Below are 144,179 nucleotides of genomic sequence, written 5' to 3' on the forward strand. Positions count from 1 at the left end.
ACATCCCTGCCTGGTGCCCTTGTGTAGTTGGAAAGCTGCCGAGGTGAGGCCAGCCACCACCACTTGCGCCATAGGAGTTCGGTACATTTCCCGGATTAAGTGGAGGAAGGAACCAGAAAAGCCATACTTGGTAAGGACCATATCCAGCCAGCGGAAGCTGACATTATCGAAAGCTTTTTCAGCATCTAATGTGACAATGGCAGAATCCGCGGCTGGATTGGCCCCAGCATATTCCAACGCTGCGATCACCTTCCTAATGTTGGAAGTGGCCGACCTCCCCTGGGTGAATCCAGATTGGGCAGGGTGGATCAATGATGGTAAAATGTTAGCCAATCTGTTCGCCACCATCTTTGATAAGAGCTTGGCGTCCAAATTTAGCAGAGAGATAGGCCTGTAGGAGCCGGGATTAGTAGGATCTTTCCCTTGTTTATAGATCAATTTAATGTAGGCTTGATAGCCGGTAGGCATGTACCGGCCTCCCTGATAAATCGAGTTATACAATTCCAGAAGGGTGGGGGCCAAAGTATCAAGAGCCAGTCTGTAGAACTCTGAGGTGTACCCGTCCGGTCCCGGCGCTTTACCCGGTGATAAGGATTTAATAGCCGCAGTAAGTTCCTCTAAAGAGAAGGGGGCATTTAAAGAGGAGAGTTGGTCAGCAGTGATTTTCGGGAGGGAAACTGAGGCAAGCAACCCCTCCGCCTCCGTGACATCAATGGGATCTGGTCCATAAAGGGAGGTGTAAAACTGTTCAAAAGTACTCAAGACCTCCCGTGGTGTATGTACCATCGTCCCCTGTGCGTTTTTTAAGGTAGTCACTACTGTGGGGGTGAAGGGTGGCCTGCATAGTGTTGCTAACAGCTTGCCTGGTTTATTGCCAAATTTGTGGAATTTCCAGTCCTGGTAGTGGGTATACATGGTCTCCTGTGCCTCAGCCCACGTCTCGAAGTCGGATTTGGCCTTGGACCAACGGTTCCTGTTGTCAGCTGTGTTGGAGCAGTTCAGTATCTGTTGTGCCTCTCGTAAGGATGCACTGGCCGCTGCATAGGCTGCAGTCACCTTTCGTTTGTGGGCCGAGGCATATGAGATAATGCGTCCTCTCAGTACCGCCTTGCCTGTCTCCCAGAGAAGCGTGGGGGAGCAGGCTGGTGAGGAGTTGTCGGACAGAAAGTCCATCCAGGTCTCTTCGAGGAGCTTTTGGAGTCCCACATCTTTCGCCAGATATGAGGGAAATCTCCATGGGGATTTTGATGTGGGGGGAGTCATATTCGACAGATCTACTGATATTGGGGCGTGATCTGATACTGCTATGTCGTGAATGTCAGGGCGGGTAGCATGGGGTAAAAGTGAAGCATTGGTGAATATGTAGTCAATGCGAGACAGGGAATTATGCGGGTGCGAGAAGAATGTGAATTCGCGATCTGTGGGGTGTGTTAGACGCCAAACATCCGTCAGGATCAGGCCATCCGCAAAGGTCTGTAGTGGTGAAGTGGAAGGGGGTGAGCGCGGGAGGGGTCGAGCGTCACCTCCCCGTTTGTCCTCCGCCACTTGCATGACTGTATTAAAGTCGCCAGCGACCACTAGCGGCGTATGGGCCATAGGGGCTAGAAAGGAGGTAAGTTGTTGTAAAAAGGTTTTAGTAGGCGCGTTCGGTGCATACACCCCGGCTAAGGACCAAGTTTTGGATCCAGTGGAAAGGTTTAGGGTCAGTATTCGCCCGGAGTCGTCATGAGAAGTGTCGTTTACCGAACAGGTCAGTCGCTTGTGTAGTAGGATAGCTACTCCTGCCTTACCTTTAACTGCCGGAGATCCAAAGACTTTGCCTACCCACAGTTTGCGCAGTCGGTCTAGATCACCGGCTGCCAAGTGAGTTTCCTGCAGCACCGCAATGTCTGCCCTCAGGCGTTTCAGATGCCTGAGGACAGCCATTCTCTTATTAGGGGATTTAAGTCCCTTAACATTCCAACTGACAATTTTTAACGACATGGGAAACGTCGGGGGGGGTCTAATGAGCAGATATAGGAATGTACATTTTGACCAGGTAGTAGTGATGGGTCTTAACCATATGCGTAATAACACATCAGTGCAGAATCTGAACAGGTATAATGACGGTCTGCAAAAGGGATAAGACAGGGTACGGGCCCAACAGGGGTCCCGGGGAACACTTAAAAGGGTACCTTTAAAAGGAAGTCTCGACTTCTCTTCTTCCCTCATGTAAACCACCTTATCACCCAGGGACAGCGTTACCGATAGTCTGCCGTTGGCGCCCAGCCCATCAGGGGATGGTAGATAGGACAGTCACAGGAGCCTAGGAGACATCATGGAAGAAGAGCGCATCCGAACGGGCTAAAGACACACGGCAAGGCAAAAGGGAGAGGCAAAAAAAAAAAAAAACATATAGTAAGAAATAAATTCAGTAAACCCGGTTGCATGCGACAAAACCCATAAAGGTTAAACAACAAGCACTGTGGAGATGCAATAAAACAACAGCAAGATTAACAGTGAGCATCTACCGCCCTCTAGAGGCAGCATCAGGGCTGTTACTTCAGCCGTTGGATCCCAAGGTGCCGGGAACAGGCCTAGTGGAAAACAAAATAACCGATTAGGCCATGCTGGAGCAAGCTAATACAGCAGGCATGAGAGGGTCTTGGGAACAGTAATCAAGGGCGACCAAAAGGGCCGGTCAAACGCTGCTTTTTTGCAGGATCCTTTCTCGGGCTACGTTGCTCCCTGGGTCCCTGGGAGTTTGGTTGAGAGCTCCGGGTGGGGTCCAAAGTGATATGAAGGTAGGATTGCAGGTAATGACTCGCCTCCTCGGGGTGAGTAAATGATTTCTGAACACCCGCCGCATCTGAGAATCGGAGGGTAGCGGGATATGCCAGGGTGAATTTGATAGCCTTCTGGTATAACGCCTGGCAGAGCGGTTGAAAAGCTTTCCTTCGCTTGGACACTTCCTGGGAGTAATCCGCAAAGATGAGAAGCTTGTGGCCATCCAGTTGAAGCGATTTAGAATTGCGGAAGGATTTCAATATATTAACTCTGTCCATGTAGTTTAAATACCTCACAATTACTGGGCGAGGAGAGCGGCGTTCATTTGAGGGGGCTCCCAGTCTGTGTGCTCTTTGCCCCCGTGCAGGGTGCAGGGAGACACAGGGCAGCAGGAATCCGGGCCATACAGATGTCAGGGAGAGAGTCATTAATAAAGGATTCTGGCAAGCCTATAATCCGCAGATTATTACGCCTAGAGCGATTCTCTAGGTCATTTAATTTCTCTAAAATTTAGCAATGTGTTTGTCTGGCCTGTTGGTCATGGGTGAAAGAGCTTTGGACCTCCTCCTCTATATCAGAGACACGGTGCTCCAGCTCAGCCAGCCTGCCTGCCTGTTCCCCCAGCTCCTTCCTGAGGTGAGTGATGCCCTGTGCTATAGCCTTATCGACCGCTGCAGTGATCGTGGGCGATAGTAGTGTGGCCACTGCTTGAGCCAGTGTGGCTATTTGTGCATCTGGGAAGACCGATGCGTTTGTGCCCTGTGGTAGTGCAGGCTGCTGCGGTGTGGCGTCCGCCATGTTTGCCTCGGATGAGGCCTGATCACTGGGATTGCAGCGGGAGGCCTGCGGGGCCGGCGGCGGGCCGTGGAGGACGAATTTGTCCATAGGGTTACCGTTCGGTGCAGTGGTGCCTGGGCTCCGTGTGATCGGGAGGCTTATCGGGCTGTTTGAGAGGCTTTGTATGCCGGTGTGATCGGAGCCGCTGTTCCGCGCGTCTTCTCACATGAGGTGCCGGAACCGGAAGTCCGACTTCTTTTTTAAAGAGGAACTGCAGTCTGCTCAAATCATTTATTTAAAAAATATCTTTGCCATTCTGAAGCTTCCCTTCAACCACTTTGCATTTTTGTTAATATATTGTGATTCTGTAATTGCCAAATATGCTGCACAAATCTCCTCCTCTAAGTCTGGCTGCAGCCATTTTAACTGTGGGCAGCTGAAGCTGCTGACTGTTCACTTCCTGGATTTACACAGACACACATAGGCACACAGAGGCACACAGACAGACACACACACACACACACACACACACACACACATATATATATATATATATATATATATATATATATATATATATACACACAGACAGACACACACCACTGCTTGCCTGCACATGTCTCCCCCTAATGCATACTCATAGATTTCTGCAGTTTCCTGTTATCTCTGCATTTATTAAGCTCCCTCCAGCTCTGCAGATCGCATTGGCCCTCCTATGAGTCATCCCTCCTCCCTTGCTAGCAAACTATCACGAAAGTGAGAGAGAGAGCTGTGCATGATGTCATTAGACTAGACAAATTACCAGACAAGAAAGAGGAAGTGTGCTGTATAAGATATTTACTGGCAAAAAAAAATGTTTTACTATTGAAAGGTAAAACAACAAGGACAGAGGATTTAATAGATGGAAAGATGACAAAATGACTGAAGAACTGCCTTAACTATTTGCCAACTGCCCACTGTGTATTTACTGCGGCAGTGTGGCTCTTTTTGTAAGTGTACGTCATTTCCTTCAACTGCCACTAGATGATGCAATCGACTAGAGAGGATATCAATCAGCGAGTCCGTTGGACCTGATGCCAGCCGGCCACCCACGATCATCCCTAGGAGAGCAGAATGGCGGTCTGCCTATGTAAACAAGGCAGATTGCTGTTCTGCAAGGGGACAAGATGGAGATCTTGTGTTCCTGGTAAGCAGGAACACCAATCTCCGTCTTCCCCCAATCAGTGCAACCCCCCCCACAGTTAGTAAGCACCCCCTAGGGACACATTCAACCTTTTGATCACCCCTGATGTTAACCCCTTCCCTGCCAGTGTCATTAGTGCAGTGACAGTTCACTGATCACTGTATTGGTGTCACTAGTCCCCAAAAAGTGTGAAAGTGTCAGATGCCAAATTTGTTTGCCACAATGTCGCAGTCCCATTGGAAATGTTACTATTTGTACTAAAATAAAAAATATGCAAAATGCCTGTGCAAAGTTTGCCAATTATTAAAGTGTTTGTTCACTAATGCAAGAAGTCTGCCAAGCAAAATAGGTGAGTTGGCAGCTTTGGAGCATGAGGAGAACTATAATTTAATTTGTAATGCTGAATCTTGGCTTCATTCTTCACATGACTGGGCTATTCATATTCCTGGCTATATGCTCTTACGGAAAGACAGGGTAAAAAGGAGGAGTAGTGGTGTCTATCTCTATGTGAGAAGTGATCTTAAAATGAGTGTGAAAGAGGACCTAGTTGATGAAGAGTGGGATGACTCTGAAGCAGTATGGGTGGAAATGTACATGGGTGTGTGTAATACATAGATTATCATTGGCGTTTGTTATAGATCTCCCCATTTTAATGAGGTGGAGACTCAGCTCCTTGCACAAACAGAAAGGGCTGCAAGGGTTGGGACAGTGATAAAAATGGGTATTTTGACTACCCAGACATTGACTGGAGTAATGGCACTGCTGGAACCATTAAAGGGCAAAAATGTATAAACCCATTACAAGACAATTTTATGATACAGTTTATTAAGGCCCGACTAGAAATGATGCTCTGCTAGACCTGGTAATCTGAAACCATGCAGAACGTATTACCAATATTCATATCAAAGAATATCTGGGTAGCAGTGACCATAATATGATTTACCGTATTTTCCGGCGTATAAGACGACTGGGCGTATAAGACGGCCCCCTACTTTTCAAGTTAAAATATTGCTTTTGGGATATACTCGCCATATAAGACTACCCTCCTTCCGAAGCAAGGCAACACCATTGAAAAACATTTTCTCAGATCTCTCGTATGTCTCCAAGGTACTGTAAGAAAGTGAGGTAACCATTCAAACAGCACACTAGGTGCTGCATGGCTCTGTCACAGTGTGCCACATAGCTTTTGGGTGCCGATTTTGTTATTGCTAAACTGTGTTATAGTCTATCATTCAGTACAGCTATACATTAACAAAGTTAGCACCCAAAAGCCATGTAGCACACTGTGACAGAGTAATGCAGCAGCTAGTGCGCTGTGTGACTGAAAATGTGTGACAATGAAAGGAGAAGTTATCATTATGGGAGATTTCAATCTTCCAGATATAAACTGGAAAACCAAAATAGCAAGTTCTACCAGGAGTACAGATATTCTAAATTCCCTACTGGGGTTGTCTCTGCAACAAGTGGTTGAGGAGCCAACCCGGAGGGAGGCCATTTTGGATTTGGTATTCACAAATGGGGATTCGGTATATGATGTCATTGTAGGCGAAACCTTGGGATCTAGTGATCACCAGTCAGTGTGGTTTAATATAAGAACTGTGAAAGAGTCACACCACACAAAAACAAAAGTTTTAGATTTTAGAAAAACAGACTTTTCAAAAATGAAATAAGTCATAAATGAGTCCTTATCAGACTGGAACGGATTACATGGAGTCCAGGAGAAATGGGACTACTTAAAAGGTCCATTATTGAAGGCAACAGAAAATTGCATTAGACTTGTCAGTAAAAGCAAAAAAAGGAAGAGACCACTGTGGTACTCAGCAGAAGTGGCCCAAATCATTAAAAATAAAAAGCTAGCATTTTGTAATTATAAAAAAACCCAGAGCAATGAAGATAAGGAAATCTACAAGATTAGGCAGAAAGAGGCCAAGCAAGTTATAAGAACTTCTAAAGCGCAGGCAGAAGAAAAACTAGCTCAGTCTATGAAAAAGGGGGATAAGACATTCTTCAGATATATAAATGAAAAAAGGAAATTAAAACAAGGAATAACTAAATTAAAAACAAAGGACGGAAGGTATGTAGAAGAGAATAAAGGGCTAGTCGACTGCCTTAATGAATACTTCTGTTCAGTTTTTACAGAAGAAAAAGAAGGAAAAGGATCTCCACTTGAAAGGATGACTAATGAATCGTTTGATGCATGTGTCTTTACAGAGGAAGACGTTCTAAGATTGCTGTCTAAAGTGAAGACAAATAAGTCACAGGGTCCTGATGAGATACACCCAAAATTATTAAAAGAGCTTAGTGGTGAGCTGGCAAAACCATTAACAGATTTATTTAACCAATCATTAGTAACAGGAGTCGTCCCGGAAGATTGGAAATTGGCAAATGTCGTGCCCATTCACAAGAAAGGTAGTAGGGAGGAATCGAGCAACTATAGACCAGTGAGTCTGACATCAATAGTAGGCAAATTAATGGAAACCCTATTAAAGGATAGAATTGTGGAACATCTTAAATCCCATGGATTGAAAGATGAAAAACAACATGGGTTTACTTCAGGGAGATCATGTCAAACAAATCTTATAGATTTTTTTGACTGGGTGACTAAAATAATAGACGGTGGAGGTGCAGTAGACATTGCATATCTAGATTTTAGTAAGGCTTTTGACACTGTCCCACATAGAAGACTTATCAATAAACTACAGTCATTGAGCATGGACTCCCATATTGTTGAGTGGATTAGGCAGTGGCTGAGTGACAGACAACAGAGGGTTGTAGTCAATGGAGAACATTCAGAACAAGGTCATGTTACCAGTGGGGTACCTCAGGGATCTGTACTGGGACCAATTTTGTTTAATATCTTCATAAGTGATATTGCAAAAGGCCTCGATGGTAAGGTTTGTCTTTTTGCTGATGACACAAAGATATGTAACAGGGTTGATGTTCCCGGAGGGGAACGCCAAATGGAAAAGGATTTAGGAAAACTAGAAGAATGGTCAGAACTCTGGCAACTGAAATTTAATGTGGATAAGTGCAAGATAATGCACCTGGGGCGTAAAAACCCAAGGGCAGAATATAGAATATTTGACACAGTCCTGACCTCAGTATCTGAGGAAAGGGATTTAGGAGTAATTATTTCAGAAGACTTAAAGGTGGGAAGACAATGTACTAGAGCAGCACGAAATGCCAGCAGAATGCTTGGATGTATAGGGAGAGGTATAAGCAGTAGAAAGAGAGAAGTGCTTATGCCGCTGTACAGAACACTGGTGAGACCTCACTTGGAGTATTGTGCGCAGTACTGGAGGCCATATCTCCAGAAGGATATAGATACTCTAGAGAGAGTTCAGAGAAGAGCTAGTAAACTAGTACATGGATTGCAGGAAAAAACTTACCAGGAAAGGTTAAAGGACCTTAACATGTATAGCTTGGAAGAAAGAAGAGACAGAGGGGATATGATAGAAACTTTTAAATACATAAAGGGAATCAACTCGGTAAAGGAGGAGAGCATATTTAAAAGAAGAAAAACTACCACAAGAGGACACCGTTTTAAACTAGAGGGGCAAAGGTTTAAAAGTAATATGAGGAAGTATTACTTTACTGAGAGAGTAGTGGATGCATGGAATAACCTTCCTGCAGAAGTGGTAGCTGCAAATGCAGTGAAGGAGTTTAAGCATGCATGGGATAGGCATAAGGCTATCCTTCATATAAGATAGGGCCAGGGACTATTCATAGGATTCAGATATATTGGGCAGACTAGATGGGCCAAATGGTTCTTATCTGCCGACACATTCTATCTTTCTATGTTTCTATCCTAATGCTAATCATCATAAGGCACTTTGAGGATTCTACAGTGCGGTACTTAAGACATTACAATATGCAATTATAGCCCCTACTCACTGTGTGCTGCCAGTGCCATGCTACCCGCCGCCATCGGGATTCGTTTTAAATCTCCCGCTCCCTGCGAGTCACCTCCACATACCGTAGTCCCGTCGCCTGAGCAATAGAGTTCAGATCACTCCGCCGCCAGAGAGCAGCTACGGTATCCAGAACTTCCTGAACATGCGACGCAGCGCCGATAATGTACATGCGCCCGAAACAGAAGAAAAAGTCCCTGCATCGCTCCAATCTCCTGGGCATCTCTCTTGAAGGTACCTTGATAGTATACTCGGCGTATAAGACGACCCCTGACTTTTGAGAAGATTTTCCTGGGGTAAAAAGTCGTCTTATACGTCGGAAAATACGGTAATTTAATGTTAGTTGTAAGCAACAAACGCATACAGGAAATATAAATACACTTAACTTTAAAAGAGATCACATTTTCCAAGGAAAAAGAGGGCTGCTCTCCAAGACTTAGACTGGGAGGAAATATTGACATCGATGAACGCAGAACAGAAATGGGAATTCTTCAAAAAAAACTGTATGCAAACTCACTACAAAGTATATTCCCATGGGAAAGAGGTTTAAAAGGCTAAAAATAAAACCTATGTAGCTGACGGCCAAAGTTAAAAAAGAGATAAATAAAAAGTAAAAATATACAAATAAAGGAACACTATTATTGTTTAATTGTTACAAAGAATATAACAGAATATGTAAAAAGTAAATCAGGGACGTAAAAATTCAAAATGAATGACAGATTGCGAAAAATAGTAGGACAAACCCCCAAAAATTCTATAGACCTGTTAGTTTAACTTCTATAGTCAGGAAGATACTGGAGAGTTTAGTTAAAGACCACATAGATGAGTTCTTTCTGGAAAAAAATATATCTTTTTTTTAATCAAGAAGAACTTTATTAAACATTCACATTTAAAACATAACAGTAACACGCCCCCTCATTGCTTACAAATAATACAAATGTCAATTACCTCCAACACCCAATCAGCAATTGTACATAATACCAATAATTAACAACTTCCTTTTTTCCTCATCTAATGACAACCCACAGTGTCGAGACCTACCAGTCCTCATCTACCATACTGGTCATCAACATCCTCTTTCGCTAGGATTTCTCCAACATTTACCTACCACTCGCCAGCAGCCTATCCAGTACCAGGTCCATTGGTGCCAACGCCAGCACAGCTAGCCAGGGGGCCCACAGTTTGTCAAATTTGCCCATATTTCCCCTATGCTGATGAATATACTTCTTCAACCTAATCATTTCCCCCACCTAAGTGATCAATTCCTTGACCGTCTGAGGGTTTGGAGAGATCCAGTGTCTCAAGATCAGCTTCCGGGGTTGAAACAATGCCCGCAGAATGGCCTGTTTGGTGATCTCAGGAACCTGTACCTCCCCCAAAATACCCAACAAACAGAGTTTAGGGTCCTCCTGCAATGTAATTCCAAACACACTCGACAATGTACGAAGCACCTCCCTCCAATACATATGAAGCTTCGGGCACCTCCACAATAGATGTATCAAATCTTCATGGTCCCTCAGACATCTAGTGCACAGGGCAGTGTCACGTCTGCCCATTCTATGCAATTGTGCAGGAGTATAGTGAGCCCTGTGAAGTATACACAGCTGAGGCAGCCTTTGTGCCACGTTCAGGGAACTCGCCTGTACCTCCTGCAAAACTTCCTCCCGCTGCTCTTCCTCAAAAGATCCAACGTCCCTTTCCCAGGCGGCAATCATGCGCAAAGGGTGTTGATCCAGAAAGGAACCCAGTAACAATGAGTAGCAGTGTGATATAAACCCTTTAAGAGAGTCCACTTCTGACATAAAGTGAAAGACAGGGGTAGAGGACTGCACCCATATATCCACCCCTCCCTGGGCTCTAACTGCGTGCCTAAGCTGCAAATAGTAAAATTTCATATATACAGGTAAAAATGGATTTTTGTAAAATCTTACCGTAAAATCCTTTTCTCTTAAGCTCATTGACAGACGTAGTCCTCCTTGATTAATATCAACTAGGGTTATACTGCCCTCTACAGGAGTAGGACTAGACAGGAAAGAAAACGTTCTGGCCACACCCTAGGGGCAGTCCCAGAGGGTATATCCTCTCACTTCCTGCTACAGCAAATCAGTTATGTCACAAAGCAGTGTTTAGAGAATTTAACCCAACCCAACTCAAAAACAGAGGGGCGGGTACTACGTCTGTCAATGAGCTTAAGAGAAAAGGATTTTACGGTAAGATTTTACAAAAATCCATTTTTCTCTGTCGCTCATTGACAGACGTAGTCCTCCTTGATTAATTACAACTCGGGATGTCCCAAAGCAGTGCCACAAATGAGGGGTGGGAAAATGGAAATCAAAATCCAATCTAGAAGGCCCAACTGGTGCCAACTAGAAGTTTTAAAGGCTCATCAATCACACGATGAGACTCAACTGAAATTCCAACGGAAAAAAACCCTCGAGGTAGACCACCGGTCTCCTCAAATTGCGGCCTGCAAAACCTTGCGGCCAAATGAGGCATCCGCCGATGCCATCACATCAACTTTATAAAATTTTGTAAAGGTATGAACCGACGACCATGTAGCCGCCTTGCACACCTGGACCACTGACGCCTGATGGCGGTAGGCCCAGGAAGTACTGAGCGCTCAAGTGGAGTGCGCCTTAACAGGGAACGGAGGATTCCGACCCTTAATAGAATAAGCCTGTACCACCGTCTGTCTAATCCATTTGGAGATAGTCGCGGCAGATGCAGGCAACCCCTTTCTGGGGCCATCCGTGATCACAAAAAGTGAATCCGTCTTACAGAACGATTCCGTAGTCTTCAGGTATACCCTGATTGCCCGAACCACATCCAAGGAATGCAACGCATATTCCTGAGGATGATTGGGCTTAGGACACAAGGAAGGTAGCACAATATCTTCATTCAGATGAAAATCTGAAACCACCTTAGGAAGAAAGGATGGCTTCGGATGAAGAACTACCTTATCCCTATGAACCACTAGATATGGGGAATGGCATGATAATGCAGCCAGTTCTGACACCCTGCGTGCAGAAGTGATAGCCACCAAGAAGGCCACCTTCTGGGATAATGTAAGCAGGGGAATCTCCCTGATATTTTCAAAGGGAGGTTTCTGAAGAACCGACAAACACCAAATTAAGATCCCAGGGCGGTAAGGGCGCGCGCACTGGCGGAGCCAAGCGCCGCACCCCCTGGACACCAAGGAATGAGTAGCCCAAGGCTTCTGAAAGAAGATTGCTAATGCGAAACCTGACCCTTGATAGTGCTCAAGGATAGTTTCTGCTCAACCCCCTTTTGCAGAAAAGCCAAGATTCGGGTCACCGAATAGGTACGTGGGGGAAATTCCAAAGATTCACACAACGCGATATAAGTCTTCCATGTGCGATAATAGACTTTGGTGGAAGTCGCTTTCCTTGCTTTAATTAGAGTAGGAATAACTGAAGCTGACAACCCTCTGTCCTTCAGTACCTGGGTCTCAATAGCCAGGCCATTAAAACCAGCGACTGTAAAGCACGATGGAAGATCGGTCCTTGAGACCGCAGATCCTCCCTGAGAGGAAGTCTCCAAGGAGCGTCAGCGACTAGCCTGTCCAAGTCGGCGTACCCGGCTTGACGAGGCCAGCTCGGAATTTCCAGGATAACTGGAGTTCCCTCCACCTCTATCCTGCGGAGAAATCTCAGCAGCAATTTGAGAGGGGGGAAGACATATAGTAGCTGATACTGCCTTTACAGGCCGTTCAGCGCGTCTGCTGCGTCCGCTAGAGGATCGCGGGTGCGAGCCCTGTTGAGCCAATCTACCAACAGATCCATATCCGGGGTGCCCCAATGAAGGGACAGCTGGTGAAATACCTCTGGATGAAGAGACTATTTCTCTTGATCCAGAATCTGACGGCTGAAATAATCTGGCTGTCCACCCCCGTGATAAATCTCGAGGAGAGAACTGGAACAACTGTTCCCCCAATAAGAATGTTGGCCACTTCTATGGCCGCCAGCGCACTCTTGGTGCCCCTTGGTGATCGACATAAGTCATGACCGTGGCATAGTCCGATTGGATCCGAACCGGGCTGCCCTGGAGCTGCTCGGTCCAGTAAATCAGACAAAGTCTGATCACTCTCAGTTCCAACACATTTATCGGTAACCTGGAATTTATCAGAAGAAATGACTTCCCCTGGCTGAGCATCGGAGACCGAAGCCACCAGACCAGAGCCTCCCTGGTCCGCTCACTCAATCGGATCCGATTGTCCAGGGAATCGGGATTCCGATTCCATATGAGAAGAATCTCCTCTTTGGAGAATTCGGGTATGAGACTGGGCAAACGGTACTGCCTCTAAGAAGGCGACCATCAATCCCAGCCAGTTGACAGACAGCAACATCCGAATCATTGACTGAATCTTCTGGAGTTTCTCCGCATGGAGAAACACTCTTGCCAAGGATGTATCCAAAATTAGGCCCAGATAGTTCAGTCTCCTGGTGGGAACCAGGGATGATCTTTGGGAAAAGCAACGAAAACGCTGATGTCCTGCGAAGATGGGGATATAAGGATACGCATCCTAAATGTCTATGGATGCCAGGAAATCCCCCTGATGCAGGGAGGCCACCACTGTATGGATGGACTCCATCTCTTCTAAGACCAGAATTGGACGCACCTAGCCCTTTTTCCTGGGCATTGTGAACAAGTTCAACTAGAACTCCTCCAAGGAATGGGAACTACCACTGCTTGTTGTATCAAGCTGTCCCCCGCAAAGTTTTTTAAGCGACCCGGGGATGTCGAATATTGGAAGGGAAGAATCGCACCAGTGGAAGTGATCGAAACTCGATCTTGTATCCCGACCATATGACCTTGCGAACCCCTTTATCCGGGATTCTGGAAAGCCCTGGATCCGGAAACCGGTGAAGACGTCCCCCCACCCTTGAGATGGGTGGGGCCCATTCTGTCAATCCAACAGGATAACAGTGGCTTTATTTAGTCTGGAAATCGGTAAGTCCACTATTGGTGGTACCGTCCATCTTTGTAATGAGGGATTCCTCAAAATGATAGCGCCTAGCCATGCGTTTGGAAATAGCAGGGCTCATTTACGGACGACCCTATTTGGGCAAGGGAAACCCTTCACCATTTTGGTAGGCTTGCTAGTACCAAAAAAGGAATATGAGTCTCAGCTACCTCTGCCGGTGTAACCTCAAGATTTAAGGTTTCCCGGACAGACACAACTAGTGCTTCCACCAACGCTTCTTGTGCTATGGCGGAGGCAGAAGCGTCCTCCTTACTGTCTGAGGAGACAGTACTACCTGAGACAACAACCCCAGAAAAGGGACTGCCATGACCAGCTCAGAATCCGTATCTGAGGTATCAGATGACATAGGGGTAGGCGGGGGTCGCTCTTCTTGACCCCCGTCCCTGACAGGCTACCTCCACCCGGGATACCAAAGACTCCAAAACTGCTGATAATGCATCATCACAAGTGGGGTACTGGAGGGCTCTGCTGCCACCCTGAGGTGATCAGGTGGGGATACATGTGTGGCAGGGTTCATGTAACAAGACACTTGCCAGCAAACACAAAAAAATTAATTGCAAGAAAAAAAACATCTTTTTTTTTTTTTTTTAACTTAGTCCCCCAGCGCAGTAGCGCCCCTCAGTCTACCTGCTTGGACCCCTCAGAAAGAGAGAGAGAGAGACCCCAAGGCTCACCTGATGCACAGAAGTTTCTTATCAACCTGCTTCCAGCACTGTCTGTTACAGACAGGAAGTCTTTGGCTTGCTTTCCCTGGGCCAAGGAGGCGGCTCCGCCCCTTTACACGCCTTCCGACGCCTCCCAATTACTCCACGAGGTGTTTGGTCACCTCAAACATGGCCGCCCCCGTGCTGGAGACACGAGGCTATGCCAATATGGAGGCCTCGTGCGATCTGCAGGAAAATGGCGGCGGCCTGTGTAGGATAGCGGCGGCTTGCAAGTTAGCAGCGGCCTGCGAGATGTGTGCATTCGGCCTGTGCGGCCTGCGGAAGTGCCTCGGCCTGCAGGAGGTGTCCTCGGCTTGCGGGAGGCTGTGCGGCCTGTGGAAGTGACCGGCTTTCTGGAGGGATGGCGATCTGTGGCTGCAGTAACTCAGGCATAGGCATCGGCCTGTGTACACACTAGACAGGTAGGATACCTCTATACCTCAATAGTAATGCCTTTTAGTAGTCTGCCACTGACTTCAGTCACCCTTACAGTCATATAGTGACTTTAGATAGTCAGCTCCCAAACCAAGCCTCCTGGTTTCTATTCACAAAAATCACACTCAAATTGGGGGATCTGTGACCTGTTATAGGATAGAGGGGAGACCCAGAAACTGAGTGTCCGACCATCCCAGAGAGGGGCCCACGTCCACCAACAAACCCGACAGGGGGAGAGGGGGAACATTCTACTCACCATACCGGAACCAGGCGGGCGCCAACTCCTGACAGAACCCCTCTCCACCGGGGTGGGGGGGCTGTCGACCAATACGGACGCCGTGACTCTGTTGGTCATTGGCGTCCAGGCGAGACGTTTAACTCGCAGGGTCAGTCCCCGTCCAGTGGGACTATGTCGCGGCCGACCCAGCGCGGAGCTATGGCCTGCACGCGCTCGTAGGCTGAACTGGGGTGGCCACTGGATCTCAACATCCAGCCCGTCGCCCAGTTTGAAGATCTCACAGGAACACTGGAGAAAAAAAAGCTGTCTAAAAAAAGTATTTCTAAAAAAATCCTGCCAGGACCGAAGATCCTAGCAAGGAATCTAGGTCCTTACTCCTAACTAGACAGAAAAAAACTGATTTGCTGTAGCAGGAAGTGAGAGGATATACCCTCTGGGACTGCCCCTAGGGTGTGGCCAGAACGTTTTCTTTCCTGTCTAGTCCTACTCCTGTAGAGGGCAGTATAACCCGAGTTGATATTAATCAAGGAGGACTACGTCTGTCAATGAGCGACAGAGAAAATTATATGATTCCCTCAGGTCATCAAAGGGAATGCCTACTTCAACCATCACCCTCAAGTGGAGGTGGGCGAGGGCGCAGGAGATGGTCATTGCGGTCAATCCAGGTAGAGGCCTCAGTAGGTTTTAAAAAAAAGTGACTCTGGCCCCCCGCAGTAATCCTCAGTTTAGCTGGGTATAGCATGGCATATATCACCTGCATTTGCCTCAAGCGCTGTTTAACTGCAGAGAACTTTGCTCTACTCCTTTGAACCTGAGCCCTCTCAACTGCATATAGAGGGGAAAAAACATTTTTACCAAAAATGTCAGTCAACCAAAGTTCAATGAAACCCGTGGGGTCCCTGTCCTCCATCTTTTCCGGGAGACCCACAATCCTGACATTATTTCGCCTAGGCGATTCTCTATGTCTTCAGCCCTTGCTTCCAGAGCCCTGGTCAGCCGAGCAGTGTCCTGGAAATCCCTGGTCAAAGGATGCAACTGATCTTCTAAGTCACTTATCCTGCTTTCAGCCGCAGTTGTGCGTTCGCTGACCTTCTACAGATCCTGACGGATCAAGGAAACTGCTTTGGTAAAGTTGCTAAATTGGGCTTGTAGATGTTCCACATAGGCATTGCATTTTTGAACTGCCCGAAATATATCAACTAGGGTGGGCTGTTCAGTGTCCCCCGGGTCCCCATCCTGCTCCCCCAATGCTGTAGTGTCAATAGTAGTGTCCATGGGCTCACTCCCTCCCTGTACTGAGGGCTCCACTAGGCCCAATCCGTGCACCGCCCCCACACTCACCTCCTTCCTCTCTGGAGTAGGGGATTTCTGTGTATAAAAACGCATGTCGCGCTGCACTTCCTTAGCGGTGGATTTAGGCGGCTTACTGGCTTTGCTGGAGCTCGCAGGCTAGTCTCCCTTAGTGGACCCCTGTGATAGACTCGCCGTAGCGCCATCTTGGATTCTCCGCATTGCGGCTTCCTCCCGCTGTTTGCGGCGCTGCATCACCCGGTAAACGGGCAGGTAAGAGTGCCGAGCGTCCGCGAGGCTATCGGGTACCAGTGACTGCAGGATAACCCGGCTGTGGGACCGGGAAAAGGATCAGTTTCGATGGATACCGGTGGGAGCTCTGTGAGACACGTCTGCTCACATGCCGCTCTTGGCCACACCCCCGTAAAAAAATATTTTAAGCAACAGACAGCATGGGATTTATGAAAGACAGAAGTTGTCAAACAAACCTGATTTCTTTTTATGAGGAGGTAAGTAAACCTTGGACAGAGGGGTGGCTGTGGACATAGTATACTTGGATTTTGCAAAAGCATTTGACACAGTTACCCACACATGGCTAATGGGTAAGGTATAGTCTACAGGCTTGGAAAGATCAGTTTGTAAATGGAGAGAAAACTGGCTAAAAGATAAAATTCTGAAATTTGTTGGTAATGATTCTTACTCTGAATGGTTTAAGGTTATCAGTGGTGCACCCCAAGGTTCTGTTGGGACCCTTACTTTTCAATACCTTTATAAATGATATAGGGTCTGGGATTAAACGTACCATTTCAGTCCTTGCAGATGACCCCAAGCTATGCAGTGGAATAACCTACTTACAGGATGTTTCCAGCTTACAAGCCAACCTCAATGCACTGTTTCTATGGGCAACTGTGTGGCAAATGAGGTTTAATGTTGATGCAATGCTAAGCTGTGGTTTCCAAAGCAAGCAAAGTCCTTTCTTGTATTAAGAGAGGCATGGACTCCAGAGAGAGAGAGATATCATTTTGCCCCTGTACAAATCATTAGTAAGACCTCATCTGGAAAATGCAGTTCAGTTTTGGGCACCAGTTCTCAAAAGGAAATCAGGGAACTGGAGGAAGTGCAGAGAAGAGCAACCAAACTTATAAGAGGCATGGAGGAGCTCAGCTACGAGAAAAGATTAGAGGAACTGCATTTATCCTCTCTTGAGAAGAGGTGATTAAGGGGGGATATGATCAAAATGTATAATTACAAAAGGGGTCCATATGGTGAACTTGGTGTTGAGTTATTCACTTTAGGTCATCACAGAGGACAAGGGAGCACTCTTTATGTCTAGAGGAAAAGAGATTTTGTCTCCAAATACATAGAGGTTTTTTCACAGTAAGGGCTGTGAAAATGTGGAATAGACGCCCTCCAGAGGTGGTTCTGGCCAGCTTAGTAGATTGCTTTAAAAAGGCCAGGATTATTTCCTAAATATTAATGGGTACTATATTTATAGGTAAAGTTGATCCAGAGAATATCGGATTGCTCCTCGGGGGATCAGGAAGGAATTTTTTCCCCTGCTGTAACAAATTGGATCATGCTTTACTGGGGTTTTTTACCTTCCTTTGGATCAACTGTGGGTATAGGATTGTGTATATGGGATTCTATGGTTGTGTTTTCTTTTTTGTTTTTCTATATAAAAATTGACATCATGGAAGGAAAGTCAGTAGGGGTGAGATCACCTCCTCTATTCATACTGATCTTCAACAAATAGGGGCACGAATTGAGGTTATGGAAAAGAAAGCTGACCAATCTGTTGCCAGGACTGATCAGAATTCTGCCAGAATACAGGACCTCCAGGACCACCTAGAGACTGCTCTGTCCAAAATTGATGATCTAGAAAACAGATCCAGGCGCTATCACTTTAGAATACGGTGTCTTCCTGAGTCATTGGAAGAAGTCTACTCGGCTGTCCGCTCCTTTATTAAGGCCCTAATTCCTGACCTTCCTGAGCACTGTTTGGAGCTGGACAGGGCACACAGAGCCCTGCAACCACTACGCATTTATGGCCTCTCAAGGGGCATTATAGTCAAACCCCACTTCTATGCTGTAAAAGAAGAGGTGATGAAAGTGTCTCGCAATTCGGATAGACTCACACTTCAGGGTCATCAAATTCAGGCCTTTGCTGACCTCTCTCCCTATACTGTTCAAAAACTTTGCTCCTTGAAACCCCTTCTTCAGGTTTTGACACAAAAAGAAATGACATACAGGTGGCCCTTTCCATTTTGCCTAAGCTTCTCTTACCAGAATAAGGCTTATGGCTCCTCAACCTTTTCAGAAGGTGAACGTTTGCTCCTACACCTTGGCTGATCACTCAAGAGATACCATCACCATCCACTAACAGAGGCTCTTAATCTACTAAAAGGCCTCCTCACTCCTCTTTGGCAGAAACAGCAATCAAAGAGGTCAAGGGGATCTCAACCTCCCTGATGCGGACACCCAGGCTGTCCTGTGTCACCCTCTCTGGAACTGAACTTTAGGTAATTGAGTGACTTAAAGATTTTGTCCCTTTTTTTTCCCCCTCCTATTCCCACCCAGGTTGATTTCCATGATCCGGGGGGGGGGGGGGTTCCTCCGGGGGACAGGAATTAACCTGGGTCCACTGTTACACATTTTCCACTGAAAATTTTGGGAAAAGGGGAGGGAAAGGGAAACACTAGGATCTGGATCGGATGCTTGAGTTATACAATTTCTTATATTGGGCCTTTGTGGCTGTCCCCTCTTCGCCCCTGGCTGATAATGCGGGGCCCCTCGCTTTTTGGGGTCAACTGTTGGTACTGGGGAGTCCCGTGGAGACCACTGCTCAGGCTCCATTGTTACCCTACCGTTCGGGATAGGGCTCTGTTGATATTCTGATATTAGTTAACTTTTAAAGGTGGGGGGACCGTAGCGGTTGCAATGCACCTCCTTCTGTTTTTGAGGGGCTTTTGTTTTCCTTTTCAAGACCATATGATTGTCTCCCATTTGTGGGGACATTACCTTTCTCAGGGTTTAGGATGGGAAGTGTCTGGTCCCTTCCTAAACCAGGTGGGTTAGTTTCACCTTTTTAGTAATGTTTGTTGAGAGGGAAACTTATCCAGATTTCCTCCCAGTTGAAATGTGAAGGCAGAGCTGAAATTCAGTTGATGGGGGAATTTCTCTTGGTAAGCAAATGCCACAAAAGTAACCCCACTCCTGACACCCTAGACCACCTAGACTCTGCCCGAGCACGACATAACCTGGCCTTGATCACAGCAGCAGAAAAACAACTTAGATGGACTGGTGCCTAATTCTACTCACAAATGGATTGGCTCTAAATTGGCAGCTAAACTTAGCCCCAAGCCACGTACGTTACCACGTACCTTATCCTTTCCCAAAATCCGTGCCGCATCAGGTGACTTGTCCCAAAATCCAATTCGGATCATGGAAACCTTTCAGAAGTTCTACTCTACTTAAAAATGATAATTCTCCCCATCTCCTCGTAACCTGGAGACTTTTCTCTGGGACCTACCCCTCCCTAAAATCACATGCCAGCACAGGGAACTTCTTCAGAAACCCATCTCGACGGAGGAGGTCTTAGAGGTCATTAAATCACTCTAAGCGGGCTCATCCCCAGGTCTTGATGGTTTTTCAATCTGCTACTATAGGAAGTTTGGTCCCTCCCTGGCTTTATGGTGCGGTTCTTTAATTCTTTAATTCCCTCCGGGAAGGATCTTCCCTGGGCAACTAATTAAACTCAGCCTTTATCTCTGTCATTCCCAAACCAGGGAAAGATTTGAGTGATGTTAGTAACTACCGTCCGATTTCCTTTACTAAATAACGATCTCAGAATTATGACGAAAACCCTAGCAATGAGACTATCAAGCTTTATCACTAAATATATTCATGAAGACCAGGTGGGATTAATTTTGGGAAGACAGGGCCCAGATCAGATTAGCGAGCCGTAGATGTAATTTCTCTACTTCACTCTCAATGGTGTGGGGGTGGGGGGTCGGGCATGAAGGCTTTTTGCTATCCATAGATCTTCAGAAGGCATTTGATTCTGTCTCTTGGCCTTACCTTATTGAAATACTTGAGAGGTGGGTATTTGGTCCTAAATTTTTGGGAATCATCCATTTACTATACTCTACTCCTAGTGCACAAATTCGCTTGTTGGGACACTACCCATTTTTGATATAAAAAAAGGGACTAGACAGGAATGCCCTCTCTCTGTCCACTAATCTTTGCGATTGAAACCTTAGCTATTGCCACCAGCAGCAAATCGTCCGCTGTTCGCAGACGATTTGCTGCTCTTTAATACCTCTCCACTGATATCCACCCCCAATGTTTTTCAGTTACTTCAAGACTTTGGCTCCATATCAGGTCTCAAAGTAAATGTCTCCAAATCTGTTGCTCTAAACATATCAGTCCCTCCTACGCTTATAGACCAACTCAAGCATCACTGGGCCTCTGACTCTATTCCATATTTAGGAATCAAACTATCTAACCATATAAACAACCTATATGCAGCTAATTACCTTCCCATGTTTCAGAAATTAGAAGATGACTTAAAAATTTGGTTGAAGTGTGGTCTGTCCTGGCTAGGTAGGATCAATGCTATCAAGATGACATTGCTGCCACATTTACTATACCTTTTTTGCTCTCTCCCCATACCTATTAAGAAAATGCAACTTCTCAAAATCCAATCTAAAATCATCAACTATTTATTGGGGGAAAAAGGGCCATCGCTGCTCTAAAGAAGTTCTCGTCTGCCTGAAAAGTCAAGGTGGTTTAGGATTTAGGGAATTGAGAACATGTTGGGAACCGGAAGCTGTGCTGTGTGTGTGTAGACGAGCGGCGTGCGGCGAGGCAGCCGAGTGCTGTGCTGTGTGCGAGGAGGAAGAGAAGCTGCAGGGGACAAGTGCGGGGGACCAGTAACTTGTGACTAAGCAGCGGCGGAGGACGGCCAGAAGGAGGGAGCAACAGCAGCAGGGACGTGAGTAAGATTCTGGAAGCCGGGCGCGGGTGCAGAGGACCCCAGGGACCGGGACAGAGAGGGCAGAGAGCGGGGGTAGCGGCGGCGGACGGACACCGCACGATACTGAGGATAGCGTTTTCCGGAAGCAGGGGAGGAGGAGACCATCCCCAGTGTGTGAGGCAGCAGCAGCTGCAAGCAAGGCAGGGGAGAGAGCCGTGTGACTGTGCTCTGCGGCTGATAGCCGTGTGACTGTGCTCTGCGACTGATAGCTGTATGACTGTGCTCTGCGACTGATAGCTGTGTGACTGTGCTCTGTGACCAATAGCTGTGTGACTGTGCTCTGTGACCGATAGCAATCTGGGACTGATCTAGCGATCTGCGACTGATAGCGATCTGTGACTGACCGACCGTGCTCTGCTACCGATCTGTGACTGGCCGTACTCTGCGACTTATAGTGATCTGCGACCGACTGACCATGCTCTGCGACTGATAGCGATTTGTGACTGACCGACCGTGCCCTGCGACTGACCGTGCTCTGTGACTGACTGACCGTGCTCTGTGACTGACTGACCGTGCTCTGTAACTGATAGAGATCTGTGAATGACTGTGCTCTGCGACAGCTAGCGATCTGTGACTGACTGACCGTGCCCTGCGACTGATAGCGATCTGCGACTGACTGACCGTGCTCTGTGACTGATAGTAATCTGCGACCGACTGACCGTGCTCTGCGACTGATAGTGATCTGCGACTGACCATGCTTTAATCATCGGGCACTGGGGCAGGGGCCAGCATAGAGGAGGGAGGAGCAGAGTAGATGCAGGCATCAGAGGTAGGCAGTTGGGTGACCGTTAGGAAGGGTAGTGGGAAGAGTGTCAGGGAGGCCAGTCCTGAGTTGGTTCACCCTAACAAATTTGCTATGTTGCAGGTTGAGGGGGATATCAGCTCAGGGGTGGCAGTGCTGGAGCAGGCGCCCTCCCCCAGCAGCCAGGGGAGCGGCGGCTCCAGGAAGAAGGGGGGCCATGACTCAGGAAAGGTTATTCAGGTTGTGGTAGTTGGGGACTCAATTATCAAAAGGACAGAGAGGGCAATCTGTCGAAAAGATTGCGGTAGCCGAACAGTATGTTGTTTACCGGGCGCTCGAGTTCGGCACATCGCAGATCGGGTAGACAGATTATTGGGCGGGGCTGGGCATGACCCAGCGGTCATGGTGCATGTGGGCACTAATGACCAAGTAAAAGGAAGGTGGAGGATCCTAAAGAACGATTTCAGGGACTTAGGTAATAGATTGAGGAATAGGACCTCCAAGGTGGTTTTCTCTGAAATACTGCCGGTACCTTGAGCCACACAGGAAAGGCAGAAAGAGCTTAGGGAACGTAACAATGGCTGAGGAATTTGTGTAGGAAGGAGGGGTTTGGGTTCCTGGAGAATTGGGCTGACTTCTCAGTCGGCTACCGGCTCTTTAGTAAGGATGGGCTGCACCTTAATGGGGACGGTACAGCTCTTTTGGGGAGAAAGATGGCCACCAAGTTGGAGGGGCTTTTAAACTAGGAGACGGGGGGGGGCTCAGATGTAGAGTCAGTGAGGAGGGAGAAAAGGACAGAAGGCAGTAGTAGGGTCAGCAGCGACAGTAGTTCCTTAACGTCAATTGGGGGGTCTGTGCGGGAAAACATCAGACCAAACAGGAATAAACATAATCACAATTCACGATCAACTTCCACAAAACTAAGAGGGGTATATGCTAATGCCAGGAGCCTAACTAATAAAATGGATGAGTTGTAAATGTTAGTACATGAGGAAGACATAGACCTTGTGGGAATAACAGAAACTTGGTTCGATCCCTCACATGACTGGCTTGCCAATATCCAAGGGTATTCGGTGTACCGGAAGGACGGGGTAGGAAAAAGAGGGGGAGGGGTATGTCTCTATGTCAAGGATAATGTAAGGGTGATAGAGAGGAATGATATTATGGAAGGGATGAGTATGGAGTTAGAATCCGTGTGGGTAGAACTCCATAGGGAAGAAGAAAAGGGAAAAGTAATTGTGGGGGTTTGCTATAGGCCACCCAACCAAAGGGAGGAGGTACAGCTGGAATTTATATCACTGTTGGGTAAAGTGGCAAAACTGGGATCAGTCATCATATTGGGGGACTACAATCAATTGTGCTCATTGATTGAAAGGGTAAACTGGGACCAAACCCTGGGATCACTGACCACGGAGGAAAAATGGGAATTCTTTAGGAACATATTAAACAAATGCATCTTGCAGTGCATTCCTATGGGAAATACATTTAGAAGAGACAAGGCCAAACCTGGCTGGCTAAACCGTAGGGCACAGTATCGGCTTTTGAGCAATACAAGGAGGCAAATAAGAAAAGTAAATACGAAATCAAAATGGCTAAAATCAACTTTGAGAGACAAATAGCAGAGGATAGTAAAAAGAACCCAAAGAAATTCTTTAAATATATCAACAGCAAAAAAGCTAGGGCAGAGCATATTGCACACATAATTAAGGAGGATGGGGGGATGGTTACAGAGGACACTGAAAAGGCAACCATGCTGAACACCTTTTTCTCATCAGTCTTTACTCAGGAAAAGGAGGGGTACACTGACCATGACTGTATGGTCAGTAGTATTACACAGGACTTGCCTCTATGGCTAACAGAGGGTGAAATCAGGGAAAGGCTGGATAAAATTAATACAAACAAATCACCAGGCCCGGATGGCGTACATCCGAGAGTACTCAAAGAACTCAGTAAGGTTATATCTAGACCACTGTTTCTGATCTTTGCTGACAGTATTATGACAGGAAATGTACCAGGGGATTAGAGGAATGCTAACGTGATACCGATATTCAAAAAAGGGCAGAGGCATGTCCCGAGTAATTATAGGCCTGTAAGTCTGACATTGATAGTATGAAAACTTCTGGAGGGGATGATAAGGGACTATATCGTAGAGTTTGCTAAAGACAACAACATCATCAGCAGTAATCAGCACGGGTTTACAAATGGGCGTTCTTGTCAAACCAATCTCTTAACATTCTGCGAGGAGGTGAGCTGTGAGCTAGATAGGGGCAGACCAGTGGATGTGGTGTACCTGGATTTCGACAAGGCGTTTGATACAGTTCCCCACAAGCGCCTAAGTTATAAAATAAGGTCTGAAGGTATCGACCGCAGGGTTTGCTCTTGGATACGGAATTGGCTAAAAGGGTGTTAATAAACAGCGCATACTCAGACTGGTCTGAGGTGGTAAGCGGGGTCCCCCAAGGCTCAGTCCTGGGACCAACCTTGTTCAATTTATTCATAAACAGCATTGAGGACGGGATCAGTAGTTCTATATCAGTTTTTGCGGATGACACAAAATTGGGCAGGGCAATAACTGCACAGCATGAAGCAGATATCCTACAAAATGACCTGGACAAAATAACGGAGTGGGCTACGACATGGCAAATGAGGTTTAATGTGGAGAAGTGTAAGGTTTTGCACTTGGGGACTAAAAACATAAAAGCACAATACACGTTGGGGGGGGGAACCCTTGGGGGAATCAAAAATGGAGAAAGATCTGGGAGTCTTGGTAGATGATAGACTAGGCAATAGCATGCAATGTCAAACGGCAGCTGCCAAAGCCAGCAGAATATTAACAAGCATAAAGAAAGGGATGTATTCCAGAGATAAGACTATAACCCTTCCACTTTATAAAACTCTGGTCCGACCACATCTGGAGTATTCTGTCCAGTTCTGGTCGCCAGTCCTCAGGAGGGATGTGTTGAAGCTGGAGAGGATCCAGAGAAGGGCAACTAAACTAATTAGGGGATTGAAGGACCTTAATTATGAAGAGCGGCTGCAATCGCTTGATTTATTCTCCCTGGAGAAGAGACGCCTGAGAGGGGACATGATAGCAATTTATAAATATCTCAATGGTGATCTCAGCATAGAAAAAAAGCTATTCAGTCATAGAGAATGCATGAGGGCATACATTGCGATTAGAGGAGAAGCGTTTTAACCTCAGGCAACGTGGGGGGTTCTTTACTGTTAGAGCTACAAGATTGTGGAATTCTCTACCACAAGAGGTGGTTTCTGCGGGAAGTATGGTGGCTTTTAAAAGACTCTTAGACGTACATCTCAAGGATCAGAACATTCAGGGGTATGTAAGATGATTACGGCCACACACACCTACACAGGTTGAACTGGATGGACTATTGTCTTTATTCAACCTCACCTACTATGTAACTATGAGATTTAGGCCTTTCAGGCCGATGATACATTTGTGTTGACTTCTCTTTGTATTTGGAAATTCAATAAATATATTGAAAAGTAAAAAAGGTAGGCAGTATTGTATGCTCAACTAGCATTGTTTACATTAAAAGTGTGAATAATGCGCTTGTCAGGGTCTTAAATTGCTTCTAAGTTTCTTTTTTTTTTTTTTCTGTTTCTAAAACATTGGTAGAAGCACCAGTTGGTCTGGATGAGCTGCAGGATCTCTAAGCTTAAAGAAGCAAAAGGTTTGGGCGTTCCACAAACCAGTGTGCCATTTTTAAAATATATTTAATTTTTAAATTACTGTAATTAGTTATCTTTTCTATTATTTTTTTATTTTTTGTAACTTTGTTTTTTGCCTTCAATTTTATACATAAAAGATGTTCTAGTAATTCACCTCTTTGTGGCTTTACTTGTTTAATATTTTAGCAATGCTTTAACTTAAGCCAGCCATACATGGAATGAAATTCGGCTGATTTAGCAGGGTCCAGCCAAATTTCAATCCCTATATGGGCTCTAAGGATCTACTTCTGTTCAACTGCTCTGCCAGATTTTTCCTCTTAATCCGTGCAGCAGGCTCAGGCCTGCAATGCTACTCGTTGAGTATCGATGGTTGGGAAGTCTCCCCACTGTCAGAATAAATAGTTCAATGGGGAACATTCCCCAATCCATATCGAGTGTGTGGATGATGGAATCTGTTGGATGCACAAAAAAAAAAAACTGACTCATTTGTGGGCTGCTTTATGTAACATCCAACTTTGGTGAGTAGTACAGTTAGCTATCTTTGAAAGACTTATTATCTAGTTCCAAATAAGGTTCTAGTTTAAACTTCATCTCATATACCTTTTCAAATGACATGAATTAAGCTGGTTCATTATGCCAAGTGATTCACACTTAGCTTAGTGAACTAAATGAAGCTGGGCATACTCAAGTCATGTAAGCATGTGGAATTAAAACTCAGATAACAGTTGGTAATGCACATGTTTTGCTAAACTGGTACAGTTTTACTGCAGTCACCAAGCTAATTGAAATAATACATTTGACCAGTGAATATATCCTCTGTAAGGCCTGTGCTCTTTGCTAAATGTTTTTCCCTGCTCACCCGTGTGGCACAACCATGGCATCCAACACAGTTTTTCTATTTAGAGATTATTTACTTTGCACATAGTTCTTACAAAAGGTTTATATCATGTACTGATGCTCCTTCATAGCAAGTTCTATCAACAACTAGAATCACAAATTGTGTTCAGACAAATGTGACAGGTCTTGTTTTCCCATATATATTTTGCTCTGACTCTAGACCACTCCAAGTAACAAAATCTGTTACATTCTGTTGCAGAAGGTTGGAGTCTCCAGTATATTATAGTATTTGCTCTTAAATGCAAAGCACCTGACCTATAGTCAATAAGTGCATAACACAAAATGCATCTATCTCAAATGATTGTTAAAGAAATGGCCATCTTTACCCAATATTCTTCTAATTCACGTGTTTTTATTTTACATAACATTTAAATGATCGTGGTACGTAAATGAATAAAATACCAAAAATCATACCATATATACTGTATTTTTCCATGTCCTTCCTGTCCTTGCTTTAAACCAAATTAAGCAAATTAATGTATTTTTATAGTTTAGAATACAGTGCAGGAGCATTCAAACTACTGTCTGTTTTTTACAGTTACCTAGGCCTCCATCATTAGTATCTACTCTCACTTCCTGTTTTGCTAACAACATTTTACCAAACAGTAAATAAAGAAAAAACAGGCACAGGAACACAAACAGAAAACTAATACAGACCAAGACCACAGTGGTTTTCCCCTTCCCCTAATATCCTAAAGCGAACCATTGAATATACAGAATAGAGAAACTGGGGCTTTGAATTGACTGATCATAGCACCTCCTAAGGAGTCAACACAGTGGAGATAATGAGCTCCCAAATCAAGCAAGCCCCAAAAGGTAATGCTATCCTTAAATAAAGGAAACCATATTGTTGTTATATCTCAGATAGCGGGTCCTCCTCCCGCAGTACTCCCCCCCCAAAAGTTTTGTTCCCGGTCATAATTATATCTTCCCCTACCTCATAGTATCTAATGAAGCTGATAGAGGTGCGGACACCAATAGAGCCCAGTGTACATGCACAAAATAGAGTCCGTTTCGACATCACGCGCCTGCGCTATGAGTCCGACAGCGTCATCTTGAAAGTTCCTGCTGGCCCGGACAGGGTGGTGATAATCATTGCCTCTGCTCCTGCTGGAGACCAGACTAATGATTTTTCTTCCTCTCTTTCATTCATAGTGGTGATCGAAAGTTTGGGCACCCCAGGTAAAAAATTGTATTAATGTGCATAAAGAAGCCAAGGAAAAATGGAAAAATCTCCAAAATGCATCAAATTACAGATTAAACATTCTTATAATATGTCAACAAAAGTTAGATTTTATTTCCATCATTTACACTTTCAAAATAATAGAAAACAAAAAAATGGTGTCTGCAAAAGTTTGGGCACCCTGCAGAGTTAATATCTTGTACTGCCCCCCTGGGCAAGTATCACAGCTTGTCAATGCTTTTTGTAGCCAGCCAAGAGTCTTTCAATTCTTGTTTGAGGTATCTTTGCCCATTCTTCCATTTCTTTGAGATTTCTGGGCTGTCTGTCATGCACTGCTCTTTTAAGGTCTAGCCATAGATTTTCAATTATGTTGAGGTCAGGAGATTGTGAAGGCCATGGCAAAACCTTCAGTTTACGCCTCTTGATGTAATCCCCTGTGAATTTTGAGTTGTGTTTAGGATCATTATCCATTTGTAGAAGCCATCCTCTCTTTAACTTCAGCTTTTTCACAGATGGCATCAAATTACCATCCAAAATTTGCTGAAATGTTATTGAATCCATTTTTACTTCTACTCGTGAGATGTTCCCTGTGCCACTGGCTGCAGTACAACCCCAAAGCATGATTGATCCACCCCCATGCTTAACAGTTGGACAGAGGTTCTTTTCTTTAAATTCTGTGCCCCTTCTCCAAACGTACCTTTGCTCATTCCGGCCACAGAACTTGTTTCCAAAATGCATCAGGCTTGTCTATATGTTAATTTGCAAAGTTCAAATGCTGATTTTTGTGGTGAGGACGTAGAAGATGTTTTCTTCTGATGACTCTTCCATGAAGACCATATTTGTACAAGTATCTCTTTATAGTGGAATAGTGTACCGCAACTCCAGTGTCTGCCAGATCTTTTTGGAGGGATCGTGCAGTCAAACGTGTGTTTTCAATTGTTTTTCTCACAATCCTGCGAGCTGTTCGGTCTGATATTTTTCTTGGTCTTCCAGATCTTGCTTTAACTTCCACTGTTCCTGATGACTGCCATTTCTTAATTACATTCCGAACAGAGGATATTGACATCTGAAAACACTTTGCTATCTTCTTATATCCTTCTCCGGCTTTGTGAGCTATTTTCAGTTTCAGTTTTCTAGACAACTGCTTAGAAGATCCCATGGTGCTGATTGTTGGGGCAAGGTCAGATGAGTCTGGGCATTTAAAACCTTTGAGATTGACATCACCTGGTCTTCCCAGACGATGATTGAGAACAATCCATGACACTGGCAGGTCTCAGCCTTGCAAAGGGGGCAGTGCATGCTATAAATTCTGCAGGGTGCCCAAACTTTTGCAGACGCCATTTTTTTGTTTTCTGTAATTTTGAAAGTGTCAATGATGGAAATAAAATCTAAACTTTTATTGACATATTATAAGAATGTCTTCTTTATGCACATTAATACAGATTTTTACCTGGGGTGCCCAAACCTTCGATCACCACTGTATGTCCCCTAAGGCAAGTCTATCCAAGGCAGTTCCTCAGTTGGAGGACTTACGTATGGCACTGATTTTCTGGTCACAACCAACACCAGCAGTGCATGCTATAAATTCTGCAGGGTGCCCAAACTTTTGCAGACGCCATTTTTTTGTTTTCTGTAATTTTGAAAGTGTCAATGATGGAAATAAAATCTAAACTTTTATTGACATATTATAAGAATGTCTTCTTTATGCACATTAATACAGATTTTTACCTGGGGTGCCCAAACCTTCGATCACCACTGTATGTCCCCTAAGGCAAGTCTATCCAAGGCAGTTCCTCAGTTGGAGGACTTACGTATGGCACTGATTTTCTGGTCACAACCAACACCAGACCCCAAAAAGATGTTCAATCTAGAAGGGACACATCTAAAGAATCTGAACAAAACAAATTCCAAATAATTCTTTTATCCTCTTATCTTTTGTCTAAGGATCAAATTTAGGTGCTCAGCCTGGGTCTGAACTTTTGTCCAACACAGCACACAGATAGCTTTGAACTGATCAAGGATGTTCTGTTGTTTGCTAAACAATTGATGTACAAAGTCATTTATGTTAAAGATCACCAATCCACCATATCACGATCTCATAATAATGAAGTTTGGAAGGACATGACAGTTGATGATCTAAAGCCCTTGAATGATCCTAAGGAACTGTGAGAAGAGGGTAATGTATCGGAGAAACCCTGCCTAATTTATTGGGCGGTGATCCCTTTGATTCTCCCTCCTCCACAGACACCCCTTCATTAAGATGTTTTCCATTTTCCCACCTATACAGGCCTAAATCTAGAGCTTTTCTACTTTTACAAGCGAATCCCAATATTTGGGCTTTCACCCAACAAGTCACTAAAGAAATTGCACAAACAAAATGGAACCCTAGACCTCAGTCTAATCTGACTCTTGCTCAAAAACGGGCTCTATCTACCCTTGAAAATAATGAGGAGATAGTTATTAAGCTGGCTGACAAAGGTGGAAACATAGTAGTAATGAATAAAACCCAATTTAAAGCAATGGTTATGGATATTCTAAATAATCCACACTTTTATAGGTGTATTCCTGGTGACTATCTATATCAGGTGACAATCGAATATAATAATCTTGTGGGAAGAGCCTATAATGAGGCCCTGATAGATCAGAAAACCTGTGATTTCCTAATTTTGAAGACCTCTAAAATGCCAACCATGTATGCACTCCCAAGATACACGTATAGATCGCACCCTGGGACGACTCATAATTTCTGGGAACGGCTGTTTAACAGAGCCAGCCAGCCAGTTGGTGGATGATTATTTGCGCCCACATGTGAGATCTTTAAGTTCATATAGTTAAGACAATATGGACCTATTACAGACCCTAGTCAAGTTTTTTTTTTTTTTCCCGAGGCGGCCTGGCTGGTAGCTATAGATGTTGAGGCTCTCTCTAACTCGATCCCTCATCATTTGGGGGTTCGAGTTGTGGAGAGCTTCATTTCTGAAAGGGTTGGAAAAGCCAGTCTCTACAATCAGTTTGTTTTGGAACTGCTCGAGTTTATTCTAACAACATTTTTATTTTTGGTAACTCCCACTTCCTTCAGGTGCAGGGGGTGGCTATGTGGAACCATTGTGCACCCTCATATGCAAACCTGTACTGGGGGGTGGGAGTGTGCCATGTTTGCCCGCAATGACATTGCTAATTACACCAACAAAGTGTTAATTTCATAGATGACTTATTGGTTATCTGGAATGGCTCAAAGGATGAGTTTATGAAAATTTTGGAAATCAGTTACTTCAACTTTAAGTTTACCATGTCATGTCATCAACATACTACAAACTTTTTGGATGTGCAAATTTTTGCCAACACGGACGGAGGCTTAGGTTCCTCATTGTGTAGAAATCCCTCCTCGAGGAATACTATCCTCCATGCTGTGATTAAAAGCATCCCATATAGCCAATATCTAAGGCTTAAGAGGAATTTAAGTCATCAACAAGATTTTAAAACTGAAGCTGAAGCCCTACAGGATCGATTACTCTCTAGAGGTTACAGTCGATCTTGTCTTAAAAGAGCTGTAACAGGGGGGCCGTTAGCTCTAGTGGTAGATGTGTTTTTCAAGGCATTCACGTGCACTTTGATTTTAGGGCATGGCAGCCCATTTTAATTAAAAGGCATAAAGAAAGTCCATAACGTATAGAGTTTCCCACGCAGGGGTTCTTCTCCAGTTAAAAAAGGATGAACACAAAATGCTAGCCCACTTGGCTCTTAAGCTCTCACTCAGCTTTTGAGTTGCAGTACTTCTGCTCTTTATGCTGGTCCCCAGACCATAAATTCTCAGAAGCTGACAGCTTCACTCTGGCCTTAGTCCTCAGACTGCCACCTGTCTCTTGCAGACACACACATGTTCTGACTGCCACCTGTAGCCTCTGACTCCTAGAAATCCCCTTTCTCTCCTGGGTGGAGCTGTCTCCAACTGAGAGCTCTGAGGTCTTCCTAAACCTTCATAATAAGGGCTGAGTGCACCTGAGCACACACCCTGCTGGTCATCCACAAAACATGGACAGAGGGTTGTAGATTCCGTCCCACCCAAGACACTATGGAAACTCCAAACTACAGAGCCCCATCCAGGTATACCAAAAAAGCTGCAAAAGCAGTTTTCTCTACTGCACATCTACGCTCTGTAGTCCAGCACAGAGCCAATGTGCACACTCTGTGTCCCTTAAATGACCATTTTCACTGTGACAGAGTTTATCATAGGGCTAATAGCCAGGATAGGGACAAATTATTGCACAATACTAGACCCAAGGGAGGAAATGTGGTTGTAATGGACACCACAAGTTATGAAGGTATGGTCCTAGATATCCTAAGTAATAGGGATTGGTACCGAAAAATCTCGGAATCCTATTTGACTAGATTGATTGCCAAGTACAGACAATTGATTTTTGATGCCTATTCTAGAGCATTGATAGACAAAAAAACTTGGGAGTTTTTGAATGTGAGAGATCCAAAGACTCCCACAATGTACGCTTTGCCCAAGGTCCATAAAAATCTGTCAAGACCTCCAGGACGGCCTATGGTCTCTGGTAATGGCAGTCTTACCGAACCGGCCAGTCAACTGGTAGATGACTATCTGCGTCCCCATGTGACAGCCCTACCTTCCCACATTCGGGACACGAGTGATCTCATCAAGGCCATTGATGGGGTCCTCGTCCCTGAAGGAGCTTGGTTGGTGGGCATTGATGTTGAAGCCCTCTACAACTCCATCCCACATCATTGTGGGGTCAGAGTTGTAGAGGGCTTCCTTTCGGAAAGGGGGAATTCCTCGGAAAAGTACAATGCCTTTATTGTATCTCTTTTGCGTTTTATTTTGACCAACAATGTTTTTGTATTCAAGGGCTCCCACTACCTCCAGGTGCAGGGCGTGGCCATGGGGACCAAGTGTGCCCCTTCCTACGCCAACCTGCACCTGGGGGGGTGGGAGCGTGATATCTTCTCCAGGGAGGATCTCTGGGATTATCTCTCTGGGGTCCTCCTTTGCAGAAGGTTTATTGATGATATCTTTATGATTTGGACTAGCTCGTTGACTTCTCTATTGGAATTCCTTAACATCCTTAAGGTGAATGATTTCAACTTGAAATTCACTACCATGTATAGCCAGACGAGTTTAGATTTTTTGGACATAAGAATCTACATTGACAAGGATGGCACCATTGGTTCCACCTTGTTCCGTAAAACCACAGCTGGGAACACTATTTTAAATGCAGATAGCTCCCATCACATGCCTCTAATATCGAGTATACCCTTTAGCCAATATCTCCGCCTAAGGCGCAATTGCACCAGGTTGGAAGATTTTGAGACAGAGGCAAAGGGTCTACAAAGTCGTTTGTTGTCTAGAGGATACAGTAAGTCATGTTTAAAGAAGTCCTATCATAGAGCCAATGATCTAGATAGAAATGCTCTAATTTATGAAACAAGAAGAAAAGGGAACTTGGAAATGTGCGCTTAATTACACGCTACTCTGGCCAACATAGTCAAGTACGGTCAATTCTTGGCAAATTCTGGTACCTCCTTGAGGCCGATGAAAAGGTAGCCAAGCATATAGGAAATCGTCCACAAATTACCTTCAGGAGATCTAGATCTCTGAAGGATCAACTGGTTCACAGCCATTATCTCCCTTCTTCCAATAAATCACGAGGACATTTGACGGGTACTTACCCCTGTAAAAGGTGCAATTTCTGTAAGTACTTGTCAAATGCCAGTGAAATAACTCTCCCGAATGGGACTATCTACAAACCAACCTTCTATGCAAATTGTCAGACGGTAGGGGTTGTGTACATTATGTACTGTGCCTGTCAGGCCTTTTACATTGGAAAGACCAAGAGACCCTTTTTTAATCGTATCAGAGACCACGTTAAATTGGTCCAGAGTAAGAAATTTGAAAGTCCAATCAGTCGTCACATGGGTTTATACCATGGATTTGACGACAGGATGATGAAGTTTTTTGCCCTAGAGGTGGAAGTGTGGACAAAAATTTGTTACAGCGAGAAACAAAGTGGATTTTTAATTTGTCTGCCACACGATACCCGGGAATTAATGACACTATAAGCTTTAAACCCTTCCTTGGTTAGGGATATAATAATTATCATAATAAAGTTTGTGCCTCTACTTTGCAAACTTATGTGAGAATTTTCTCTCCTCTTCTTTTTGTTTTTTGTTTCCCTATTATTTTTTATTTTTTTGCATTTTTTGTTGTAACTGAACAGAATGTCATAATTTGAATCTTTGGACTTGGCCCATGTTGGAGGTAGACATGTCTCTTTTTTGGCCCATTCTAGTGGTTGGAGACATCAGGTTTTCCTGCTGCAACTGTGACCCCATATGAGCACCCACAGTGCCCTCCGTTTTTCTTGATCTATGTCCTTGATCTGAGCGGAGGTCACCGGCTTTCTATTTGCTGCCCATTGGTGTGATCCCATCATCATTTTCAGCTAGTTCTATGTATATTTTTATACTGGAATTACCTGATTAAATATCAAATAAAAATGTCAAAATCACATCGGCAATTACTTTTAACCAATTTTTGATTGATAAATCATATACATCTAATGTGTTTGATTTTTATCAATTAATCAATTTAATATTTCCTTTAATATTTGTAAATTACAGGTATTAATTATAGATCCCGCATCGCTGGTCCATATACTTTGGTCTTGGGTTTCTATATTTTTTTCTTCTAATTTAATAAAAATAAACTCTACTATGCATCGATCTGCTAGTTTGGTTGGCTTCTCTTATCTTCTAGCATTTAATTAAAATGCGCCCATTGAGAATATCTATTCACTTGCAGGCTTTACTTACTGGGATCTGGTTATTCCGGAAGTACTCCCTTGTATTGGAGATCTATATTCCATCTTATCCACACCATATGAACTTGGTTTACCAATTAAACCAGCAATAAGGTAAAGAATGGTTGTTGATAATAGGTGTTTTTTAAAGTACAATGATAATGGATATGAGAATATCATTGAATGAAAATCCTAGGATTTTCTTTCCTGATTATGAGGGTATAAATAGTTTACTGAAAATATATATCTATTTGACAGGACTCCTTATCTGAAGTCCGGCATCTTCGTACCTAGAAGTTATTTTTACCCTGGTTACAGTATATATTATATACTCGGTTCATCTCAGCAAACCAAATATACGGTAAAGAGGGTACTGCTTGTATTATATGATGTAACCTTATTAATTACTTAGCAAACACCATCAATTTGCTTTTCTTATCCAATTCTTTATTGGAACTTCTATCTGGATTGTTGGAGCTGGTTTCCAGGGCAAGTGTGAAGATAGTTGGAAGATTAGACATTTCCTGCAAGTTCCTTGGGCATTTTCCCGATCCTTCAAATTCACTGTTTGAAAATGAAGGGTAATTAAAATTAAAATCATTGATAACAGACCTACTATGTAATATTGAAGTCTTCAGGGAAATAAATTAAAAATCCCTCATTTCCTCAGTGTCCTCATGTTCTGTGGCTTGGCTCGTGTCTCCTCTATGGTGTGACGCATGCTTAGCGGGTGACTCCACCTCTCCTCCCACCTAGTGGCCTAATCCATCTACAGCCTCCTTCAACACTTATGGGTCCAAGTCCTTTTTGAGGTATGCCTCTCTCCCCTTTTTTGCTTTATGCAAATTTCATGGATCCTACCATGGTGTATATCCAGTAATTGCTCTTTAATTATAATATAATTACATGTGTATGCTTCCTTGATACTTTCATAATATTTTTCATTGTATGTAGAATGTTCACTTGTGAAAGATGTTCGTCAGACTCCTGAAGAAGCCATTTGAAGATGGTGAAACATGTTGAGCAGACATAATCAAGTGCTTTCTTGTTGCTTTTATATGTTTTAAAAGTATTGTCTTTGTATTTTTCAATAAAATTATTTGTATTTTTTACAAAAAATGATTTTTTCTCCATCATTATATATTTATTGGCACCTTTAAAGTCCCATTACCCCATCCATTTGCTCTTGATTACTACTTAGGGATGTGGTGCATCGAATAAATTTACTCTCTACCTTCCTTATAAATTTCTTTTAGTAATGTTATTACTATTTTGTATCAATAAAATTTAATAATTTTATAAAATTGTTTGTTGTATATTGCATCAATTCAAAGCCCCAATTTCTCTATTCTGTATATTCTATGTTTATTTGGGGGTGTGGTACTAGTGTCTTTCAAACACTCAGCCCTTCTATTATTTAAAGACAACCATTGTTCTTTCATTCTGTCTTTGTTATTTAGGAGATTAAGTCACTTTTTCACCTAAAATATTCTGAATTGATCTGACATCCCTTTAACAGAGACCTTTGAGGCAGACAACGTTTTTGTGGACATATGCTTTAAGATTTCTTAAAATATTTTCTCAATTGACACTGAGAGGTGCCACACAGAGAGGTCACTGTGGTGCACTTCTAAACCTCTGTTCTGTGTCACCATGAATTCTAGTTATTCCCCTCTTGGTAGAGATTTCAAATTGTAATATATCATCCATATACCAAACCATGTGTATAATTGTTTATTACAAGATAATAAACAATATTTTTTAATAAAAAAAACCCAAGACACACATGTTAAGGAGCCACAAGCACTCAGGCACCAGCCTTGTATCCACTGATTCCTAACTTCAACATACGCAGCTAAGCTAAGGTGGCACCCGGCTGTACCTTTTCACACTCCATTAGGGAGATAAAGCAGCTGTTGGGGGCAGAATCCAGCCTACAGGGAGATAACAGGAAGCCTCTTCTCCTATCTGAACACCCAGGCTTACCAGATAGTTCTGGCCTTCAGCGTCTGAATCCTCAGTAGGTTTGGTACCTCCACCATTGACTGCTGAACTTGAGCTCAAGGACATCCTTCACTCCCCACCAACTAGACAGGATCTTGATGATCTCTGTACCAAGTCTGACCTAGCACAAGGAATTGAGGGAGGGCTGCAGAAAGAGGTTTAGCAGGAGGCGTCAAACCTTGATGCCAGTTTGGGGACTTTGGAAACAACTGGGGAGGCCCTCCATTCCTTGTTAGGACCTTTGGTAGCTTCACGTGAGGCTCATGAGGATTAAGGGGCTTCCAGAGGCTGCAGCCAGCTCAGACCTTAAGTCCTCAGTTCAGGCTTTACGCATTAAGAGACTGAATAAACTCCATATTACTGATCTGGAGCTGGATATAATGCATTGAGTCCCATTGCAAAGATCTAATTCTGTCTCTACCCCTCGGGATGTTTTTTGCCATGTGCACTTTTTATGCAGTTTAGAAGGAAATGTTACAAAAGGTATGGCAAAAGGGTCCCATGGAGTTTAATGTCATGCGCACCCATGCTCTGCCAGATCTGTCTTGCCATACATTGCAAATGAGAGGCATGCTGCATTCTTTGTTGGAAGTAATCTGGCTGGTGGGAGTGACATATAGTTGGGGATACCCTTTCTACCTCATCATCCACAGACAGAACATCTCCTTTGCCGTACACATTCCATCTCAGCTGCCAGACCTGTTTCAGTTCTTGGAATAAGCTCCTTTAACGGTACCTAACTGGTTGGATTGACCAGAGGACAGGCCAGAGCCAATGGCGAGTGACCCTCTTCCTTCCTAGGAGAGGAGACCCTGATCACGTAGACCATCCATGTCCTGTCAGACACCCAGACCTGCAGACCCAAAAGCCTAGAAACTGTAATTGTACTCTTTTGATTTTGTTTCTAGTTACTTCAAAAAAAATCTACAGAGAATATTTACTAAAACTGGTGCACACATAATCTGGTGCAGTTGTGCATAGTAGCTAATCAGCTTCTAACTTCAGTTTGTTAAATTAAGCTTTGACAATAAAACCTAGAAGTTGATTGGTTATTATGCACAGGTGCACTAGATTCTGTGTGCACCAAATTTAGTAAATCTCTTTCATTTGTGTTAATACAGGGCACTGTGCCCGCTCGGCCAGATACAGTATAATCCTGTAACCATGGCCTGCTAGCTTTTTTGTTCCTCTCTTTGTCCTCAGTTACATGCGCTGTAAGGGCAGAGGCTCTTTAGGCAACCTTATCTATGGCCATTTCTCTCATTTTGCAGAAACCTTGGATAGAGGGCCTAGGGTCTCTGCGTGGATATTTGGCACTACTTTGCTTTCTGGACACACTTAGAGGCTTCTACTGATGTAGATAGACTAGTACAGGGTGTCCCTCCATATGCTGAAAGAGGGCTCTTGCCTGTGGAGGCACAATGCCTAGATTGCTGTTCATGACTGGATATACTATTTCAGTAATTTATTTCTATGTCTATGTTTTCTGACTGGATACACCCCGTTGGTATTATCCGTGGCTGTTGAGCCAGAAGCTGCTTTGAAGCAGTTATTGGTTTCACTGTTATCTATGGTATATCATAGATTTAGCGGGGCAGTCAGAGTGTAGAAGGAGTTTCTGATCATTATGCAGGTTCTCCTCGTCAGCATGAGTACATATAACATTCCCAATAAAAAAAATCGAAAATCAAATTTTTTCATCATTTTAGGCCAATTTGTATTCTGCTACATATTTTTGGTAAAAAAAAATCCCAACGAGTGTATTTTGATTGGTTTGTGCAAAAATGATTGCGTCTACAAACACAGGGAAACAGGGAAAAGATTTATGTCATTTTTATTTATGTATTTATTTGTTACTAGTAATGGCGGCGATCAACAATTTTTAGTGGGACTGCTACATTGTAGTGGACAGATTGGACCCCTAACTGACATTTTTGACACTTTTGGGGGGGACCAGTGACCTTACTACAGTAGTCAGTGCTACAAATATGCACAGTTACTGTAATAATGACACTGGCAGGGAAGGGGTTAACCCAGGGGCGATCAAAGGGTTAAATGTGAACCTAGGGGGGTGTTTTCTAACTGTGAGGGGGGGATGGGCTTGTGAAATCAACACAGAGACCTGTATTTCTAAATAGGAGGAACACAGGATGTTGAGGTGTTGATAGCTGAGAGAACAACTGTTATCTCTTCACGGGGAGCGATCGCGGGTGCCCGGCCGCAATCGTGGCCGCCGGCCCCGTGGATTGGCTTTCCCACTGGAGAGTGTGTGCACCCCAGGATCTCTCCTGCGAACCACCGTACAGGTACAGCGATTTGCGGAAACCTGCCGACCTGCCGTCGTATATCAACGACGGCTAGTCGGCAAGTGGTTAAAGTGATCATAAACGATCACATTGTAAAACAACCCATTCAGTTTAAAATGGAAATGAAAGGCAAAACATTCATGTATAGATATAAAAAAAAAAAAAAAAAATATTACAAATACCTTTTACCCATTTTTCATAAGTGATCACATTCTCAGCTCAAGAGCTGGGTGAAGGGGAAGCAATAGTTCACAGAGCTTCCCAGTAAATGGCTGTGCAGGGGGGTGGGGGGGTGTCAGGACAAGTCTGATCACTGGAGGAGAGCAGGCTGAGTTCCCAGCATAGCTAGAGAACTGACCATGGTGTGCTCTCCTGCTTAGTGTGATCAGTTTCTAATAGGAGAGCAGAGGGACTGGCAGGAACACCAGGGATTTCATACAAAAGAAGCAATACAAAGAGAACATGAGCCTTTTTAATACAAATAAATGGTACAGAAGGCACATACAAGGAAGGTTAAATATTGGGGTAACAAACACTTTAAACATTGGCTCAGTCTGCCGCCTTATACTTTACATGATTTGCGTTCAATTGAATCAGTGGCTTTTACTGGCTTACAGTACAATAAAATCCAATATATTTTTGTTTTTATTTTTATAGTATGTCACTATTGGCGTTCCTATGCATTATTGTAGTATATTCCCTTGACATTGTATTGTATTGTTTATTGCGGCCGAGCGCTTTACCCAGAAAAACAAAGTGTACTAAAGCTGTTGGACAATTCGAATAAATAGTATAGAACTATAGGCAAAATACTTTTTTTTTTCATTTTGGATAGAGCAAAGGGGGGGGGGGTTAAAACCCCTCTCATGTATTTTTTTACCATCAGTATCATATTGCAGAGATTTCCCTTCACTTCCTGCCCCATAGCCAAACAGGAAGTGGGAGAAAATTCCTGTAAATTATGAGAATTCCTTGGGGACCCCCAGGTCACCAGAACGAGTAACCCCATTGGAAGATTTATTCCTCTATTCAATTTCTGGGGACAACCCAAAATGTGGGATTTTCTTTTACTTTCACTTTTAATGATAATGGTAAACAGGGCAAATAGAGAGGGGGGAATCTCCGTAACGGAGGCACAGAGAGTAATAATAACTGACAGGCTTTCTAATACCTCTGCACTGTATCCAAAACAAAAAAAGTTTTGCCTTTAGTTATATTTTAAGTAGCTGTAAATAAATATATATACGTGTATAAATACCCGCGCTAATGGCTGCGGTAAGAAATAATAAATAAGCTGCGGGAAATAGTGAATATTATACATGAGGCTGCTGCTCCTTTAAAAGGTGTAGTACCTTAAAGGAGTTGTAAAGTCAGAAAAGTTTTTTATCTAAATGCATTTTATGCATTAAGATTAAAAGCCTTCTGTGTGTAGCAGCCCCCCAGCACCCCCTACTACTTACCTATGCCCCTTCTCTATCCATCGATGTCTACGAGTCCCTCGAACATCCTTGGACTCTCCCTCCTGATTGACTGAGACACAGCCGCAGGGCATTTGGCTCCCATGGCTTTTTAATCAAAGTCAGTGAGCCAATCAGGAGAGATAGGGGGCGGGGTCGAATGGCAGCTCCGTGTCTGAATGGACACACGGAGCTGCAGCTCGGCTCGGGTACCCCCATAGCAATCTGCTTGCTGTGGGGGCACTCGATAGAAGACAGGGGCCAGGAGCAGGAACGAGGGACCCGAGAAGAGAAGGATCCAGACTGCTCTGTGCAAAACCAACTGCACAGAGAAGGTAAGTATAACATGTTTGTTATTAAAAAAAAAAAAGTAAACTTTACAATCACCTTAAATCATATATATATATATATATATATATATATGTAAAATGTCAAAATCAATAAAAGTCTGTTATATTGGTGACAATTATTGCAGTTCCATCATAATTAAAGTGCTGAAGTGTCAAATGCTGTAAACAAAATTGGTGCAGTCCCTGCTCCCCTCCTATGTTTAGTTTAAGTGTAATACAAGCTAAAGAAGTAGTAAATGCCCAGAGCAATAATAAAAAAATAAAAATAAAATAAATAAAATGGGAACAAATAAGGTTAAAACAGATAAAATAATCTGTCATTCTACATCTTTTTTTCTGGCCCAGAAAACAGCTGCAGCCTAATGCAGCAGCATTCAATTGGAAAGTAGTGCATGGCCACATCCCCATATAAAACTCAGTACACAGGCACATTTCAGATTTTTTTTTGCCAGTTACAAGATTGAAATACAACTAACCTTGCCAATCACTCATTGTGCTCATTCATGACTGAAGTATAGCAAGCTGTGTGTAAAAGAAAGAAAATGGCGCCTCTAAGTAAAATAATTCTACTATTGATTCTAGTCAGTGAGCAGCTGCCATCAATTTTATAGTAAATATCACCAAAAAATGTGTATACCCTGTGTTGAGGCGCTACCTTAAATAACCTGCGTTAAAAATTTAGATACAACTCTCAATTTACAAATAGTTAATCAAACACTATTTATGGTGAAAACTGTGATAGACTCACCCGGGAAAAAGGCTTTAAGAGGGGACTGCAGGCTAGCCTCTAGGCCTCAAACCAGCAATGACTGTAGATGTTAATGTAACCCGCTCAAACCACGGGTGACCCCTGCCCTAATGTGTTTATTGTAAGTAGGTCTCCTGCTATAATCTGTTGCCTACTAGTCTGAGGAGGGGGAGATCGCTGTTTGTATTGTTAATTGTGCTAATTAACACACATATTGTATGCTAGCTAACTATTGAGGGATGTGTTTACACTTGGGCTAATTTGTATTGTACTTTGTGAGCTCGATGCCAGACTGTCTGGGTTTTCTGCTAAGCTTGTCTGTCCCATGGTTAATTGTTAATTGTGTCACAATTGTGCCTGCTAGCATTCTGTGCACTTCACCTTGGCTGTTTTAAGCGCTGAGTTAATTAGCATGTTATTTATATTTCTGTATACAGTTGCATTTGCATAGGATATGTGATCAGCCTCATGTGGTTGTGTAGTATAAATTATCTGTGTATTTTCAAATAAAAAGTTCCAGTTTTGCAGCTAAACGAGTCCTGCCTAGTTCTTGGTTGCAATATGCGGCTAACATATCTGATATCTATGTTCAGATTGGAGGAAGTGGTATACTGACGGAAGCATTCAAGCTGAAAGTGGGACAGTTCCGTCATACAAACAATCCATCCATTCAACTTGGCAGCAAATGAAAGCCCTGTGATTAAAAAACACACAAAAAAATCCAGAAAAGTATAAATATCCTGTGCTCCAAAAATACAACATGAGTCAATCGTCTTTTCAAATTCTTCCTGTCACCACATGTGCTCTTTGTGCTGCATACTCTTTTCACTTATAAGTGCTCTGCCTAAAATATGTTATCCACCACCTAGTGTAAGGGGGGCCACACACCAGAAGCTTTTGGGCCACCAGGACCCTCACAGCTTTTGTAATATATCTTCAAAAGATGGTATGTGCCCAGCATTCACCTCCTTGGTCTCTCTCATCCAGTTCAACCAGCAGGAAAATCCTAAAAGGAAAAAGCAATAGCGCAAAAATCATACTATACGTTTATTTAAAAAGAGTTTACAATAAAAACATATGCAAGTTCATTCACATGTTACTGTGCACCCACTGTTCAATCACTTGGATTTCTTGCCCTTCATGCAAATGAACCAGCGTGTGTTTCACCTACACTGTGACAAAAAATGACTGCACTCACTTTAACCAACCGACTGCCCGCAATGTGCTGTGGAAGAGCGGCCGCTGTAGGCAAAGCGATGCACCCGTACGTCACTGCCTTTTTCTGGGTTTAGAAGCATGCATTTGTAACCCCCCCCCTCCCCGCCTGGCACTTGCTGCGATTGCACACAGCAAGAACCTGTCAGCAAGTCCTGGCCAAAAATTCACGTCGGGGACCTGCTGATCAGCTGTGTGCACTGTGCAATCACAATTCAGAGCTTGGTAAACAACACAGAGCTCTGTACAGAGGGAAAGATCTGTCTGTCTCAGAAACTGAAAGATATCTTAGTAAAAGCAGCACACTGTACACACATTATTGTTTGACACATATTTAACACCTTGATCACCCTAGATGTTAATCCCTTCCCAGCCAAAGTCATTAGTACAATGACAGTGTATAGTATTATCACTGATCACTGTATTAGTGTCGCAGGTGATGTCAATGGCAGTTAGTCAGTTCCCCCCAACATCAGTTAGTGTCAGACTGCCCACTGCACTATCACAATCCCATTATCGGCACGATTAGAAGTATATAAAAAAAATCCAGTATATGTATCACAGTTTGTAGGTGTTATCATTTTCATGCACACCAATCAATATAGACTAATAGGGATTTCATTTTTTTTTTTCATGAAAAACATGTAGCAGAATACATTTTGGCCAAAAGTTATGAAGAAACTACATTTTTTTTTCAATTTTTTATTGGATATGTTTTATAGCAGAAAGTAGAAAAATTTGTGGCCTTTTTTCGTTTATATCGCACAAAAAAAAACAAAAAAAAACACAGTGGTGATCGAATACCACCAAAAGGAAGCTCTATTTGTGTGAAAAAAATTGATACAAATTTAGTTTGGGTACAGCGTTGCATGACCGCGTAATCGCCAGTTAAAGTAGCGCAGTGCTGAATAGCAAAAAATGGCCTAGTCATGAAGGGGGTAAAATCTTCTGGAGTTGAAGTGGTTAATAAGTAATTCATTCCCCTGGTAAAGTAGCGGAATACATGAGATGCAGCAGTGCATGGTACAATGGTCAGCAGTGTTACATTTTATTTTTTTTCAGTACAGCTTCTCCATTATGATTTGGTTTATTTTGTGTAACAAACCAAAGAGCGACTGTGTGATTTCTGTTTGATTCCTATTCTCAATATGATGGCTATTGTATCTATCATATGAACAGTGCAACATAATCTCATTTCTTGTTACACTGCAGCAATCCAATATTGTTATGTCTGCATGAAAACACACATATTGCAAAAATGAATCATATAGAACAAAACAAATAAAACTGCTGTATGAGCCTTTTGCCAGCAGAGGGCACCTTTATCCAAAGTACAGCATTATGTTAAACAAGCCAACAGAGCTCTGAATATCTATAAAAGGTAATAGAATTATGTTGATTTAATCCACTAGTTTATTTTTATTGTATTCCCACTTAATCATATCTGAACGAATTGCTGTTGCATAAATGGTCCATCCCAAAGATGCTTTTAGAACAGAGAGCTATATACACAGGAAAATCGACCAATCAATCACATGGCGATGATTTGCTAGTTAATTTTGCTTTGTACTTTACACTGAAAGATTGCTTGAAATTCAAATCAAATTCACCTTAATTTCATCCAGCAATGATGAGCCTGAAAACTCACATGCAATAAAATGAAAACTGCAGTCAATTTATAGACTGTATACAGCAAAAAGGTTTTTTTTTCAAGCCTTTATAGTTAAAAGATTACGCATATGGGCACAAAGCATATTTATAGAGATATTGTAACAGAGGAAGGTTTACAAATAACAAAAGTCCAAAAGGCTCTTGGCAATAGTATAAGCACAGTCTTAACTATGTATGATGATGCCCTATAGCTAAAAACATTAAACAGGACCTTCCCCCTTTCCTCTCCTGCAAGAAAATGTAAATAATACTATAAAATAAAAATAATATAAATTAGAATGTACATAAACCAGTACACTTACCCATGTCTGAGCTGCACTTCTTTCTTGTGGTTCCTTTTTCAGGCCGGTGTCCCAGCTTCAATGCCGCCATTTTGAAAATGTACTGTTTATCCTTCTGCTCCTGTGTAAGATGGAGCACATGACATCACGTGCCTCATCTTGTGCATAACTCTAATCTGTTTTAACCACTTCACCCAGGTGGACATCACCTGGGAATTAAAGAGGTTGTGAACCTGAGGAAAAAAAAGGAAACCTGTAAGACAAAGGCACAATGAGCTAACATGCATTGCATACTAGCTCATTATGAGATACTTACCTTAGAACGAAGCCCTCCAGTGGCGCCCGCACACCGCTGAGTCGACTGACATCTTTCCCGGTGTTTCTTCCAGGTTCACGGGCTCAGGCGCTGTGAGTGGCCAGAGCGGCAATGACGTCACTTCCACGCATGTGCGTAGGAGCCGCCATTTACAACAGGGCTCTGAAGCTCCAACTCGATAAGCCGGACCTTCAGAGCGCATGCACCAATGATGTCTTATTGTAGGCTTACCTCTAGGTACAATTAAAAAAGAAGACTTTACTTTCTCTTTAAGTGGTTAAACTGGGATGATGCCTGCACCTGCAGGCATCATTCCAGGATCAGAATTTTTAGTAGCCGATGACCTGTAAAGCAGAATTGATTAGACTGGCTGTACAGCTACTTGATCACCTCTGTGGGCGACATAAGGGGGTCCCTCCCTACTGCCGCCACCTCTGACCAGCAGCATTGGCTGCCTTACACAGAGACAGATGAACTGACATTGTTCCTCCCTCTCTGTGAACTCAGAAACCAGAAGCGATGAGGATTTTTTCACTTTCAGGTCTTTGTTTATCTGGTCATTAAGGGCCAGGGAAGCAGCCAATCAAACCGATCTGTGTCTGATCAGCTGCTTTGGTGGCCAGAGGAGATAACCAAGATCTAATAGACCCCATATCTTTCCATAAAGAGGACCTGTCAAGGCTCATGCTATCACAAGGGGTGTTGTTCATCCCTTATGATAGCAATAAAGTTGAAAAAAAACTTCCCTCCATGCTCACGCACAAATAAGAACGCGTACGTAAGTTCCGCACACATATGTAAACAGTGATCTTACCACACGTGTGAGGTATCGCAGCGAATGTCAGAACAAGGGCAATCATTTTAGCTCCAGAACTGCTGTGTAACTCTAAACTGGTAACTTGTAAAGGAGTTTAAAGTGTCGCCAGGGGAGGTTTTTAGGTACCATAGTTTGGTGCCGTTCCACAGGCATATGCAATTTTGAAGCATGACATGTTAGGTGTTGATTTACTCGGTGTAACATCATCTTTTATATTTTACCAAAAATCATGGCTAATGCTATCACAAGGGATGTTGTTTATCCCTTAATAAAGCAATAAAGTTGATAAAAACTTCCCCTCATGCTAATGCACAAATGAGAACACATACGTAAGTTCTGCACATATATGTAAACACTGATCTCACCACATGTGTGAGGTATCATTGTGAATGTCAGAACAAGGGCAATCATTTAAGCTCCATTCCTTATGATAGCAATAAAGTTGCTAAAATCTTCCCTCCATGCTCATGCACAAATAAGAACGCATACGCAAGTTCCGCACACATGTGTAAACAGTGATCTTACCACAAGTGTGAGATATTGCAGCGAATGTCAGCACAAGGTCCATCATTTTAGCTCCAGAACTGCTGTGTAGCTCTAAACTGGTAACTTATAAAAGCGTTTAAAATGCCGCCTGTGAAGATTTTTAGGTACCATAGTTTGGTGCCGTTCCATGGGCGTATGCAATTTTAAAGCATGACATGTTAGGTGTTGATTTACTCAGTGTAATATCATCTTTTATATTTTACCAAAAAGTGGTTTATATAAAGTATTTGTGGACAATAAAATTTTTTAAAATGTATTAAAAAAAAAAAATTTGGAGCAACTGCTACACAAATACCCTCTGAGAAAAGAAAAATTGCAACACCCAACATTTTATTCTCTAGGGCCTCTGCTAAAAATATATAAAATGCTTGGGGGTTCTAAGTAATTTTCTAGAAAAATGTTTTAGATTTTTACATATATGTGAGAAGTGTCAGAATTGGCCTCCTGTTTAAGTGACTAAAATTATTTTCTCTTACTTTCTCAGGGAGAAAGTTTTTTAAAGAACAAATAGGTTTTATGATATATGACACAGGTACAGGCGCTGGCACAAGAGGAAGTGCATAACAGCATGTGCTTCATTTTGTGCATGCGCAGTATAAAAATAATCACAATGATATATGATTACATCATTATACATATAAAAATGCAGCCTATATAACAGTGATGATGGGTGGTCTTTAGGCATTCATCAGAAAAAGGCAACAGAGTTTCCTTTTTAGGGAAAGATACCAACCATTGGGGTAGGGAGTCAGCTGTGTTTCAAAATAATGCCACATTACCCTATTGTAGCACTGTCCCCGTAAGGCTTGCTGTATGATGACTTGTTGGGCCTCCTCTGATTACAAGCAAACAGTCACTTAAGGTACATTTCACACAGTCATCCTTACTCCCAATGGCTCGTTACTCAAAAAACAGTTCAGGGGTGTTGGTTTTTTGTATTCATTGTGGAACTTTGATGGGAGAAGGGAATAGTGGGGTACTCCAACTAGAACTATGTACATTGTATAAGGACAACTCTCACTTGGCCTCACCAGGTTGCTCGTTGAAGCAACCAAACTACTTAGACCTACTGCCACATGTATGGAAAGGGTTACTTCTCCTTGCTCTTTCTCCAGCAATAGACTCAGTGATCTACATTCTTTTCAGGATACTCTCTAGCATCCCCTTTATTAAAACCCATTCACTGACTCTTCTAGCTTCAGGGGTGCCCCCCCTCAGGTCAGACCCCTTGACACAGATCTGTACTCACTGTACTGAAGAATCAGATCCTTCAGTATCTCCCCTTCCAGTTAGCTCCACAGGACCTCTGGGTTTAGTTCATCTCTAGCTCTTTAAGCCCGCAGGTCAACTACCTGAGGCCGCATGGCACCTCTACAGAACCACCCTCTCCTTCCGGGACTCCGCTCTCCAGCTGAAAGACCCTGAGCACATGTGCTCCTGGCATTTATACAGTATCCCAGCATGCACTGAAGCATTTTCCTCTACCAAGTCACCAGGGCTGTACTAAATGCCTGTGCACTCATTTTTCAGGTTTTTTCCCACTGTCCAATGTGCCTCCCTATGGGACCAGTGTGAAATACTCTTCAGACAGATGGATCTGCACCTAAGCACATTGAGCAGACCTCACTTTCAGATCCTGCTCTCTGGTAGGCAGAGAACAATATAGATTTACCTGCAATCCCTCTGGTAAGCAGATAGGATTCAAAACGATACTCTCTCTCTAGCACCTACCTAGGAGGGTGCTACATCCACCTCCCGCCAAACTGAGCCATGTCCTCACTGACTCTGGGTATCTGCCCCCTACAAAAATACTATACAAAATTTACAAGGAATATACCACAAACTTGGAGAGGGGGAAGGAGGAAATAACATGTACAGGGCCATGAGGGAATACCCCATATGTGGCCAGTGAAAACAATAACTTAAGGGAAAAAATATGTGTTTCTGCTGTACAATATTTATACATAGGAAGGTACCGGGTGCATTTAAACAAATCTATCTGACAGGTGAAGGTAAAACATCCTAACTGACTAAACTACCAATAGCAATTTTACATATGTACACATGTAGACAGCGGACGGCCTTTCCATGGTTAGAAGATCCTCCGCAAGCCTGCAAAGGAAAAGGTAAGTACATAGCAATTTAAACACCCTACATACTTATGGTGAGACTGCCCTCTCAGTAGATGCAACCTTCTCAGCCACAGAATCTTTAAAGCTACCATTCCCATAGAGATCTCAAACACTACATGCCCTCTAAAGGCACGCTTGACTCATCGCTCTGTTGTGCATCTGTAATAGACAAAACAGGACAATTCCTGCCAATCACTGGTTTCATCTGAGAACCGTTTGACTAGCAATAGGCACTGTCCCTCTCTGGTACCAGGACACTGACTTTTTTCCTATCCTAGTCAGACTCACAAGCTAGGATGAAGAAATGTGAAGTTCACCCAACTGGTGTTCACAGTGTTCCTCTCTCTCTGTAACACCGAGGCAAAACATCTTCTCCTGGCAGCAAGCTATTCTTGCTGGAGCCTGAGCAAAGCTTGCCTTACTTGTGAGTCTCTGTAAGAACTATTCAAGGGATCCTTCACTCTGAGATCCCTCTCTCTGAAGAGGAAATGAGCCACTACCTTTCTCTCACAAGGTAGCAACTCACACAAAGTTTCCTTCAGCATCACTCTGGCCTACTGACCCAAAGAATCTTCGCAAAGTGTACTTTCTCTGCACTTGATTATCTTGGTCCACTGGCCCAAATGATCTTCACAAAGTGTTCTTTAAACAAAGTATCTTCACAAAGTGTCCTTTCTCAGCAACAGTACTTGCCCAAGGCCAAGAAGATCTTCACAGAGAGTCCATTAATAGGATGTCCCTGTGAACTAGGGGGTTTGCCCCCTCCAGGTAGCAGCCCCTGGCTTTAACAGGGGAAGTTCTTTGTGGCAAAAGTTCTTTCTCCAAAGTGAAGAAACTGTAGCAGTTTTGTTGATCCCCATCTTCTTTTGCAAGGGTAGAAGGGAAGGGGATTTGGGAACAGAGTCTCCAGCCCTAACAGCAACTTTAGTGTCAAAGGGACTCTCTAGGCACATTAGCCCCTTTGTAACTCTTTTCAGTCAATACATCACATTCTTTAGGCTAACTAGACCCTTGGTAAATCAACTTTCCAACAGGAACAAGAACTCAGCCAACTCAGTAGTAAAGGTCAGGATGAGGTATGTTGACGATCTTGCCTTTAGGACTCAGGATACTGATGGCCCAGTCTTAGCCTTTTCCATCTGGGCGGTTGACCTCTACTTGGTCAATGTAGATGGACTGCACCAGATTCCAATTCGCCTTGATTGATAGGAAGGTGTCCCACAAATTAGGCTTGGATTAGTTCCGATGTGGCTTGGGGACATATAGGAAATCCCAAACCACTTCTTTACACCAGGCCCCTCGCCCACGTGGTGCAGTAACCCCTTCACTGCTGCCATAACACCAGTGGCAGAGCCAGAGGGCTAGCTGGGGTGGCAATTGCCACCCCAGATGAAATCCTTGCCACCCCTGTTGCCACCCCAGCCGCTAACAGTACCTGCAACAATGTGCCGAGTGCGCTCCTGCACCCGGCACAAGCGTAGAACAGACCAGCTTTTCATTTCCCTTCCTCCCTGTCAACGGAGATACTCCCTGACAGATGCTTCGTAGTCCCGGCCGGGCACTGCGTGACGTCACTCACAGAGAAGCCGGCTGGAGGCGGGATGGGAGGACTCGGAGGAGCAGAGGAGAGCTGCTTGAGCTGCAAGTAACCTAGAGGAGCCGTGGAGGAACTAAGCACTGCATATACACAGACCTTACACTGACAGGTATGTGGGAGGCTATATTATTGGCAGCCTCCAGCTCGCATCCCTGACTGTCTGTCTGTCTGCAGCTGGCTCCAGGGCTCGGGGGTGAGAAGCGCTGATTTTCCAGTGGGTATTTGTTAGGTCAGACGCGGCTCGCTCTCTCTCTCTCCGGGTTATTTATTACCTCTCTCCCCCGGCGGCAGAACTGCAGGGGGGATGGAGAGCTACGACAGACTTCCTGGCAGAAGGGAGATCTGACCATGAAAACTTTCCAGAGGTGACTGATTCCAAAAAAAAAAAGTTCTATATTGTGTGAAGGGATGAATGGGCCACTGTTCTTCTATTATTGACTGCGATTAGGGATTTACACACAAAGTATTGTAAAAATGCAAATGTATTAATCATACAAATTCATTAAAACCATCATATAAAATCAGCAGCTGATCAGCCACAGGACTATTCTATATTCAGAGACCACCTTCAGGTAACACGCACATGTGAGTAGATAAACCCCTCTACACAGCATCATGCATATACAGTATGAAATGCCTCATAGGGGTAAATGATTCAGTCCTGACCTTTGAACTCTATACATGGGTGTAATTATCAAGTGTGGTTATCAGGCATGGGTAGATGACTGATCATGCACAACCTGGGGGGGGGGGGCTCGGTTTGGCATGTTCGCCCTGGGCGCTGGATGACCTTGTCCCAGCACTGCTTATGCTTATAACATTACATAGATGAACCTGAACGAGAGGGCGCCTGTGTAGCTAGTTCTCTGTGACTGTGCTGAGCGCGGTGAGCTGAGCAGCAGCGGCGCCGTGAGCCGCTGCACAGCTAACCAATCACGCGTGCCTGCACACCTGATTGGTTTGCTGTGCCGCTACTCACGGTGAGTAGCGGCACAGCGAACCAATCAGGTGTGCAGGCACGCGTGATTGGTTAGCTGTGCAGCGGCTCACGGCGCCGCTGCTGCTCACCGTGCTCAGCACAGTCACAGAGAACTAGCTGCACAGGCGCCCTCTCGTTCACTTCTTCTACCTGTAACCTTAGGCAAGTCTCTCTCTCTCTGGTCTCTGCATGATTGAAGGGGACACGGCACGCTGGTCACTACATTGATAGGTTGGCAATCATGCTGGTCACTACATTGATAGGTTGGCAATCATGCTGGTCACTACATTGATAGGTTGGCAATCATGCTGGTCACTACATTGATAGGTTGGCAATCATGCTGGTCACTACATTGATAGGTTGGCAATCATGCTGGTCACTACATTGATAGGTTGGCAATCACGCTGGTCACTACATTGATAGGTTGGCAATCATGCTGGTCACTACATTGATAGGTTGGCAATCATGCTGGTCACTACATTGATAGGTTGGCAATCACATTGGTCACTACATTGATAGGTTGGCAATCATGCTGGTCACCACATTGATAGGTTGGCACTCACGCTGGTCACTACATTGATAGGTTGGCAATCATGCTGGTCACTACATTGATAGGTTGGCAATCATGCTGGTCACTACATTGATAGGTTGGCAATCACGCTGGTCACTACATTGATAGGTTGGCAATCATGCTGGTCACTACATTGATAGGTTGGCAATCACGCTGGTCACTACATTGATAGGTTGGCAATCATGCTGGTCACTACATTGATAGGTTGGCAATCATGCTGGTCACTACATTGATAGGTTGGCAATCACATTGGTCACTACATTGATAGGTTGGCAATCATGCTGGTCACCACATTGATAGGTTGGCACTCACGCTGGTCACTACATTGATAGGTTGGCAATCATGCTGGTCACTACATTGATAGGTTTGCAATCATGCTGGTCACTACATTGATAGGTTGGCAATCACATTGGTCACTACATTGATAGGTTGGCAATCATGCTGGTCACTACATTGATAGGTTGGCAATCATGCTGGTCACTACATTGATAGGTTGGCAATCACGCTGGTCACTACATTGATAGGTTGGCAATCACGCTGGTCACTACATTGATAGGTTGGCAATCACGCTGGTCACTACATTGATAGGTTGGCAATCACGCTGGTCACTACATTTATAATTTGGCAATCATGCTGGTCACTACATTGATAGGTTGGCAATCACGCTGGTCACTACATTGATAGGTTGGCAATCATGCTGGTCACTACATTGATAGGTTGGCAATCATGCTGGTCACCACATTGATAGGTTGGCACTCACGCTGGTCACTACATTGATAAGTTGGCAATCATGCTGGTCACTACATTGATAGGTTGGCAATCATGCTGGTCACTACATTGATAGGTTGGCAATCACATTGGTCACTACATTGATAGGTTGGCAATCATGCTGGTCACTACATTGATAGGTTGGCAATCATGCTGGTCACTACATTGATAGGTTGGCAATCACGCTGGTCACTACATTGATAGGTTGGCAATCATGCTGGTCACTACATTGATAGGTTGGCAATCATGCTGGTCACTACATTGATAGGTTGGCAATCACATTGGTCACTACATTGATAGGTTGGCAATCATGCTGGTCACCACATTGATAGGTTGGCACTCACGCTGGTCACTACATTGATAGGTTGGCAATCATGCTGGTCACTACATTGATAGGTTGGCAATCATGCTGGTCACTACATTGATAGGTTGGCAATCACATTGGTCACTACATTGATAGGTTGGCAATCATGCTGGTCACTACATTGATAGGTTGGCAATCATGCTGGTCACTACATTGATAGGTTGGCAATCATGCTGGTCACTACATTGATAGATTGGCAATCACGCTGGTCACTACATTGCTAGGTTGGCAATCACGCTGGTCACTACATTGATAGGTTGGCAATCACGCTGGTCACTACATTTATAATTTGGCAATCATGCTGGTCACTACATTGATAGGTTGGCAATCACGCTGGTCACTACATTGATAGGTTGGCAATCATGCTGGTCACTACATTGATAGGTTGGCAATCATGCTGGTCACCACATTGATAGGTTGGCACTCACGCTGGTCACTACATTGATAAGTTGGCAATCATGCTGGTCACTACATTGATAGGTTGGCAATCATGCTGGTCACTACATTGATAGGTTGGCAATCACATTGGTCACTACATTGATAGGTTGGCAATCATGCTGGTCACTACATTGATAGGTTGGCAATCATGCTGGTCACTACATTGATAGTTTGGCAATCACATTGGTCACTACATTGATAGGTTGGCAATCATGCTGGTCACTACATTGATAGGTTGGTACGCTGGTGGTCACTACATTGATGGGTTGGCAATTAAGCTGGTCACTACATTGATAGGTTGGCAATCATGCTGGTCACTACATTGATATGTTGGCAATCATGCTGGTCACTACATTGATGGGTTGGCAATCATGCTGGTCACTACATTGATGGGTTGGTACGCTGGTGGTCACTACATTGATGGGTTGGTACGCTGGTCACTACATTGATGGGTTGGTACTTTGGTCACTACATTGATGGGTTGGTACGCTGGTTACTACATTGTCAATTGATGGGGGGGGAATGCTGGTCACTACATTGATGGGGGCAATATTGTGCAGCCCTACTCATAGGTATGTGCATGGGGTGTGCCGGGTGTGCCTAGGCACACCCTAATCACCCTCGTGCAGTGCTTCTGCCATGGCCGCCGCCTCTGTGTCTGCTGCTCTCTGCCCCTGGCTGCTCAGCTCCCGAACCCAATCCTGTCGGTGCGGAGACTGAGAGGGACTGTCTAGGGGAGGACCCTGGCCTGCTGTAAGGGGGGATCTATATAGGGGACCTCACCTCACCCTGGCCTGCTGTAAAGGAGGATCTATGGAGGACCTGCCCTAGCCTGCTCTAAAGGGGGATATATGGGGATCCTGCTCTAAAGGGGATCTATGCCATAGATCCCCCTTTAGAGCAGGGTCCCCATAGATCCCCTTTAGAGCAGAGCCCTGTGATCGGTGTGCGGCCTTAAAAGAATAATGTTTACTTTGATAATTGTTTATTTAATTAAAAATGTTTTAATACCGCTTAGGATGTTTGTTTACATTTATTTATAAAAGTGTATGTGTGTGTGTGTGTATATATATATATATATATATATATATATATATATATATATATATATATTACACACACACACACACACGCATGTATATTGACCCCCCAAAATAATACCTTGCCACCCCTTTGCCACCCCTGTTTTAAAAGTCTAGCTCCGCCACTGCATAACAATGCCCAGCCTACACGAATGGTCCTGCAATGCAGATCGTGCTCCCTGCCACAGATACACACACATCTGCCTCCTCTGTCTGCACTTGAGTCTCAGTTGCACTTTTCCATTCGCAAGTCAACCCAACTCCCTAACTGCTGTTTGAAATTGTCCCGCTGTAAACATTTAGACAAAATATAGATATTTTTCTCCACAGCACATGTACAGACACAACTCCTGACGCGCCGATCCCTGCGTCCCGGGTCACCGCTCTCTTGACCACAACTTGAAAGCACACTTGCACAGGTTACTGTAAATCAGACATGATTTTCTCATACAATACAGCACATCCTTTCTTCATTGACACCCCAGCATTTTACTTGAGAAGACGGGTAGTGTTTCCAAGGTAAATGCCCAGTCGTTGCAGATAGCAACCACTGCCGTGACCATGACTTGGAAGCACACTTGCACTGATCACTGTAGAGCAGACATTACTTTATCTACTGACACTCCAGCACTTTACTTGAGAAGACATAGTGTTTCCTAGATAAATGTCTGGTCATTGTAGATAGCAACCACTGCCGTGACCTTGACTTGGAATCACACTTGCACTGATCGCTGTAGAGCAGACATTACTTTATCCACTGACAATCCAGCACTTTGCTTGAGAAGACATAGCAATACTTGGGCAAATATTCGGCCATTGCCGGTAGCAACCGCTGCTGTAACTAGGCAGAGAACAATATAGATTTGTATATTAAAAAAGAATAGCGCGCAAATGCAAAAGAAATTACTACCAAATCTGAAGAGAGTCCATAAATAAAAATGGGGGTTTGGTCCCACCATATGGCCATATCGTGCTCAAGCCCACTACTGCGTCAAAGTACCCCATTATCAGTGGGTCCTACACTATTGGATAGTGTAGGACCCACTGATAATGGGGTACTTTGACGCAGTAGTGGGCTTGAGCACGATATGGCCATATGGTGGGACCAAAACCCCATTTTTATTTATGGACTCTCTTCAGATTTGGTAGTAATTTCTTTTGCATTTGCGCGTTATTCTTTTTTAATATACATGTCTTTTGGTTCATAGCTGCAGCAGCTTTGGAAATACATGGGTATGCTCCCCCAAATTTTTTGCCTGTTAACAATATAGATTTACCTGCAATCCCTCTGGTAAGCAGAAATTATTCAAAACGATTCTCTCTCTATAGCACCTACCTAGGAGGGTGCACACTACCAAAAAATAAATAAATACAGCAAAATACATAACTCATATTTACATTTTGGATGGTATGGGTAAGGATTATACTTCTTATTGTTTTTTTTTTTTTGCTGTGTCCTCCTTGGGGAGATTTCTCCTCATTTCCTGTTCTAGTAACATCCTCCATGCTACAGAGTAACAATTTATCCCAAGGATGGGAAGTCTATCCAAGAGGGACACAGGGAGCACTAAAAACTTGACTGGGATTCTTTCCCTTTCTACACTGTATCCAAAACTTAACCAAAACTTTTGGTTGTAGTGGGGTTTTAACAAAGTTGTAGGTTTCAATAAAATGTTTCTCATTCTGCGAATAGAAAATCATCTTGTTTAAACTCACATTTCATTTCATGTCAGTAGCTATTGCACAAAATAATTGCATATGAACTTTTTTCACCTATTATACTATGTATGCTAATGTTGCTGAGCTGCTTTTAGCAGTGGCAGTAAGTGCTTTAGTTTGCATTACCTCTAAAAATAATTACAAATAAAATACAAACTTAGATATCAAAAAAGGAGATTCTTTTAGGGGATGGGGACTTATTCTGCTTGTCAGTCATTATCTTTATGGCTACTAACCTGGGCTGATTGATCTTCTTTCAATTGAGTTTACAGAATAATGCTGTACAATTGAATGCTAATAGTCCCTGATGGATACTTTTAGTTGAAACTGCTTCTATCCTGCATTAATGAGAGGTTTACATACTAAATTGCATACTTATTTGCATTCATAGCTACAGGAGATGTTCATCTATCATCTGGATAGGCCATATGTACATTTTGTTGGTAAAAAAATAATTAATGTGGGCTTAGACCTGGTATTTTCAAGTGCACTCTTTAGTTATAGGTGTACAGATGATACAGCTGCAAGCAAAGTCAACAGAATACTGGCATGTATTAAAAAAGGGGATTCACTCCAGAGATAAAACGATAATTCTCCCACTCTACAAGACTCTGGTCCGGCAGCATCTCGAGTTTGCCGTCTAGTTCTGGGCACCGGTCCTCGGGAAGGACGTGCTGGAACTGGAGAGTTCAGAGAAGGGCAGCAAAGCTAATAAAGGGACTGGAGGACTTCAGCTTTGAGGAAAGACTACAAGCATTGAACTTATTCTCTCTGGAGAGGAGACAAAATAAAATAAAAAATGTTGGCTGCGCCTATCTGTGTGCAATCAAGTTACTGTTTTTAAACCAAAACCTTACTTTCAAACCACAAAACTGCTATCATTATTCAGTGACAAGCTTTCTTGTGTACAATAAAATAAAATAAAACAAATGTGACAGTCCTGGATAACTATGATTCAATTAGTAGTGCTTTTCTTCTTTCATATATTTTTCCCTTTAAATGTGCTTCTCATATCCCACAGTTTTTCCACCTTCACCCTTGTGGATTTCAGTTAATTCAATTGTGCGGTGACTCCCACCATCTTCCACCACTACGCTCACCTCCAGTTTAGACCTGTTTCCAGGTCTAAAATCACCTTCCCGTGCTGGGGTAATTCCAGGCTCCTCAGCTGTTTAATCTCTTTCCACTCTCCTCACTGAGCTGGCTTTGTCTGGACTTCCTTTCCTCCATGACCCCTCAGTATAAAAATACCATCCCATTGTGTTCCCATTGTGTTCACATTTATTACATAATATCCACTTACATTAAAAGTTGAGACAGTAAGCTTTACAAAATCATGCGACGGAGCAGCAGCCCCCGTATGCTCTCATATGTTCCACAAACACAGTCCTCTGTCACCCGACTTCTCCCAGGGAGATGATGTTTGAGAGGGGATATGATATCAATGTACAAATACCGTACTGGCAACCCTAGCAGAGGGAAAAAACATTTCACCTAAAGGAAATTTAAAAAGACACTGGCCATTCACTAAAATTAGAAGAGAAGTGGTTTAACCTTAAAATGCCTAAAGGGTTATTTACTGTCAGAGTGGTAAGGATGTGGAATTCTGTTCCACAAGCAGCGATATCAGCAGAGAGTATCGCTAGTTTAAAAAAAAGATTTGATGGGCACCTTAAAGACCACAACATACAGGGGTATACGATGTACTATTGACATAAACACTTATACACACACATCATAGGTTGAACTGAATGGACTGGTGTCTTTTTTCAGCCTCATTAACTATGGAACTATGAAACTATATGAAATGCAATTCTATACCAACTGAAAACACTAACAACTGATCACCTAGTTGGCTACTGGCAGTGAAGCGCTGGAGGTGGAGGATGAAGGGGAGAGCCTGCAGCATCTTTCATTCACTTCCAGTCACCGACACACTCACCTCCACAGCTGGCATCATCTACATCATTGTCTACTGGATAGAAGAGATGAAGGGGCTAACTGTGAAGGGGCCAATGTGGATCTGTGTCCTGTCATATAGCAACATAGCTGTGAATGCAAGATACAGAGTGAACACCTGCACTAATATATATTTGTTACAAGCATGAAAAAAGAGCACCTATCACCATAAATTCTTGAAACCTTGTTTTGCGTCCTTAAATATATAGACTGATTAATGATACCAGGACATGATTGCTTATAGATTGGTCACTTTTGTTTCAATGTTTTTTATATTTGGTCCACAAAAGCACATGTCACTTTATTAACTTTATTAATTATATATACACTGCTTAAAAAAATTTAAGGAACACTTTTTAATCAGAGTATAGCATCAAGTAAATTAAACTCCAGGGATATTGATCTGGTCTGTTAGGTAGCAGAGGGGGTTGTTAATCAGTTTCAGCTGCTTTGGTGTTAATGAAATTAACAACAGGTGCACTAGACGGGCAACAATGAGACAGCCTCCAAAACAGGAATGGTTTTACAGGTTGAGGCCACTGACTTTTTTTGCCCTACACGTCTTTTTCGGACTGTTTTTCACACGTTTTGCATTTGGCTAAGGTCAGTGTCAATACTGGTAGCATGAGGCGATATCTGGACTCTATACAGGTTGCACAGGCAGTACAACTCTTCGAGGATGACACATCAATATGTGCAATTGCCAGAAGGTTTGCTGTGTCTCCCAGCACAGTCTCAAGAGCATGGGGGAAATTCCAGGAGACAGGCAGTTACGCTTGAAGAGCTGGACAAGGGCGTAGAAGGTCCTTAACCCATCAGCAGGATCAGAATCTGCTCCTTTGTGCAGGGAGGAACACAATGAGCACTGCCAGACCCTACAAAATGACCCCCATCAGGCCACTGGTGTAAATGTCAATGACCAAACAATCAGAAACAGACTTCATGCGGGTGGCCTGAGGGCCCAGCGTCCTCTAGTGGGCCCTGTGCTCACTGCTTGACACCGTGGAGCTTGATTAGCATTAGCCATTGAATACCAGAATTGGCACAAGTGAAAGGGTCTGGAGAAGCCTTGGAGAACCTTATGCTGCCTGTAACATCATTCAGCATGACCGGTTTGGTGGTGGGTGGGTCAGAGATGGTCTGGGGAGGTATATCCTTGAAGGGAAGCACAGGCCTCTACAGCCTAGACAATGTCTACCTGCCTGCCATTAGGTATCAGGATGAAATCCTTAGACCCATTATCAGACCCTACGCTAATTCAGTGGGTCCTGGGTTCCTCCTGGTGCACGACAATGCCCGGCCTCATGTGGCAAGGGTATGCAGGCAGTTCCTAGAGGATGAAGAAATTGATACCATTGAATGGCCCCCATGCTCGTCTGACCTAAATCCAATAGAGCATCTCTGGGATGTTATGTTTCAGTCCATCCGACACCAACATGTTGCACCTGTCAGTTCAGGAGCTCAGTGATGCCCTGATCCAGATCTGAGAGGAAATACCCCAGAACACCATCCGTCGTCTCATTAAGAGCATGCCCCGATGTTGTCAGGCATGCATACAAGCACGTGGGGCCATACAAACTACTGAGTACCATTTTGAGTTGCTGCAATTAAATTTCACCAAAATGGACTAGCCTGCTGCATTATTTTTTCACTTTGATTTTCAGGGTGTCTTTGAAATCAACCTTCTGTAGGTTCATAATTTTTACTTCCATCAATCAATGTGGCATATTTGCAATCCTAACACATTACCCAGTCCATATCAGTATAGATATCAAGCATGATATTTTTTCCCATTGAGATCTGATGTGTAGTTCCTTTAATTTTTTTGAGCAGTGTTTGTAACGACACCCCGGGTATGAAAGGGGTTACAGTTGTTTAGGACATTTCATTCCAGAACACAAAAGCAGCTACCGGACACTCCACTCAGCCAAACAAGAAATCCATATGAATAATCCTCCCCCCAAGTACGAGACGAGGCTCTGTATTGAGGGTCAAGCAGGAATCAGACTCTTTGTTGAAATGGAATACACGCTTTATATACACGTTAGAAGTAATGCAGTCATCACAGGATAATGACCCAAATCCAGCCCTCAACATCACACAATGGTTACATAACGAGCCCCCAATACACATTACTCTGACTGTCAATACATCCCTTAGCAGACAACAGGTGAGTTCATTAGCACACTTGACAATACGTGAATGGAAAGCCACCTCAGACAAAAGCAACATTGTTAGACAGTCAGTCTCCACATTGAACTTCCTGGAATTGTACTTCCTGGTCATGGACCTCATACTGTACAGGGAATAAAATCTTCATATTTCAAGAGAGACATCATTCCTGAATATCACTGTCCCATATGGAGCCATCCAAACCATATCCCCAGTGCCCCCCAGTTTCCTGGTCACCCTGCCCCCCAAGTGACTCCCGTCACAGTGTTTATTCGATTGTTGATTTTTTGCACATATTATGAAGCCAATGTTTGCTAATTTTTTGGTTTAATTGTCACCACATCAATGTATAATTTATTTTACTTGACAGGTTGGTTTATGGAATAGCACAAAACACTAAGCACTTTGAAACACACACAACCACCTGAAAAGAGCAGCACCATACCCACTATCTCTTTAATATTTTATACATAGACTCTACCTAGGTAGTGGTCTTAGTGGAGGCAGCAGCTCTTACTAAAACACAATTAACCATCTGTGCGGAACACCCCAAAATCTTTCTACAGTATAGTCAGTGTCCTTAATCACCGCCACACCAGTTTTATGATGATGCTGTAGTGCACTGTTGACAGTATGTAAAAAAAATGGTAATTTTTTTTTAATTTCTTATTTTTCCAAAAAATTGGGACAAAATATGACAACTTCAAAAAGTTTGTGCTAAAGCCTTAATTAGAATAGGATCCCTATCAGCCATTTGTATTAGTATTACGTATTCCCAGCAAAAAATACCCCACATATTGTGCTGAGTGCACCCACTGTCGTTAACCATTGTGCTACCAACCCTACTGCATTTTTTTTGCACACATGATTAAAAAAAAAATGTTAAGCCTAAAGATTGGTTAACCATCCCCCTTCAAAAAATCAGATGCCCTGGAGAATGGGTGGTAGTTCTGAATCAATACAAATACATATGAGTTAATTTGAAGGCACAGATGTGCATATGACCCGATTTTAGGTCAAATATAAAAGATGGGGTGATGCTGAGTAAATAGATACTAAACATGTCAAGCCTTAAAACTGTGCTTGCCTGTGAAAAAAACTTGAATTTTGGTACCCAAACATATTTCATAAGTGATATTTTAAAATCCCCTGTTTGCAATTGTTTGTGCATGTATGTAGGGGAGGGGTGTGCTCACAATTTTTAGGTAGGTTTTAGGTGGTCAGAGGAGGAGAATTGGGTGTTTGCTTTCTCCAGTATCAGCGATATTTTTAAGTGTTTCTGACCTCCTATTACATCAAGGGGTCCACATTATCAGGTGAGAGAAAACCTGAGGGGATAAGGTGATGGGCACACTGTTGTTTTAAACTGGTGGAGATTTTCTACCAATCTTTAAAGTGGAAGTAAGGTCTGTTGTTTTTTTTTTTTTTTTTTACCTGGAATGTAAAGGCATAATGTGCTAGTATGCATCACATAGTAGAACATTATGTGACACTTACCTCCAAACAAAGCTCTTGTCCCCGCTGGAGGCCGCATCTATTTTTGCCCGTCTTCCTTCCAGGTCCGCGGACTCTGGCTGTGCTACTGGTCGGAGCCATGTAACGTCACTCCTGTGCATGCGCACAGGAGCCTCTGGTCACGGCACAGGGCTTTCAAGAAAGGGCATGGGCGGCCGTTCCTTCAGAGAGCATGCGTGGCCTTTACTTCAGCGCGCATGCGTGGCCGTTCCTTCAGAGCGCATGCACTGATGACATCATCTGTGCAGTATACAGTAAATATCTCCTAAACGGTGCAAGTTTAGGAGATATTTACAGTACCTATAGGTTAGCATTTTTATACAGTAGTCTTACCAATAGGTACAAACAGAGCAGGTATCATTTTGTGGTGATAAGTTATTTTTATGGAATTTGGTAATGATAGCAGGAAAAGTAGTAAAATAGATCCCCCACAGCCAACAGCAATAGACCCCCCCCAGAAACAATAGATTCAACCAAAAACAATAGACCCCCAGCAACAATGGACCCCCAGAACAAAATACCACCCCAGCCGCAATAACAGATTTCCCAGCAGCCAGCATCAATAGACTATCCAGCAGCCAGCAACGAAAATAGATCTATTCCAGCGTAATTGACCCCCAGCAACAATAGATCCCCCGCCAGCAACAATTGACCTCCCCAGTAACAATAGACAGCCACTCAAAAATAGATCCAGTCCAGCAACAATAAATCCCCTAGCAGCCAGCATTTTGACCCTCCAGCCCACCCCAGCACCCTTTTCTATTACATATATTCAGTGCTGGAGGTGTCGGGACTGCGTTCCCCCACGTTCCTGCTGAAAAAAAGCCCTTTCTATATATATTTTTTATTTGTTGGACATTCACTTTGAGAATTTATATAAACTTTTTTGTATTTACTTTAGTTTTTTGAGCACTTCACAATTTTTCCTTTTGTATAATATTTATGACATTAGATGCTATTTACTATGCAGACGTTTGCATGAAAGGTTTCATGGTCATTAAAATCAATTTATTTACAGTATTGCTATGATTTTACAAGTGCAATACCATCAATTAAAAAGGAAAAAAAAACTCTTGAAATGTGAACTTATGGAATTTCAGAACTAAAAATCTTCAGTGAAAATGTATTTAGGTAACAATTAAAATCTTTTTCATTTTGGGGATTGTGCATTTCTCAGTGCTAACTTTAAGCTTAAATGTATAACCTTTCTATTAGCTATAAAATACATTCATGCTCTTGAATTATTTAAAGTATAGATCATTATATATGATTAGATGAAAACTAGTTTAGTCAGCATTATAATGTACTTTCTGGTGCAGTCAGCAAACATACCACTTATAGCAGAATTTTAACTGGAAAGCAATCTGAAACCTCTACATTTAGAGAATTTAAAAAAGCATCTAAAGGTGTATGCTGTTTGTATAAAGGCTTTTGCTGAATGAATGAAAATTTACATTAGAGTTCCTGGCTGTTCCTCATTTGTACTGAAAGTCCCACTTTTGGATCCAAATCATTCTGCCCCTTTGTCGTCAAACTTTTTTTATCTTATTTTGGATTAATGTATATATTAATCCAACCTCTAATGGATCGTATTTCATATTTTCAAAAATAATATTAGGGAAAGTTTGACCATAACAAATGGTCCAGTTTTGTTTTCATTTTCTAACTTACACCATAAATATCCTGGAAGGAAAACACTTTAGCATGTTTCTTTCATTTTATTTTGCTGATGTTGACATTTGTGGATGGTAAATGCTTGAAAACATGTATTTTATTCATGAAATATTAATGGTCTGTCTGTTACCTTTTCCTTTAGAATGATACAAGTTTAACAAGGTTTAGTAAGAGAGTGCATTTTCCTAAAACCTTTGGAGCTAAGGGTAGCAATCTATCTTATTTTAAAAAAAAATGGTAGGTATGCTTGCTTGTTACTGTGCTTCATGTGGAAAGAGACTATATTGTACATCGAAACACGTGTTGGGGTACACATACATAAGAATTGGTGTTAAATCTGACCAATGGGACATTGCTACTCATATGTATAGCATCAGTAAAACGGGGTAAGAAGCCCCAAAAATTATTAATTGGTTTCCATTAAAGATTAGGCCAATGCATGGAATGTCTATCTGTTTTGCCATCCTTCACATGTTTAACCACCTCCCGCCCTCGCTAAAGCCGAATGAAGACTCACATTGCAGGGAGGGCATCTATTGATGTTCTCAGGAGAAAATACTTCCAATGCGCTCCTTCAGGTATTCAGGAAGAATCTGTGATCACTGTGTCCCTTGAACACAGCCAATCACTGATCATGGTAAATGGTAATTTACAGCGGCCTCTTATCATGTGATTGCTGTGTCCAATGACAAGTGATCACAAGTTTAAACAGATTAGGTCATCAGCAGTTGAAAGCTCTCCTTCCCTCCCACAGATCCCAAGTGTAAGGGAGTTGACTGTTATTCTTCAGTACTTTACTGTGCCCATCAGTGTCCCATATTGCCCATTAGTGTCACACAGTGCTCAACAGTACTGCCTCATTACTGTTGCCTCATCAGTGCATTAACAGTGCTGTTTATCAGTGCCGATGATCAGTGCTGCCTTATCAGCGCCCACCAGTGCACATCAGTGTAGCTGATCAGTGCTGTCTCATCAGTGCTGCTTATCAGTGCACATCAGTGCTGCCTATTAATGCTGCCTTTTCAGTGGAGCCTCATCAATGCTCATCAGTGCTGCCTAATCAGTGGATATAAGTGGATATCAGTGTAGCTGATCAGTGCAGCCCAATCAGTTCAGTGCATTATTGCACATCAATGAAGCCTCATAAGCACGCATCAGTGCAACCTCATCAATCCATATCAGCGCCAATCAGTTAAGTCTGATCAGTGCCTAACAGTGCACATCAGTCTGGCCTCATCAGCTCCCATCAGAGAAACCTCATTAGCATCCATCAGTGCAACCTCTCAGCTTATATCAGTGCCCACTAGTTTGGCCTGATCAGTGCCCATCAGTGCAGCCTCATCAGCGCACATCAGTGCTGCCTCATAAGCACCCATCTGTGCAGCCTCATTAGCATCCATCTATGCAATCTCATCAGTGCACATCAGTGCAACCACATCTGTACCAGTGTTCCCATCACAATAGTGTGTCACCACAACCCACAGTCACCACTATGTGTAAAAAATTATTTACAAGTTAGAAGGCATACCAAATTATAAGTATGGGCGACAAGAGCAGCGGGGAGATCTCTGTGTTGGATTCTGACTCTGATTCTGATTATGAGCCAGTGTTAAAGAGGAAGTAAAGTCTTCTTTTTTATTGTACCTACAGGTAAGCCTATAATAAGGCTTTCCTGTAGGTACTGTGAATATCCTCTAAACCTGCACAGTTTAGGAGTGCATGCAGTTGATGACATCGTCGGCGCATGCGCTCTGTAGGTCCGGCTTACTATGTTGGACCTTCAGAGCCTGTGCCCCAAACGGCGGCTCCTATGCACATGTGTAGGGGTGACATAATTGCGGCTCCTGCCACTCACAGCGCCAGAGCCCGTGAACCTGGAAGAAACTCCGGGGAAGATGTCAGCTGTCTCAACTGTGTGTGGGTGCTGCTAAAGTATGTATTTCATAATGAGCTAGTATGCGATGCATACTAACTTATTATGCCTTTGCCTTATGGGTTTCTTTTTTTCTTTTTTTTTTTCTCAAGGTTTACAACCTCTTTAAGCAGTGAGATACTAACTGAGTCATAGGAGGAGGATAGTCAAGATGTATCAAGGAACATCCAAAATACATATAAATACATAATTAAAATCATATACAAAAGAGACATAGCAAAAAGAAAATATGACCCTAAACCAGCACCTCCCTCATACATGCATGGTATGGGGTATCTGTGTGTGGGGGTCACCTCCGTACATTATGTTAAATATTATAACAATAGATTAGGTATGTACAAATAATCACATTCAAATATATTTGATTTCCAATATGAGATAAAGTAATCCTCAAGGGGCACTTAAGGTAAAATTGATTAGATGTAATTTATATGTATGAATGATATCTAATCTATCTATATGAATGTGATTATTTGTACATACCTAATCTGTGGTTATTATTTTTAGCAGAAAGTGAAGCTAAGCAATTCAGTGAAATGCGTTGACCTACGAAGGTGACCCCCACACACAGATAGCCCCACTGGGGATTGCTATTGCTACCCATACTACGCATGTATGGGGGGAGGTGCTGGTTTAGGTTCATATTTTCTTTTTGCTATGTCTCTTTTGTATATGATTTTAATTATGTATTCATATGCATTTTGGATGTCATGTGATACATCTTGTTTTTAACATGTTTAAATAAAATATTTTTGATATTTTTCCATATGTTGGGTTGGTCTCATATTCATGGTAATAAAATCCTTCTGGTGCAGGAAGGGGTCCTGCTTTCTTTTTGTCTACTATACATTAATTTGGATGTGGCATACTTAGTGGTCATCATTTTATAGTATAATGTGTGGATGTTTTGCTTGTCCACTTCACTTCGGTGAAACTTTAAACGTTAAGCGACAGAGCCATGGGGTACACCTATGCTTTGCATGTGTTTGAAGGAAATGACACCCAGCTGCATCCCCCTGAATGCCCAGACTATATTGGATCCAGTGGAAAAGTCATTTGGAACCTTATATCCCCACTCCATGAAAAGGGTTATCATCTCTATGTTGATAACTATTATGCCAGCTTGCCCCTTTTCCACAATCTTTACAGGAAGAAAACACTAGCATGTGGCACCGTAGAAAGGGCTTCTGCAAAGGCTGGTTATTACAAAACTACAAAGAGGGAAGTCAGTTTGTTTTCGGAATGAGGAAATATTGGCTATGAAGTGTATAATTTAATGGCCCAAGAGGAGGGGGAGGAAGCAAAACATTCAAACCCACCAGACAGACCGACTTACCAGGAAACATGGCAATTTTACTTACATGTTAGAATCGTCCAATTTACACCCCAAAAACCAGGATAATGTAAGGGAGGGGGATAATAGTCATGACCTTAGGTGGAAACCCCACCTGTCATCCACATGGGTCAGCAAAGAATGCCAGCTGTATTAAAAGGGGAAAATAGAACACCCAAAAGCATGGAGTTATACATAGAATGCCAACTGGACAGGTCATGTATGGCACCAGACTTAAAAAGGTAAACAGTACATGAAGTATATTGCAACACTTACCCCTGCATAAAGCCAAATTAGTAAGATGTGCCGCTGGATCAGCCTGAATTCTAAAAATGGCTATGCAAAACAAAACATCATTCATGGGGCTATTTAAGCATCCCAAGAGACAGCTCTGCCTAATGCTCTCCACATGCGGTGCGTTCATCAGTGGCAAGGAGCCACAGCTGAGTCAGCACTGGTCATTCTCCCATTTGAGTGACGCACCATGATGTCCATGTAATTCAACCAACAACCAACGGAAGAAATGGATGTAGAGGGAGGGCGCATAATAACAGTGCACACCGCAGGAAGAGCCCCAACCAAAAAAATAACGAAGGACAGATGGGGACATTGCATACACACACTGAGGGAGAGACAGCAACCCCCTAGATAGATCAACAAACCAACATGGGAGACAGTCCACCAAGCAAGCGCCAGGACCAGAGTGGGTCCATACAAAAAAATAATTATTAAATAGATATGGGAAAATACTAATAAATGGGACACCAGCCCATAAATCCATATCTATCATACATAAATATACAAATGATAAAAATATACTAATTAAATCAACACAGAAAAAGAAAAAGGGAAAGGGGAAAAAAAACGGAGAAAAAGGGGAGGAGAAAAAAAAGAAAGGGGGGAAGAAAGGTGACGATAAGGGAAAGGGGGCAACAGAAGGGAAGGAAGGGGGATAAAGAAAAAAAAAGTATCCCAAAAGGCTGTATTGAAAGAGTCAAGGACCAATAACAAATTTCTTAAAATACCGATGTCCTACACAAGATTTAAGCATGCAAAAAAGGGGTGAAGCTAAGTTTGTTATTTAAACCTGGTCTTTTACAAGTCCTTAAATTTTAGATTTATCTGCACTCATGTTGTAGGATGAATTGGTAAAATCCACCCCCCCCCCCCCTCTGTGGATGCGGATGGATGCGTTCAAGTGCAAACATTTTAAACCACCAAATTTGCAGTTATAGTGTAAGACAAAATGACGAGCCACTGGACTAACTAGGTCTCCCCTTTTTAGTATCCTTCACATGGTCACGTATGTACTCCCACAGTCAGAATTTGGTCTTTCCTACGTAGAACGCATCACATGAGCATTTCATAATATAGACTACCCCGACTATTAAGACAAAGTGTTGAGGTAAAATCTTTTTACCATTGGGCAGAGTTTGAGAAGGCTTGTCTGCTATGAATTTGCAATACTCACAGTCACCCCAGGGGAAAATCCCCAGGAAGAATTTAGTACACGTATCTCTCCTAACTCCCGCCACATAATGGATGGAGGTAACCATGTGTTTGATAGATTGGTTTAGTTTAAAGGTAATGCTAGGTCGTGTATCAACAAATTCATGCAAGACATCATCCTCTCTAAGGATATGCCAATGTTTACCAAGAATTTTTCATATTTGTCAAGATTGTGAGTTGAATTTGGTGATAATCAGAGTTATGCCAGATGGTTGTGGGTTGTCAACCTGAAACAAAAATAAGCAATAATCTGGTTCCTTCCAAACTTAAATTTCCTCTATGCTACATCACCAGAGATCACCTGCAGCTCTAGAGTAGGTAAACCACACCCTTGAATGCCCTTACTTTGTGATAACACCACCCTGGGATGGAACAGAGAATGAGCAACAATGTTTGGTCTTGCCAATCATCCTGTGCATACTTAATAGTCCCCAGTGGCACTGCAATCCCCCCTTAAACACCTGCTGGCTTGGTATATATTAGATATATCACATGTTTACAATTTGCATTTCCTTTCGAATTCAAATGCATTTTGATTTACAATACAATTCAAATTTTGTGCCAAATCACATAAATTCAGACACATTTTGCTTGGTTATTTGGAGATTTTGGGCAAATTGGGCAAATTTCCTTGAGATTTGGATGATTATAATAACAATAGAATATTTTCATGGAAACTGGCTATTCCTCAACCCATCCCCCTTATGTCCTTTCCCGCAGATCCCACCGTCACTAATGCATGTGGTCCAGCACCCTACAGAGGACCTAGGATCTCCCCTACCTATCAGCAAAGAAACCTGAGACCACCAGATACTTCTAAAATTTCACACCCAAAGAGTTACTCTCATAAAGTCACCCACCAGTTGCCTCGGCCTCCCCCCCCCCCCCCCACAGAACAGTAACAAAATCCCTAACACCCTAACAATAACATCACATTAGATAATCCAAGCAATAAGAAACAGGGAAATAAAGGAGCTCATAGGGATTCTCCAAAATTAGACACCCTCCAGAGACCGTAACATCACACAAGAACAAAACAGCGGGAACTGTAAAAATCTTCATCCTATCTTCCCATGATTTAACAGTAGAGGAAACCACGCTCCTCAGCAGAGGTCTTAGCTTTGCCACCACCATCCCCCCTAATGCTTTTTTATTGTTTAAAGATCTCAACAAATTTATTAGAAATTTGACTCTCAAACAATTCTTCCATAAAATTTTCCAAAAACCCATAGATAACACACATCACTCAACATCACTCATCTACCATAGAATCTGAAGGCCAAGATCCCCATTATGACCTTCTTGTTGATCTAGACGATGTTAATTCTATCCTGCCACATTGAGACCTATTTTATCCAGATATTGACCTTGATTTGCTCACACAGCATTTGGCAACCTCTCCACCTGTCCAATACACTAAACTTAAACCGAGATCTGTTTTTTACCCTACACATGCTAAGGGACTCTATCTTGAAGCCTTTTATACCATAGAGCTGTGTATGCTGATATTCTCCAACTATGTAAAAAAAGACTGAACAGAACTCTAAACACACTATTCACAATCACAAATTGAGCCCAGCAGAATCATCTGCCTTGTACCAATAATTCTGATCTCATAAAAAAATCAGCAGACAAAGGCGGAGGTATCTTCATACAAAACAGGTCAGATTATGTCTTAGAAGCCACTAGATTACTTCGATACACGTACATACCTTAAACGAAATGAAGATCCATTACCCCAGTTTAAAATTGAAGTAAATCTTTAGTTTATAGTGCCCTTGAGGAAGGAATCATCAACAAATCTGAAGACTCCTTCCTCTTAATAGACTATTATCAAACGCCGTATTTCTACCACCTGCCTAAAATACACAAGAGTTTAGATAATCCTTGTCATGGAAAATAATATACGCTTGATGCAGAAATAACTCTGTTGCGCTAATAAGTGTACTTTTGGATATTAATATACTCCAAGCGTAATCAATCCCGTTGTGCTAAAAAGCACAATTCACCGCTCTTCGGAGCGCTCTCACCATCGTCAGCGACACAGACACACACAGGCTGGTTCAATTTGGAAGTTCCCAAGTTGCCCTGTGTTGAACAATGAGCCGTGTTTATTTATAGTCAGAAAACAAAAGAAGAGAGACAGGAAGTGATGGCTACACCACATCAGCGGAAGTGATGGCTACACCACATCAGCCAATGACACACTTGTATACATTCAAATGTACAATAGAAATGGGAGTGCATGTGAATGAACCAACTGAAACTGTGTGCAGGAGTTTCCAGCTGTTCTGTGAAACAGGGACATTGCACTATTGCTAAAATGGCTGCCAAAAACTTATACAATGAAACTAGCATGGATTCTCATAAACACGGCCATGCCAGTACATACGCATGCACTTCTCTCATAATCTGTTAGAGTGAATCCTATATAATATAGTTCATAAAACCATATTTGATAGTGATGATGCTATCATTCCAGTAAATGGGATGATATCTGCAAAGGAAAATAGCAGCAGTATTTCAATCATGCGGATCAAGCATAATTGAAAGCTACCAGCCATTATTCAGAAAATTAAGCAAAAGGGCAGATATTTATCAAAACAATAATAATTCCACATCACAAACATATCTCTGCCAGTGATTAACGGGGCCCTGCTGGCTGATATACATGTGCGCGGTGGAGTTCGCATTGCACTGCCAGGATAGGTTTTTCCTTTTATTGTAAAATGTTTTTGCACATGTGTAATAAAATTGCACATCTTGCACAGGGCCTATTTACTTTTTTTTTTTTTAGGGCCTATTTACAGCGATACATTCCATTCAATGGGATCAAGCTTAAATACTCATTGGGAAGATTGAGGATAGAGGGTTTCAATTTGCTAGGGGCAATTTTATTCTTTAGGGTAGGGGCTTTTCTATATGTAACTGTGGGTTTGTGATTAATTACTGTTTGTAGATGAGGATCTTGTGATAAGATGCTCCAATGTTTTTTCTAAGATGGATTCCATTTTACAATGTTGATTGTGGAATCTCGTGATTAATCTAATCGACTGCGAGTTTTGACTTTTTGTATACATGGGGGGCTTATCTGACAAGTAGAAAAGGTAGGCCCCCTCAACTAATAGTTCTAGATAACCTTTTTCTATCAATTTTTGTTTTAATAGACTGCTTTGAGCAGTATAATCACTCTCTAGTGCTATTTTACCTAAAGCAACAAAATAATCCTTTGGGAATATTGGGGACCCAGGAAGGATTGTGGCAGCTCTTGTAATGCAAATAGGAATTACCCACTGTAGGTTTTGTATAATTCCTAGCGAAAATATTATTGTCTATATGCCCTAATTTGAAGTCCACGAAGGATAATGTATTAATATCCTGCACATGAGTAAATGAAAGACCAAGGGAGATATTATTACAATGTGCAACAAATTCTTCTACTCGAAGAGCGGGCCATCCCAAATAATTAGCACATCATCGATGTAACGACTGTAATAGATGAAGTGTGCTGCAAAGGGGTTGTTGTTCCATATAAATAGAGATTCCCAAAATCCCATAACTAAATTTGCATAAGATGGCGCAAAATTGGCTCCCATGACTGTTTCATGAATCTGTAAATAGAACTCTTCATCAATTTTGAAATAGATATGTGTAAGGCAGAAGGAAGTTGCCTCAAGTATGAAGCCTGCCTGCCTAAGATTAAGCATATTATCTTGAAATAAAAAAGTGTTGAAGGGCCAACATCCCTGTATGATGGGATATGGATGTTTATAGTGATGTACATTATCTCACAAAAGTGAGTACACCCCTCACATAAAATATATTAATATATCTTTTCATGTGACAGCACTGAAGAAATTACACTTTGCTACAATGTAAAGTAGTGAGTGTACAGCTTGTATAACAATCTAAATTTGCTGTCCCCCTCAATATGACTCAACACACAGCCATTATTTTCTAAACCGCTGGCAATAAAAGTGAGTACACCCCTAAGTGAAGATGTCCAAATTGGCCCCAATTAGCCATTCTCACTCCCCAGGGTCATGTGACTCGTTAGTGTTAGTGAATGGGGAGCAAGTGAGTTAAATTTGGAGCTATCTCTCTCACTGACGAAGATCCCCGCTGACAAAGTCCCGCCCATCGTAAGGACGTAACGCGTATGGGGGGAAGTCACGTGACCCGCAGTCATCCCGGAAGACAGAGAGGGGTGACAGGGAGACACCGGCACACACTGTTATTCATGTTTACATGCCTTTTATCTGTCCATTAAATGAGGCTCGTGTTGGACGCTCCAGGAGAGGAGGGAGATCCAGTGTTGGTGCCTATTACTATGCTGCGTGACCCTGTGGGGTCTTCCTTTGGAGGTGAGAGGCAGAAAGAGCTGTGGTGGTGGGAGACGAGCACCTGGAATTTATGCATGATTTAATTATCAGCACTCTGTTTTTTTGCTACCTTAAGAAGGACTGTCTTCACTATCCTGCACCCTGCCATTGGAATCACCTGCACCTACTTTAATATTTGGTCTGTCTGCTCTGAGTGATGTGTTTTACGCATTGTCATAGCAAAATGGACTATTAAGATTGCGCTGCACGTTTTATATTTATTATTTTTGAAGGTGTTTAGGATTGTCCTTGAGTGTTCAGCTGCTGATCTGTTTTATCATATTTTGGAGTTCAGAGCTGAATATATTTACAATTCATTGCCTTTGGCAAATAGTCGTATGAGTACTGCCAGCATTACTCCAGAGGTTGAAGGGGTGGGGTGTCAGAATGTTAGTGCTTAGACCATACGCTGCACACTGCATTAAATTGGTCTGCATGGCTGTCGTTCCAGATAGAAGCCTCTTCTAAAGATCATGCACAAGAAATCCCGAAAACAGTTTGCTGAAGACAAGCAGACTAAGGACATGGATTACTGGAACCATGTCCTGTGGTCTGATGAGACCAAGATAAACGTATTTGGTTCAGATGGTGTCAAGCGTGTGTGGCAGCAACCAGGTGAGGAGTACAAAGACAAGTGTGTCTTGCCTACAGTCAAGCATGGTGGTGGGAGTGTCAAGGTCTGGGGCTGCATGAGTGCTGCCGACACTGGGAGCTATAGTTCATTGAGGGAACCATGAATGCCAACATGTACAGTGACATACTGAAGCAGAGCATGATCCCCTTCCTTCAGAGACTGGGACGCAGGGCAGTATTCCATCATGATAATGACCCCAAACACACCTCCAAGAAGACCACTGCCTTGCTAAAGAAGCTGAGGGTAAAGGTGATGGACTGGCCAGGCATGTCTACAGACCTAAACCCTATTGAGCATCTGTGGGGCATCCTCAAATGGAAGGTGGAGGAGCGCAAGGTGTCTAACATCCACCAGCTCCGTGATGTCGTCATTGAGGAATGGAAGAGGACTCCAGTGGCAGCCTGCAAAGCTCTGGTGAACTCTATGGCCAAGAGGGTTAGGGCAGTGCTGGAAAATAATGGCCACACAAAATATTGACACTTTGGGCCCAATTTGGACATTTTGACTTAGGGATGTACTCGCTTTTATTGCTAGCTGTTTAAACATTAATAGCTGTGTGTTGAGATATTTTGAGGGGACAGCAAATTTACACTGTTATACAAGCTGTACACTCACTACTTTACCTTGTAGCGAAGTGCCATTTCTTCAATGTTGTCACATGAAAAGGTATAGTAAAATAATTACAAAAATGTGAGGGGTGTACTCACTTTTGTAAAATACTGTAACTTTCAGGGACACTCAGCGATAGTTAGGCTCCCAACAATAGGATTTCAGCTGTTCCAATGGATATAATGCACAAGCAGTTGCAAAAAAAAAGGTCTATATATTGGGAAAACCTGGTGGTAATACTGTTCATTTTCTGCAATGATGGGTCTACAAGGGGGATGTTGTAGAAATTGTATTTTATTAATATTTGTGTGGACATTTTTCAGAATGTGTTTTAGTTAAATTGCCATTATGTCTCCCAGTGTTAGTTTACCGGTAATCGCTATGCACAGCAAAAATGGCTTTAACCAGCATTGAGGAAAGACCTGTAGTTGTGAAAACCTTCCATTAAATGGAGACTGCATACCACTTGCCTGATCTCTCGTACGGCGTGCGATCTGAGCGGCTACCGCTGGAGAGAACACTGATCCGGATCTATGAATAATCAAAAAGTATAAAAAAAATAAAAGATACAAATGCGTGTTCTACAACACCAGTGTTTAGTACCTGAAAATCCAAAAACTATGACCTTAGTGATGAGATCACTAACATACATGTGTATATCAAAATCAAATGATAAAACAAAAACAATATTATATGACAGAAAAATAAATTTGTACAGTCCACTGTTGATAGTGACAATTCACTATGAATCGTGACAGTCTCTGTAACCCAAAAGTCTGTGCTGTGCAATAAAAGTAATCTTCTTCCAATAAAGTGCTCCACCATGTGTGGGTAAATAAATGCTCTCACCAGAGCCCCCAGGTCACAGGGGCCATTTGCGCCTTCATGTGTATACAGAGATATGGACTTAAAGGACTCTTCCAATTAAACGTAATCCACCTTAACAGGTGTCCTCCCCTCAGATAACGGATAATAAATAGCACCAGAAATAAATGACAAGATGATCTTGCAACACTTTTTTAATAAATTAAAAATTAAAGATTAAAAAAACCTTGCAGTAGTTGTGCTTATATGTTAAAATGCCTAGACAGGCACCAGCTCGATAAGCCTTCACTATGCTCCTCGACAATCCAGCCCTGCTAGGATGTGGATCCGCTTTTGTGTTCCACCACTACCCAGAAAATGACATCAATCATTATCCACGGCGTTCAGGCAGTCTTTATTCCAGTCATCTTTTGTAAGTACCCATATAATATATGTGTCTTGATCAGTTATTGTCCTATAAATTGGGGATTAGGGGATCTGATCTATAGTGGAATTTTTTGTCTTCTAGTATATGTACAAAATTAATTTTATAGCTGAATTTGGGACCAGCAATTTAGAAAATGTTATTAGACTTTAAAAATATTTTTTTCCTTCATATTTATTTTTATTTTTTAGTATTTTTTATATTGTATTTTTTATATGTTTTCTTTATTTTTAGTTTTTAGTTTTTTTTTCAATAACTTATTTTTCACTATTATTATCATTATTATTCTGAACAATTTGTTTTAAGAAATATTACACTAGTTTTAAAATTTTACATAACCATGCTTATATTACACCAACATAAGAATGTTATTTTGATAAGTGTTTTTTATTTTTTCATTTATGCTAATTCACTTTAAAATTGTCACATGCACCTGTAGATACAGTAAATATTATAAGCTAATATCTACACAGCCTATTTCCTAACCACTTCAATACAGGGCACTTTCACCCCCTTCCTGCCCAGGCCAATTTTCAGCTTTCAACGCTGTTGCATTTTGAATAACTATTGTGCGATCATGCAACACTGTACCCATATGAAACTTTTATCATTTTTTTCCCCCACAAAAAGAGCTTTCTTTTGGCGGTATTCGATCATCGCTTTTTTTTTTTTTCTTTTTTGCTAAACAAATAAATATAGACCGAAAATTTTGAAAAAAAAAAACAAATAAAAATGTTTCCTTAATTTCTATTATAAAGTGTTGTAAATAAGTACATTTTCTCCTTCACTCACAGGCACCGGTGAGGTGGCACTGATGGGCACTGATGATAAGGCACTATAATGCAGCACTAATAGAGGGCAATGATATGCAGCATTGATGGGTGGCACTGATATGCAGCAATGATGGGCAATGATACGTGGCACTAATATGCAGCACTGATGGCCACTGATAGGTGGCACTGATGGGCACTGATAGGCGACACTGACGGGCTCTGATAGTTTGCAGTGATGGACACTGATAGGTGGCACTGAGGAGCAATTATGGGCACTGATAGGTGGCACTGATGGGCACTGATAGATGCCACTGATAGGCAGCACTGATGAGGAGGCACTGACAGGCATTACTGATGGTCACTGATTGGCATCCCTAATGGGCACTAATTGGCAACTCTGGTGGGCACGGGTTGGCACTTTAGGTGGGCACTTGTGGTCATCCTTGGTGGGTCTGCACTGATAATCGATGTGCTGATTATCAGCTCAGACCCCCCCTGTCAGGAGAGCTGCTAATCGGCTCTCCTTTACTCAGCGCGAATAGAAGAAAAGCCGATAAATGGCACTTCCTGCTTACGATGCAACCAGCTGTGATTGGACACAGCTGATCACATGATAAATAGCCTACGTCATAGGCTCTTTACCCAGATCAGAGATGCGATGTGTCAGAGCGACACACCACACTACTAAGAGAAATGGTGCTGCGCGCTGCCAAAATGAATAATAAAATACAGTGAGCTCTAAGCTGTTGCTGCAAATACAAATTGTGTTCCCACAAGGATAAGTACTGATTGAAAAAATGTGTATATCTGCACTGCTTACAATCATTGGAATCTCAAGGGATCTAAAGTCATGACCTCTCGCTTGTGAATCTAGCGCATTACTGCCTGCACCACCATCAAAGAAAGCATTGCAGTACCGATCGCCGCGCTGCACACCCTGGGGGGAGCACAGGAACGGCTTATTCTGCTGGACGTCATATGGGCACTGATGGGCAGTCAGGATGATGCCCAATAAGGGTAACTGATTCCCCACCCAGCTGTCATTCTACTATAGGCCAGGTGGAATGTGGTTAAAAGGGCTTATTTTCCATTCGCCTGCCAGCTTGAGAAAGGAGCATTGTGGCTTATTTTTGGACCATGGCGCATGCTCTGAAATGCGGTACGTCATTTCCTCCCGTTGACTAGCTTCCAGTGGGTGCTGCATGTCACGCTACACTCCAACACTCACAGACTCCCATCAAGGCCCCCCACCCTGGCCCTGTGGGTCCGACCGTCGTTACAGAAGGCTCACCGGGACCGCAAGCCCCACACCAACCTCAACAGCACCGCAGAAGCACTTTTTACCAGGGATGCACCTGTATATTTCCTACCTCATGTGAGTAGATACAGTATCTGTTGATTTTTAGAATAAATGTGAGATACTACACTTCTCTCTTTTGTCCAAAAAGTTATTTGACATCTGCCCTTTCAACATATAGAAGCTTGTAGGTCATCCCTTTCTAAAGTCATGTGCTATGTGTATGTGCAAATCTTTACCTATTCAACCAAAAGAGCATTTGTCAAGTAAGTCAGGTACTTACACTTAACCAGTGTTCAGTAGAAATGAGGTAAGGGCTCTGTGTAGGTTGCTCCGGTTCTTCCACATTAACTTCTCAAGGCCCGGTTCACACTGGTGCAACAAGCGCTCCGACTTTGATAGCACAAGTCGCATGACATGTAAAAAGTTTCCCCTATTAGAGCCATCTTAACTGGTCCTACTTGTGTTGGTCTGACTTTTGGAAAGGTTCCTGCATCCCTTTGATCCGACTTGGGTCCGATTGCAGCCCATTAAATTTAATGGAAGTCGCATCCAAGTCAGGTCACTATCTTAATTGATCTGACTTGTGACATGCGACATGTGCTCAGAGGAAATGTTAGCAATGCAAAATGTATTGAAAAGAAAAACATTGTGGTGTCGTTCCACCCCCCCCCCCCCAAAAAAAAAAAATCCATACCAGGCCCTTTGGGTCTGGTATGGATTTTGAAGGGAAATCCCACGCCAAAATGTAAAAAAAGTGGCCTCTTTCCCACAACCCTAGGCTGTGCTTTTCAATAAAGGGGCCCCCCCAGATCCGAGCATTGTACCCCTACCTATTCACAAAAAGAAAACAGTGTAGTGTAAGAAAAACAGGAGGCAGTTTTTTACGAGTCCTTTATTAAAATTAAATAATGTCCCCCGTGGTAGCTGCAACGTCAATCACGATGTCCTCCGCAGCCGACCCGATGAAAATAAAAAACAAAAATGCTCCTCCACTGATGCTGGCTCTCACCGCTCTGTCAGCTCTGGGGTCTCACAGTTATTATATAACTATGGGGTGTGGCCATGCAGTAAAGTCACCCCAAGAACCTGCCCCTTTTTGACATCATGATGGGTCCATGACGTCACAAGGGGGCAGGGTCTCCATGATGTCACCGCATGCCCATGCCTCATAGTTATATAAAGTAAGAACAGCTGACAAAAAGTACTCATTCATATAGGGGGGTGCCGGGATCTAGGGGCCCCCTTTCTTAAACGGGGCTTCCAGATCCCAATAAGCCCCCTTCCTGCACACCCCCAAAGCCACAGCCCAGGGTCGGGGGGAAGAGGCCCTTGTCAACCCTGCTCCAAAGCACCTCCCGATGCTGAGGGCATGTTGCCTGGTATCGTTTAGGAGGGGGGGGGGCTCACTTGTCCCTCCCCTTTTCCTGCAGCCTGCATGCTCACATAAGAGTCTAGTGTGGATTTCGGGGGAAACCCCAAACCATTTTTTTTAAATCTTGGCATGGGGTTTCCCCTTAAAATCTGTACCAAGTTGCACTCGTCTCAAAGTCGGATCAAAATCAGATCCCATTCATTAAAGTCGGATGAAAGTCGGATTGATGTTGCAAGTCGCACAACTTTCATGTCGCACCAGTGTGAACCCGGCCCAAACCATGTCTTAATTGACCTGACTTTGTGCACAGTCACACAATCATGCTTTAACAGAAAAGGACTTTCCACAAACTGCTGCCATGAGGTTGTCAGCACCAATTGTCTTTGTGTTTAATTTTGATTTGCTAAATGCAAATAGACTGTTCACTTTGCAAGAGAAGTCACACTTTGCAAAAGAGGTTCACTGCATGTGCTAAGCTCTAGACAAACCTTTGCAAAGTGCAATTTCCTTTGCAAACCAAGCAACCTATTTGTCTTTAGTAAATCAACCTCATTTGTATCCTGTAGCATTAACAGTACATTTCACTGAAAGCACAAGAACTCAATAAGTTGTAGGGTGTATCCACCTTAGCCATATCCAAGCCAAATAGTTGTAGTATAAACCACCATATATTTCAATTTGCATAGAACCACGCAACAGTAAAGTTCCTGTTCTTGATAGCACACCAGATATTAGCCCCAGATGTAACAACTTTTGTCTAATGATGACAAGTCCATGAATCATGGGAAAACAGAGGTCAATTCAATCCTGCATCTCTCGAGCATATCTGGAACAGATTCAATCCAGCATCACATTATTTCATCAAAACTCATGGGACATGTGTATATTCATCTTTATTTGTTGTATTTTGATTTCTATAAATTGTATTATTTTATTCACAATGTATTATATTATATATTTCTATAGCTTTCCATATTTCATGCCCTCAATGTATTGCCATTTGGTTATATAGTTTTATGAACCATATATTAATTCATTTCTGCATCTTATTATATATAATATCAGTTTTAGTAATTTAGTGTATGTATTCTAATGTTGATTGTCTACTTCATCTCATTAATGGTTTGTCAGTATCTATAGCTAGTGCACTGCTGGCTGGCACTTGTAGTCCACTTCTTTATCATTAAGCCCCACTGTGTTTACCATGCCATCCCGCTGTGCTTGAAAGCCATCTTCTTTATGCTGATTGGGCTAGCCTGACAAAGGGGACGGGGACCCTGAAACACATCACTGACCGCTCGCTCTCACTGATGCCTGTGTAACTATGGGATCAGGTGCTGCTGGGATGGCTGTGCACACCCATTAGTCTCCATCTGTTTGGCAGGTCCGGCAATATACCACACAGGCTTACTAATCCTGTGCCTGGATGTTGCATTGAGTATCCCCATGTAGTTTCGCTCTCACAGTCTTTTGTCTTGTGAGTGTGCTATGTTTTGATGAAATAAAGTAAAGCTGTTTTACTGATCCTTGCACCCTGCTTTTTCAGTTTTACATATTAATCCTGATCAGTTGCATGTTCTTTCTAAAACCAATATTTAGATTATAGCGGCCAGCTGTAAGTCATGTTAGATAGTTGTATGAAATGTACTGATTTTTATTTATTTTTTGTTTTTCATGTGAATGATACCTTCCTTTTTTCATATTTAAGGCCACACTAAATGTAGCTTGACACAATTCTGTAATAATTTTCATAGTTGCAAGATTTTCTAAATTTACATTAAACAAACACACTATTTCTAAATACAATTTTGAAAAATTACTGGTGCAGTTTGAATGCACAAATAGTACCACTGTTCAGCTGATGGGCCATTAATATGCTTTCTGCTCATCTCTAGGATAGAAATAACCCTTATTAACTGAAAAGAGGTTGTAAATCTTCTATCTATAGTAACAGCTGATGCTGTATTACACACTAAATTAATGTAGCATTCAAAAAGAAAATCTATTTGACCCACTTTTCCTTTCAACCCTCTCAGAGAAATAGCATTTATTTTAAGAAAGTGATTGAATTCATTGCAATCATTAAAATATATTCATGTTATTTATAAAAGTCAGCTCCTGCATATAAGCAGTTGTACCTCTACACATTACATAAACCTTCTTTTCTATTCCCCCTTTAAAACATATGCTACTTAATGTTTAAGACAAAATAAAACAGCTTATGAATAGTTGATTATTCTGTACATAAAAATGAACTCCTTAAATTCTGTTTCATTTGTAAAATCTGCAAATACAGAAGCCTAGGCTGACTAACATGTTTTTGCATGAATATAGGCATCACAAATCAGAGCCCTTGAGGAATGAAATTACCAGCGATTCATTCATAATTCATGACTTTTATTATCTTCCCACTACATTTAGTATGAGGTTCAATTTATGGCTTCATTTACATTATACTACATGAATAATGGTAAAAATATGCAAACCCATTTCTTTGTGATCTTCAAGGCCATTGAATGCCAACATAAAATATAACATTGTAGTTAGTGTGTAATACAAGTACCAGGTGTGGTTATGTAGCGAAAAGTCAGTGCAGTCTTTAAAAGCACATAAATGGTATTTAATCATTTATGTTATATTGAGAAAAAGAGAAATCTAAGCCACAAACGAGATAAGTAAACAGATTTTTCAAACTCTAATGTTACTTTTGTTCAGTCTCGTATGCAGATATAACCCCTGTAGATTTAAAGCAGGCTTTTATTTAAACTTTCACATTTACAAAAGGGATCCTATTGATTTCTACTTCGGACAAACAAGTTAGTCAAAAAAGAAAGGAAAAATCGAATATAAAGATAATATATATATATATATATATATATATATATATATATATATAGTATCTCACAAAAGGGAGTACACCCCTCACATAGTTTATTTTATCTTTTCACGTGACAACACTGAAGATATGACACTTTGCTACAATGTAAAGTAGTGAGTGTGAAGCTTGTATAACAGTGTAAATTAGCTGTCCCTTCAAAATAGCTCATTACACAGCCATTAATTAACCACTGGCAACAAAAGTGAGTACACCCCTAAGTGAACATGTGCAAATTAGGCCCAAAGTGTCAATATTTTGTGTGGCCCCCATTATTTTCCAGCACTGCCTTAACCCTCTTGGGCATGGAGTTCACCAGAGCTTCACAGGTTGCCACTGGAGTCCTCTTCCACTCCTTCATGATGACATCACGGAGCTGGTGGATGTTAGAGACTTTGCGCCCCTCCACCTTCCGTTTGAGGATTCCCCACACATGCTCAATAGGGTTTAGGTCTGAAGACATGCTTGGCCAGCCCATCACCTTTACTCTCAGCTTCTTTAGCAAGGCAGTGGTCATCTTGGAGATGTGTTGGGGTTATTATGTTGAATTACTGCCCTGTGGCCCAGTCTCCGAAGGAAGGGCATCACAATCTGCTTCAGTATGTCACAGTACATGTTGGCATTCATGGTTCCCTAAATGAACTGTAGCTCCCCAGTGCCAGCAGCACTCATTCAGCTACAGACCATGACACTCCTACCACCATGCTTGATTGTAGGCAAGACACACTTGCTTTGTACACCTCACCTGGTTGCCTCCACACACGCTTGACACCATGTGAACCAAATCAGTTTATCTTGGTCTCATCAGACCACAGGACATGGTTCCAGTAATCCATGTCCTTATATAACGAAGGAATATCCGATAAACACGGCCAGCAAAGAAAGGAAAATTCCTACCACAGCGCCACTAGACCTACCATATATAGCGTATAGCAGTAAGTAAAATAATTCTGTTCAAATGATGCAAGCTAAACATTAATGATAAATGATTTTTATATAATCCATGTCCTTAGTCTGCTTGTCTTCAGCAAACGGTTTGCGGGCTTTCTTGTGCATCATTTTTAGAAGAGGCTTCCTTTTGGGACGACAACCATGCAGACCAATTTGATGCAGTGTGCAGCGTATGGTCTGAGCACTGACAGGCTGACCCCCCACACCTCCAACCTCTGCAGCAATGCTGCCAGCACTCATACATCTATTTCCCAAAGACAACCTCTGGATATGATGCTGAGCACGTGCACTCATCTTCTTTGGTCGACCATGGCAAGGCCTGTTCTGAGTGGAACCTATCCTGTTAAACTTCTGTATGGTTTTTGCCACCATGCTGCAGCTCAGTTTCAGGGTCTTGGCAATCTTCTTGTAGCCTAGGCCATCTTTATATAGAGAAACAATTCTTATTTTCAGATCCTTAGAAAGTTATTTGCCATGAAGTGCCATGTTGAGCTTCCAGTGACCAGTATGAGAGAGTGAGAGCGATAACACCAAATTAAACACCACTGCTCCCCATTCACACCTGGGACATTGTAACACTAACGAGCCACATGACATTGGGGAGGGAAAATGGTAATTGGGCCCAATTTGGACATTTTTACCTAGGGGTGTACTCACTTTTGTTGCCAGTGGTTTAGACATTAATGGCTGTGTGTTGAGTTACTTTGAGGGACAGCAAATTTAAACTGTTACACAACCTGTACCAGTGGCGGCTGGTGCTCCAAATTTTTTTTGGGGGGGGGGGGCGTAAACAGAAAAATGTAATAGGCATTGCTTTGCGGAAAAAAACGCTGTAAAAAATTGCGTGACTTTGAGGTCACAAAAGTGTGAAAGGGGCCTTCAGTAATTGAGTGTTGAGTTATTTTGAGGGGACAGCAAATTTACACTGTTATACAAGCTGTAAACTCACTACTTTACCTTGTAGCAAGGTGTAATTTCTTAAGTGTTGTCACATGAAAATATAATAAAATATTTACAAAAATGTGGTTGTGTACTCACTTTTGTGAGATACTGTGTATATTTATATGTTAATAGTTTATTTTTTTATCATTTAACAAAATGGAAAGTAAATAAACAGAAGCAATATCCAAATCAAAACAATATTTTGTGTGGCCACCCTTTGCCTTCAAAACAGCATCAATTGTTCTAGGTACACTTGCACACTTGCAGTTTTTGAAGAAACTCAGCAGGTAGCTTGATACAATCATCTTGAAGAACTAACCACAGACCTGTGAATGTAGACTGCCTCATATCCCTCTACCCCTTCATGTAATGCCAGACAGACTCAATAATGTTGAGATCAAGGCCCTATGGGGCCAAACCATCACTTCCAGCACTCCTTGTTCTTCTGTATGCTGAAGATAGCTCTTAATGACATTGTCTGTATGCTTGGGGTAGTTGTCCAGCTGCAGAATACATTTGGGGACAATTATACACCTCCCTTATGGCATGGGATGATGGATAAGTATCTGCCTGTATTTCTTAGCATTGAGGACACCGTTGATCCTGACCAAATCTCCAACTTAATTTGCAGAAATGCAGCCCCAAACTTGCAAAGAAACCTCCACTATTCTTTACTGTTGCCCGCAGAGACTCATTATTGTACCACTTTCCAGCCGTTCGGTGAACAAATTGCCTCCTGCAACTACTAAATATTTAAAATTTTGAATCATCTGTTCACATCACCTGCTACCATAGTTCTGCACCCCAGTTCCTATGTTTTCGTGCATAGCTGTGTTTCTTATTCCTGTTTCTACGTTTGAGGTATGGTTTTTTGGTCACAATTTTTCCATGAAGACCACTTCTGGCCAGACTCCTCCAAACAGTAGATGGGTGTACCTGGGTCCCCCTGGTTTCTGCCAGTTCTGTGCTGATGGCACTGCTGGACATTTTCCATAGTCAAAGGGAAGTAAGCACGATGTGTCTTTCATCTGCTGCATTAAGTTTCCTTTGCAGATGCTAATGCAGTATAACTATTTTGTATCTGGTTTCTGTGCTCAGTCATGCCATGGTGTATGACCTGTGTGATATAATCTCACCTTAGTAGCACAGTTTAGTTGTTCCTTACTCAGTTTTAAGCCTCTAACACAGCTGTTTCTGTTTCAGTTATTAATTGTGTTTAAATAAATTAGATGATCATTTGCACCTGCTTGGTATTGATTGATCATACACCTGGCTCTAATCCTACAAAATCCTTGACTTTGTGCAAGTGTACTAAGTGTGCAATTGTAAGAATTGATGCTAGTTTGAAGCCAAAGTGTAGTCACACTAAATATTGATTTCGATTTTTCTTATTTTGCATTTTGTAAATTGATGAAAATAAGCTCTCTTTCTCTCTCTCTCTCTATCTATATATATATATGTATATATACAGTGCCTTCCGAAAGTATTCGGCCCCCTTGAACTTTGCGACCTTTTGCCACATTTCAGGTTTCAAACATAAAGATATAAAACTGTAATTTTTTGTGAAGAATCATCAACAAGTGGGACACAATCATGAAGTGGAATGAAATTTATTGGATATTTCATACTTTGTTAACAAAAAAACAGAAAAATTGGGCGTGCAAAATTATTCAGCGCCTTTACTTTCAGTGCAGCAAACTCTCTTTAGAAGTTCAGTGAGGATCTCTGAATGATCCAATATTGACCTAAATGATTAATGATGATAAATAGAATCCACCTGTGTGTAATCAAGTCTCCGTATAAATGCACCTGCACTGTGATAGTCTCAGAGATCCGTTTAAAGCGCAGAGAGCATCATGAAGAACAAGGAACACACCAGGCAGGTCCGAGATACTGTTGTGGAGAAGTTTAAAGCCGGATTTGGATACAAAAAGATTTCCCAAGCTTTAACCACTTCCCGCCCGCCCTATAGCAGATTGACGGTGGGAATGTGGTTGCATTATCCTGACCGGACGTCAGAGCGGCGATCGGTGATGCAGCGTGTCAGATTGACACACCACATCTCTGATCTCGGTAAAGAGCCTACTGACGTGTCCAATCATGGCTGGTCACATAGTACACAGGAAGAGCCGTTGATCGGCTTTCCTCAGTACGTGCCTGACAGGCACGAGTAAAGGAGAGCGATCTGCGGCTCTCCTGACAGGGGGGGGGGGTCTGCACTGGTAATCAGATCATTGATTACCAGTGCAGACCCTTGGAAGGGGGGGTGCCACTAGAACCCCCAGGGATGCCCACCCATGACCCCAGGGATGCCCACCCATGACCCCAGGGATGCCCACTATGGCCACCAGGGATGGCAATCAGGGCTCAGGGAGCCCGCCAGTGCCCTCCCCATCAGTGCTGCCCAACAGTGCCCTCCCCATCAGTGCTGCCCACCAGTGCCCATCATTGCCATCTATCAGTGCTGCCCACCAGTGCCCATTATTGCCCACCAGTGCCGTCTATCAGTGCCGGCCGTCAGTGCCGATCAGTGCTGCCTATCAGTGCCCATCAGTGCCCACCAGTGCCGCCTATCAGTGCCCATTAGTGCCCATCAGTGCTGCCTATCAGTGCCCATCAGTGCCACCTATCAGTGCCCATCAATGGTACCAATCAGTGCCCAGCAGTGCTGCCTATCAGTGCCCACCAATGCTGCATATCAGTGCTACTTATCAGTGCCACATATCAGTGCCCATCAGTGCCGCCTATCAGTGCCGCCCATCAGTGCCGTCTATCAGTGCCACCCCATCAGTGCCACCCCATCAGTGCCTCCTCATAAGTGCCTGTCAGTGCAGCATCATCAGTGCTCATCAGTGCAGGAAAAAACTTATTTATTTACAAAATTGTATAACACACAAAAAAACATTTTTTTTCAAACTTTTCGGTCTTTTATTTTATTTGTTTAGCAAAAAAGAAAAAACCTTGCAGTGATCAAATACCACCAAAAGAAAACTCTATTTGTGGAGGGAAAATTACATAAATTTGGTGTAGGTACAGTGTTGCATGACCACGCAATTGTCATTCAAAATGCAACAGTGCTAAAAGCTGAAAATTGGCCTGGGCGGGAAGGGGGGAAAGTGCCTTGTATTGAAGTGGTTAAACATCCCAAGGAGCACTGTGCAAGCGATAATATTGAAATGGAAGGAGTATCAGACCACTGCAAATCTACGAAGACCTGGCCGTTCCTCTAAACTTTCTGCTCATACAAGGAGAAGACTGATCAGAGATGCAGCCAAGAGGCCCATGATCACTCTGGATGAACTGCAGAGATCTACAGCTGAGGTGGGAGACTCTGTCCATAGGACAACAATCAGTCGTATACTGCACAAATCTGGCCTTTATGGAAGAGTGGCAAGAAGAAAGCCATTTCTTAAAGATATCAATAAAAAGTGTCTTTAAAGTTTGCCACAAGCCACCTGGGAGACACACCAAACGTGCAAGAAGGTGCTCTGGTCAGATGAAATCAATATCAAACTTTTTGGCAACAATGCAAAACGTTATGCTTGGCGTAAAAACAACACAGCTCATCACCCTGAACACACCATCCCCACTGTCAAACATGGTGGTGGCAGCATCATGGTTTGGGCCTGCTTTTCTTCAGCAGGGACAGGGAAGATGGTTAAAATTGATGGGAAGATGGATGGAGCCAAATACAGGACCATTCTGGAAGAAAACCTGATGGAGTCTGCAAAAGACCTGAGACTGGGACGGAGATTTGTCTTCCAACAAGACAATGATCCAAAACATAAAGCAAGATCTACAATGGAATGGTTCACAAATAAACATATCCAGGTGTTAGAATGGCCAAGTCAAAGTCCAGACCTGAATCCAATCGAGAATCTGTGGAAAGAACTGAAAACTGCTGTTCACAAACGCTCTCCATCCAACCTCACTGAGCTCGAGCTGTTTTGCAAGGAGGAATGGGCAAAAATTTCAGTCTCTCGATGTGCAAAACTGATAGAGACATACCCCAAGCGACTTATTGCTGTAATCACAGCAAAAGGTGGCGCTACAAAGTATTTACTTAAGGGGGCTGAATAATTTTGCATGCCCAATTTTTCAGTTTTTTATTTGTTAAAAAAGTTTGAAATATCCAATAAATTTCGTTCCACTTCATGATTGTGTCCCACTTGTTAAATGTAAAAATAAGTAACCGCGCTAAGCCTAGGAGACAAGCAGCAGCTGTAGTGGGAGTCACTATCTAGGATATGTAAAGGGAGAGCTGCGCTAGACTGATATAGTAAATAAGCTAGAGCAAACCAGCATATATTGTAGGTGTAAACCCAAATCACAGTAAACCAGCATATATAACATCAGCAGGACCAACAATATTCATAGGCTAGATGTCATGCAGGCGTAAGGTAAACATAAAGTCCATCAAACATAAAGTCCAAAATGGGAAAGTAGTAGAGGGGTGTCCAGTGTAGAAACGGAGATCTAACACCACTTCTGCGTGCCTAAATCCACATACGGTGCCACATGCATAGAGCTCACATCAAGCTTACCAGAGCTCAAAGGATAATGAGCATAATAGACATTCCATCCACTAATGGGCTGACTGGTATCGGGGATGCCTCGCCGTACTGCTGCCACTGGATCACTGGGCGGACCGCCCCAAGTAGGTATACTAGCCCCTCAGCGTTCCACGTACCCAATAAAGGAAAGGGGAGCACAATAGCGTAGTACGCATATACAGTTTTATTGCACAACACATTGCGAAGACTTCCCCAGGAAGACGTGAGGTGTCACGAAACGCGTAGGGAAGGCGTGCTGATGTCACCATGACGCAACCCGGAAGTCGGGCGGTAGCGAGATTTTGTACACAAGCGCTTGTTCACCTCCATACATGTGAGTGTTTTTAACCGTTGTGCAATAAAACTGTATATGCGTACTACGCTATTGTGCTCCCCTTTCCTTTATTGGGTACGTGGAACGTTGAGGGGCTAGTATACCTACTTGGGGCGGTCCGCCCAGTGATCCAGTGGCAGCAGTACGGCGAGGCATCCCCGATACCAGTCAGCCCATTAGTGGATGGAATGTCTATTATGCTCATTATCCTTTGAGCTCTGGTAAGCTTGATGTGAGCTCTATGCATGTGGCACCGTATGTGGATTTAGGCACGCAGAAGTGGTGTTAGATCTCCGTTTCTAAACTGGACACCCCTCTACTACTTTCCCATTTTGGACTTTATGTTTGATGGACTTTATGTTTACCTTATGCCTGCATGACATCTAGCCTATGAATATTGTTGGTCCTGCTGATGTTATCTATGCTGGTTTACTGTCCCACTTGTTGTTGATTCTTCACAAAAAATTACAGTTTTATATCCTTATGTTTGAAGCCTGAAATTTGGCAAAAGGTTGCAAAGTTCAAGGGGGCCGATTACTTTTGCAAGGCACTGTATATATATATATATATATATATATATATATATATATATATATATTATTTTTTTTAAATTATTTTTATGTTCCCATTGTGCACTACAATCAGAAACGCAGAAACTCACATTCTCGATCCTAGGATTCACAACTTTTTTTTCATATTTGTTACACTTAAATGATTCAGATCATCAAACAAATTTTAATGTTGCACAAAGATAACCCAAGTGAATGCAAAATACAGTTTCTAAATGATAATTTTCTTTATTAAGAGAAAAAAAATGTCCAAACCTGCCTGGTCCTATGTGAAAAAGTAATAGCCCTCCTCCCCTTCCTAAATCATTAATGAACTGTATTTATCCACATTTTTTGGAAAGCTGAGTTAAATTTCACTTGCCATGCCCAGGCGTGATTACTGCCAGACCTGTTGAATTAAGTAATCGCTTAAATAGAAGTAACACATAATGCCACAATCTAAAGAAACTCAAGAACAAAAGAGAAACAAAGTAATTGACAAGTATCAGTCTAGAATGGATTACAAAGCCATTTTTATCCTCCTGCCACCCGGCCAATGCATATAAACGGCAGGGTGGGAGCTTCCTCATTCTGAGTGGATGTTCAGGAATGTCCTTCAGAAGGATGGAGATGGTGCAACCGCTTGCATGCGCAGCTGCACGATCTTGGTTTGCCTGTGTCCCCTGGACACAGCGCAACACCGTTTAGCAGGAGGGCCCTGTGATTGGCCCTCCTGATCACATGACAGCTGTGTCCAATCACAGCTGCCATGTGATGTCAATAGAGCCAATGTCACGGCGATCGGCTCTGCTTCTCCTCACATAGTGAGGAGAATGAGAATGGATCGGTGCTGGCAGGCGGCAATCAGTGAGTATAGAGCTGTTTTACTGCTCTTTACTTACTGATCACCCTGCTAGTGTCCCCAACACACAGTGTCCCCAACACACCAATAAAGTGTCCCCAGCACACAGTCTCCCCAACACACAGTGTCCCCAACACAGTAAAAACACCTGTCAAACATCTGTCCCAGTACAATAATCTGTTACCGTGAACATCTGTCCGTGATCATTTGCCCCATCTGTCCATGATCATTTGCCACATCTGTCCATGATCATCTGGCGCACATCATCTGCCACATCTCCCAGTGATCATCTGGCGTATCTGTCCATGCTCATTTGGCACATCTGTCCGTGATAATCTGCAACATCTGTCCGTGATAATCTGGCGCACATCTGGCGCACATCATCTGCCACATCTGCCAGGGATCATCTGGCGCATCTGTGCATGATAATCTGCCACATCTGTCCATGATAATCTGCCACATCTGTCTGTGATAATATGCCACATCTGTTCGTGATAATCTGCTACATCTGTCCATGATCATTTGCCACATCTGTCTGTGATATTCTGGCACATCGGTCCGTGATCGTCTGGCGCACATCTGGCGCACATCATCTGCCAGTGATCATCTGGCGCATCTGTCCAGGATAATCTGCCTCATCTGTCCATGATAATCTGCCACATCTGTCCGTGATCTGCTACAGCTATCTCAGTGAACATCTGCCACATCCCAGTGATCAACATCTCTCTTAGGGCCTTCAAAAATGTGATAGGTACTCAGGAAATGAAATGTGTAATTTTTTACTCCTAGAATGGCCGAAGGTGCTACTTTGATGTTGGGCCTCTGTATGTGGCCAGGCTGTGGAAAAGTGTCACACATGTGGTATCGCCATACTCAGGAGGAGTAGCAGAATGTATTTTGGGGTGTAATTTTTGCTATGTACATGCTAGGTGTTAGAAATATCTTATAAATTGACAAAAAAAATAAGTTCTCATTTTCTTTCCACATTTTCCAAAAATATGTGTAAAAAAATGACATATTCAAAAGGATCATTATGCCTCATAGAATATACATTGGGGTGTTTTTGTTCCAAAATATGGTCCTTTTGTGGGTAATTCAATAGTCCTGGTGCTCCAGGGCCTTCAAAAATGTGATAGGTACTCAGGAAATGAAATGTGTAATTTATGCCTTTAGAACGCCTGACGGTGCTACTTGGATGTTGGGCTTCTGTATGTGGACAGGCTCTGGAAAAGTCTCACACATGTGGTATATCTATACTCAGGAGGAGTAGCAGAATATATTTTGGTTTGTAATTGTAAGCTTATCTATGCCATGTTTAAAAAATAACTTGGTAATATGACAATTGTGTGGGAAGAAATAATCTTCATTACCCAAACTATTGTGGGCAAAAAATTGCAACTTCAAAAAATGTACTATGCCTCTTACTAAATACCTTGGACTGTCCTCTTTACAAAAAGGGGTCATTTGGGGGGTATTTGTAATGTCCTGACATTTTAGGGCCTCAAGAATTGAAATAGGTAGTCAGTACATCAGGATTGATATATTTTCAATGATACATAGCCTAGCTTGTAGGCTCAATAACTTTTGACACAAACCTATTATTATACACTTATCAGGATTTTTTTTTTTTTCTAAAGACATGTAGTAGAATACATTCTGGCCTAAATTTAGAAAAAAAAAATTTTATTTCACAATTTTCACTCTTTTTTCGCCTATATTGCAAAAAAAAAAATAAAAAACCTAGTGGTAAATAAATACCACCAAAAGAAAGCTCTATTTGTGTGTACAAAATGATAAAAATTAAATTTGGGTACAGTGTAGCATGACTGAGTAATTGTCATTCAAATTGCGAGAGCACTGAAAGCTGAAAATTGGTCTGAGAAGGAAGGGGGTGAAAGTGCCTAGTATTGAGGAGGTTAGGGTCTTCAGTAAACCATGGTGAAAGGCATGATCCAAAAATGGAGATAACTTGGAACACTGGTAAATCGTCCCATAAGTGGCTGGCCTACCAAAATTACTCAAAGAGCACAACAACAACTCATCCAGGAGGTCATAAAAGAACCCAGAACAACATCTAAAGAACTGCAGGCCTCAGAATAATTACCAAAAAACATAATTTCATGTAATAGGGAATATAAACAATTACTGGGATCTGCTAGATAAACTAAAGCATCAACTGAATATAGAGAAATATGCTCTTCAATCATATCAGCCTCTAATTTTATGGGCTGTGTAAATTCAAATCGCAAGGGGTTCTATGGCCAATGCAAATAATAGTGCTGATAACAGTCAGACTTGACGGGTGCCACGATGTAAAGGAAAAAGCCTCAGTAACTTGAGAATCATCTGGTCATCTGGGTTCTATATAAAAGATGTACCAGGCAATCATATGAGAGCCAAAACCATATTGTTGCAGTATCTGAAAAAGATAAGGCCATTCAAAACCATCAAAGGCCTTACAAGTATCTAAGGAAATAATTACACAGGGAGGTGGACAGTCGTAGGGGTATTGTAAATTCTGGAAGAGCCTGCGATACATTTATTCTAGTAGAGCAGCCAGGAATAAAACCCTCTTGGTCACTCTGCACCACTTTCACAACCACTTTACTCAGGAGGATTTCTAACACTGTGGCCACGATTTTAACATGTACATTAATTAAAGAAATAGGGCAAAATAAGTCACATTTAAGGGGATCTTTGTGTGGTTTTAAAATTAGCACAATCAGCACTTCCCCATAGAAGGAGGATTCCCACATTGAGGAATGCTGTAAATGTGTGAAGAAGAAAGGGGCCTAATAAATCTTTGAATTGGACGTACCACTCAGCAGGAAAACCTTCTGGGGTTTTTAAACAACTAGCTGCAAAATAGCAATTTCGATTTATTTTAGGGAGTTGGTGCACTCCCGCTTACGAGAGAACAGGAAGGGAGAGATACCTGACTTACACAATCAAACAATCGTTGATCATTATAATCAACCACAGAAGTATAAAGAGAGGAATAAAAATACATAAAAGCATGCAGTATCTCATGTGAAGCTGTGCCATTTTGGCCGGTAAACAAGCGAATATAGGGAATAGAAGTAAGAGTCAGGCCTAGCCAAATAAACCGGTCAACGCCCAGCCTTTTTATCATGTTCAAAGGTTTTTTGGGTAGTATAAAGCATCTTCTTTTTAGTAAGGTCTTGGAGCTGGAGCACATACTCCCTACACTTGTGTAACCAGGCCTCACGATTATGTTGAGTGGAATCAGCAGCATAGTTGCCTCCATCTGAAGCATAGCTGTCTCCAAATCCTGAGTACATTACTGGGTGTTTTTACGTAAGATACCAGTAGTGGACATAAAATTCCTTGGAGGGTAGTAATAAAGGCCCCCCATTCCGTAAATGGGTTAACAGTATTTAAATTTGTATTCCAGTAATCAGTAATCCCGTTCCTGCATTCCCCCTAAACCACCTCATCCTCCAACAAATGGGAATTTAAATGTCCGACTATAGGACCCATGCAGGAAAGAAGCTGAAGTTTCATGAAGAGGGGTGCATGATCCGACATGTCTCTGGGAAAATAGGAAACAGCTGAAATTAATAGGAGAGTAGTTTGGGTGGTAAAGGCTAGATCTATATGGGAGATGGTATGAAAAGAATCAGAATGGTAAGAGTACTGTCGAGTATTTGGATGTTTATAGCTCTAAACCCCAGTGAGATCATAAACCTGCACCCAATCGAGAAACTTTTGGTTTAGGTTACCACTGCCCCCAAGCGATCCATAGTAGGGTCCAACACAACATTAAAGTCCCCAGTATAGAGAAATGGGTCACTAGACAAAGTTAGGGTTTCCGAAGGATACTTTATTAAGCAAGTCTGGGGTGAAAGGTGGTGGTACATAAACATTCACCAATGTAAACATAACAGAGTCAATCTGCAGGGTAAGTAAAATAAACCGCCGGTTGGGTTCTGTAGACACCTGCCTTATGTCAACAGGAAGTGATTTGGCCAAGAGGATAGGGACCCCTTGAGAGTAAGATGTGTGGGTGGCATGTACGGATTTGGCAATCTAATGGTGTTTAAGAGCTAGCAATTTAGAGTCAATAAGGTGAGTCTTCTGCAGACACAAAATATGGACCCTATGCTTTTTAAGGGAAGAAAATGCTAGGGATCGCTTTTGAGGTGAGTTCAACCCCCTTGTATTCCAGGAAACAATCATAGAAACATAGAAACATAAAATGTGTCGGCAGAAAAGAACCATTTGGCCCATCTAGTCTGCCCAATATATCTGAATCCTATGAATAGTCCCTGGCCCTATCTTATATGAAGGATAGCCTTATGCCTATCCCATGCATGCTTAAACTCCTTCACTGTATTTGCAGCTACCACTTCTGCAGGAAGGTTATTCCATGCATCCACTACTCTCTCAGTAAAGTAATACTTCCTCATATTACTTTTAAACCTTTGCCCCTCTAATTTAAAACTGTGTCCTCTTGTGGTAGTTTTTCTTCTTTTAAATATGCTCTCCTCCTTTACCGAGTTGATTCCCTTTATGTATTTAAAAGTTTCTATCATATCCCCTCTGTCTCTTCTTTCTTCCAAGCTATACATGTTAAGGTCCTTTAACCTTTCCTGGTAAGTTTTTTCCTGCAATCCATGTACTAGTTTAGTAGCTCTTCTCTGAACTCTCTCTAGAGTATCTATATCCTTCTGGAGATATGGCCTCCAGTACTGCGCACAATACTCCAAGTAAGGTCAATCCTTAAAGCTGTAGACATAAAATACAATTAAAGACATGGAGGAGCATGTATTTCCACCTGAAGTAACATTGAGGTAAATAGTAGTAAGGTATGCAAAGGAGAACATGTGATACTAAAAAGAAAAATATAAATCTACCTATAAGGCTCTTACACTAAAAGTAACTAGTAAAACAGTAGATGTCAAAGCCAGCTAGAAAACACTGGTAGCGTGGGATAAAACAGAAGAGACGAAAGTGCAGATATTCCATCTCAGTGCACAGGCACTTCAAAAAACATGAGTAATGCATACAGAAGGAGCCACACATTTCAGCATAGTGCCTAGTAAATAACAATACAATGTAAAAACCAGTGGGGTGCAAACCTAGCCAGGAGAGGCACCAATGCATATCAGGAACCATATGATCGAAAGGTCAAGTGCATTGTTATCTAGGAGCAGGCACAAAATGATCATCCAGCCAGGACTGGGCTTCTTTTGGAATAGTAAAGAAACACATAATTTAGCTGGAAAAAGCATAGCATATTGAAGGTCTTGAGCCCTAAAGCAATCCTTCACTACTGTTAAAATTGGCCCGTTGCTGGACCCCTGCTGAAAAATATTGAAAAATATATATGGTATTGCCATTGTAACAAAATGACTGTTATTCTCTTGCCAAAAGAAGGATGGTCACTTTGTCCTGGTAGTTGAGTATCTGCGCAATGATTGAGCCTGCTGGAGGGGGACGCAGGGGTGTGGGATGGCCATGCTCAATGACAAAAGTAGATGGTAGAGAGTTAGCCCCAAGTGTCTCTTTGAGCGAGTAGTAGAGAAATCGCTCTGAATCTGAATCAACCTGCCGCTCAGTCTGCCATTGAATCACACCCTCCCCTGCATTTTGCATAAAATATCATCTATCATTAATACCTGCATTCATCTTAGCTAAACAATAAATATATTTTGTATATGACCATCTTAATAATACTCCTGTTCTTACCTAGATCACAAACTATTGGGGAAAACCTTACCAATAAGCTATTACTATTCAGTACTATTTAGTGCCAAGATAAAAATTTGTAATTTTCCATATGGTAGCAACAGATCCAGAACTGACCAATGAGATTACCAGTAAACCTCAGTAGGAAGATGCCTTGGTATAGATACCTGTTATAAAACCTGATATAGGTGACTGAATGCAAAAGCAAACACTCTATACATCATAATTTGCTGTAATGTTTAGAATGGGTAGCTTATTGATGGTATTTTGTTATGTCGTTTATAATGAATTATTATAGAAAAGAGAAAAAGCAATCTAACCTTTTTTGTTCTTCAATGAATTCAGTTTGATTTAGGCTCTTCCACTCTAAAATATTTTCTATTAATTTGTCACTGAGAATAAATGGGTATGTATTTTTTATCCAGTCAGTGTATTGTGATATAATTTTTAAATACTAATGCAGAGTCCAGATGATTATGTAAAGAATATTGTCAAATAAAACCATAATATCTCTTTTTCAGCATTCTCAATGCATCAGTCAATTTCATCCCCATGACTCAGAATAGAAGAACTAGTAATTCAAGGCTTCTATATTTATTGCAAATCTGGATGGCTATTTAAACAGGTTTGCTACAATCAATTTATATTGTGTTCCTTCAAAGCATGGAAAATCATTTTAAAAATCAATAACTGTATAAAGATACACATGGCAGACTTTTAATATTTATTTATCTCTTGTGATGTGTATTATTGTTCTGCGAACATTTTGATTTGCTAATAATTCGGAAATAAAGTAAATTTCCACAGTGCTCAATAATGTAAACACATATAGAAAATCAGAAATAAACATGTATAAAGTGTATGTACAATTAATAAAGAAATTATGTACAAACCTAACTGTAAAGTCCACAGTGTGAGGTTGATTTACTAAAACTGGAGAATGCAAAATCTGGTGTAGCTGTACATGCTAGCCAATCAACTTCCAAATTCAGCTTGTTCAAATAAGCTATATAAAAAAAAAAAAAAACTGGAAGCTGATTAGTTTCTATGTACAGCTGCACCAGATTTTTCACTCTCCCATTTTCGTAAATCAACCCCTGTAACTTAAAAAACAATATATGAGCCCAAACTAGTGAATTGGACACGTTCTGTGATCTTTCAAATCGTGCAGTTTTTTATGCTTTAATCTTCCACTTGTGAGCCAGTGAACACCTCTTTAACACCACCAAGTAGGGTTGCCACCTCATCCCTTTAAACCAGGGCACATATTAATAACACGTGTTCTGAGGCTGATGTAATGCACATAAGGCACTGAGTGAGTTTAATTACCATTTTAATCAGCCAGAGAACCTGTGTAATTAATGTGTGTCCTGGTTTAAAGGGATGAGGTGGCAACCCTACCACCAAGTGAGTTTCTGTAAATCTGCTCACCTTGCATAAGACCTTCAAGTCATAGGGGGTCAAAATAGGCACAATCAATTGTTTAATGCAATTGTAATAACAACAGCACTTGCAAATCAAAACATATAATCATATAACATAATGTGCTCAAAAAAACATGAAAAACATATACAAAATCAAAGTCTTTCAAAAGATCCCATATAAAGTGCTTGGTGTTCCAAAATCCATATAAAAGTGCTTCATGTAAACATGCTGTGAATTGTGTCACACTCCCCTCTCGTATCCCCACTCACCAGAGAAAATGGACCCTCAGCTTTTCAGTCTGGAGGTCAAACACGCTAGTATCTGGTATTGTGTATAGCAGGCCTCTTAGCGTCTTTGATCGGGTATCCACAATATTAATCTTGGGGCAGCTTTATTATCCACCAAGCTGGATTTGTCCTGGTATCAGCCTGTTGCATCTCCTGTACATCAGGGCTGGAAAGTTAGAGCAAGAAGTAGTATCACAAAGTGCCCATTTACCTTTGGGCACAGATCTAGTGCTCCCCATTTAAAAGCTAGTATTAATCATATAGGCAATCCAACATATTCATATTAAATAAAATTGTTAACCAGCATATAACAAATAGGGTACAACCACTTCCCCGGAGATCTGGTCAGTGACAAATTAAATTCCCAGTGCAGAGAACACCACCTGTAGTTCCAGAGCTGCTTGCTGAGCACTATAATGCCACTTGGTACACTCTGCCCTTACATGTCACATCCCTGGGGGATGCCTACAAGAGGAAGCCTACCAAGTGACATCATCACGTCTAGTCGCTCGGCTGTAGAACTGGTGTATGACTACAGATACCATTTTGTCATCTAGGAGAAGTTAAACATAGAACCGGATACCCTTGTCAGTGTGGCTTGAAGTGTTAGTTCACCTTTACCGAAAAAAAATTGCTTTTGTGGGTAAGGGGCATGTGTATATAAAAACAAACTGTGCAGCTTTGACTAAAATTCAATAATGCCCTTACTATGGGATAGGCCATTTACGTATGTTCTATCTTTAAAGCTACTCTAATGCCTTGACATACTTAAGAATTCAACTTTATTGCATTAATTGTCAACACAGATGGCTGTAATTTCAAGTGGCATGCAAATGGAAATCTATCTTATTTACTTTAGCATTTGGAGTATATAGAGGTAGCTGTACCTCCATAGGTGCTGCTGTTTGATGATGATTGAAAGCAACAAAAACACAGTTACTGCACATTTCGAGATAGTGGCAGCACAAATGATGATAATGACGATGGTTCCCTCCCTGATTTTGCAGAGGCTGCCAACACACACACACACACACAGTAACAGTTCCATGCACACTGACCCAGCAACCAGTCTAGGGGATGTTTTTTGAGTTTATTTTAATGTTTAACAACTGGTAACTGGGGAGGAATATAGGGCATGGTATACTCTGAATAATGCTAACTCCAATGAAAAGGACATTAACTTTACTGTCCCACCAATGACGCCTCCCAGTCTCTGAGGCTGAAAGGAATGCCTCTTACATACTTAAAAATCACCAAACATCACCCAGATCAGTAAACAATCTTTTACCTACAAGGCCACCAGATAACTGCACAGACTTAGCTTGCTGTTGCCTTTAAGTGAAGTTTTACCTAACTGAATCTTCAAAGGTTAGGTCTCAAATGTACTTTGAGAACTAGTTGCAGGTTTGGGCCCCTCAACTCTGTTATAGCCGGGGCCCTCGTGAACATCAACACAGATCAGCAACAATGCCTTCAAGAGTGACAGCTTCTGAAGTTGGTGGATCTCCTAGGCAAGGTGGCTAGGGCTATCCCTACAGCACATTCTAGCTCCCATCCACCATAGACAGCCCAGCAACATAGATAGTCCAGCAGCAACTTTACAGGCCTTAGCCTGGGGCAAGACAGACTAGCACATGGGCTCAAATATTTACACTCTCCCCAAACATGCACCAGTGGTCTGAACCTCCTACTGAGTGGACTGGAGAGAAAATTAATATTCATATATACTGGCAACAGTGAAAAATCAGTAGCCCGCTAAGCTTATGGAAAAACCAAGTGTAAAAATTATACACATCAAAACTACTACCACCCAGCCTTATCTAGGAGGGTTCCATATAGATATGAGGGCAGCACAAAGTAAAGTAAGCAATCCATAATACTGTTTTCATACCGCTTGAAACTACATGCAACAAAACCAAAGGAAGTATTTAATAAAGTGTGATAACAAATTATAGCCAGAATGGCTTAGCTGCTAGCTAATTCTACAGAGTGCTGTGCAATCATACCACAGCTCTCACTGAGAGCTTGTTGTCTTCTCATGGTTCATATTTAAATCATCTGTGAGACAGCCCAGTATAGTGGATTGAAACTTTAATCACATGAAATAGACGCAGATTAATGTAGAAAAGATTGAACATCATTGTTCTCATTTGATGTAACAACAGGGAAAAGAGAACTTATTTATGTATATATAGATAGTGTTGATTTTAATAAAGGTTGCTTTATATTAACATGAATTGATTATACTGTACATATAGTATGTGCAGAAACATATACCCATTAATTTATTTTTGCACGCTCATTTTTTTTTTTTAATCTTTTATTGCTACAGAAGCTTAGCTCAAGGGATGACATGTTTATTTTATTGAAAAAACATACTGTCCCCCATCGACAATATAATTTTTTAACAATTATCTCTGACAGCACGCATGTGTTGCCATTATTGCTGACATATTACAGTAGATATGAATGCAGGAAGATAGATAGATAGATAGATAGATAGATAGATAGATAGATAGATAGATAGATAGATAGATAGATAGATAGATAGATAGATAGATAGATAGATAGATAGATAGATAGATAGATAGATAGATAGATAGATAGATAGATAGATAGATAGATAGATAGATAGATAGATAGATAGATAGATAGATAGATAGATAGATAGATAGATTATTTCTTAGCTAGTTAGGAGAATTATAATATATTCAATCAAAACTTTTTTAAATTGTAATGCAAAAAAACACAATACACAACCCAATTTTTTGTAAAATATAAAAGATGATGTCACGCCGAGTAAATAGATACCAAACATGTGACACTTTAAAATTGTGCACGCCCGCACAATTGCGACAAACGATGTACATTTTACTATCCATAGGCAAAATTTTAAAAGCCTTTGCAGGTTACCACTTTAGATGTACAGGGGAGGTCTAGTGCTAGAATTACTGCCCATGATCTGACATTCCCGGTGATACCTCAAATGTGTGGGACGATCGCGGTTTGTGTGCATTTAGAACTGACACACGCATTTCCTTTGCTAGCACAGGGGGACGGGAGCACATTCACTATTTTTTTTAACTATTCATTTATATTATCTTTTCATTTTTACACTGTTGCTTTATTTTTTTATTTTTTTTATCCCTTTTATTGCTGTCACAAGGAATGTAAACATCCTTGTGACAGCAATAGGCACGTGACAGGTACTCTTTATGTAGAGATCTGGGGTGTATAATACCCCAAATCCCTCCTTTGAAGTTGAAAACATTCAAAATGCAAAGATTGGCATTTTTGAATACTTTAAGTTTTTTAAAACTGCCGCCTTTAGGATGCTCGTAAACCATAAATGATGTCAAGACAATGCTTTTGGGTTGCCATATCCAAGACCGGATCAAAGCCAATCCCGGCTTACTTTGAGTCTCCCGCCAGCTGGCGAATGTGTCGGCTGGCCACTTTGGTCTCCCAGTGGGATGGGAGAGCCCGGGCTAAGGGCAGAAGGTGGCAGGAGGGCTGTTATTACAAGCAGCAGGAGGGGTTCTTTTTTATCGACAACCGAATCGGCTAAGCAGCCCCCCTCCCAAGCATGCTATTTAAATAAATGTTTACTTTTTAAATGTTGGCCTTAAGGTGTTATGAAGATCATGGCTACCTGCTAAACAGAATTTTGAAAAATTTTGCTTTGATAAATACTCCCATGCCATTTTTTTTTGAAAATCCTAAAACTATACAGTAAGCCTTAAAAATGGTCATTACCATTTTTAACATTCAGGTCCTATTGATTTAAATGGAGTAAGCCCACCTAGAACAGAACCCAGGTGCAATTAACTTATCACTACACAGCACCATGCTGGACTCCCTGACAACTTTGGAAGAAATTCAGATTGCAGTGTCTGCTTTCCGTAAAAAGAACGTTCCATGTATGGTTGGGCTTTAAACACATAAAACACATAGCTCTATTTTACTGCTAAACCTACTAATTTCCCCAAATGAATCCTTGGAAACCCGCATATAATCTCATTACTAAATAGGTATTACTCTACTCCTTAAGCCAGGAAAGGACCACTTTCTATCGGGCTCATACTATCATTTCTTTTTATTAAATGCTGATATTAAGATCTTTGCTTTAGTTTTAGCCATTAGATTGGCTAAAGTTATTGGCACAGATATACATTTAAATCAAATAGGTTTAATTCCAAATGGGAACACTTCCATGATTCCATGAATGTTTGCAGATTTTGTCTAAAATTACAACCCCCATACTAATACTAATACTGATACTACGGCTATTGTTCCCTTTACAACAAAGACTTTTGATTCCATGGAGTGGAGATATGTGTGGTAAGGTTTTCCCAGATATAATATAGGCCCACATTTTCAAGCCTGGCTCCAACTTGAATACAACCAGGACTAGTGGTTGTCTGTTCAAGCAGATACCTCTTCATAGTGTCCTTTGTCCCCTGTATTTTTTTACAGCAGTGTATCATATGGCTATCTTGGTAAGTAACTCTTCCTCCTTTAGTGGGCTTCAGTATGATGACTTGGAAGAGCACACGCAGATAAAACCCTAGTGTAGTTCAGTGACAATGCTGATTCTTTCACCCATCTACTAGCGATGCTCAATATATCGGGCTCCTTTTCTACTTTCTGAATAAATTGGCACAAATATGCCTTCATGCCCATACAGATGCATACAGACAGCTATGCTGAGAGTCTGCAGGAGCTTGAGATTGTACTCAGCAATGCGATGCAGGCTCCTTGAAAAACATTTTTTATAAAAACACATTTCTTACCTGCAAAAATGTACATTTATCCACTTGCCACCAAATCACGTACCTGTACGTCGTTTGACTTCAAGGGGTTGTACCGGAGTGATGCCTGCAGCTGCAGGTATCACCCTGGTACTGTTTTTTTAGAGTCGGCTCTCTTTTAATGACAACTGAAGCGGCCAATAACCTGCCTTTGAAATGGAGTATCTGAATGAGGTATGCAACCTTCTACAATAAAACTGACATTTCCAAATGTAAACAAAAATGCAGTTTAAAGTAATACTATAGGCCTAAATTACAAAAAAAAGATAACAAACATGTTATACTTACCTGCTCTGTGCAAGGGTTTTGCATAGAGCAGCCCAAATTTCCCTCTTCTTGGGTCCCTCGCTGGTGCTCTGGGCTTCTTCCCTCTGCCAAGTGCCCACATAGCAAGCCGCATAGCAAGTAAGTTGTGTGTGCTTACTCCTGAGCTCCGCTCTATGTGTCAATACGATACTCAGAATGGGGCCCCCACTCCCTCCTAACTGGCAGGAGAGCAGCTGAAGCCAATGGGGTCTGGGGTGTGGTGGTAAATTGTGAACCGAAGGATTCTGAGGAGCTGCCCAGGGGTTTCTGGTAAAGCTCAGAGTTTCTACTGAAAAAAAAAAAGAGAGAGGGAGGCGGGAGAGCCCTTATAGTGTAGTAGATTATGTCACAAACAAGAATATAGTTGTGACGGATCTTTGTACCCCAGCTGGGCACATCCGCCGAATCTGTGTCTCCTGTCCTCCAAACGCACCCACAGCCTGCGGAGAAGTCATATCCAGCCCTTAACCCCTCAATCACGAGACAATCCACACAGGTGTTGAGGGTTAAACATGCAGAGCTTAAACTGTTTATTACATTCCAAGACAACAGTTTTACATACAGTTAGGGAAACTCCCCTTAGCCTTTCCACAGAAGGGGGGGAAGGGAACCAACCAATGAGAACTGAACATTTGTACATTTGAAACAAGCAGTCTTAATACACACCCCCTGCGGAGAGATGTCTCCAACTCAGACCATTGTCTGCCATGAATCCACACACTTAGACACAGAAACAGGAGGGGGGGGGGGATGGGTTGTAACATTACATTACATTAACTCAATGCCATGAGTCAGTTGTTCAGAGGATGAATAAAGGGAAAATAAAATGCAATGTCCCAAACTCATAAGAAAATGACACAAAGGGGTTTACAATCCAGGGACATGGTGATCCGTCACCCATAGTGACGGCTAGTACCGTCACATCTCTTCCCCCCCAAAGGTAGACTAATCCAGGTACTAGACCTCCAACTGGTCTGTGCCTGAATTAGTCGGGTAACAAATCCCAAAAAGAGTCAATGTCTGTTTGCCTGGATAATTCGTCGGCGTTGCTTCCCAGGGCAGTAGTGGATGGTAAAGTCAAAAGGCTGCAGCGCCAAACTCCAGTAGCTTCTGGCCCATAGTCTGTCGGTAGGAGGCTTGCGCACAGTCCCCTCCAAAACACACAGTGACAGTGGGTTCTGTCACATTTCTCCCCTTTTAAAAACAGGCTAACGAGGTTCCTGACCCTCAACTGGTCTGGACCTGCGTTAGTCACAAGCTTCCACCCCAGGAAACCAGGAAAAGTAAAAGAACGACTCTGGCGCTGGGGAGCAACACCGCACATAGGGTCTCCCATGAATAAAAACAGCCGCTGCAGAGTGGGAACAGCTGTCTGCATTCCTCTGATCCGGGGCTGGGTTGCAGATATTGGGGGGAGCTGAATAATTCTCTGCCCTGATGCCAGCGCTTCCGCTGGTAGGGAATGTAGGCTGGTAGGGCTATGCATTTGGGGAGAAAAAGGTACTTGCTTTTCTCCTGGTGTAGTTACAAGCCGCTGAGAAGGTATCTTGCAGGGACTGTCTCCCGGATTCTTCATCTCTGGTTCTGATGCTGGGCAGAGACCATCAGCGCTCTGTCCTGTAGCCAGCGCTTCTGCTGGGGGGATGAACATTGGGGTAGTGTCCAATTGCTGGGGAGGGAGAATTGCTTCCTCTACTCCCGGTGGGGATATCTGCTGTTGGGAAAACAGCTCACGCAGATCCTCTCTCAGACTCTCCGGATCCAACTCTTTTTCTGATGTTGGGCAGATGCCAGGGGCACTCTGCCCTGTAGCCAGCACCTCTGCTGGGGCGATAAACACTGGGGTAGTGTCCAAGTGCTGGGGAAATGGCTCACTGAGGTCACCCCTCGGACTCCCTGGATCTACCTCTGAGGGTGGGCAGAGGCCAGCGGCACTCTGCCCCGTAGCCAGCGCTTCTGCTGGGGGGATAACCACTGGGGTAGTGTCCAAGTGCTGGGGAAACGGCTCACTGAGGTCACCCCTCGGACTCCCTGGATCTACCTCTGAGGGTGGGCAGAGGCCAGCGGCACTCTGCCCCGTAGCCAGCGCTTCTGCTGGGGGGATAAACACTGGGGTAGTGTCCAATTGTTGGGGAGGGAGAATTGCTTCCTCTACTCCCGGTGGGGGTATCTGCTGTTGGGAAAACAGCTCACGCAGATCCTCTCTCAGACTCTCCGGATCCAACTCTTTTTCTGATGCTGGGCAGATGCCAGGGGCACTCTGCCCTGTAGCCAATGCTTCTGCTGGGGCACCAGATGAGATACTCTGGACTTGCTGCTGATCACCATTTCCCAGCCTTCCAGCGCCTGTCTCAACTCCCCCTTCTGAGACCTTCATGCTATTAGCTTGTCTCGCTGCCTGGTGGACCTCCGGTGCGTTCCGGCATTCTAGCGCTCGCAGTGCCCTCTGTATCATCGCTGCTTCTTCCATTGCAATTAGTACGGGAAAACGCAGGGTCACCCCTGGCCCCATTTGCTTCTCATCTTCGTGACTGTCTGCTATTTCTCTCGGACAGTCCCAGGCAACGGGAGCCATGCCAGGCTGCTGATCACCGTCAAACAGCCGCTTGTAGGCAATCTCGAGCTCCCATTCCTGCTCAACCAGGAACTCCAATTCCTCCAGGTCACACGCCTCGTCGGGGAGGTCCAGCACCTCATCTCGGAAATCCAGAATGTGTTCCAGCCGCCACTCCTCATCGCTCCCAAAGTCTGGGTCTCCGTACATTTTTTGATGGAGCAGCCCCACGCCGCCATAGCCAACGCCTTCTGTTGGGCTGCCATCTGCTGTACCTGGCCACAGTTGAGCCGCGAACCACCGGAGGGCTCTGTAGCTGGCGTCCAGCCTCATTTCCTCCTGGACCAATCTTCCGAGCTCCGTCTTCCCTTCATCTCGCGGTCGTTCCCTCAGGAACACCTCTCGCGCATGGTACTGCTTCCGGTACATCTCTGTGGAGGAGGGAAGGATCTTCCCCTGATGGTGCCGCTCGTGGCTTAGCGCCTCATGCCAGAGTTGCCGGCGGATCACATCCTCCCAGCCGAGCCTGGTGTGCTCTGTCGCTGGTCCCCGATGTTGCTTCCGAATGCCTTGCAGCCTCCTCCCGAACTCCGCTCTCATGCTGGCTGGTCCCCGTATCACTCCTCGGCAGCTGCCCAGATCTTGAATCCTGGTGGTGGTTTGGATGTCCTGGACTGCAGGAGACATCCCACCGCTGCCAACCAATGTGACGGATCTTTGTACCCCAGCTGGGCACATCCGCCGAATCTGTGTCTCCTGTCCTCCAAACGCACCCACAGCCTGCGGAGAAGTCATATCCAGCCCTTAACCCCTCAATCACGAGACAATCCACACAGGTGTTGAGGGTTAAACATGCAGAGCTTAAACTGTTTATTACATTCCAAGACAACAGTTTTACATACAGTTAGGGAAACTCCCCTTAGCCTTTCCACAGAAGGGGGGGAAGGGAACCAACCAATGAGAACTGAACATTTGTACATTTGAAACAAGCAGTCTTAATACACACCCCCTGCGGAGAGATGTCTCCAACTCAGACCATTGTCTGCCATGAATCCACACACTTAGACACAGAAACAGGAGGGGGGGGGGGATGGGTTGTAACATTACATTACATTAACTCAATGCCATGAGTCAGTTGTTCAGAGGATGAATAAAGGGAAAATAAAATGCAATGTCCCAAACTCATAAGAAAATGACACAAAGGGGTTTACAATCCAGGGACATGGTGATCCGTCACCCATAGTGACGGCTAGTACCGTCACAATAGTGTTTCCACAAAAAAAGGAAAAAAGATCTTCCTAGTGTGTCAGTGGAGAAAACCAGTCTCCACACAGGGTCAGTGTGGTCAATCTCTATGCCTTAGGCATTCCCATCCTGGGTGCTCTGTTGGGGTTCTCAGGTAAGTGAACAAAGTAGTAGAAGGAGTCAGCGCAAAAATGGGCTCCTGGGTAGTTCAATAGGCACAGGTGCCCAATGTGGTTGTTGAAAGAATAGGCACAAGTCATTTGCTTTAGTAAAACATCATAGTTAGTCAGGTTGAAAAAGACACAAGTCCATCTGGCTCAACCGATAAAAAACAAAAAACACTAAAGAAAACACAACTATACAATCCCATATACACAATCCTATACCTGCAGTTGATCCAGAGAAAGGCGGAAAACCCCAGGAAAGCATGATCCAATTTTCGACAGCAGGGGAAAAAAATTCCTTCCCTATCCCCAGAGAGGCAATCAGATATTCCCGGGATCAACTTTACCTATAAATAATAATATCCAGTTACATTATTTACACCTAGGAAAGAATCCAGGCTTTTTATAAAGCAATCTAGTGAGCTAGCCAGAACCACCTCTGGAGGGAGTCTATTCCACATTTTCACAGCTCTAACTGTGAAGAAACCTTTACGTTTTTGGAGACTAAATCTCTTTTCCTTTAGACGTAAAGAGTTCCCTCCCCTGTGATGACCTTAAATTGAATAACTCAACACCAAGTTCACTATATGGACCCTTTATGTATTTATACATGTTGATTATATCCCCCCTTAATCTCCTCTTCTCAAGAGAGAATACATTCATAACATGTATCAACATTAAACCTCATTTGCCACATAGTTGCCCTGTGACTGGAGTCACTTTGGGCATGGGGTTTGTGGACCCCAAATTCCTTTAGAGAGGTTGGGGGGCACCATGCCCAGCCTTATGGGGCTCTCTTATGTTTAAGTCACCCTGCATCTGTTATGGATGCAGGGTGACCAGGAGGGTGGTGAACACTGAAAATATGGTTTGGACTACTACAAATGGGACAGTCATATTCAGGAATAATGTCTCCCTTGTAATATGAAGATTTTTATTCCCTGTACAGTATGGGGTCTCTGACCATGAAGTACAGCTCCTAATGTGGTCATTCCAGGAAATGAGAAGATAGACTGTCTGGCAATGTTGCTTCTGGCAAAGGTGGCTTTCCATTCACCTATTGTCGGGTGTGCTAATGAACTCACCTGTTGTCTGCTAGGGGATGTATTGACACTCAGAGTAATGTGTATTGGGGGCTCGTTAGGGAACCATTGTTCTGTGTCTGGCTATTGCGTACATTGATTGCCCCCTGGGGCTTCTGTCTCATTGCACATAGCAGTCCTTCTGGTCAGGCTATCCAAGCTGGACCAGTCCCTGCTAACTCATTTTCAAGCCCTCATTTGCATGGCTGGAGAGGACCTTATGGGGAACTGCAGGTACTGTGCAATTGACCAATGGGAAAGCGGTTGTTGGGGGCAGGATGTTCCAAATTCTGTATAAAAGTGTGCTGTGTTCTTCCAATAAATTGCCTTCCTGTTTGAACTTACATACAGCCTGCCTGGTGTGTGTTCTAATGGATTCCGGATGGCACATAGCTGTAGTTCGGATCCCGGATCCTTGGTTGACTGAACCATCAGACGTTGCGATCTGCAAGCTGACTCACTAGAAACAGAGGAGTGTCGGGAGAGCGGAAGCGAGCGAGCAAGGGTCTCGTTACATCGGTTGGCAGAGGTGGGATTTGCTCTCCAGTTACCGGGACACTCCAAACCACCACAGTCAATGACCAGCTATGCAGCATGCAGGAGAGCCACGCTGAAAGACTTACTTGAGAGCCGCGGAGGGACCGGTGGGACAAGGCCACCCTGATCAGTGAGCTATCCGAGATGGATAAGAGGGATGGTGATGCAGGACCCCGGTCAGTTGAAGACTTGTTTCAGCAATGAGTTTGAGAGCGGTTGGCATTATATGGTGCTAACCCATCAGAAACCGCCATACAGAATGCCATTAGAGACATCCAGCTGCAGGATGAGCGACAACAGAAAGAACTAGAACGACAAGAGAAAGAACTAGAACGGCAAGAGAAAGAACGAGAGCGACAAGAGAGAGAACGAGAGCGGCAGCATGAGCAGAGAATGGCAGAAAGACGGCAATTGGAGAAAACACCTAAAGATGCAGATTCCCCATATGAGGAGGAGTTTCGCTGGAGGTTGCAGCAACACTTGGTCCAACAGGATGGGCCTGGATCAGAGGAAGCCATACTAGACTGGAGAGATTTCACTCAAAAGGAAATGTGGTATGAGGCCTTAGAGGATGTGCAGTGGAGGCAGAGAGAGAACCTTCCCAGCGAAGAACAGCGGTTCCAGGTATACGTTTCCCTGCGGTTACCTTTCCTAGGAGAGCAACCCCGGGATGAGTGGGTGACGGAGCTGTGGAACCTGATTCGGAAGGAGTTGTGGCTGGATGAAGCTTACCGGGCTCTAAAGTGGTACGCCACCAGCTACAACCACTGGATGGCTGATGACAATATGCCGGAAGGTGAAGACTATAGTGGCCCGGGCTTGCTGTGGATGGCCTTTGAGGAGAGGGACTTTGGATGTCCTGCAGAGTTTCGGCGCTGGGAAATCAAGGACACCAGGGAAGCCCTACTGGGTCTCCCCAAAGCGGATGACTTGGGGTCAGACCTGATTCATCTGGTCGGAATGGAGTGGGAACTGGAGCAGGACTACCAACGCCTGCTCTGCTCCATTCCACCCCAATCTACCCTGCAAGCAGAGCCGGAGTCCTGGGTGGCAGATCAAGACCCACAACCCTTGAGTTGGAGAGACAATACAGACTGGTGGTACTGTGAAGACCCACCGATGGCAGGTGGAGATGGGACAGAGGTCTCTCTACCGGCCCTACAGGGAGGCTGGGCAGCCGGCCCAGGTCCCCAGCTACAGCAGGAGTTACAGGGAGCCGAATGTGTCATCCTTCCTGCCAAGCAGCAGTGTACCTTCCAGGGAGAGGAGACAACTATTCCTTCTCCCCAACCACAGGGAGACAACAGCCCTGACCCCAATGGTGCAGATGGGACCGCGGTCTCTGCACCAGACCTACAGGGATGCTGGGCGGCCGGTCCAGATCCCAAACCTACCCCGCAGGAATACCAGGAGGAGGAGGTAGGCGATCCCTCCTCTCTACAGCAGAACCCCAACCAGGTCCTGGGGGTATTATTCGCCAACCCCAACCCAGCAGAAGAGCTGGCGACAGGACAGAGTGTTACCAACCTCTGCCCAGCACCCGCAAAAGATACAATCTCCCCCTGTACACCCCAGGGATGCTGGGCAGTCGGCCCAGATCCCCAAAAGCATGAGGAAGCGAGCCCATCCACCCTGTCCTCTCTCCAGCAGCTGAAAGGAATCCTGGGAGAAAGGCCAGTTCATGCTTCTTCCTTACGGTGGGGATGTTCTACAAGGGTGGCAGAGGTTGGCTGGGTGAGTGATGTTCTGTCCCGGACAATTTGTTTGGGCTACTTTGTGGGTGCAGACATTGGAGGACTGGAACTATGGACTAACTTCGAAGTAAACCCCGTTAGGGTCTCCTTCTGTGTTAGTCTCCTGCCGAAAGGGGAGAAATGTGACGGGAGTCACTTTGGGCATGGGGGTTGTGGACCCCAAATTCCTTTAGAGAGGTTGGGGGCACCATGCCCAGCCTTATGGGGCTCTCTTATGTTTAAGTCACCCTGCATCTGTTATGGATGCAGGGTGACCAGGAGGGTGGTGAACACTGAAAATATGGTTTGGACTACTACAAATGGGACAGTCATATTCAGGAATAATGTCTCCCTTGTAATATGAAGATTTTTATTCCCTGTACAGTATGGGGTCTCTAACCAGGAAGTACAGCTCCTAATGTGGTCATTGCAGGAAATGAGGAGACAGACTGTCTGGCAATGTTGCTTTTTTTCTGAGGTGACTTTCCATTCACCTATTGTCTGGTGTGCTAATGAACTCACCTGTTGTCTGCTAGGGGATGTATTGACACTCAGAGTAATGTGTATTGGGGGCTTGTTAGGGAACCATTGTTCTGTGTCTGGCTATTGCGTACATTGATTGCCCTCTGGGGCTTCTGTCTCATTGCACATAGCAGTCCTTCTGGTCAGGCTATCCAAGCTGGACCAGTCCCTGCTGACTCATTTTCAAGCCCTCATTTGCATGGCTGGAGAGGACCTTATGGGGAACTGCAGGTACTGTGCAATTGACCAATGGGAAAGCGGTTGTTGGGGGCAGGATGTTCCAAATTTTGTATAAAAGTGTGCTGTGTTCTTCCAATAAATTGTCTTCCTGTTTGAACTTACATACAGCCTGCCTGGTGTGTGTTCTAATGGATTCCGGACAGCACATAGCTGTAGTTCGGATCCCGGATCCTTGGTTGACCGAACCATCAGACGTTGCGATCTGCAAGCTGACTCACTAGAAACAGAGGAGTGTCAGGAGAGCGGAAGCGAGCGAGCAAGGGTCTCGTTACATGCCCAAAGAAACATTTTGAGGTCAGCTTGTAAGTTGGAGACATACTGTAAAGAAGGTAATCCACTGCAAAGCTTGGTGTCATCTGCAAAGACTGAAATGGTACTTTTAATCCCAGACCTATATCATTTATAAAAATAATAAAAAGTAAGGGTCCCAACACTGAACCTTGAGGTACGCCACTGATAACCTTAGACCATTCAGAGTAAGCATCAATCACCACTAATCTCTGAATTCTATATTTTGCATCCAACTATTTAACTTCACAGAATAAATTCCATTTTGTGGCTTTAATCCTTTTGCTGCCAGGTCTGTACATCATACAGAGACTGACAGCGGGGGGGGGGGGGATCATACACAATCTGGTGGCTATGTAAAACTGACAGGCAGACTCCGTTTGGATGCTGCGCTACTGCCCGTCTGCAGTCCAGGGATGACATGGCGGGTGCTGGTGGGTAGAGGGGAGGGAAAAGAGCAGACACATGTCTGCTCTACCCCGTTCTTGCTGTGACCCAGAATACGACATGTATGACGTCAGCCTCTCAGTGTCCCCTGCTAACATAGCCAGGAAGGGATGAATTGCAATGCGATCTGCATTGCAATACCTTAAATGGAGCCCAGAGGAGAATGCAAATCTCATCTCAACCTGTCACCTAAAAACAATCACTTTTGTCCACTATGTGATTTAAAAAAAAAAAGTTAATAAAAAAATGAAGTTACACCCAAGCACATAAAATCTCCCCCCAAAAGATTTTGAAACCCCCCACATATATGCACGTACGAGCGTAAACGCACATGTCAGGGGCGCATACGCGTGAAAACGTAATTTATACGACGATACACATGTTACATATCACCACACATGCCAAAATGAGAGCAATAATTCAAGCATAAAATTTTTCTCCTTAACACTACACTGATGACCTATAGGGGACTTTTGAAGTGTTGCCTATAGAAAATATAGGGTGTGGAAGTGTATCGTTATTATACGGGTGCACGCAAATTAAAAGTTTGACATGTTGGGTATCTATTTACTCGGTGCAACCTCGCCTTTTATATATTAAAAAAAATGTGGGTAGTTTATTGCGTTTGTTTGCCCTAAAATTCACTTAATTGTGTTTTTCACTGAAATGTTGGGTTTCCTATACCTTTGCGGTAATATCAAGTGACATAAAAAAATGGAACTGCCTCTATTCTATTCTCTAGGGTGTATGCTTTCAGAAAATATATAATGTTTAGGGGTTTTTTTTTTTTTTTTAGTCATCTTCAGGCCTAAAACGATTTTTCACACATGTGTGCAAAAAAATGCAAAAATTGTTCCGGCAGTGAGAAAAGATTAAATTGCCACTTCCTTATTTCAATGTGATACAATTGTTGTCTGTGGGTAAAAATTTGTCATAGGGTACAATAGGTTTTTACAATACCTCAAAAGCAAAGTAAAAAAAACAGTTTAAGAAACTTAAAACATATAGAAAGCAATCACGTATGCCCAATTTGGACATTTTAACTTAGGGGTGTACTCACTTTTGTTGCCAGCGGTTAAGACATTAATGGCTGTGTGCTGAGTTATTTTGAGGGGACAGCAAATTTACACTGTTATACAAGCTGTACGCTCATTACTTTACATTGTAGCAAAGTGTCATTTCTTCAGTGTTGTCACATGAAAAGATATAATAAAATATTTCCAAAAATGTGAGAGGTGTACTTACTTTTGTGAGATACTGTATAAATAGCCGGGAGGGTACATGTGTAGGTCAAGCAGAGTTTTGGGGGAGTTTGTATCAGAGAGCGAAATTCACGGATGGGACTTACAGAGTTTGTGACTGTGATGTCATCTAGGTGGATCACATGTAGTTGAGTGTTTGTGTTGCTTATAAGTAGAGTTCATGTTTTTTACTCGTAGCACCCTACAGGTACGTGCTAGGTAAATGTATAGTGGGCCTTGTCTGCCTAACAGCAGGGCCATGATTTCTTTTGGTTAGGGTGTCATGGTTTCCAGGTGTGCCTGCTGAAGGGGAAGTCTCCCCACTGGCTCCTGTGAGAGGCTTCTCATAGGGTAGTGGAGGAAGCCCAATCAGGGGACACATTCAAGCTTGTAGCTACCCCAGAAGGCAGATTTTGCTGCAAAGGATTCTGGGAGTGGGTATAAGTTTGGGGGAAGTGCGTGACCACAAAACCAAGATGCCGGAGTTGTCAATGTCTCAGTTCTCACATCCAGGGTCGCAGCTCACATGGGCTGGAGAGGTCACCGGTAACAATGGCAGACCCACATCAGGCCCAATGCTTGGAAAAAATGCTACATACTAAGAAAAAAAAAAGATAAATACTGTTTCAGGCTACATCAGATTTTGGTGTACCTATTATTTAAACTGACAAAATTACATGAGGAAGGCAGCGCATGAACCACACCGAGATGCAATGGATAAAGGAGTCAGGTGAACATCCAGTATAGAAAAGGTTAACAGTTTATTGGTATTGATAACCGGAAAACAAAGCACATAAAATGCTTACATCCCCCTGGGCTGGAGTGGACAAGGGCACCTGGAAGCAAGCAACAAGAGTGCGAGGAGGTCAGTCTCTCAGGACCGCTGAGTGTTGTGTGCACAAGCCAGCTGTCGGGAGGATTAAAGGACTCCGCTGTAGTTCCGGAGCGGTGACATCAGCCGGACAGGCGCCACTTGTGGGAAAACACCAGGAACCAGGGTGGGACACAAGCTATATGGTTGCCGTGACTACATGTTTCGCGCCATGCACTTTATCAAGTCATGGAAAGGAATGGCATCAAGGAAATTTAAAGATAGGGGAGGGGGGGGGACTGTGATTACAAACCAGGAAGAGGCTTGGGTGCCCTTATCTCCCTCCTTGATAACATAAAAGTTTAAAACACGCACAAATTCTCTCAATTAAAAAATATATAACAATATGACAATAATAATAATAACTGGAGGATGCAATATATAAAGTATTGAATATAAAATATAAACACACAATTAAAACGTCGACAATTAAACAGCACTATAAATAGATGATACATACACACATCAGAATGAATTAGGAATGATGGTGCTAATAGCTAATGCACCTACGCAAAAAACAAAACAAAACAAAAAAGGGGAAATAAATGAAGGTGAATACTTGTGTAAAAAGTAGCCAAATATACCCCATGAATAAAATTACTCAGTATAGGATTTCACACTATGTTGTGAACCTCCAAGTCCTCATTAAGACCATTGGGTGACAAAGAGCCAAAACAATATATCCAAAATACCTCCCTTTTGCAAAGAAGTAAAAACCTCTCATTGTCCATCAATTTACCCTTGGGGATTGATTCTATGACCATAACTTCTAAAACAGAGGCATCCTTATGGTGCATGTGTAAAAAATGCCAGGGAACGCTATGTTTGTCACATCCTTTCTTAATATGTCTGTGGTGTTCACCGACTCGTGTACGTAATGTATGCATAGTGCGCCCTATGTAGAGCAGGCCACAGGGGCACCTCAGGACATAGACCACAAATTCTGTTGAGCATGTAATACATTGTTTGATGTTAAACAATCTCCCTTTATTGTCTCTAATGCCAGTCAATCCATGTCTATAGTTGGGAAGATAGTGGAGAGTTTGATAAAAGGCAACAGGTAAGGTAAGTAAAACCTTAGACAAAGGAGTGGCTGTGAATGTAGAATACAGCCACTCCTTGGATTTTGCAAAAGCCTTTGACACATTTCCCCACACATGGCTAATGTGTAAGGAAAAGTCTACAGGCTTGGAAAAATCCGTTTTTAAATGGATAGAAAATGGATGGTCTAAGGTTGTCAGTGGTGTACCCCACAGTTCAGTGTTGGTACCCCTTACTTTTTAATATATTTATAAATGATATAGGGTCTGGGATTAAAAGTGCCATTTCAGTTTTTGCAGATGACACCAAGCTATGCAGTGGAATAACTTCTTTACAGGATGTTTCCAACTTACAAGCTGACCTCAATACACTGTTTAATTGGGCAACTAGGTGGCAAATGAGGTTGATAAATGTAAAGTTATGCATCTGGGGGCTAAGAATATGCATGCATCATAGATACTAGGGGGAGTACAACTGGGGATCAGTTGTGGAGAAGGATCTGGGGGATCTGGTAGATCATAAGCTTAATAATGGCACACAATGGTAAGCAATGGTTTCCAAAGCAAGCAAAATCCTTCCTTGTATTAAGAGAGGTATGGACTCTAGAGAGAGAAATAAAATGTTGCCCATGCCTTATTACTAAGGCCTCATCTGGAACATGCAGTTCAGTTTTGGGCACCAGTTCACAAAAAGGCTGTTTGGGAACTGTAGAAAGTGCATAGAAGGGAAACCAAACTAATAAGAGGAGCTCAGCTGTAGGGAAAGATTTGAGGAACTGAAATCATTCTCTCTTCAGAAAAGGAGATTAAAGGGGATATTATCAATATGTATAAGTGGTCCATAAATTAACTAATATATTATATAATATATGCACCTTGGTTTATTTGCATCAAGAATATTCACCTGCACAAGTTTTTGAATTCATTGGGACTTTTTGCATTTGTCACTCTTCTTTTTTGCACATTTGTCAACATTTATGTTATATTTTGCTGTGTCATATTTGTGTATACTTTTGTAGACACTCACTATATTTCACCTAGAGTTTGCTTAACTCACATAGTGATCCCTTAATACATAGCAAGCGGACCTCACATCTTTCTTCTCATTCACATCACTCCATCCAGGTTGGAGTTTTGGTAGCAGCTGATAGCCCCATCATTTGTTTGCGCACCTTTTTTTCTTTCTATCATTTTTTTGCACCTTCAAGGTTGCAGCAAACTATGTATATGGATATCTTTGAACATCACAGTAGCCGTAAGATAGTGGTAGAGGATTTGTTTGATAAATCTCTTAGTAGAACCACTGACTTGAGAGGCATTTTCATGCATTTAAAAAACGTCATGGTATCTGAACTACATGCTTCATGGGATATAGTTTTCTTGGAGCGATATCTACAAGAAAAAATGGTTCCAAGAAGCCTACGGTGGAACATTAACGCTGATCAGGGTGATCTGGATTTATTGGAGTGGTTCCAATTATTTAATGGAGCAGGCCTTAACCTGCTTAATTTTTAACCACTTGCCGACTGCCGCACGACTATTTACGTCGGCAGTCAGCCCCTCACAGGCAGAGCGACGTAGTACTGCGTTGCTAGCCTGTGAGGGTCTAGGGAGCAAGCACGCACCCCCGGAGGCACGCTCCCGCTCCCGCGCGGTCACGGACCCCCCGCGTGTGTGACCGGCGGACCCGATGTCCGCCAGTCACTCGCCGATCATCGGTGCAGAGGGAGAAAGGCAGGCGGCTGATGTAAACAAGCCGCCTGTCATTCTCCCCTGTGTAGAAATAGTGATCATACGGTTCTACTATGTAGGACCGTTGATCACTGTTCCTACACCACAAGCCACAGCCAATCACAGTTAGAATCACGCCCCTAGGCACACACATAACCCCTCCCTCTCAAAAAAAGTTAACCCATTCACTGCCAGTGTAATTTTACAGTAACAGTGCATATGTATAGCACTGATTACTGTAGAAATGTCACTGGTAACCCCAAAAGTGTCAAAAATGTCAGTCAAGGGTCTGATCTGTCCGCCACAATGTCGCAGTACCGCAAAAAAATCGCAGATTATTCAATCCCCCAGTTAGTCAAGGAAATAACGTTTTAGTCTTCAGAGATTTAGTTCTTAAGGACCTTGAAGAAAAACAGTTTAAATTCCGTTCTCAAAGCGATTTAGCACTAGGGGTGAAAACACTTTGCAGCCATAAAGATCTGATTATTCGCCCAGCGGAAAAGGGCGGAGGTATAGTTTTACTTAAAAAGGAAGACTATCTGGAGGAGATGAGCAACTTGTTAGCTGATACTAACACATATGAGATTCTCAAAAAAGATCCAACCCACAACTACAAAAGAAAATTAGAAAAATTGGTTAAAAGGGATTATCAAGATGGCATCTTGGATAAAAAAGAAAAGGATCATCTTATTCCATTAGCCCTGAGAATCCCCACTATACACTATCTCCCAAAGGTCCACAAGAGCCTAACAAAGCCACCGGGAAGACCTATCGTAAGTGGTATTGACTCGGTGACTGCACGCATTGGAAGATCTATAGATTTTTTTCTTCAACCAATGGTCCAAGATACCCCAGCTTTTCTAAAGGATACGACCCAATGTATAAGAGAAATCACAGAATTAGAAGTTGAAGGTAACATCCCACTGGTGACCGCGGATGTCGCGTCCTTATACAACGTCATACCACATGATATGGGTTATGAGGCAGTTAGGACCTTTTTAGACTTGAATCATGAGATTCCTCTTAAGCAAAAAATGTTTATCTTGGAACTCCTGGTATTTGGCATGGAGCATAATTATTTTTATTACGGTGGAGATTTTTATTTACAAAAGACCGGCGTAGCTATGGGGGCTAAATCTGCCCCCAGCCTCGTCAATCTTTTCACGGCTCTCTGGGAAGATCCCAACATTCACACTGATCGAGCCAGTGAACTGATTTTCTGGAGAAGGTATATTAACAATGCTTTACTATTGTGGAGAGGAGATGCTGAGTCATTACACCTTTTCATGGACAAATTGAATTGTAACAACTGGGGAATATGATTCTCGTATCAGTATAGTGATAAATCCATCAATTTTTTAGATTTAATGATCACTAGGCAAGGTTCGGGCTTTGAAACTAAAACATACTTCAAGCCTACAGATAGGAATGGTTTCATTCCCCTTGATAGTTGTCACCATTCAATATGGTTAAAAGCAGTCCCCAAAGGAATATTCAGAAGAATTCGCCGTAACTGTACCAATGATGCAGATTTTAGGTCTCAGGCTTAAACCCTTAAAGATAAATTTGTTCAGAAAGGGTATGATGCTGTGGTCCTATAAGAGGATATAAAAACAGTAGTGAGGTACAAACAAACCGATATGATAAAGTCTAGAGAAGGAATAGAACGTGGTAATGATTTTTCCAAGTTTGAGTTCGCCTTCTTGACTACATTTTCCAACCAACATCATTGGATTAAACAAACGCTTCAAAAACATTGGAAGATCCTAAAAGAAGATAAGACCTTGGGTCCAACACTCCTGGATAGACCTCAAGTGATCTTTAAAAGATCCCAGAACCTGAAAGATCTTGTTGTAACATGAATGGTTTCTTTCCATGCAAAAAATGCAACACTTGTACAGAGTCTAAAACAATTAGGACCCAAACTTTTTCCTCCAATGTTACTGGAAAACATATAGAATAAAAGATTTAATCTCATGCCATACGAAAGGCATAGTTTATCTTTTGAGCTGTAGTTGCGGTCTTCAATATGTGGGTAGGACCATTCGTACTTTGAGCATTCGGGTCGGAGAACACATATCAAACATTAAAAAAGGCTTCGTAGGTCATAGCGTATCACAGCATTACGCCAAATTCCACCATCAGAATCCTGCCAATCTCCAAGTGGTTGCTATTGAGAAATACACCCCGCACTGGAGAGGCAGCAGCCTGAGGAGAACCATATCCAAAAGGGAGACTTTTTGGATATACCTTCTTAAATGCTACCTTTAGGTCTCAATATAGATTGGGACATTAACGCCCACATTAACAATTGTTAAACATTCACCATTCTTACCTTTTCCTCCTATTTTACTAGATGGTCTTTTATCCACCTTTTATTTTCACCATTACATATTTCCAATAACGTTATCTTTTATCATTCAATTTTTTAAAATTATGTATATATGTGTATAACTATATATCCACACATATATATTTTATATTATTTAGCTCATATTTATGTGAGTTCAAATTTTAACTCCTACATTTTAGTCGTAACCTTTCTTTTAATTAAATTTTGATATATTGTATATTTAAAATATACCTATTTATAATATGTATTTATCAGACTGTGCATCTGTTTACATGTTATATGTTCAATATTTTTCATATTATTATTCTTCGTTTTAATGATTCCAGCACTTTAGAACAATTGGCAATTATGTTTTTAACCATAAATTAACTATAAAAAGCCATTTTACTGTATCAGAATATAAAATATTATGTTCAGATTTTTTCCATTTTGTTTGCAATATTTAAGATTCCAGGTGAGCTGGCTGCTATATACTGAGATATTTTCTTTAAAACAGATGACCCCTTGTGGTTTCAAATGTAACAACTATGTTGGTCTCACAGCCACTTGAAAGCAAGTAGAACATCGGAGCATATTGTGTTTACATTACGGGTCCTGCTACTTCACAGGAAGTGAGCCCCGCCGGAAGTGTGTGTTCTGCCTCATTTCTGGTTCCGGGTTCACCTCCCGTGACACCGGAAGTGCTCAAATCATTCACAGACATTACAAATAGCGGATGGTGATGGCGCAGCTTTTACTCCAATCCCAGTGGACGCCTTCGTAAGGGGAAACGCATCGGATGGAGAAGCCGTCACTCCACGCGGTCCGCGCTGCAGAGCGGTCGTGAACATCTGATACTTCTGTTCGTTTTCATCCTACCCAATGTAAGTGTGTTTCCTTTAATAAAAGCCCTATATAGAGGATAATGCACTATTGCCTGCCTTCATTTTTTTACTATATGGGGAGCTATTCTGCAGATATCCTTTGTAAGTGACCCTAGAGAGGAAGTGCATATTCCTACCATCAAGGGCAGAATTATCTAAGGAACATCTACTCTTGGACAGCGGGGGAATCCAGATACCCATTCCTAATCCTTTATCTGATCATTGATCATATATTATCCGGTAAGAGTCCACCCATACTTCTACACGGGGTGAAGGATTGGTCAGTGGGAAGATTCTTTGCTGTACCTAATGGGTCTATAACATCATCACATGTGCATGCTAAAGTTGCCAGTTGGTAAGGGTACCTCTTTCTCATCCACACGTGGTGCTGCGAGGGATTTGTGTTTTCAGTATCTGCACCTTGGTTTCTTTGCATCAAGAATATTCACATGCACAAGTTTTTGAATTCATTGGGACTTTTTGCATTTGTCACTCTTCTTTTTTGCACAGAGATTGTTTCCTTAATCATTTATGTCAACATTTATGTTATATTTTGCTGTGTCATATTTGTGTATACTTTTGTAGACACTCACTATATTTCACCTAGAGTTTGCTTAACTCACATAGTGATCCCTTAATACATATCAAGCGCACCTCACATCTTTCTTCTCATTATAATATAATATCTTCGGTTGCCTCTTGGGAGATCAGGAAGGAATTTTTTCCCCTGCTGGAGCAAATTGGATCATGCTTTGCTGTTTTTTTTTTGCCTTCCTCTGGATCAACTGTGGATATGGGATTGTGTATATAGGAATGTAAACATTTATTTTTTTACCCTTTTATTGGATGAACTTGTGTTTTTTTTTCATCCAGACTAACTATATCCATAACAGACACAGACTAAAGCGGATGTAAACAGATGATCCAACCTATAAACATACAATGTGATTTAGTCTGGATTTGTCTGCAAAAAAGGAAAGACTGGGATCCTAGGTCAGATCCCTACTGAATGCCTTTGTGAAAGAAATTTTAACCACTTAAATACTGGGCACTTTCACCCCCTTCCTGTCCAGGCCAATTTTCAGTTTTCGGTGTAGTTGCACTTTGAATGACTATTGCACGATCATGCAACACTGTATGTAATTACATTTTTATCATTTTTTTTAAGCAGATGAAACAAAAGAACATAAAACTAAACAATTGAAAAAAGACTGAAAGTTTTGGAAAAAAAAAGTTTTTCTAAGTTTCTGAATTCTGAAAACAAGTAAATTTTCTTCTTCACTGATGGGCACTGATAGGCTGCACTGATGGGCACTAATGGAGCAGCACTGAGGAGGCTGCATTGATGAGCACTGATGAGGCTGCCCAGATGAGGCAGCATTGATGGGCATTGATAGGCGGCACTGATGGACTTTGATAGGTGGTACTGATGGACACTGATAGGCAGCACTGGTAGGCAGCATTTATGGGGCTGCACTGATAACTGGGACACTGATGAGCAGTGCCCTGAATATCAGTGTAAACTGTGTGCTGACAGGCTTTACGGTTATCTGCAGTCCTTTCCTCACACAGACATAGCGTGTGAGGAAAGGACTGCTGATAACTGCCAAATCTGTTCACAAGTAATCAGCCGTGATTGCTGGTTACATGGTAAAGTGCCGCTGTGATTGGCCCTTTATCTTGATCTGTGATCAGCTGTGTCCGAAGGACACAGCAGTCACCAAGTGCCCCCAGTGCAAGCTGCAGGACGCCCTCCCAGAACTATAGTACTGAGCTGTATCCACTGTATTCGTGTTTTGGCGATAGTGTGGTACTAAAGCAATTAAGGTCCTTTCACATGGGAATCAACAGTTTATTGATGTTTTTTGCCAAGAAATAATGAATGAATACTGGTTTAGGTTACCTCAATTTAAACTTCTGTCTGCAGTTCAGTTCAGTTCAGTTTACATCAGTTTGCACATAATTTGAATTCAGTTTAGTTCTGTTCAGTTCAGTTTGTATCCATTTTTTGCATCCTAGACTTAAATGGACAACATATGTTTGCATCCTTTTACATCTTTTTTTTTTAAATCAGATACTTTTCATTACAAACAACAGAAAAGATGAAAAACATCCAACACAACAAAGAAAACAAAACAATTGCGGTGTATATAAGCAAATAACACTGGAGTGGGTACAGCCATAAATGCATAATTGGGGTACAGCATGGACAACTATCACATGTAAAGTATGAATCCCCCCAGGTTCAAGGAGAACAGCCCAGTCCTGAAACCAATGCCTAAGATTGGCCATACAATTGCTGAGGATTGATCTAAACACACTGCACTACACCGGAAAGAAAAAATAAGATAAAAGGGAAAGAAAAAGAGAAAAACAAACGTGCACACTCTCAGCCTAACGGTAAATTGTTCCTCGATCCTTCCCCACCATAAATTGTAGCCCAACAGGGCGGACATAGTTATGTAACCCTCTCCTCCTGAAGCCCCCCGCATCCGCCCAGGCACTATCACATTATAACAAGGCACGTCAACACCATATTAGGAGGAGTGGCTCACTCCCCCCATGATCCTAGTCGTGACCAGGTGAAGGGGAGCCAGCCCTGGCACATCCAGCCATGGTCCCCAGATCCGCTCAAATTTCATAGTGCTCCCTCTATGCTTGTAAGTGAGATGTTCCCTGGCCAACAGAAATTTAACTTCCTCTATCCACTCCGTGTGAGTGGGTGCAGATGGTGAGATCCATTTCCTCGCTATTAATTTTCGAGCAAGAAATAAAGTCCTAAGTACTGTCACAAATACCCCCGGAGTATATAATTCCTTGTCTAACCAACCTAGGATGCAGCTTCTATATAGAGTTTATGGATTGCAACACCGCAGACCAGTAGTGGTGCAGTTTTGGACACCGCCAAAGCATGTGCAAAAGAGTACCCGTATGTACCTTGCATCGGGGCAGAGTGGGGTGTCCCTCCTCCGCCAGCTATGCAAATGTTGAGGGGTCCAATATGTGCGGTGCAGGATTAACAATTGTGTGGGTTTCTGGGTGGAGGACAGGGATACCTTGGGCACATTGTCAAGGATACCCGTCCACTCCTCCGAGGTAATAGTCCCTATATCGTCCGCCCAGGCACTCCTGCATTTAAATGACATAGCTTTTGAGACCTGATCCATAAAAGAGGAGTATAAGGAGGAGATTTGTCCCTTTTTAACTGTCAAACTCACAAGACTAATTAAAATTCCCGGGTTGCACAAGCTCCACGGGGACCCCCAGGTCTGCGATGCAATAGCATGTTGCAACTGTAAATATTGGAAAAATAAGGAGTTAGGGAGACCAAATTCGACTCGGAGCGTCTTAAAGTATTTGAGAGTATCACCTCTGTACAATTGTGAGATAAATGTAACTCCGTAGCTAGCCCAGTGCATAGAGCCCCGCAGTTTGTCCAACTCTGGGTAGTTAGCGTTACGCAAAATGCAGGAGTACCTTGAATAACCCTCATAGGCAAAGTGCCGCCTGGCCCTGCGCCAGACTTTATCAATCAGCAGTAATGTAGGATATTGAGGAGACACTCCCAACCCTCCAGACTCCAATTACTCTACCAGTGCCCCCTCCGCCAGATGTGCCATAAGGATCCGGCGGACCGGGTCACAAGCATCATGCCGTAGCCAACCTGTGAGATGTTATAATTGGGCAGCTAGAAAGTAATAGATTAGATTGGGGTCCGCTAAACCACCACTATCCTTTGCCTCCTGTAACGTCTCCAGGCGAATCTGAAAAATTTGTTTTTTCCAAATAATTGCACGGTACACAGTATTGAATTTTTTGAAGATATGAATCGGAATCCAGATAGGTGCGTTATGTAGTACATACAGTAGCTGCAGATTCCAAATCATCTTGATCGGATTGCATCTGCCCACTACCGACAGAGGCAACCTAACCCAACTGGCCAATTTCTCCTTGAACTGACATAATAACGGGGTAACATTAAGTTTAACATACTTCCTCAAATTCGGATGTATAATAACTCCCAGATACCGAAATTCCTCCACTACCAGGACCTGCGACGCCAGGGGCGGTAATGTAGCTCCCAGAGGGTCCAGCGACAGAAGGACAGATTTGTCCCAGTTGATCCGGAAGCCCGAGAAGGATCCAAACCTATTAATCAGAGTCATTAATTCCACCAAGGAACCAGAGGTATCGCCTAGGAACAATAGTGCATCATCAGCATACAGTGCGAGCTTCTCCTCCCCCTCCCCTCGTTTAAACCCATGGATGGCTGGGTGAGCTCTGATTGCTGCCGCCAGGGGTTCTACCACCAGGGCAAACCAAAGGGGTGATAAAGGGCAACCCTGCCTCATGCCCCTGTGCAATGGGAAGGCTGGGGACAATGTGTTATTGACCCGTAGGCATGCGGTGGGTGCCTTATACAACAATTTGATCCGTGATATAAATTTAGGCCCCAACCCCAATTGTTCCAGAACAACCCATAGGTACTGCCACTCCACGCTATTGAAAGCTTTAATGGCATCAAGTGATAGTATTGCCCTGTTGCCGCAGTTATCTGGGGGAATTTGCATATTCAGAAACAACCTACGGATGTTTGTGGCCATGGATCGTCCGGGTATGAACCCAGATTGGTCCCCATGAACTATTTTGGAAATCACTTTAGATAACCGTGTGGCTAGCACCTTCGCAAAAAGCTTCAAATCTGATGTGAGGAGCCAAATAGGTCTATAAGAATCAGGGTGAGCCGGATCCTTCCTGTGCTTCAATAGGACCACTACCACTGCCTCATACATAGATGGGGGGAGCGCCCCTAGCTCAGTAGAGGCCATGATCGTGTGAAGTAACTGGGGCAATAGGACCCTGCTAAAAGCTTTATACAATTCAATTGGAAGCCCGTCCGCCCCCGGAGCCTTGGAGTTAGGATACGCTGCTAGGGCCTCCTGGAGTTCCTCCAACATAATGGGGGAGTCCAGAAATGCCCTGTCTGCAGCAGAAAGCTGTGGTAGTTGAAGGTTCTGTAGAAAAGTCAACAGGTCACCCGGGTCATAAGACACCTTGGAGGTGTAAAGGTCTTGGAAAAAGGCGCAGAACCCCTGTAAAATGGTTGGGGTATCCGTAACCACCCCAGCAGAAGGAAGAGCCAGACTATGTACGATTGGAGAATGTCTCTGTGCCCGCGAAATAGTCGCGAGCATATGACCGGTCTTTTCCCCCTCCTCAAAGTGGGCTTGCGAGGTGAAAAAGCGTTTATGGTCAGCCTGCTGTTGCTGGATGGAGCGAAAAAATCATTGCGCCTCCAGCCAGCAATTCTGAATATCCACCGAGGGCGAAAGCAGGTAGGCACGTTCAGCTCGGAGTACCGCATCACTGGCATCTCGAGCCCAACGTCTACTTCTAGACTTAATAGTTGATATTTCCTTAATAGAGATACCCATGACAAATGCATTCATGGCATCCCACACCATACCCGGAGCTGCGGAGTGTCTGTTATTGGCAAAGAAATTGGTAAGGTGGGTATTAATTTGAGAATGGTCTGTGAAGAGTGGAAGCCAGAACTAATTCAGTTTCCATTGCCTGGGCAAACTAGGCCCCGGCAACTTAAGACACACCAGCATCGGGGAATGATCAGACAGGCCCCGTGCCAGATAGGTGACCTCGGGTGAATAGGAAAAGAGTAGGTCGGAGCCCAGGGCCAAATCTATGCGGGACAGAGTGGAGTGGGACAAAGAATGGCATGAGAAGCCCACCTCTAATGGATTTTTATTGCGTCAGATATCCACAAGGCCCAACTCCCCCATGAACCTAGCAAAGGGAGTGGGAGTTCTGGACCCTCCAGGGCAAAACCTTTTAAGGGTATCTAGTGATGGATCAAGGACATTATTGAAGTCCCCCAGAGCCAACACCGGGACCTGAGGGTGGGCACCAATGAACCGGGACAGACACTCCAGCACCTCAAAAGTAAATGGAGGAGGAACATAAACATTTGCAATAATACATTGAAACACATCCCACATCCCCATCAAGAAAATTAATCTACCCTGAGGGTCAATCAGGGAATCAAGGGGTTCAAATCTTGCCAAGGCAGATACTAGAATTGAGACACCTCAAGAATACTGAGTGTGAAAGGAGTGAAATTGCACAGGAAATTTCAGGGTACAGAGACTGCCAACCGTGTCCTTAGTCAAATGAGTCTCTTGTTGGCAGACAAAAGAGGGACCATGATGCAACAGGAAAGGGATCCAGTGGAACTAGCCATTGGGGACACGGAACAGATGTAGGGCCCGCTGCAAGCCACAAACAGGCCAGTGGGGTCGTTTCCAAAGAAGTACTCCGGAGGTGAGGGACACCATGCTCCAGGGAAGGAGGATCAAGACTCTAGGGAGCCTAAAGGCAGTGGGACCGAATAGACCACTCCCATGGTGTGCACCATGGTAAAAAATAAATGAGACAAAAAACAAAAGAACAACTAAAAAACAAACAACAAAAAGGCAATGTAGTGATGGGAAGCCCAGTGGGCGGCTTCCATCCATACCCCGCAGGGAAATGCTGGCTAGCCCTGGAGGGGCAGGGGGGGTAATGAAAGAGGGCCCGAACTCGGACAGTCTCAGTAACAACGAGCCTCAATAGACAGGGCTCAAAATAGAAAGTCAACTATGAAAGTGTAAAACTTTGCGGTCAAGGGGAGACAGCATGGTTCCTACCAGGGGGATAGGGGACCCACGTACAGTTTAGTGCAATACAAGCAGCAAGATAGTATCATTCCGCAGCAGCTCTCAGTTGTCGTTTTTGACGATCCAGCCAGTTAACTGCCATGTTAGGGTTTTCAAAGAAATGGACGGTACCATTAGCCACCACTCTCAGTTTTGCCGGGTACAACATAGAATATACCAGTGGTATGGCTCACAGGCGTTTCTTGACGAATCTTGCCCGCTGTTTCTGTAGTGCAGCGGAAAAATCAGGGTAAATAGAGATCCTGGATCCCTGAATCTCCATGCAAGGTTTTTGCCTGGCAAGTCTCAAGATGATATCTCTGTCCTTATAGTATAGTTATTTCAATAGAAATGGGCGATCAGGACCCCCTGGTGGAGGAGCCCTGAAAGGCACCCTGTGCGCTCGAAAAGAAGGGAGAAAGGTTATCCTTCCCAAAGGTAGACAGCAGCCATTGCTCAATGAATTCCACTGGTGCTTTACCCTCTGCCCTCTCCGGCATGCCTATCAAGCGCAGGCTACTGCGACACAGCCGGTTTTCCATGTCCTCCAGCCTGGCCATTGCCTCTGAGACCCCAGAGGAATTCATCCTAACATCCTGAATAAGGGGTGGCAGATCGTCCTCCACTACACTAACTCTGCCGATCCAGAGCAGTGGCCCTCTCTCAGATTTTTTGCATGTCCTGCCGTATGTGTAATAACCCCTCCTTCATACTGTTCACCTCTACCGAAAGGTCTGTGAGGGATGCACCATAGGTGTGCACCGCCGTCAGTACATCCTGGAGGGTAGGCTCAGGATGTGCGGTAGCCCCCTGCATGTCTTCCTCCCCCTGGAGCCCCAAGGGAGTACTCACTGCTGCTTCCGATGATGATGCAGCCATGTCCTCCCGCCGGGAAGACGAGGTCGGCGAAGTAGGTGAGTGGCATGTCTGTCTGCCAGGTGAGGAAGCAGGAGGCTTGGCCAGAGGTTTGTGTGTAGCTGGATCGTGGGCATATTGTCCTAGTTTGGAGAGCGCTATAGGCAGCTTGTCCCTTTCCGCCCGCTAAGGCAGTGGGATGCCGCCATGTTGGGCCTGCTTAGCCGCGTGCGACCCGTTCTCCTTCTTCTTAGTCATGGCAGCTGGAGCAGTCCGATGTACAGGGAGCGATGCCGGGGCAAGGCAGACTCACTTGCGAAGCTCTCGGGCAATTTCTGCGGAGATGTGGGTCAGTATTCAGGAGTTTTAGCCGCCAGGATACCGGAGGCGATGCAACACACGTCTGCCTACATCCTTTTACATCTACTCAGATCTGTCTAAATGGAAAAGGATACAACCTTCTGCATTCTGTTTAAAAAAGCAGACCTCAATGAACTATGGATGGAAGCCGTCCACTGGGCTTCCCATCACTACATTGCCTTTTTGTGGTTTGTTTTTTTAGTTGTTCTTTTGTTTTTTGTCTCATTTATTTTTTACCATGGTGCACACCACGGGAGTGGTCTATTCGGTCCCACTGCCTTTAGGCTCCCTAGAGTCTTGATCCTCCTTCCCCGGAGCATGGTGTCCCTCACCTCCGGAGTACTCCTTTGGAAACAACCCCACTGGCCTGTTTGTGGCTTGCAGCGGGCCCTACATCTGTTCCGTGTCCCCAATGGCTAGTTCCACTGGATCCCTTTCCTGTCGCATCATGGTCCCTCTTTTGTCTGCCATCAGGAGACTCATTTGACTAAGGACACGGTTGGCAGTCTCTGTACCCTGAAATTTCCTGTGCAATTTCACTCCTTTCACACTCAATATTCTCGAGGTGTCTCAATTCTAGTATCTGCCTCGGCAAGATGTTTATATCTGCAAACCATTAGTAATGAATTATTGTCTGTTTCTAACCCGAAGACAGATGAAAACTAGACAAACGGAAAACCCTTCCCATGGGCATCATCGGTTCATTCACATTTTTTGCTAAGGAAAAAATTATCAATATTGACTTAGTTTACATCAGTTTATATCAGTATGACATCTGTCTTCTGTTGTTCACTTCAGTTCCTTTTACATCAGCTTACGGGTCCTTTTAAATGGATGTCATCATCAGTTCAGTCCAGTTCAGTTCAGTTGTGTTAAAATTGATTAAGAATGAATCAGTTTACATCACTTTGCACATCAATTTTACCTTAATTTCAAGTCAGTTCAGGTCCATTGACATCAGTTTTAATTCTTGTTTGATGCTTCTGGAGGAAAGAAAACAGAAATGCCTCTCTCTGTTCTTGTACTTGTTCTTGTTCTTGTTCTTGACAGATGATGCTCACAGGTGTTAGAATACAATAGGCCAGCAGGGGAAGTTGTTACACTAATGGCCTTTATCAGGATTGTAGAATCTGTTCTTATGTTTGTTCACCTTGCAGGTAAACCAAGAAAAGCATGAGTAGAGGTGTCAATATATTTTAGAAAATGCTTTCACATTCCTAATAATGAATACACAACACAATATTATTTTCCAAAAAATAAAAAAATGAAACTTTTTATTAAACCTTTTTTGGGAACTACCAAAAGAAATGTTCTGGCAATAGGTAGAGGAGCAAGAGTTATGGGAAGGGAGTTTTGAAAAACCGGATTGGGAGGACTGGGACAATATAAAAGTGTTTGGGCTTGGTGCAAATTGCTTAAGGGGACTTCTGCTGCCATATGCCCAGGTGTCTTTTGCATAAAATGATACAGACTTCGGAGGAAGGCTGGGGTAAGTTGTTGGGTTTCAGGAAAGGATTATTCCGCCACTCCCAAGTGTAGCTCCCTCTTCCAAGTGCCTAAATATCCTGCATGAGGAGCAGCATTGCCATGACCATATTTGCTTGAACTCTGGCCTTTTGCATTGTTTGTTAAGATGGTGTGCTCAGTAGGGTTAGGCCTAACACCCCCCTGTTCAGTTCGCAGCAGAACTCCCCGAACAGGGAAAATGTTCTAACCCGAAAGGCGAACTCCATTAAAATCTATTGGAGCCAAACAAGAAAAAACAAAAGTGCCCATTTTGAAGGCTTAGATGCAAGTAATTGGCCATAAAAGGGGTATGGGGACCTGGGTACTGCCCTGGGGAACATGTATCAATATATATATTTTTTTAACAATCTTTTTTTCAGGAGCAGTGATTTTAATTATGCTTAAAGTGCAACAATAAAAATGAAAATTTTTTTAAATATAGTTCCTTGGAAGGGGGGGGGGGGGTTCCTTAATTTGCTTGTAAAGTGGCCCATTTGTATGGGCATGCATAAAACATGCTACAGCATGAAAGAAAAACGAGTCAAATCCCATTTAAAATGACTTGTGGTTACAATTACCGACACTGGCTATATAAAAAAAAAAAAAAAAAGAAAATAAAGGCATGTTTTTTGCTAAAAAAAAAACCAAAAAAAATATTTCTGGTTACATCAGTTTATATCAGTAGTTATTATAAGTGTGTTATCTATCTCCCTATATCTCGTTCTGCCTGTTTTTGGTTTGCAGGTAATTTTATTTGAAACAAATGCCAGGGTGTATTCAGTTGCAGGCTGTCATGGGTCTGCCACCTAAGGGTTAACTTAGTGCAGACTAATTTCAGTGATTGGCAACAGGCTGCCTTATTTAAACAACTCAGCAGCACTGTGTCTTTGCTGTCTGATCTGCAGCTTTACCTTGAGTTCTGTTCCTGTGCCTGTATTGATTCCTGTATTGACCTGGCTTGTCTGACTCCGTTGCTATCTCCAGTCCTGACCCCTGGCTTGCCTTGACTCTGCTATACCTGCTTCCTGCCTGATATCCTGCTGCCAACCCCTGCCTGTACACTGACTACTCTCTACCTGCTGCTTGAACTGTATCTGATTACCTGTGTCTGAAACCAGCTTGTCTGACGCTTCTCCAGTCTTTGCCCATCCAGCTCCTTCCAGTGCCTGTGACGCTGTCCTGCATCTGCGCCTCTGTACCTCCTTCTTCCTGCTGCTCAGCAATCCAGCCTTGTTCAGTGACTCATCAGCTACTCTTCTCAACTGCCAACAGAAGACCAGCGCAGGCACTCTTACCTCACTGCACTCTCGCATCCACTGTTGCAACTCCAGTGGTGCCTGAGCCAGGGCTGTATGAGAGGTCTCCCTCTGCATGTCAGGCTCTGCTACATAGTACGTGACACAGGCGATGTGCTAATTAAAAGACAATCTGCTGGGAGAATTTTTGCAGGAGAGGTAATTTATCAAAACAACGGGAGCAAACTTTCTTTTGTCTCTAGATACCAGCTTCAAAGTCTTTACATGCAAGATAAACAAAAAGGCAGGCCTGCTTTTTATTGTGCATAAATGGACCTGGGGAAGGTCATTAAGGGAGCCCATAGATGATTTGATTTTCTTTCCTTCCACCTCAGGTGGAAGGAAACAAAATTGCTTGATTTCCCTCAGTCAGTATTGATGGGGGGAATGCCTCCCCTAGCGCATTGTGTTCTGCCGGCAGGGGGGGCATTGGATGATTTCATGGCTGGTAGAATATAATGATTACTGCTAGTGGCTATAGCCACTGGCAGTAATCGCATTCCAAAAATCTGACAGGCTGGTTATACCCAAGTCGATCGATGGATCGACTTGGGTACAACCAGTTTTCTAATACATGGATCAGAATTCAGACGGTCCTGACTGAATTTAGTTAATGTTTTGCTTAAATCGTTGCATGGCAAGGGGTGAGGTTACTAAGAACATTTTAAATCATCCAGTCCTCAGAGGACTACCCTAGTTTGATTAGATTAGTGATAGCTGCTCACCAGTCAATGCCACTCTGTGTAAGTCTATAGAAAATAGCTCTATATTAATTCAGGCACCTAAAGGGAACATTAATATTTTTTATTTTTTGAATGGGACCCTGCACATGCAATTACTTGGTAACTACTGGATATATGTTGGAACTTTTATATGTTTGTCATATGTCTTGTCTATTCTATTGTTTTGTTTTTATTCCTATTAATATGTTATAGCATGCTTAATAATAAATAGATTGTTTCTTTGCTATATGTTGATTCTTTTTATTTTGGTGGTATTTAATCACCACTTTTTTTTTTTTGCTATGTAAAGAAAAAAAGTCCAAAAACTTTTCTTAGTTTCTGTTATAAAACTTTACAAATAAAAAATATTTCTTCATAAATTTGGAACCAATGTATTCTACTACATTTTTTGATGAAAAAAAAAACAAATAGGCGTTTATTATTTAGTCTGCATGAAAGTTAAAGATTCTACAATTTATGGCAAATACTGTACATTCGAAAATTGATCAATTCTGATGTAATGATTGCCTATCTAATTTCTTGAGGCTGTAAAATGCCAAGACAGTGCAAACCCCCCCCCCCCCCCAAATGAAAAGCAGACAGGCCAAGACATCTAATAAGAGGCATAGTGAATTTTGTCATAATTTTTGGTAAAATTCTGAAATTAAAAATAAATATATATATATATATATATATATTTTCTTTTTCTCTTACACAACACAGGCATATTTACAATTACAACCCAAAACAAATTCTGCTAACCCTTCTGAGTATGGGGATAACACAAATGTGAGACTTTTTCAAGCTTTGATGCACAGCCTGAAATCCAAGGAGCACCTTTGTTCTTTTTAGGAGCATAAATCACTAATGCTTCTAAATACCTATCACATTTTTGGAGTACCAGTACAGTGGAAGCACCCATAAAATGACCACCTTTGGAAATCAAACAACCAAATATATTTTCAGAAAGATAATAATGAGTCTTTTGAAGATTTCTTTTTTTGTCACAAGTTTTTGGAAAATGTAGAATGAAAATAAATATGTATTTTTTTATGTAAAGTTGTTAATTTGGTAACATATTTCTAACACACAGTATAGGCATGCTTAGAATTACACCACAAAACACATTGTGCTACTCCTTCTAAGTGTGGCAATAGCACATGTGTAAGACTTTTTCATATCCTAACCACATAGAGAGGCCCCAAATCCAAGCATTATCTTAAGGCTTTCTTAAATTAATTTTTTTAATTGTTGCCCTCAATATGGTGGAGGTGCTTTGGAGCGGGGGGGGCTTCCCCCAAAGCACCTTGTCCCCATGTTGATGGGTATAAAGGCCTCTTCCCCACAACCCTGGCCTAGTGGTTGTGGGGTGAGGGGGGTGAATTATCAGAATCTGGAAGCCCCCCAGATCCCAGCTCCCCATGTGAATGTAGTACCCCTATTAATTTATTGAAAAAAAGTGAAAGTTAATAAAAACACAACAACAGGTGTTGACATGTCCTTTATTGGGAAAAAAAAAACATTAAAAACAGGCCGACCCGAACGCAAGAAGAAAAAGACCCTGCTTGCCCAACACGACAATTCTTGTCTACCTCTCATTGGGAGAGTGTCATTATTGGGCGGGATCATCACACAGTAACCCTGCCCCCATGTTTATCTGTTATTTGGGAAAGGCCTGCTCCAGCTATTTTTCACGCAGAATTGATTGGTCAATTATTTTTCATTTAATTCAAATTTGAATTTTTTCGAAAAAATTGGAATTAATTTGAAAATATATATATGAAACAAAACAAAATACATTTCAACAAACTTTGTTACTATTGTCATTCAGTGATTCATATACATCTGAATCTCTGAATAATTATGGACATAGAGGTGATAAGAAAAACTGTTGCTAGCATACACTGGTCTGGTGGTACTGGGACTGATGTGGCTGTGACTAGGGAAATTGTTGCTGGCTGCACTGGTCTGGTGTTGTGGCCATAGGGAACACTGTTTATAGCTACACTAGACTGGTGACACTGTGACTGGTGTGATGATGATCAGGGACACTGTGACTGGTGGGGCGATGATTAGGGACATTGTCACTGGTATGACATGATCAAGGACACTGTGACTAGTGTGGTGGTGGTCTGTGACATTATATTGCTTTTTTTTTACATGCTGTCACCAGAGTATTAAGCAATCATTCAACTGAAATTGTTCAAAGACTGCAATCATTCATGAATCCAGTCTTTTAATGTTGTGATGCTGTGATTTCATTTACCCTGTACCATGTGATTGGTGTGACTAGTCACAGCAATCACAGTAGTTACATGGGCTACATTCATGAATTAATGCATTCTTTGTTTACTAGTGTGATTGCTGTGATTGGTCACAGAGATCACATGGTACAGGCCCAATCACAACAGCCCTTCATATTGATCTGTGATCCGCTGTGTCCAGTGGACATAGTGGGTCAACCGATCATGCCACTGGGTGCTCTAGAGAGCACGCACGAGCAGCTGATGTGGGAGGACATACTGGTATGGCCACTCGCATCTCTGCGCTGCTCACATCTGGTGTATATATGCATTGACCGGATGGAACATGGTTATATGTCCACACCTTAATTACCAAGTGAGATAAGTGTACATGTGTAGGCTTATAAAGTAGTCATATTTCTAGATATATCGATATTTGGTAGCAACCCTTTTCTGTCCTTCCTGCACTAGTAATATAACTATAGGCAAACATAATGAAAGTCAAGATGGCATGCAAACACAGCGTATGAAGTTCCTTTTTGTTAAGTGATAGCGCAAACAGGAGCACATTTATATGAAATAAGAACCCAACATCTACGTATTCATATAATAGCCTCACCTCACACCTCATGCAGAATATTGGTCTGGATTACAACCACTTGATTTAAAACACATTTTCTCAGAAGGAATCACAAAACGGAATATCAATTATTTGTAATGGGAATGAAAAATCACATATGTTAGTCCTCTAAATGGTCCTATACATTGTTACATGCTGAAATGCATATTATATAATTAATGTTTTGAATAATATGCCATGTTTTAAACTGGTTTCGTGGGTTACTATGATTCAATCACCAATAGGTTTATTATCACCACTTTCTTTCACAGTCTAAAAAGCCATTTAATGATATCTAATTGAGCTACTCTGTTTGCCCGTGATTCTGAATTACTAAGACCTTTATATCCCTTAGAATCATATAAAGAAATAAAAGAATAAACAGTTGTAAATGCTACAATACTTGGAATTTATTTGTGTTTTTCCTTGTGGTTTTATGGAAAGCGCCTTTGGAGATCTTCACTGTCTAAGCTGAAGTAAATCCTTTTTAAACAGAAAACAATAAGCTGGTTTTAATGTAGACTGTGACTAGAATATTAATGAGAAAAATCCTTTGGGAATATTTTATATCTACATGCTACAATAGTTAAGAATCTTTTAACACATTCTTTATGTTAACTTGCTCCTCAAGGATTGCTTAACCCATTCAGAATTAGATGAAAAGAAATTAATAAAGTAAAACAATAAAGTATTAGGGGTACAAGGCAGATATTGATAAAACTCAAGTACAGTGCTAGAAGCTGAATATTATCAAGTAGAAATGTTCCTCAGTTACATACCGTATTCCAAAACCTATGATAATTTTAGTTTTAGTTTTTTTGTGTGGGATGAATTTTACTGTCAGAACTTCTAATAAAGTACATCTCATTGAGCATAATCAGTTTGTCTTCGTGTTGGGTGTTTGACTGGTCTATACATCACTTTAGATGGACTGCTAGCTTAGCCGTTTGTGTACACATCGATAATACTATGGGTCAGAACAAATGTGAAAAGTATTTAAAATAATGTAAATACAGGTTATTGAGTTTCCCACATTTCATCCATCTTTAGAACTACCTAATTCATTTATTCTATAAGTATCTATATACTTATATGATTTTTTTTTTATTCTTTTTATTGAAAAAGATATAAAACTTTGACACAATAATCAAAACGCTCAACATGAGCGTAGGAAACAATGAGGTACAATACAGTACAAAAGTATATTTCCAATATAACAAATATGCAGCATTCTACTTCATAACAGACCCAATATATATGCTCAGTAACATATAGAAGAAACAGAACAAACATACATAAAGACAGTTGAGCATGAACAGTTTTGTGGCACTGTTACCTGTTATCCAATACCTTTAGTGATTTTTCAGGTGTTACTTATGGTAAGAGCAGAGGAACCCCAAGCATCCCAAACTTTAGTGTACTTAGTTGGGCAACCTCTATGTTCAGAAATATGTTTTTTCATAGGGTAAAACTTGATTTACCAATTGTAGCCACTTATGTGTGGAGGAAGCGGTGGGTTGGATCCATTCAAACGCTACAGCCTTAGGAGCTAAGAATAATGTTTCCCTTAACATAGTCGCTACAACCTTACGAGCTAAGAATAATGTTTTCCTTAACGTAGTCCGAGTATGTCTCAGCAACTGTTCTTCATCCAAGACCCCCAAAAAACATATCAGTGGGGGTCATGGAACCAGGACAGATAAGACTGCAGACAGTACATTCCTTACCCAGTGCCAGTACCTTGCTTTGACAGGACACAGCCATGTGCAAAGTCCCCCCACAGATAAGTACAACAAATGCATGTAGGGGTAGGCAAGCGATGCATTGCATGCAGTCAAACTGGGGTCAAATATGATTGATGCAACATATAAAGGTGAATTTGTTTATTATTAACAGCTGGGGATACAGAGCATGCCTCCTCCCAATCCTCATCGGACAAATCAGGGATGAGTTGTTGCCATTAAATGCATACTGCAAACAGGGTTTTGTTAGTTGTAATAGACAATAAATGTGAGTATAAGGTCGAAATAAGTCCCCATGGTCCTTGTGACCTATCAGTGGGTAATCACAAAAGCTAGTGTCATGGGCACCGAACTGAGTTTGAATCACATGGCAAAACTGGAGATATCTATAAAAGGCGGTCCGGGGAAGTTCCTATTTCCTCTGCAATACATTGAAAGAGACCAAAACATTCCCATCATATATATCTCCTAGAGTGAACATTCCCCTATGCTCCCAAAAGTAGTAGTCTGTAAATTGCTGTAAATGGGAGAACATCAGATTATGCCAGAGCAGAAAAGCTGTATTAGTGTCTCTAAAATCAGCAAAACTTTTGGCTTTCCTCCACACGGGCTAAGGTCAATATTGGTAAATGCCTCTTACCCAGCGTGGTCATAGATGCCTCCAGCGCCACCAACAGATGTTTAATTTTAAGTACATAGGTGAGATATGACTCGACCACCTCTGGCATAGCCAGAACTAGCCAGTCAGTCAAGTGGCACAGCTGCCCAGCCAGGTAGTAATAATTTAAATTCGGTAATGCCATTCCCTCCTCAACCTTAGGGTGTTGTAAAATAGAAAATTTGAGTTTCCGTGTGTTATTAGTCCACATAAAAGAAACAAATAATGTGACCAGGGTTTTAAAAAATGATTTAGGCACTGAGAAAGTTTTACTCTGTAGACTTTGCGCTTTCAAATTGCAGCAGGACAGAACTGCAGCAGGTCAAAAGTGCATAGTTTTAAACAGCAGTAGTTTGGAGACAGCAAACTATCTGTGGTTAGTACCTGTGTTTAAGTAAATCTTTTTTTTAAGCTGTCTTGTTTAGTTCAATGCAATACTTGTTTAGACATTTGTTTTTTTGTGGTACTTTTTGGAAGCTGTGATGCTGTTCAATTTGTATGCAGAATTCTAGTCTCCGTGATGACATTGCTTGACTAAATTCCTTGGTTTGTCCCATGCAGTCTGAGATCAGGAGGCTGTCTAATTCAACGTTTTTCTGTTGAGCTGCCCTGCAAATGGCCACCTGTTCCTCAAAGACTTCACAGAAGGGCAGTGTGGACAACTGTTGGGTCTGGAAGAGTAAGGCCCGTGGACCATAAACATGTAGCTTTTGGTGTGCCACTGTATAACCCCTAAAAATGTTCTTTCTGAGCTAGAAGCAAGTACAAAGGTGGCAATCATAGCTGCTTGTGAGATTGGCAACCCTGCTCTGGGCAGGAAGGAGAAGCTTGAGAAAAAAATTGCAATTCCAAAAGTAACTGTTTTATCTGAGGTTGAAAACCAGATGAGTGTTGTGGATAAGGTTCCTAAAAGGAAAAGTTATCTTTTGTTGGTGATTCAATTCTAAAAGGTGTTTCTTTAGGACATCATGTGAAAATGTCAACGGAAGTTAGATGTTTGACTGGTGCTACTGTTAGGGGAGATAAAAGGCGCATTTTAGAAATTGTAAAAAATGCTAGTAAAGAGTGCAAGGTTGATGTTGTTGTGCACCTTGGCACAAATGATTTTTGCCAGAATGATGTGCGTTCTGTATAGAGGGATTTTCAGAATTTGGGCCAGGTTCTTCAACAGTTAGGGTGTACTGTTACATTTTCAGTGGTCTTATCTGTGCATAATGGACAACAAAAGAAAGTACTTTGTATAGCAGATTTCAATGTTTGGTTAAATGACTGGTGCAATGCATTGGTTCTAGTGATCATCAATGTCCTTGATTTGATATTAAAACAAGCACTGAAAAATCTTATACAAAAATAAGTTTTACATTTTAAAAGGACAAATTTGCTGAAATGTTGAAATTTCTAAAAAAATAATTGAAAGGTTGGAGTAAAATGACAGGAGTAAGCAATCAGTGTGCACTAATAAAGTCTACCATCCTGCAGGCAACTAGATTACATGTCAGGCAAGTTAGTAAGAATAAATGGAAGAAAAAAAAACAATATGGTAAGTAGGATAGTAAAGGAAAAAATTTGTAGCTGACAGAGAAGAGTATGAAATTAAAAGACAAAAGGAGGCCAAACACATTAACAGTGCTACCAAATCACAGAGAGAGGGAAATTGCTAAATCTATTAGGAAAGAAGATAAAACCTTTTTAAAGTACATTAGTGATTGAGGACCAGTTCACACTACATGCGTTTCAGTGCGAAAAAAAAAAAAAAAGTAGAACTTGCTGCATTTTTTCCTGCACTGGGCTGTACTGGAATGCTGTAAAATGCACCAAAAATGCACTGGAACACACATGTTCTTATTTAGGGCCAGTTCACACCACATGCAGTCTAGTGCTGTTTTTTTTCTGCATTAAAAACACATGGAAAGTAGGTTATATGGTTTCCAATGGCATAGTTCACACCAGTGCTTGCAGTTCCACTGCGTTCCAGTTCCAGAAAAAAAAAATAAAACATGCTGCATTTTTCCTGCTCTGGACTGTACTGGAACACTGTAAAATGCATCAAAATCACACTGGAACGCACCTAAACGCAAAATGCACTGGATCACACATGTCCTTATTTAAGATTAAGAAAAAAGAGGGGGGAAAATGAACTGGACTGCATCAAAAACGCACCAAAAATGTATCAAAAACGCGCATGCAGAAAAGCATCTGGAACGCATCCGGACGGCGTTTCTATGGTGTGAACTGGCCCTGAAGGAAAAAATACAATGTGATCACTAAAGTAAAAACTGGGCACAACACATGTTGAGATGGACCTGAATGCAGCATACCATTTAAACAATTACTTCTGTTCAGTCTCCTCAGAAATAAATTGCACTAACAATAACAAGTTGGGGAATTATATTGGTTCTAGCAATGGCGGTTTAATGTTAGGATTTCTGGAGACAGAAGAAGCAGAGGAACTGGCTCGGTTAAAGCTTAATAAAGCAATGGTTCCTGTTGGTATTCATCCCAGAGTTCTAAGATAACTTTGAGATGTATTCGTTGCACCATTAATGGATATTTTTAATCAATCTCTTCTAACAGGAGATGTTCCTCATTTCTGGCGGATAGCTAATATTGTACCTATCCACAAGAAGGGCAGCAAGGTAAAAGCTGGCAATTACAGGCCAGTGAGTTTAACATCAGTTGTAATCAAGTTAATGAAATCACCTAAAAATACACAACAAAGCAGCATGGCTTTACTGAGAGCAGATCAAGTCAGACTAATCTGATGCTGTGGACATAGCATATCTTGATTTCAGCAAGGCATTTGATACAGTTCCATATAATGATCTAATACAAAAGTTGTACAAGCAGGACTTTACCCTTAGGTGGTTCAGTGGATATGCAGTTGGCTAAAGGATAAATACCAGCGTGTGGTTGTAAATAGGATTAACGCAGAGCAGAGACCAGTCACTAGTGGTGTACCACAAGGCTTAGTACTGGGTCCTGTTCTATTTATTCTATATGTAAGTGATATAACTAATGGTTTGTTGGGTAAGCTGTGTCTTTTTGCCGATGACACAAAGGTGTGTAATAGGGTTGATTTTCCTGGAGGTATCTGTAAAATGGAACATGATTTGGCATTGCTGGAAGATTGGTCAAAGCAGTGGAGATTCAATGTCTCTAAATGTAAAATAATGCACCTAGGGAAAAATAATTCCTTGAGAGAGTACATTGGGGATACAGTGCTAGCCAGCACTACAGAAAAAAAGGAGGTACTTATTTCAGATGATTGCAAAATGAGCAAACAGTGTGACCAGACAGTGGTAAAAGCAAATATAATTCTAGGATACACTACTAGAGGGATTACCAGCAGGAGGAAGGAGGTTCTGATTCCTTTTATATAGATCTTTAGTGAGACCTCATTTAGAATACTGTGTCCAGTTCTGGAAGCCTCATTTACAGAAAGATATTGATAAAATAGAATCCCGGGAAGGGTAACAGGGAAAGGTTTGGGGGATAAAACATATGGAGAGCGACTTCAAGAACTTAATATGTACAGTCTGAAGGAATGAAGGGAAAAGGGAGACATGATTGAAACCTTTAAATACATCATGGGGGTGAATAAGGTTTACGAGGGCAGTTTTTTTAATATAAAACCAAAATCAAGATTACAATGACATGATCTCGAACTAACTGGAGGAAAGTTCAAAACGAATCTTATAAAGTTTTATTTTACTGAAAGGGTAGTTGATGCTTGGAATAAACCACCAGTAGAGGTAGTGAGACAGTCAACAGTAAATGGCTTCAAACATGTTTGGGACAAACATAGATCTATACTCAGACAATAAAGTTAACAAAAAACAAAAATACAAATAACTGAAAAACAAAACAAAAAAAATATGGGCAGACTCGATTGACTACTCTGTCTTTTTCTGCCATCACTTTTTTATGTTTCTATGTGAAGCACAGCATTTACAAACTTCAGGTGTAACACTGGTCTGAATCCTTATGCTTTTCCAATGATAAATAAGGGTGAGTACATCCCCATACCTCTTTCCTGAGCCAGGACTAGGTAAATAGCTTCTGTGGCTGTTAAATCTTCCACGTTAGTTCTTCTATGCAAACAAGTGGATTTCTCTTGAGATGAAGGAATTCCAGTCTTTAAAAAATGTGAACATGGAGTTCTTTTGGAAATTTTGATACAGTGAATGTTATCCAGAATCCATTCCCCCATAATAAGCTCCATCCAAACTCCTCTGTAACGGTCTAATCTCTCTCCCGTTGGAGTAGTTTGAATGGGCAAGCCTTCAGAAACCCTTCTGCATAGCTTTAGCATTTTGGCCAAGGGACTTGGAAGCCTTAGAAATGGAGGGCTGATTAAATCTCCAGGACTGTCTAAAATACTCCAGTTCCAGTCTGTATGACTTTGCTTCCTTGAAGTGATCTCTCGATCTCTTGTTTGAACTAAAAGTTTGGCATTAGTGTCTTCTATAGTGTGGCAATAACACTGATTTGCCACCAGAGACCTAGTGAATGGTGTCTATGAGGGTCTTTCAGAAAAGGAATTGAACAAAGCCCCTGTTTTGACAAATTATCTGCAGACCAATGTTTTAGCCATAAGGCTCTGTACACTGTCACTGAATGAGCCATTAGCCTGGCAGCCATTCTTGGTTGACTACTGCTTCTGCAATGAAGTCTGCCAACATTTGTAAGCATTGTGGCTCTGAAAAGCCCTACTTGCTCTCCACTCCTCTTTGGGAGCCTGAATGAAGCTCAACCAATCAGACCCCTATAGCCTTCGCCATAGAGGTTAAAGCCACTGCTGGTCTACATGCTTTTTCCAACTGATGACAAGTCTCAGCTTTTCTGATTGCAATTCTTTGTCTATTATTATTTTCAAGATTTTTGTTCTGCATAATCCAGTTTGCTTTACTTGTTCTTTTGTTTTGCTGTCACAGCTCTGGCACTTCCAAAGTGTTCTCATAAGGAGCTGCAAGGATTGTATAGGTTACCTATACTACTATTTTAAGTTGCTTTTGTACATGTCTCCTGTTTAGGACTGGTGACTAATTTTTGCTATTTTAATCTCTCCAGTGGTACACTGGGGGTGATAGTTGTAGCGAACCTCGTATGTGTTTTTGTTTATGTTTTTCCCTGTCCTTAGCTAAGAATGCACAATAATGACCTGTTGGCTGGCTGTTTCCAAGTTTGAGAGCTGTTATAGAGTCAATGCAAGCAAAGGGAAATGGAGATGCTTGAGGTGCAGTACTTTAGTGAACATAAATTATGTAAATATGCAAATCCTTGTTGTGACAGATAACTTTGCTCACTCATGTTTAACAACATATCATTAGAAATCCATATAATTAGAACAAATAAATCCAACATTCCGGTTTCCAAAAAGACACTCCACAAATAGCATGCTGTTAAAGTGGTGTAAACCCTTACATATACCCAGTAAAGCAAACAGCCTCAGATGATACACAGAGATTGAACAAATCATCCTACATATGTTTTAATTGTTTATCAGCAGCCCTCTCTTCCCTACGCCCCTTCAAAAGGGCAGAAAAGTGTTAAAATCCTTCTTCATCTGTTAGTATCATAGAAGAGAGGGCGGAGAGGCTGCAGTTACAGTGTGTGATTGGAGCAAAGGAACACACACCCCTTCGCACAAAAGAAGAACTGTGAAGACAAGCTTGGTGCTCCGCTCACTCCCCGGCACAAATGTTATCACATGTGACAGAGGAAAGAAGCACCAGAGAGAAACAACACTTAGAGATTTAGAGAGAGATAAGTAAACACTACAGATATTCTGTATGTGCTTTGCTCAGATTTCATGACTGAGGTTTACAACAACTTTACCATGCAACTGGATTCAACCAGTGGCACCAGTTGCACATATCATATATCAATCACACAAGTTGGAAAAACACCAAAACCCAATACAAACAAATTGATTCCAGTTTAAGGTTTAATATAACACCTCTTAAAAGCCCCCCCCCCCTTTATTACACATCCTAATATTATGATCAGAAAATACAATTTTATTTTAAAATATCTGGGCCCTGGTACATTAGGGGGTGATTGTCACTTTGCTGCAATAATAACACTGTTATGCATTAGTTAACATATGAACGATGTCATCAGGAGCATTGTGCCTTAGAGTGGTAATCAGGGCAGGTCAATGGATAGACAATCCATATTGAGACTGTCAGTAAATATGATAAAAATGTGAAAGTACATCCTATTCAATTGGGTGTTGCCAGGACATGTGTTTAAAGCCAGGATAGTGTTTGCTGCATAGTGTTAGCATCCGTAGGCCAGGCTAACTACATAGCTGGAATATCTGGATCCAATAACAATAATCTACAGTAAGCACTGTATCAACACATCCAATAAAGTGAATTGCAAAGATGCATCTTCCACTAAACATGTAATGATTTCAATGATTTTACAGATGTAAGTGTTTTAAAATCTAAGAGAGCAAAACTAATCTTTATACAAATATGGGGGGAAACATATAACAAGAGTAATGTGGATTGATTTTTAGGTTCGGTTCACACTTATGCGATGCGGGAAGGCTGCGAATTCGCAGCCTGTTCCCGCATCGCACACGCACCCCCGGCAGTTCACACTGCCATATGCGATACGCTGGGGGTGTCAATGTAATCTTAACGACACCCCCAGTTTGATCGCATATCATAGTGCGATCGTGCAGTTCGCACAGGAGCGGATCGCACAAGTGTGAACCGCTCTGTGATCCGATCCTGATGCGGCTGCAAAAATGCCTCCTGTGCGTGTTTGCTCCGGGTGCGATGCGAATTTAGCCATACAAACTGTATGGCTAAACTCGCACCGCACAGCTGATCGCATGTAATGTCGGAGCAGTGCGCTCCGATATTACATGCGAACCCGGCACTCGCAAAAATGTGAACCGGGGCTTAGTCATGAGGTCTTTCTTTATTCCTTGCATAACACAAATCTCCATTCTAGGAATGCAGATCTAAAATGAGTAAACCTCCTCCACAAAACAGTAATATGAATTGGAAGGATAATATTTAATGTAATAGAAAGTGATGCATTTCTAAAATCAAAGACAAACACAAAACAAGAATTGAATTTAGTATTAGCAAGAACATTCAATAAAATGGCAAAGCATTGAAAATATAGTCATTACTTAGTCAAATAGTTATTGTGGTCTCCTATCCTTTTACAGGTGCCTAAAGTATATATTGTTCAAAATGGGAAATGTTAACTTTTGATTGGTATAGTTTCCTTAGGGCCCTTTCACACGGCCGCTCCGCTTGTCCGCAAATCATCCTATTTTTTTGCGGATGATTTGCGGACATAATGTAAATCAATGGCATTGCGGATGTCAGCGGAATACCATCCGCTGACATCCGATTTTCTTCCTTTCAGTTCTGTTCCGTTTTTTGGAACAGAACAGAACCCTATTTTTCCTATTTTTCATCCGCTGACATCCGCAATGCCCATAGACTTACATTATGTCCGCATATCATCCGCAAATGGATGGGATGATATGCAGACAAAAAAAAAGTCCCGCAGCGGAGCTTTCACACGGAGCGGCCGTGTGAAAGAGCCCATACAGTAACTACATATTGCAACATTGTCTAAAGAATGCAGGTGAATGGGATACAGCTTTGGCTATGTAGACAGCCAATGCCTCACTCAAGTATACTAATGATGGCACCCTACCTCACAAGATCCATCATGCAATTATTTTTAGTAAAAACAAATGCTGAACACAAGACATCTGCATTATATTTACAGCTATGTTTAAGTTGTAGAAGTCAAGAAACAAAAGGAAAAACTATTATATGTGTTTTGAACTACTATGTGTATTTTGACTCCTCTCAACATTCTCTGCACACACTTTCCCCATATTGTACATTTTCTGAAATTAGCCTCATGTCCAAGATAGCCAGTAGAGGAAAAGAAAAAAAAAATATCACAATTTATTAATGTAAGGCCTGTAATGCCTACCTTACCCTGGTTCCATAGCCAGTGGTTCATGTCTAACAGTGTGAAAATGTAGTCTTGAAATTTAAGTTGAATGTGAACACTTGTCAACACAATCGACACATGTTTTCTAGGGATTACATTGCTTACATAAATTAAATGTCCTCCTGTCATAAAAAAAAAAAAAAAAAAAGGAGGGTCCCATTAATATTCTATTAAAAATGTGTGTTACATGGCTTTCATAGCAATCCTCTGTTGACACTGCTTATTGAGTCAATACATTAGAATAAGTAAGCAATTAAGACATTTGACTTCCCTTGATTTCATCGCCGCACACTTGCTTGGTCTGTCACTCAGGCACTGAGGCAACTGCTAATTTTAGTGGGATATCATCAGAGGTAACTCCCATAATTCTCAATGAATAGTTTCTGTTTCAGCAGCTGTAATATGTTTTACAAGGAGTTGGGCCAAGAAAACTGATTGTTGGGACCACATACAGAGGCAAGAGATGTGGGGGATAACCATTTATACCAGTTTTTTT

The sequence above is a fragment of the Pelophylax lessonae genome (assembly GCF_965119305.1).
Source record: "Pelophylax lessonae genome assembly, chromosome: 10".
Classification (NCBI taxonomy): domain Eukaryota; kingdom Metazoa; phylum Chordata; class Amphibia; order Anura; family Ranidae; genus Pelophylax; species Pelophylax lessonae.